General features: G+C 43.1%; 3 protein-coding genes and 1 non-coding gene across 4 annotated transcripts; 1 reads left to right on the forward strand and 3 right to left on the reverse strand.

The window, feature by feature from the left end:
* Positions 1 to 19782: 19782 nt before the first annotated feature.
* On the reverse strand, positions 19783 to 20184 carry Nhlh1 (nescient helix-loop-helix 1). Its single transcript, XM_042682369.1, has one exon. The coding sequence runs from the start codon at positions 20182 to 20184 to the stop codon at positions 19783 to 19785; it is 402 nt and encodes a 133-aa protein (XP_042538303.1).
* An 11276-nt stretch (positions 20185 to 31460) lies between these two features.
* Positions 31461 to 50720, reverse strand: Ncstn (nicastrin). The gene is made up of 17 exons (XM_042681906.1): positions 50559 to 50720; positions 48649 to 48753; positions 44221 to 44344; positions 43715 to 43836; positions 42951 to 43096; positions 39466 to 39616; positions 39054 to 39163; positions 38605 to 38757; positions 37722 to 37826; positions 37269 to 37346; positions 36345 to 36517; positions 34279 to 34381; positions 34069 to 34164; positions 33690 to 33777; positions 33276 to 33430; positions 32772 to 32984; positions 31461 to 32201 (listed from the first exon to the last, which is right to left on the reverse strand). Exons 1-17 carry the CDS (start codon positions 50641 to 50643, stop codon positions 32079 to 32081), a joined length of 2130 nt encoding a protein of 709 aa, XP_042537840.1. The 5' UTR covers positions 50644 to 50720; the 3' UTR covers positions 31461 to 32078.
* Positions 50721 to 50783: 63 nt separating this feature from the next.
* Copa (COPI coat complex subunit alpha) lies at positions 50784 to 105579 on the forward strand. Its single transcript, XM_042681905.1, has 33 exons — positions 50784 to 50918; positions 53506 to 53619; positions 53821 to 53894; positions 55563 to 55643; positions 57189 to 57265; positions 58745 to 58854; positions 64606 to 64715; positions 67954 to 68053; positions 69611 to 69746; positions 70383 to 70465; positions 75554 to 75704; positions 76523 to 76589; positions 79549 to 79624; positions 81588 to 81670; positions 83342 to 83481; positions 84979 to 85064; positions 85180 to 85318; positions 91482 to 91644; positions 91746 to 91892; positions 93180 to 93369; positions 93493 to 93588; positions 97169 to 97257; positions 99130 to 99253; positions 100395 to 100484; positions 100663 to 100772; positions 101405 to 101482; positions 101636 to 101704; positions 102733 to 102869; positions 103330 to 103516; positions 103596 to 103706; positions 103973 to 104134; positions 104916 to 105110; positions 105363 to 105579. Exons 1-33 carry the CDS (start codon positions 50879 to 50881, stop codon positions 105420 to 105422), a joined length of 3675 nt encoding a protein of 1224 aa, XP_042537839.1. The 5' UTR covers positions 50784 to 50878; the 3' UTR covers positions 105423 to 105579.
* LOC122109791 lies at positions 83216 to 83306 on the reverse strand. The gene has a single exon (XR_006147757.1). It is a non-coding gene; the product is annotated as a small nucleolar SNORD12/SNORD106 (small nucleolar RNA).
* Positions 105580 to 113253: the final 7674 nt, after the last annotated feature.

Below are 113253 nucleotides of genomic sequence, written 5' to 3' on the forward strand. Positions count from 1 at the left end.
CCTTGGAGTGAGTGAAAGAAGAAGTATTATTATATCACAACTAGTATTATTTGCTGTGTAACCTGCCACTTACCTGGAACAGTATTACTTCAAAAGCATCCTCACACACCTCTTCTAAGCAGAGCAAGGCCCTCTCAACACCCTAACCTCCTCCAGCTTCCAAATTCTGATCCCTATCCTCCCAACCCTATAATTAAATGAAAATGGGCTCCTATGGCACACACCTGTAATACTAGCTACTCAGGAGGCTGAGATCTGAGGATCAAGGTTCGAAGACAGCCTGGGCAGGAAAGCCTATAAGACTCTAACCTCTAATTAATCACAGAAAAAAAAAATAGGGAAGTGGCACTGTGGCTCAAATGGTAGAGTGGGAGCTTTGAGCCAAAAAGCAGCTCAAAGACAGTGCCTAGGCCCAGAGTTTGAGCCCCAGGATGGGCAAAAGAGAGAGAGAGAGAGAGAGAGAGAGAAAGGGGTGGAAGAAAAGAAAAAGAAAGGAAGAACAAAGGAGGAAAGAAAGAAAAACGAAAGGAAAAAAGAAGGAAGGAAGGAAAGAGGGAAGGACGGACGGATCCAGGGAAGAAATCAATCTTCCAGTCTCTGTTCCTCGATTGTTAGAGATTTTTACTCTTCCTTGATCATATTTTTTCCCCTAAGTTTCAATCTTGCCCTTTTTGGTTGTGTATTCTAACCAATCTCAAAATGAAGACAGAGCCGTCTTTGTCTACATTATGATTGTTCAAATATGGAAAAATCTTAAATACTTCCTTTCTCCTCCTCATCTCCTCTTCCCATATTACATGTCAGTGAATGATTTAGCACCAAGACTGCATGCAATGTGCTATCATCATTTCAGTTACCCCAGTTCATGCATGCAGAGCAGGGCTTCATTCACCTGTGTCTTTCGTGAGCCAGGCACTGGACTGCATTGAGAGTCCTGACAGTGACCACAACTGGGAATATGAAGAACAAGTGGCAAGAGAGCTGGAGAAAGTTTAAGGGGACATGGATATACCCAGCCCTGGCCAGAGCATACCTGGAGTGTTGGGCAGCAAGCATGTAATTTGACACAGTGTTGGGGCTGCCATGGCACCCCCTGATTGTGGCATATCCAGTGTAAATTATGTTCACATGCTGCTTGCTTGTTTCACAAACCTTGGAAGAATCCAAATAATAGAAAAAGAATTTCCAACATCAGAATTACAGATAATTCTGTAGACTAAAGCTTGAAGCCTAAGTCTAGATGTTCACAAATAAGGCTTTCAGATTAAAAGACATCAGGCAGCTGGGCACTAATGGCTAATGTCCATAATCCTAGCTATACTGAGGAGGCTGAGTTCTGAGGATTATGGTTATAAATCAACCTGAGCTGGAAAATCAGTCAGATTCTTATCTCCAATAAACTACCAAAAAAGCCAGAAGTGGAGCTTTGGCTCAAGTGGTAGAATGTAGAAGCTCAGGGAGTTCAAGCCCCAGGATCTGGAGAGGAGGGGAAGGGGGAGAGAAAGAAAGAAAGAGAGAGATATCAGACTGGAAAAAGCTCCATCTCTTCTTTGAGGATGAAATCTGGGCTTTCAATTATATCTCTACAATGAACATACTGGGTAAGACAGAAAATGCCTAGCATTAAACCTAATTGTTTCATTATCCTATCCAGCAGTTCTCAGAACGACCCCTTACCCCTTACCCTATGGATTTCACACCTTTTCATTTCATAGAGTGAGGAAACAAGAGACCCAAAGAGAAGGCCTGTGTGTCTGTCCTAGGGTCCAAAGATCCTAGCCTAATCTTTAGAAGGGAGGATAGCACTGAGATAGATGACCCCCAAACAAGACTTTCCAGTGAGGGCCAACCAATAGTCACGGAGGCAGACCAGGAACCTGAAAAGACGATGGGAAGGGGACAGATTGGACTTAGAATGCACAGCTCCTAGATTTGAAGATATATGGACGTTTCCTAATTTTTTTCAAGTACCAGTTCCATTCACATTAAAGGAAATAGTGAGGTTTTAGAAGGAACCCTCTTCTCATACCCATAATGTCCCAGTCAATTCTCAATCAAACTTTTCTTCTTTCCTTCTGGGAGGCTAGTTCTTTCAAGAGTCTAGTTTAGTGAAGGAGGCTTCTAGCCAAAAACCAAGGCCCTCCATTAATGCTTCTTCAACTCCTCACCAGCATGATCCTACAGCAGAGATAGGCAGGCAAAACAGTGGTCTCTCATACCCTTGAAAGGTTAGTTTCCTAGAAAGATCCAAAGATCTCAAGAAGTGACATTGGACCTTCCCCAAGAGAAGATTCAGGCTACAGAAAGAGGAATGTCTGCTTCTTGTGAACAAAGCTGCCCCTGGAGATCAGACTTCACAAAGATCGGTGCTCTTCTGCTCTGGTGAAAAGTAGGGCATTTTTTTTAAACCTTGCTCTAAGAAAGGAGACTCCTTAGTGCACCTGCTTAAACACAGAAGCTTCACAAAGTGTTTCAATGTGAGTGACTAGCAATTTCAGCCACCTGCCAGGTATGAGTGACCACTGTAATATACCCATAAGTCAAGCCCGAGTTACCATCTTCTTGCAGCCCTGCTGATGAATGCAGGGACAGTTCCATCCCCCTAGATGCCCACTTTCCTAGAAGGGCCATTCTTGGTGCTTCAAAAAGTTTTTTCAGGCCAGGCACTGATGGCTCACACCTGTAATCCTAGCTACTCAGGAGAGATCTGAGGATCATGGTTCAAAACCAGCCCAGGCAGGAAAGTCCATGAGACTTATCTCCAATTAACCACCAGAAAACTGGAACTCATGCTTTGGCTCAAGTAGTAGAGGGCTCACCTTGAGCTAAAGAGCTCAGGGACAGTGCCTAGGCCCAGAGTTCAAGCTGATAAATAAATATCACAACTGATAAATAAATAAATAGTTTCCAGATCCAGTCTATGTTGTGCAATCACTGGGTTTCTTTCTCTCTTTTCTTTCTTAGTTGGTGAAAATGGAAGAAATATAGCAAATAGGGTGGGGGAAACGAACTGGATAACAACCTACAAAATGCTTGATTGTTACAGTAGATATTGTTGTTTTTTAAGAAGGGCTGAGCTTCATTTCTGTATAAAGTGAAGATCATTGAGTTTGTATTAGTTCCCTTCTCTTCTAAGTTCTTTTCTTTTTCCATTCCTTACCTATACCAAACCTTTGACACTCTCTATTCATACAAACATTATAAAGTGTGACATTCCTTAAATTCATTCTCAGTATCACCAATCTGAAAAGTTACCTATAAATTAAACCAGTGATACTCAACCTTTTAATCACTTGTAAAGCTTTGAAAACAAACCCTTGTCCTGGACCATCCCAGACTAATTATAACAAAAACTTCCAAGGTGTGACTCAACTATTTACATATCTTTAACAAATCTCCTTAGTGATTCTAAAGCAAGAATTAAACTTTCTAATTTTCTCTCCTTTCTGAAAACATGGCTACCCTACCTCCCTTCTGAGACTGCACTCTATGAGTGTGCATTAGGGCCTACCCTTTCCTACTTCCATGCATTATCCTCATTTTTCTCCTATAACTAATTTGCATTCATTCTTGTTTAGAAGACATAACAAATTCAAGAAGTTTCCTCCACTCAATAGCATCCTCTTTCCTTCCCTTTTCATCCCACCTTGAAGGAGTAGATAGCTCTCTGTCATTCTTCCTTCGGTCTCCACGACACAGTTCCCTGAAACTCAATCATCCTTTCAATGACTCTCCTCTTCCTGAATTCAAATACTGATATCTCCTAGAATTCAGCCCTGGGCTCCTTTACTTCTCTAGTTGCATGCTTCCCTCATTGACACTTGTAATTCTCACTTGCTATTTCTAACTTCCTACCAGACATTTTAACTCGACTACTCCTTGGATACATTGAATAGAGTAGGTTCAAAGGGACACAGGATCTCCCTCCCACACACACTCCAATTCCCTTGGCATAGTCAGGCCTTTATCACTTTCAAATTTGTCTTACTCTCTTCTAACCCATCCTTCCCGCTGTTGCTAATATGATTTTTCTGAAAGAGAAATCAACCTGTCATGTTTTGGCCTACAAGAATCTAGCAGCTGACTTATAAGATAGAGTCAAAAGCTGTGTGGAAGAATCTTCAGAACCTGACTCCCTCTCTCTTTCCAGTTTTACCTTCTGCTATGCCCTGTAAGTTCAAAGCCCTAACACTCAACACATACATTTAAACTATACTCATTTGCCCATTGTTGTACTAATATTTTGCTCGGTAATGTCTCCAGCTTTGTCCAGGGTTTCCTTTCTTCCTTTCCACCTGGAAACTTCTGTTCATCTTTCAAAACCCAGCTGTTGCCTCTCTTCCTCTCTGCAACTCCTCCCCAATTTTCCCAAAGATAGACAGTGCCTCACCCAGAGTCTCCTTCAAATTCTGCATGCCTCTGTCTGACAATGAATGGCAATTTTGTATTTACATATATGTCTGCCAGATAGTAGGTAAACTTCTAAAGTAGAAGCTGCAGCATCTTATTTAACTTTCTGTTAAAAAAGAAAAGCTCAGTGAATGTCACATGAGAGTAAATATTTATCAAGTAAAATGGAACACAGGAGAAGAGACTGAGAAGAGATGAACTGTGGAATGAATCTGCTCGTAAATAATAAGTACGAACATTTGGAGTGTGTAAGAAATGTTTCTCTGTCTTACAGATGAAGAGACAGGTGCAGAGCTGCTAATTCATTGTCCCAGATCATGCAGCTAATAAGCTTCAGCCCTGGAACTAGACTGTAGGCCTCCTGGCTTCTTGTCTAGTAGTCCACCAATCATGTCACACATTAAATGAGCACTAATTGTTTCATCAGAAATAAACATACATGACAATGGATCTTAAAGTTTTGTGGACTTTTACTCCCTTAAACTTGGATGAAAGTCTGTACTTTCCCCTAGAAGTATGTGTGTGCATATGTGTGTGCATGTACATGTGTGTGTGGTACACAACACGAATTTCACAACATTCCTAGAGGTAAAGAAAGCCAGTTGCTGTGTGAAGCATAGCTAGAGTAGAAAAAACCCTACAAATGCAGAGAGCAATAAGAAGGTTAAAATAGAAGATCAAGAGAGGGGCAAGTAGGTGTTGGCTTAAGACTATCCTGGTCAAGTATCAGTGGTGTCTCATAATCCTAGCTACTCAGGAGGCTGAAATCTAAAGATTGAGGTTCAAAGCCAGCCTGGGTAGACAAATCCAAGAAAATCTTTTTTGTACCTGTTGCTTTTGCTCACTGGATAGCATTCTACCAACTGAACCATGCCTCTAACCTCAAAGGCTCACACTTATAATCCTAGATACTCAGGAGGCTGAGATCTGAGTATCATGGTTCAAAGCCAACCCAGCCAGGAAAGTCTGTGAAACTGCTATCTCCAATTAACCACTAGACAACTGGAAGTGTCACTGTAGCTCAAAGTGGTAGAGAGCTAGCCTTGAGCAAAAGAGCTCAGGGACAACACCCAGGCCCTGAGTTCAAGCCCCATGCTCACCAACAACCAGCTAGCCTTGAGCAAAAAAGCTTAGGGACAATATCCAGGGCCTGCTTTCAAGCCCCATGATCACCAACAACAAAAAACCCAGAAGTGGGGTGTATGGCTCAAATGGTAGAGCATCAGCCTTGAGGAAAAAAAAAAAAAAGCTAAGCCCTGAGTTCAATTCCTAGTACTAGCACACAGACACAAAGACTATGGAGATAGTTGGGAATACAAAGATAGTCTTAATTTAAAAGGTGATCTGTAGGTTGGATGGACAGGGTCAAGAAACAAGGAGACATTTATGATGACTCAGAAGCTTCTAGTACAGATAATAAAGAAGATGATGATGATGCACATTGAACTGAGGGCTACTAAGGGAACATATAATGTGTCTGGTTTGACAGGAAGTTACCATAATTTAAGTGGATTCCACATTTTCTCTTCCTCAGATCCACTGGAAAATTTATTATTCCTTGAACTAAACACAGGCTTTCCTGATTCATCCACTTTGTTCATGCCCTACTCTAATTAACAAGCAAAATGTCATGCTGGAGATGTGGCTCAAGTTGTAGAGTGCCAGCTGTGAGCAAGGAAGCAAAGCAAGAGCCACAGGGCCTTCAGTTCAAGCCCTGGTATCAGGATAAAATAAAAGTAAAGATGGGAAAACATGTCTGTAATCCAAGCACTTAGGAAGCTAAAGAGAGAGAGAGAGAGAGACAGAGACAGAGACAGAGACAGAGAGCGTGAGAGAGAAAGAGCATGAGTGAGAGAGAAAGAGAGAGAGAGAGAGAGAGAGAGAGAATATCTCGCCAGGTGCTGGTGGTTCACCTGTAATCCTCACTACTCAGGAGGCTGAGATCTCAGGACTGTAATTCAAAGCCAGCTGGAGCAGGAAAGTACATGAGACTCTTATCTCCAGTTAACCATCAGAAAGGCAGAAGTGAAGCTGTGGCTCACCGTGGTAGAGTACTAGCCTTGAGCAAAAATGTTCAGGGACCTAGGCCCTAAGTTCAAGACCCATGACTGACAAAAAAAAAAAAAGGAAATCTTGAGTTCAAGAGTTCAAGTCCGGGCTGGGAAAGTGGCTCAGTGATAGAGCGCTTGCCTTGCATGCCTGAGGCCCTGAGTTCGATTCCTCAGCACCACATAAGCAGAAAGAAAAAAGCTGGAAGTGGCGCTGTGGCTCAAGGGTAGAGCGCTAGCCTTGAGCTGAAGAGCTGAGGGACAGCACCCAGGCCCAAAGTTCAAGTCCCATGACCGGACCCAAAAAAAAAAAAAGAGTTCAAGTCCATGGGGCTGGGAAGGTGGCTCAGTGGTAGAGCGCTTGCCTTGCATGCATGAGGCCCTGGGTTCGATTCCTCAGCACCCCATAAGCAAAAAGAAAAAAGCCGGAAGTGGCGCTGTGGCTCAAGTGGTAGAGTGCTAGCCTTGAGCTGAAGAGCTGAGGGACAGTGCCCAGGCCCAGAGTTCAGGCCTCACAACCGCCCCCCCCCCCCCAAAAAAAAAAGAGTTTAAGTGCAGTCAAGCTACATAGAAAGATGTGGTCTCAAAAAAAAAAAAAAAAACTGAAAAAGAAAAAAAAGGTAAATAAAAAGGAAGAAGAAAGGAGAGAAAGGAAGGAAAAGAAAAAAGGAAGGAAAGGAGTAAAATTGACTACAGTAATCCTAAAGAAGTAGGCTTCATGGCAAAGAATATTACCAAAGGCAAAAAAAGTCATTTCAAATGGGCTGGGAAGGTGGCTCAGTGGTAGAGCGCTTGCCTTGCATGCTTGAGGCCCTGGGTTCGATTCCTCACCATCACATAAGCAAAAAAGAAAAAAGCCAGAAGTGGCGCTGTGACTCAAGTGGTAGAGCGCTAGCCTTGAGCTGAATTGCTGAGGGACAGCGCCCAGGCCGAGTTCAGTCCCCACGACCGGACCAAAAAAAAAAAAAAAGAGTCATTTTTTGGGCCGGGAAGGTGGCTCAGTGGTAGAGCGCTTGCCTTGCATGCATGAGGCCCTGGGTTCGATTCCTCAGCACCACACAAACAGAAAAAAAAAGCCGGAAGTGGCATTGTGGCTCACGTGGTAGAGCACTAGCTTTGAGCTAAAGAGCTGAGGGACAGCACCCAGGCCCAGAGTTCAGGCCCACGACCGGACCCAAAAAAATAAATTTAAAAAAATAAAAATAAAAGCGTCATTTCAAAATCCAGCGCTAGTGGCTCATACCTGTAATCCTAACTACTGCAGATGGTAGTTCAAAGCCTGCTGAGGCAGAAAACTCTGTAAGATTCTTATCTCCAATAAACCACTCAGAAAACTGGAAGTGGTGCTGTGGTTCAAGTGGTAGAGCGCTAGCCTTGAGCTGAAGAGCTGAGGGACAGCACCCAGGCCCAGAGTTCAAGCCCCATGACCAACAACAACAACAACAAAAAAGAGTTAACTCATTAAGAAAACACAAATAGGGGGCTGGGAAGGAGGTGGCTCAGTGGTAAAGCGCTTGCTTTACATGCTTGAGGCCCTGGGTTCGATTCCTCAGCACCCATAAGCAAAAAAAAAAAAAAAGCCAGAAGTGGTGCTGTGGCTCAAGTGGTAGAGCGCTAGCCTTGAGCTGAAGAGCTGAGGGGCAGCGCCCAGGCTCAGAGTTCAGGCCCACGACTGGACCAAAAAAAAAACCCAAGTAACACAAATAACCTAATAACAAAGACCCAATATTTGAAACAAATTGACAACTCCTCAATTATAATACTGCCCAAAATTTTCAATATTCATGCCTTACTAGTAGAATAAATAGAAAATCAGTAGAGATATGAAGGACTTAAAACCAATATAACCAACTAACATGATTTAATTGACTATGGAACATTTCATCCAACAGTGGAAAAATACACATGCTTTTCATGTGCAGATGAACATTTGCCCAGATGAATAATATCTTTATCAAGATTGAGAAATTTGAAAAGAATCAGATCATATAAAATATAATTTCTGAATCCCAGCACTCAGGAAGCTGAGGCTGGAAGATCACAAATTTGAGGCCAACTTGAGCTACATGATATGAGACTCTGTGTCAAAAAAAAAGGCTCCAACCATAATGTTGTTATGTTATTTATCAATAATAAAAAGATATGAGAGCCAAATTTGGTAGCATATATTTTATAATCCTAACTACTTGATAGAGAAAACCACAGTTTAAGGCCAGCCTAGGCTAAAAGTTATTTACATCAACATCTCAACAAACAAGGTAGGTACAATGGTATGTGCCTGACTATACCTTGGCACAGGTAAGAGAATTACAGTCTAAGGCCAGCCCTGGGCCAGAACATAAGACCCTATCCAATAAACAGTTAAAGCAAAATGGGTTAGACATGTGACCCAAGTGGTATAGCACCTGTTAAGCCCTGAATTGAAAAAGAAACCAAAGAGAATTTTAATATTTTGAACACAGCATAGTAAAATCAATAGAACATAGCAAAAGCAACACTTAGATGAAGAAGTGGAATAAGCAAGGGAAAATGGAAATAATAAGGATCAGAGGATCAATCAGTTAAATAGAAGACAGAAAAACAACAGTGACAACTCAATGAAACCAAGTTTGTTCTAGGAAAAAAATAAGGTAGATAGATCTACCTAGATTAATCAGAAAAAAGATACAGATGACCAGTATCAGGAATGAAGAGATGACATCCCTAGAGTTTAGAGATATTAAACAAATAATAGTATTATCAACAGTTGTATGTCAATAAATTTGACAACTTTGGTGAATATACAGATCTATTGAAAGTAATAAATTCACAAACTCATTCATGTAGAAATAGTATAATTTAATTTCCCTATAGCTATTAAAGGAATTGAATTACAGGGTTGTTTTTTTTTTTTTTTTTTTTTTGCGGCGGGGACTTCCCACAAAGAAACTGCCAAGTCAATATGGCTTTACTGGCATGTTTAAGGAATAAACACTATCATGTTTAAGGAATAATGCCAATTCTACAAACTCACCTAGAAAATTGATGCAGAAGGAACACTTCACAACTCATTTTATGAAGCCAGATCAACATAGAACACCCAGTATGTTTCTATATGCTCGCTGTATAAGTGTCCAAGGACTGCCATAACAAAATATGCACTGGGAGGGCAAAGATCCCATTTCCAGATAAGGTCTAATTCACAGGTATCAGGGGCAGGAACTTCAGCATATCTCTTAAGAGGATACAGTAACACTAGCAATGAGCACTCAAAAAATAATTAGCTGAAATGCAGTGATGTATGCCTGTAGGTCCCAGTTACTTGAGAGGCTGAGGTGGGAGATCACTGGGAATTTAAGACCAGTCTGATCAACATAATAAGAAAAGGGCAGGGAGCTAGTGAATGTAGCCAGCAGTAGAGCATATGACACCTTGGGTTAGATCCCAGCACCATAAAAAATGAAAATACTGGGCTGGGAATGTGGCTTAGTGGTAGAGTGCTTACCTAGCATGCATGAAGCCCTGGGTTTGATTCCTCAGTACCACATAAACAGAAAAAGCCAGAAGTGGCGCTGTGGCTCAAGTGGTAGAGTACTAGCCTTGAGCAAAAGAAGCTCAGGGACTGAGTTCAAGCCCCAGGATGGGCAAAAAGAAAAAGAAAGGAAAAAAAAAGAAAGTACTGTTTATATCATTTTTCAAATGTTTAAGGGTAACCTCTTGCTAAAGATATGCAAGTCCTATACAATCAAAAACTACAAAATACTGCTCAGAGAAATCAAATAATTCCTAAGTAAATGGAATAGTTCTTGAATTGAAAAGCTCAATGCTGAGAATTTTCCCAAAATTCTCCTGTACATACAATAAATGTAATCCAAACAAAATAATAGCGATCTTTTTTGGTGGAAATTGATAATCAGCTTCTAACCATCATGCAGATATATGGACCTAGAGCAATTGAAGTACCAGAAATATAAGGATAGAAATAGAAGGATACAAACCAGTTAACAGGGATTACCTTGTGGGAGGGATGTGTGATTGGTTTGTAGGGGGTCATCCATTTGCTTTTAACTCTACATACTTGAGTACTATTGAACTTGCTAAAATGGGCATATATGACCTTGGTAATCTAATAAAAAGACTCTTCTAAAAATAAGTAATGCTTGGCTTCTAGTGAAACAGAAAGATAAAACACAACTCTGGAGGACATAGTCTATGAGAACTCTGCCTGAAATATCAAGAGGATTGGTAGAGAGGAACAAGTTCATATTCTCAAGGTGAATGGTAATAGGCATACTAGAACAGCCAAGCAATTTGAAACAGGGAATAATAAATGCATTAATTATCCTAATAGAGCCAGTATTTATTAAGTTTTATTATTTACTAGCGTTGGTCTAGCAGAGGTGGGGAACCATTTTTTCACCAAGGGCCATCTGAATAGTTACAACATCATTGGTGAACATACATAATTATCAATACAGGCAGATGGCCATAGGCAACCAGAGAGAAGAATATGGGAAGCATATGTGTCTGTCCTGTCATATACCCATGATTTTGTGAGCCTTATATGGCCTGCAGGTCAGCTGTTTCCCACCCCGAAAGGCTTTACATGTTATCTCTTTGAAGAAATAGAAGCTCAGCGATCTTAGGTAACTCACTCCAGATCACTCTGAAACCCAAACCCAACACCAGTGGCTCATACTTGTAATCCTAGCTATTCAAGAGGCTGAGAGGTGAAGATCAAGGTTCAAAACCAGCTTGGGCAGGAAAGTCCATGAGACTCCTATCTCCAGTTAACTACCAAAAGCCAGAAGTAGAACTGTGGTTTAAGTAGTAGAGTACCAATCTTGAGTGAAAAAGCTAAAAGACAGGCCCCATGTTCAACCCCAGTACTGGATTTTAAAAAAGAAAAATAGAATGAAACAAAACAGATCACCCTGAAACCCATATGATTTCAGGGGTGGGGGTTGGGGAGGGAAGATGGTCAGGGGGCATGGACCAAGCATGGCGCTGTAGGAGCCACACACCATATCGAGGAAGTTTTCTGGAGGTGAGAACTTCTGTATGGTCTGGAAGAATGAGTTGGAAGTATACAGGTAAACTACAGAACATCAGAGCTTGCAGGTGACATACAGGTGGGGAAACCATGTGAGCCAAGACACAGAGGTAAGAAACAAAAGTGCTCCGGAGAACTGCTAGAGCATGAAGTAGTTAGGATTGAATGGCCAATGGGGCTGTCCTGGCAGAATGAAGGGACTTTCATGCCATGTTGAAGAATGTAGGTTTTATTCTAAAATAGTGAGGAAACATAAAAAAGACTTAAGTACTGAAGTGTCCAGCCTTGATTTGCACTTGGGTAAGTCTGATGCCAACCTGGAGGATGGACTTAGGAAGAAGGAGCCTTTACAAGCCAGTGAGACCAGCAGGGCGACTGTAAGAGTCCAGGGGAAGGAAAACAGAAATGTAATCATAAAAATACAGTTCAGGTCACATTTAGATGGCAAAGCAAATAGCCTATGGTGGTGTACTAGAGGCCGAGGAGTAGAGGGAAAGAGTGATACCCAGGGCTGGAGAGAGGTCCAGATCATTAGCTACAAATCCAGGGAGCCTATTTCGTTATGGACAGCTCCACAGGAAGACTAGCAGGCAGCTCTTGCTCAACTTGTCCTCCTGATGTCCCCACTATTGCCACCATCCCCACCACAATTCCCCAGTTTCTCGTCTTCTGTGCTCTGTTTCGCTGTTGTTACTATTGTTGTGCTGGTACTGGAGCTTGAACTTAGGGTGCTGTCTTTGAGCCTCTTCGTGCTCAAGGTTAGTACTCTGTCACTTGAGCCACAAAGTCACTTTCAGCTTGTTCTGAGTAGTTTATGGGAGGTAGGAGTCTCATGGACTTTTCTGCCCAGGCTGGCTTCAAACTGTGATCCTCAGATCTCAGCTTTCTGAAGAGCTAGGATTATAGGCGTGAGTCACCAGTGCCCAGCTTGTCTCTTAGATTTTCAATTAAGGCTGTGGCTCTACTATTTGAGCAACAGCTCCACTTTTGGCTTTTTGCTTGTTAATTGGAGTACAAATCTCAAGGGCTTTCCTGCCCAGGATAGCTTTGAACCATGATCCTCAGATCTCAGCCTCCTGAATTGCTAAGCCACCAGAGCCTAGTTTGTATCTGTTTTGGAAAGCATCATCACTCTTTATCCATGTTCCTCCATGAGAAATCTGGGAGTTCCCTCCACCTTATACATTTATTGTTGGTTGTGGGGCTTGAATTCTTGGCCTGGGCACTGTCCCTAAGCTCTTTAGCTCAAGGCAAAGTGCTCTACCAATTGAGCCACAGCGCCACTTCCACTATGCCCTGTTATATTTACCATTTGAATAGATTTCTAACATTGGTTCCCTTTTCCCCATTCCTACTGCCAATGTCTGAACACAGACATAATGGCAACCAACCTCACTAGAACTGCTTCTGGATCAGATCTCACCTCTCCTATCAGCCCTTATGACACCTGCTTACCCTTCCAGAATGTTCTCCATTTCTCTCCAGTTCCAACAGCCCATGGTATCATTGTCACAGCAATACCAAATGCTGCTCACCAAACCTTCCTAGGGCTCTACACCTCTACCTCTACCAAGCATTCATGGATTATTTTTGGCAGTGCTTAGTTTTGAACTCAGGGCCTCATAGTGCCTCAATTTGCTTGTTAAGCTGGTGGCTCTACCATTTGAACCATGCTTCCAGCCCTAACTGTAAACATCCATGTGGTTGATGGAGATGGAAGACACAGGTAACACCTAGAGGGAAGGAAGGGGCTTCTTGGGGAGAATAAATTAAACAGCACCATACTCTCACACCCTACCTGACAGCTGTCATACAGATTCCAAACTAAGGCACACAGACACAGACACAAAGACACACACACACACACACACACACACACACACACACACACACACACACACACACACACACACACACACACACCAAGCACAGAAATGCAGGCATGTACAAAACCACCACAGAATCAGGGAAGCATTTCTAGACATACGAAATAGGCACAGATTAGGGGGGAAAGATCTGAAAATTTTAGACTATTAACATTTTGTAAATAGCACACTTTTGATTTCTACCTTCTATTTATCTTCAGTCAGCAATCAACACTCCTTAACCTTCTAGAAACCTCTTCTAAGAACAGAATTCTGGGTTGAAAGTTGCCCCTACAATCTCCTTTACCCTTTGTCCCTAGTCTAGTAGCTTCTTCTCTTTCCAGGTGTGTGTGTGTGTGTGGTGCGTGTGTGTGTGTGTGTGTGTGTGTGTGTGTGTGTGTGTGTGTGTGTTGGTTGTGTTTTTTTGTTTGGTTAGTTGTTTTTAGCAGCTCTAGCTAGGGAAAAGAGACTGAAAACATCTCTGCTAGTGGCCAGCAGGGGGCAGTGGTCAATAACCAATAATCATGAATTACAAAATTTTACTCAAGGGGAGAAATAGGGAAGGAAATCATAGAAACGTCCTTAAACCAGCACATTTCTCTTCAGACTCCTGTTTTTCCCCCAGCTATAATTTCTCTATTCTCATTTCAGTTAATTTCTCTGTCATAGTTTATCTAGTCCCAACTTTCCAAAGAAGACTAGACTGAGGAGTCTTCGTTTGACGACCTCACAGCTTCTTATTCCCTTCTGCACTATCTTGGTTTCCAGGATGATCAGGGCTCCTGATTTTCACTTGGACTTGTGATCCAGGCTCAGGAACCCACATGGGTGCTTCATTCCAGGGCCACTACTCTGAAAGCACAGCTGGTAGAAGGGAGGTTCAATGTCCGGCCCTTTCATTTCTGTACAAGGTACCAGGGTACCTTGTACAGTAAACAAACAATACAACAGTACAGGTTGACCTGCTCCTTACTACCATCCAGTATCATTTGATTGTTGAAAAGCTTCATGACAAACTTATTTCATCCTCATTGCACCCTGACAGGTCTTATAATCTTTCCATTTTACAGATGGGGAAGTTGACACCCAAAGAGAGCATGCATTTTGCTCATTGTGGCACAAAGAGTAAAGATAAATATGAAGCCAGGCACTGGTGTCTCACATCAGTAATCCTAGCTACTCAGGAGGCTGAGATCTGGAGGATCATGATTCCAGAGCAGCTTAGGCAAAAAAGTTCACTAGACTCCATCTCCAAAATAATTAACAAAAAGCAGGAGTGGAGACATGGCTCAAGTGATGGAATGGCAGCGTAGGAAGAAGGAAGCCCTTCGTTCGAACTCCAGTACTGTAACAGAAGAAGAAAAAAAAAAAGACACAGATCCATTGGCTGCCAGATACGGGCTTTCTCTCCCGCTCATAAAATGCCTGCTGCTGCTGCTGCCTCCTGGTCACCCATCCCTCTCAGCCTTATGTCTTACAGAATGCAGCTCTACCTGCATTCTTCTTCTCTCCCTCACTAGCATTCTAAGACTCTGATTCTCCTGTCTGCTTCTTTCTTCTGCTCATAATCTTCACCCAACTGGACTCAAGCACACAGGAAAAGACACAGAAAAAAGTGAGCATATTTTTTTTAAAAAGCGGCATGGAGTGAGGGTCCTTCTAAGTAAAGGAAGAAGAGAAAAGTGAAGAAGGCAGGCGCTACGCTGGAGGATGGAGAAAGCAGGGAGGTGGGCAAACTGAGAAGAATGCACCCCACACACAGTGCCCAGACTGGAAAGGGGTACAGACAGGCTCTCCATTATGTGGGTACAAAGAGGCCATATGCCTAGCAGCCCATGAAAACGTGTGTGTGTGTGTGTGTGTTGTGTGCAGAAGGGTGTGGCTTGAAGACACCCTTTCACTCTCGAACCCTGGGATCTTGCCTTCTGCTCCCTTGCTGGGCTGAAATGATGAGCAGAGGAAGCATTTCTGACAGGCAGGACTGGAAGGTCAGGGGCTTGTGATAACTAGGGGTAAAAGAGCACCCAGACTGCTGGAAGGCCATAGCAGAGAATGGGATACTTGGGAAGGAAGGGTGAAGTACCAGAATGACATTCACCTGTTCACAGAGGCCCTGACCCTTACTCCATTAGCCCTGGACCTGGTTTTGGAGCCTTGTGAAATGAAACCCACTAAATCATTTTCCTGCACACTCTCCCTGTCATTTGTTCACCCACTGCTCCCACACTCCTGGCTGCCATCTCCCTGACCACCTCTCTCCCAGTGTCCCTGTTTTCTTCCTTCTCTCATTCCCCCGCCCCCCATTCTTCACCTCCTTTCCTTTCCTGCCGAGCAGAGAGGAGACTGGTAGGCAGCCGAGGCCAATTGATTATCTGAAGAAATTCAGAACTAGCAGGAGGAACAGCTGCAGCTGCCTGCTCTCTCCACCCCCAGGCCCTGAGGGACTCCTAAGGGGAGGGGCCCATAACCCCTCGGCTGTCCAGCAAGGAGAGAGGAGGGCTCAGAGCCCAGTGACTGCTGGGCATGGGGAGGCAGAAGAGAGGAGAACTTGGGTTCTAATTCCAATCTGTCATCACTGGTGAGACACATCACCTTTATGGACAGGTATATACCCGCCTCTAAAACAAAGCCATTGGATTCAGTTATTTCTGTGTTGCTTTCTACCAACTGTCCATCACTGTCCTCAGATGGATTCTCCTTGATCTCAGGTCAACCCTTCCTCTCTCCAGGCTTTGGGCAGAGCACATTTAATGAAATTCATATGGAGAAAGAAAGATCTCAAATATTTTCCTTCATGGAAGTCCTCCAGCAAATCTAACTCAAACCCCTCTTGCTACTGATGGCATTCTTGCTCATCAAAAATGAAAAACTGAGGCTAGAAGAGTAGCTCAGCGTTTTCCTTACAGTTTTTGCCTTGAAGCCTCTCACATGACCTTAGGTTTAGAAAACATCTCCCAGTGTACCTCACCAGTGTTCCACCACCACATCTCTGCCTATGCTTGAAGTCTATCTCCTCTAGAGAGATTCCTCTTCCTTGAGGTAGATCTGTCTGTTGCTGGACAGCTCCAAGTGTATCCAAGTTTTTCTTAGATTTAAAATGTACTTTCTATGACCTCTACTCTCTGGCCCTGATCCTGCTTCCTAGAGCTACACAGACTGTCTGTTTTCACTTCTTCATTCAGTATTTGGAAGTGGCTATTATGTGACCTCCAAATCTACCATCAAGACCATGCATCACCACATTTTTCAACTCCTCACTCTATAAAGTGTTCTCTAGGCCTTTTGACATCTTGAATACACAAGTCTAAATCTCCTCTACTTTATCAATGTTTCTATTCAAATATGGGATCTAAAAGATCCACTTGTCAAATTTCGGTTGCTTCAGGAAGGCAGAGGAGTGTTGGCAGCATGGGGGAAGCAAAGAACCTGAGCATTGAGTCTTAGCAGTAATTACCTGTGTGGCCTTGAATACAACCCTTCCCCCACATTGGGTTTAGTTTAGTTTCCTCATTTATTTGATGAAGAAAAAAATGGTTTCGGGGCTAGGAAGGTGGCTCAGTGGTAGAGCGCTTGCCTTGCATGCATGAGGCCCTGGGTTCGATTCCTCAGCACCACATAAGCAAAAAGAAAAAAAGCCGGAAGTGGTGCTGTGGCTCAAGTGGTGGAGCACGAGCCTTGAGCTGAAGAGCTGAGGGACAGCGCCCAGGCCCAGAGTTCAGGCCCCACGACCGGACCCAAAAAAAAAAAAAGGTTTCTAGGTCCCTTCCAGGAGCCTTTTTATGTCTGCTCACCACCACAGTTTCTTTCTCTCCTCTTTCTCCTCTTTTTTTTTGTCGGTCAAGGGGCTTGCACTTGCAGCCTGGATACTGTCCCTGAGCTCTTTCGCTCAAGTCTAGAGCTGTGCCACTTTGAGCCATAACACCACTTTTGGTTTTCCGGTGGGTAATTGGAGATAAGAGTCTCACAGACTTTCTTTCCCAGGCTGGCTTTGAACCGTGGTACTCAGATCTCAGCCTCCTGAGTAGCTAGGATTACAGGCATGAACTACCAGCGCCCAGCCCTCCTCCTCCTTTTCCTTTTCTTTTTCCTTTTGTTCCTCCTTCTTCTCTTCTGTTTGTTTTGAGACAAGATCTTCATGTAGCCCAGGATGGCCTGGAAGTCACAATCCTCCTGGTCTCTGCTTGCCTGACACTGTTTTATGGGTTTTTTTTTCTCCCTTCTCTCCATTCCTCTCCCAGTTCCAGGCTCTCCATCATGTCCTCCCTGGTATCTTAAGGCTGGAACATAAAATAGACCAAGAACTGAAACTTTAAGGAATTCTGATTTATCCTAGAGACAGTAAAGACAAAGGCAATATCTTCATTTTGTGTTATGGCTTTTCCCAGCTATATGGACCATAGACATGTTTAACTTGGGTTCTTCTGGGACACTCACCTCCTTAGGCACACAGGAAGGAAGAACTGAAGCACATCAGTGAATCAGAAAGTATCACTTGGTATGTGCCAAGATGGAAGTGTATGGAACTTTGGGCGAGAGATTTGGAAACTGTGTTCTACTCTCTCCTGATGTCCTTGCTCTGTGGCCTCTTCTCAGTCTCCATTTATCCTCTATGCTGAACTCTTTTTTTGGGGGGGGGGTCCGGTTGTGGGGCCTGAACTCTGGGCCTGGATGCTGTCCCTCAGCTCTTCAGCTCAAGGTTAGCGCTCTACCACTTGAGCCACAGTGCCACTTCTGGCTTTTTTCTTTTGGCTTATGTGGTGCTGAGGAATCGAACCCAGGGCCTCATGCATGCAAGGCAAGAACTTTACCACTGAGCCACCTTCCCAGCCCCCATATGCTGAGCTCTTATAACATGCCCCTCACCCTCTAGAAGAGGCTGCAAAGCACCACACAACTACCTATTACAACCCTACTACCCATGCAACCCAATCAAATGAGTCACAGCCATACCTGGTGCTAGAACGAGGTCACTTTAATTTTGTTGTATATAATTAGAACTGCAACAGGAAGGAATCACACACAGGTCACAGGACACAGGACAGACCCTGGAGCCTGCTCTTAGGGGTATTAGGAAGAAACAAGGGTCCTGGGGAGGGCCAAAGAGAGATGACAGGTGGGTAAGATTGGGGTAGGATTTCCAGGGGGTATGGTGAGGGAGGACATCCAGAAGCTCAGCAGCTTGGGAAGGGACACTATACCAGAGGAAAGAGATTCAGAACAGATGGATCTGAGGAAGAAATGCCAGTGTCAGAAGCTAAGAGGATCCCACACACACCTGGGGCTGGAGAATGAGCAAAAAAAAAAAAAGAATGGCAAGGGAGGAAGCAAGACCCAGCTAGAGCTTCTAGCAGCCCCTTTCATTCTACCCCCCAAAGTGCACAACTCGGCAATAAATAGTAATATTTATAAATAAATACATAAATAAATAGATGAATAAATAATACATAAATAAATATCCTTGTAGAGCTAGGAGTTCATTGTGAATTCACTTCTAATGCACAGATTGGAGGCCCTCCATACTTCTGCTGAGCCTGAGCTACAGTGAACAGGTGCAGCTCAGCAACATGAGGACACACCTCTTCCCTGGCCATGGCAGCATAAGGAAGGAAAAAATAAACAATTATAAGAAACAGGCTCTAGGGCCAGGAGAACGGAGTATTTCCAGATGGCAATAATAGGGTGTTTCTCCTGCCCCTATGAGGCTCAGGTGTGGGCTTGCACATTTTCAGGGAGGCTTTGAGGAAGCTGGGGTGAGACCTGGCCTGGGCCTGCAGCAGATGCTCTGGGCTGTTTGGAGATTCATCATCCCCTATCCCAGGACTAAGGATTTCCTTCCTCTAGTGGCACAAGAGCAGGGACTCTGGGCATGGGAGGGCTCAGGGAGATGGCCAAATAGCTCAACGAGGGCAAGGCACTCACTACTAAATCTGAGGTCTGTCCATGCTAAGCCTCAGAACTAAGATGGACAAAAGAAAAGCAGACAGTTGTGTTTTTGTGTTTCCCTCTCCCCCCGCCCTAATTTCTGGTTACTGACATTCCCCTTGGTAGAGGAGTACCTGGCTCATCCACCAGCGCCCCTCATCCCTCTCCTTTCCCAGACGTGGATAGACAGATCCGCTCTGGGAGGAGGAAACCCAGGGCCGCCCTGGCTTCTGTTTCGGTTGCCTTGCCCCCACCATGTTCAGGAGAAGCTAGAACGGGTCTGGGGGGGCTGGAATGGTGTACGTAGGGATAAAGAAGCAGCAGCTGATGAGAAAGCTAGACTTCAACTCTACTAAAAGCAATTCTGACCTTAGAAGAAACCCATGGCAAAGGCCCTCCGGGATGCCCAGGTCAGTATTAGAAAGTGGCCTTCAGGACCGCCTGGGGATGGGATGGAAAGCCGTGAGAAGGGGCGCGCGCAGGGCGGGACCCCCCCCCCCTGCAGTCAGACATCCAGCACGTGGTTCAGGTAGGAGATGTAGCAGATAGCGAGGCGCAGGATCTCGATCTTGGAGAGCTTCTTGTCGGGGGGCAGCGTGGGCAGCAGCTTGCGCAGCTCGGCGAAGGCCAGGTTGAAGGCCTCCACGCGGATGCGCTCCCGCGTGGCGTGCGCCGTGCGGTACTTGGCAGTGGCGCGGCGCCGGCGCCGGCGCTCCTCGCGGCTCAGGTGCTGCAGGTCTTTCCGGCCCGCTTCTCCCAGCTCCGAGCCCCGGGCCTGGCCCCCTCCGGGACCCCCCGACCCAGAACCCTCGGGGCCCGTCCCGCCCCCACAGTCGCTGAAGCCCGACTCGGTCTCAGAGTGGGTGGGAGGCAGGTCCAGCTCCATGGCGTCCGAGTTGAGCATCATGATGGAAGCCCCCTGCCCGGTGGGATCCGGATCCCCTCCCCACCCCTCCCGGTCCGAGCTTGAAAGCTGACTGTGGGAGGGGCAGGAAGGGCCGGGGGGAGTGGGGTCTGCCACTGAGCTCTGGAAATCAGAGAGCTTCCTTAGGGTTCCATGGTCAGGGTTCCAATCTGAATCCTGAAAAAGAGAAAAGAAAACTGACAGAGATGGAGGGTGGAGTGCGCAGCGCAAGAGTTGAGGAAGTGGCCTGGGAGGAGTGAGGACCTGGAAGTGAGAGAGAAGAGCTGAACCAGAGGGGTGGGGGTGGGGCGGGAGGCGGGCGGTGGACAAGGGGAAAGAAGTGGGAGGAAAAGTAGTTAAGACGAAGGACAATCCAGAAAGTAACAGGAAAGGAAAGGGAGAGATGATGGAAAGAACACACCAGACAGGCTGGCCTTGGGCAAGAGGACTGGAGATGGAAAACTGTTAAAGACTTTGAAGAAGGCACATGGGAAACCTTTCATGACGTCAGACCTGTAGGTTATTTCTTGGATCTAACACCAAAAGCATAAACAACAAAAGAAAAATGCTAATGAGACTACATCAAACTTAACTAGTGTACTACTGGAGACAACTAATAGGGTGAAAAGGCAACTTTTGCACTGAGAAAATACTTGCAAATCATCTATCTGATAAGTGGTTAATACCTAGAATATATAAAGAGGTCCTACAATTCAACAATAAAAATATAAAATAATCCAAGTTTTAAAAATGAGCAAAGAATAGACATTTCTCCAAAGATGATATACAAATGGCCAACAAGCCTGGCCAAAGCCAGGTGCTGGTGGCTCACATCCTAGCTATTCAGCAGGCTGAGATCTGAGGATTGTGGTTGTTACTAAACTAGCCTGGGCAGGAAAGTCCATGATACTTTTATCTCCAATTAACCATCAAAAAGTCGAAAGTGGAGCTGTGGTCTTGAGCAAAAAACCTCAGGGGCAGCACCCAGGCTCCAATTTCAAGCCCCAGGACTGCCACAATAAATAAATAAATAAATAAATAAGTGGAACATCACTAATTACTAAAAATAAAAAACACAACATGTGCCATCACTTCACATCATAAAAAAAACAACAACAAACAAACCTAAAACAAAATCAGTACTGGAAAAATGGGAAAACTTACACTCTGTTGGTGGGATTATAACATGGTATAACTGCTAAGGAAAACAGTATAGATGTTAGTTTAAAAAATTAAAAATGGAATTACCATATGATCTAGTGTTCCCATCTCTGGATATGGGTCTAAATAAGGTAGGCTCTCATAGGGATATCTGCACACCCATTTTCACAACAGCAACACTCACAATACTCAAAAGGTACAGGCTACTCAAATGTTTATTAATATGCTACAAAACAGACTGAACATTGAAGACATTCAGCTTAATGAAGTAAGCCAGTCACAAAGGGCAAATGCTTTGATCCACCTGGATAAGATATCTAAAGTAGTCTAGTTCACAGAAACTGAAACTAGGGCGGTGGTTGCAGGGGGCTGGAAGGAGGGACCAAAAGAGGAGTTCTTGTTTAATAAGTATAGAATTTCACATTGGCAAGATGAAAAAATTCTGGAGGTGTGTTTTACAGCAACTTGAATGTGCATAACACTATTGAGCTGTGCATGTAAAATGGCTATAAGAGTATCTTCTGTTATACATTTTCTTTTTTTTGCCATAGAATAAATAATTACAGGGGAGGAAAGGGGAAGAAAGCAGAGCAAGACTGGACTGACAGCACAAGAGAGGCCTTTCTCAGCTGTGAGAGGCAAACTTTAAGCCTTGGCCTTGGGATCATCTCTCTCAGTAGGGCCCCTCTGACCCTTGTTTCTTGAGGGTGGGGTAGCTAAGCACACAGATTGGCCATTGTAGAGTAGACTGGACATATGGAGCTCACAGTACAGCCCCAGTTTAGTCCTTCCCAGTCTTTCAAGACCACTGTAAATGTTTGGTTCTGCCAAGGAAAACCATCTCCTCACCTCAGTCCCTCAGTCCAGGACCAGCTGATCTTCCATCTTTGTCCTTAAAACTTTCAGCACTTGCTATTCCCTGGCACTTTTGGAGACTCTATAAGGAAGACTGAGAAGAGGTAACATAATCAGCCTTCTACCCCTGAACTTGCTCATAGTCTAAGGTGGTTCGGAAGTGGATTGCTAAGGAAGACATAGTTGCTTCTTGGGGTTATCCCTATGGGGTTTAGCTAAGGTTTGTTTGTCCTGGGACCAGAGAGATCAGGGCAAGGCCGAGCCTAGCCTGGGAAAGGCTGTGGAAAGGGGTTTCCTTGGGAGAAGTTGGGGGAAACACTGGGCCATCAACCATGAGTTCAGCTTTACATAATAGTCAGAAACAGAAGCATTGAGACTCCTTGACAATCACCATCTCCCCTTCCTCCCCAGCCTTAGCTCTCTGGCCTGATATCTCATAGGAGTCACAGCCCCCCTCCCAACTCCAAGTCTTGCCTCACCCTACTACACACAAGACAGCTTCAAGTCAAGTAGATAGTTACTACACTCTAGGGAGAACGTAAGGTCATCAGCATCTGATGATGGGAAAAAGAAGTAAACACAGGGCTACAGGCATGGCTCAAATAAACAGTAGAGCTCTTGCCTAGCAAGCACAAGGCCCTCAGTTCAATATGTAGTTCGACAAAAGAAAAACAAAAATCGTATAGACATAACCAAGATGAAAAACAGAAGGTGAGAAAGTGGTTGATGTTGAAAGTGAAGACATTCTCCAGATTTGGGGATCCAAAGGAACAAGATAGCATGACAGTAGTATAGGCTAATTATCTTCTGGTTCATGGTTAACATCCCAACCTCCCACTCCCAAGCTTATGCTGAAACCAGTTCAGCTGTAGGGTTCTTAGTACATGGATCACAGAAATGCTCTTGTCCTTTCTTTTCCCCATCCCCTTGCCACGCCCTCTCTTCCCTTCTCTCCACCAGTTCTCCATCGCCAGTCTTGGCAGCAGTTTCTAGTTTCCCAGCAAGTCCTCATCCCCAAATCCACTTCTGTTCTCAAAGTTCCAGGTTCGAAAACTCTTAATTGCAGGGGAGCAGCAATTGTAAAGCTCGGGGATAGGAATGACCACTCTGCCTCCACCAACTGCAGCTCGGCACAAAGAGAAGTGAGGCAGAGGCAAAGGCAGAGATGGAGAAAGAGAGAGACATAGCATACAAGAGAGAAGTAGAGGAAGACGCTGGGAAAGAGGGATTACACCAGAGATTGGGAGGGACACTCCCACTCCTCCCCAGCCCACAGTTCCCCCTTTACCTAGGAGGACCCTGTGAAGGGATCCAAGCCGGCAGGACAGTGGGCAGGGTCCAGAGCCCCAGTTTCCTCTGGCTGCTTAGGGCTCATCCGTCTGCAAAGTTAGTGATCAGCTTTCTAGAGCTCTCGGGGGCTTCTTGGCACAGCAGCAGAAGCTTCAGAATTGATGAGAGGGATATACATGGTGGAGAAGTAGGACCTCAGTGGTGAGAGTGGGTTTGGCCAGGTATCAAGGCCGCGCACGCACGCTCACACACTCACAGACACAAACACATACACACCTGAATGGGCCCAGCCCTATGTATATATATGGAGTTACACACACACACACCCCCAGCTCTCCATTGGTTGGCCCAGGCACCCCCCTCATCAATATTAAACACCCAGGCCAGGCAGCCATTGGCAGAGGGATCTGGGAACCCCCCCGGGAGAACTGGGAGTGGGGGCTGGCCCTGGGGGGGCAGGGAGTGGGGGAGCAGGGACATCTGTTCTCCATGCATATTTCATAAGCAAGAAATGGAGAGCTGGGGAAGGGGTGGGGCTGGGGCGAGAGCCAGGGCAGGACCACAGATGAACCCCCTCAGCCTCCCACACCAGAAGGCAGCAGAGGCTCCCAACAAACTGCATACAAGTGTCATAGACCCATTCTGAGCCCTAGCACAATTTTGATGGTGCTTTTTCCTCGTGTCTTCTACTTCTTAAGAAGAAGGCTTTCCAGACTACTAACAGGAAAACAGCGAAAGAGCAAGTGACCAGCATGAAAGTGAGAAGAGGGACAGAGCCATCATCCTCACTAAGCTCTCATCCTGCATAAAGCTGGCATTCACTACTTGCTAGGCTACCCCTGCCCCCAAATCATCATTCTAGGGTTTAATCACTCCTCCACCCTCTTATCTAGCCACTATCCTTCTAGCTATTCTAACCAGGCCAGGAGCAGGGTCTGATCCTCCACACAGACCCATAAGGAGTTTTTCTAGTTTGGCCAGTCCAACCTGACCTAGTGGAAACTAGGGGCTCTTAGGAGGAAAAAGAGGTAAGGAGGACTCAGGGAGGGGAGGGAGGAGTGGATGGATGCCGGGAGGGGAGAACAGGGTAACTCAGGCAGGCTTCTAGTGTGTGAGGCATCAAATGAGCAACAAGAAAAGTAGATACAAAATGATGTGCAAATGAGCACTGATTAAGTTCACATCAATAGCTCAGCCATCTCCAGCATGGGGGGGGGGGGCAAAGTTCCGAATGGCAGGAGCAGGGAGGGGGGCACAGGGCCAAGGGAAGCCCAGAGAGGCAGTGGGCTGGGTTTCAGCATGGATGTTTCTCTCCCAACTCAGCTGTTGAATGTCTTCATTGAAGTTCTGTGGATATTCATAATGAACCCTTACCTTAGAAGCTGTGCAGCTCAGTGGAAAAGGCTCTGTCAGCTGCGCGATCTTGGACAAGTAACAACCTCTTGAGCCTCAATGTCTTATTCTGTAAAGTGGGGATAATTATAGTGGTTTCTTAGGTTGCCATGGAGACATAGTGTAGTGAGACTAGACCTCAGTAGGAACACAGCCATCTTCACTGTGGGAAGGATTTGCTACTTCCCCAAGTCTGACCAACCTTTTCTGGATTTTCTCCAGGGTGAGGAATTCCCTAAGGGGAGTCCCATAATTCTTCCCCAAGCTCCCTTTCTCTCCCTGCCCCCAGGCCTGGGAGGTGCCAACTCCCACCTGGGCAGGCCCAGACAGGTGCCCAGGCGCCAGCAGATGGGCTGAGCTGGAGGGGAAAGGAGGCTTGAGGAGGGGGGATGTAGGGGGGGCAGGGGATCAGGTGGCATCTCAGTTCTTGCATCATCATTGCCATGGTGCTGATTAAAAACCAATCTCCACCTAATGAGCCCCCAGCAACAACAATTCTACCTCCCCCACCTTCCTGCCCTTCAACCCATCCAAGAAATTGGGAGATGGAGAGACTCAGGAGAGAGTACCATGGGGGAGACAGAGATACGGAAAGAATGGGAGATGAAGAGATGTGGAAACAGAGGGCAACAATGAGGGAGATACAGGGAAGGGCGTGACATTGAGACTCAGGGAATGGGGGGAAAACATTGGGAGAAAGCAGTCACTGGGTAGCAGACATGGGAGAGACATGGGAAAATGAGAAGATGCAGTCAGGGAAACAGAGACAGAGGGGAAGCATTCAAAAATAGGTACATAAATAAATGAAAAGGTATGGTGAGGCAGAACTGGTAGGTGGCCATGTCTTTGCAGAAGGCTCAGAGACCTAAGATAGGGTGGCGGAGGGCGGGGGGGTTAGAGGCAGAGAAGACATTCAGAGAGAGCGTAGAAAAGAGGAGGAGACTGTTAGGGAGAACCAGATGTAGAGGAAACATCTATTCAGGGATGGAGAGATGCTGATACTGGGACACAGAGCCTGAGGGAGGTCCCATAGCAAAAGGGAACCATACAGATAGAAGGAGAGGGGGAGCAGAGAGAAGTTGTGAGACTCGGAAAAAATGATGAGAGGTAAGATGGAGAGATGGGATAAATAGAAGGAAGGAGATGAAGGACTATTGTTGCCAAAATGAAAGCTCAGATCTTGAAGGGTAAGATGTTGGGGAAAAAAAGAAGCAGAATTTAGGGAGACCTTTAAGCAAAAAGAGACAGTGAGGGGTAGCAGGGAGAGAGAGGAAAGAGCTAAACCCTTGATGCCAGCCTCCCTCCTCGCAAGCTGTTTAGCTCAGATACTTCAGTTTTGCAACCTTCAGTGCTGAAGCACCCAACATAAGCTGTCTCCAGTGCAAGGGGAGAGCAACAAGGTGCTCTGGGGACCACTTCCTCCACCTCTTATCCAAGGATCTCTTATCCTGCATCTCTTATCCAAGGATCTTGGATTCTGGGGCCACTCATGGAGGTCTTTCTGAGGGATTTGGTTTTTGCCCCTTAGGACAGTAACTATAAACAAAACAAACAAAAAACTACTCATGTGATAAAGAGGTGCTAAAAGCATGGAGGGGAGGAACTCTACCAAACCTGGGCTCAGTTAGAAATGGGTCCAAGTCCTGGTGTCCTTGGACAAGTCACTTCACCTTGACTGAGTCTTTTTAGCATCTGTGAAATGGGATAGTTACCTTCCACATAGGGCTTCTGTGCCATCCAATTGAAATAAGTGTGAGAACATGCTGGATAAACTACAAAGTGCTCATCCTGATCCCCGCTGTGTTCGAGTGGTGATTGAAAGGAGGCAAGAAGTTTCATATGCACAAGTATCTGGAGCATGATTGAGGAAGCTGGGGCCAGCTCTGAATTTAGAACAGGCTGTCCACAGTCCCAGCCCCCGAGGAGCAAGGAGAGCCCTAGAAGCTGGGGGATGGGGGAAGAAGAGCAGGGCCTGGAGAAGGGGAGGATGATTATGTCTTCGTGGTTTATTGTTACTATTTTGCATTTCATAGGATTCACGTTTTCAGATTAGGATTCCCAAATCTCTTTCTAGCCACGGGAAGCCTGTGGTGTAGATTGCAGGGAGGTGGGAGAGTAGACATAGGGGTGAGGGCCTGGTCCTTGAAGGTGGGGGAGGGCCTGGAGGAGCTGGGAAGTAGTGGGTTTGGCAGGAGAGGGGGTGACATATGTGGGGAGCCCTGGGGACCCAACCAGGCAAGCGGCTGGCAGAGAGAGCAGACAATGTTAACCCTTGCTGTGCCACACTGTCTGACCCTTCCAGGGAGTACTGGTGGCCAGGGTGATATTTTCCAAAACACTGGCAAGGTTTGGGGTCATGGGACCAAGGTAAGAAAGAGAGCTGTTGTGTTTTTGAGAAGTGGCAGCAACATCTCGGCAAATCGTCATCAAGGAGTTTCTCTCCTTGTGTTTTCACATGGTCTCTGTCAGTCTGTCTTTCTCTGTCTCCACTTTCGTGCCTCTAGAAGGTGACAGCGGGTCTCCACTCTAGCTAACTACACAATCTGTCACTCTCTTTGCTGCCAGCCTGGCTGGAAGCCCCCCTTCCCAGTGCCCAGCCCCTGAGCCCTCTGCCCCTGGCCCCCTAGGCCTTATTGCCTTTGTCTCCTAAGGCTGCCTCTCCTTTCTTCTTCCTCTCCACTCACCTCTCCTCAGCTCAGAGCCCATCTCCAATCTCATTACAGCCTCAGCCTCCAACCACTGTACCACCCCCACCCCCAGCCTCTTCTCTTCCCTCCCCCATCCATCTGTCTTCCCCGAAGCTCTCCTCTTTGTGTCCACCCATCTGTCACCACCAGCACTGGGCCTACTCCCCTCCTGGCCACACCCGCCTGGCCTTTCTCCCCTCCTGCTCAGCTCCCCTTTGCCTCTCTCCTCTTTTAGCCCTACTAGGAATCTTATATCCTCTGCTTCTTTTCACAAGTTTGCTTTGTCTGGATACTCTCTTACCTCAGTTTTTTTCTTCTGTCCCTCTAATTTCTCCAACCCCATCTCAGTTGTGAGTTGAGGGAGAGTGGGGACTCCAGGGTCCTAACCCCCAGCCCCTGAGCAACCACCAAGCCAGTGGAGGCTGGCAATGTTTGCTCACAGTTGCATCATCTCGGGTCCATGGCTTTTCCTTAGGCCCCCTGAGATGACCCTTTGCTCCTGCTCCTAGTTTCCCTGTTTGGGCTCAGGAGCTACTGCTGTCCTTCTACACTACTGGAGTGTAGAGCTCCTATACCTTCTGACTTGGAATTCAGGAAGGAATACATATCTATCCTGAGACCCATTGGGGCCCTGAACTTCTAAGGGCCTTCTGCTTCCGCAGCTCAACTCCAGCCACCCTGCCAATCTTCTATTTTGGAGAATGAGATATTGAGTGACACGCTCTCCTTTAAATCCTGTTAGGCCACAGTTTCCAAAATCCATACTATCCCTGGACTGGGAAACAATGGCATCCCTCATGGGTCTTTCCCCAGAGTTGACCCTAGCACTACCTTTGAGAATTCATTAATTGATTAGCCTTTCAAATGGCTCTTGCCCTGAGGAGTTTAGGGGAAAAGCAAGAGTTGGATACATCACCAGCTGTACTTCCCAGAACCAAATTGACAGAGCCAGGTAGACAGCATAGAGCAGCTCCTTATTTACACCCACATTTTATAGGACCCAGCAATGGGAAATACCCTTCCCAAGGTTATACAGCATGTGAAGCCGACCAGAAAATCTGGTCCTGAACTTTTCCCACAAACTTGAGGCTCCTCCTTACTGGCCCATTGCCTGAAGCAAATCAAATCCTCTGGTCTCTGAGCTCAGAGAACCTGTTTAGGGCACTGATCTTGCACGGAGCATTCTAGCCTTGCCTATTTGAGTTCCAGAACTATATAACTTCCTGCCATCTAGACTCTGGATCTGGAGACTCAAAGGAAAAGTAACATATCTCTTAGCCTGTTGGGTTTTTTTTTTTTTTGTTTTGTTTTTTGTTTGTTTTTTGGTTGTGGAGGATGAATTCTGGGCCTGGCCCTGTCCCTTGGCTCTTCAGCTCAAGGCTAGCACCCTACCACTTGAGCCAGAGTGCCACTTCGTTTCTTCTGCTTATGTGGTACTGAGGAATTGAACCCAGGGCCTCATGCATGCAAAGGCAAGCACTCTACCACTGAGCCAACTCTCTTAGCTTTTTATTATGCCAGTACAGAATGCTTTGCCTGTAGCCATGTTCAATAAATGTTTATTACTATCGTGGCTGTCTGTAGATATAAAGCATGTTCTAGTCTTAGCTCTGTCTCTAATTTGCTGTGTGACACAGAACAAGTCATATCACTCCTCTGGGCTGGTTTTCCCCATCTATCCAAATGAATTAAAATGTGGGACATGATGACTCATGCCTATAAACTAGTACTTCGGAGGCTGAAGTAGGATCATGAATTTTGAGATTCCTGTTTCAAAAAGAGGAACAAAAATAGCCCATATACATAACTTTTTTTTTTTTTTTTTGGTCAGTCGTGGGACTTGAACTCTGGGCCTGGGTACTGTCCCTCAGCTCTTCAGCTCAAGGCTAGTGCTCTACCACTTGAGCCACAGCACCATTTCTGGTTTTCTGGCAGTTTATTGGAGATAAAAGTCTCATGGATTTTCCTGCCTGGGCTGGCTTTGAGCCACTATCCTCAGATCTCAGCCTCCTGAGTAGCTAGGACTACAGGTGTGAGCTACTGACGTCCAGCTCACATACATCACTTCTGAGATTGTATTGCATTCCTTTAAAGAAACAAAGCTGTTCTGAATAAATACCAATCTCTAGATTGAAAAAAAAATCTCCTCCTAGGCTGTGCCTTTGGGAGCAGTGGCCCAGATGTTGGAAAAACAGTAAGCCCCTTTAATTCAAATAGGCTGAGGATAGATACTAGCCTGTGCGTTAAGAAGCCAGGTGTCACAACAGGTAGACAGACTGGGTCCTGCATGAATTAAAATGAAGAGGAATGCTGTGAAGTAGCAAAGGGAGTAGTGGGAAGGGGAACTCTTAGGGAAGGAAAAGGGGCTGGGAAATGATTTTAGAAGGCACAGGGTGAACAGGGACTACACTAGTGGGGAGCAGGAAGTTAATTGATAAGCATGTAGCCCCTAAAATGCTTCTAGCCCATTACAGTCTTCAGCTATCTGGTGAAGAGCTAGTCCCATGGAGAGGGAGTGTTGGGGAGACTAAGTGGGTTATCTGGGTGGCTTTGTGCTCTCCCATAGACCTGGCCTCTCTAAGTGCCATGGAAAGGGCTGGGCTTTTTTTTTTGGTCGGGGGAGATGCTGTAGGTCAAGGGAGCACAGAAGGAACATGATGAACTGTGTTCTGGTTCTTACCTAGGCACAGAAATTGGGTACATCTTAACCCCTTCTTTCTTACCCACCCCAATCCTGATTCAGTCCAAGCCTCTGCTTCCCTGTTCAGCCCTCTCCCTGGTACCCAGCCACATCCCCGCTTCTCAAAGCTGCCAGCAGGATGAGGGAGTTTACTGCTTTGCCCGCTGGGAGACCTGTTGGCCGAGGGAGGCATGGAGCTGGCCCAGACTATGGTGGCAGCTGTGTTCAACTCCCGCCAGCACAGCATACAGCTCCTCCAGCTCCAACAGGGGGCCAGAGGGAGCTTCAGGGCATATTTCCTATCTCAGAACCCCAAACCTGCTCCCTCAAGGGAGCCTGGACAGAAACGTGGAGAAAAATCATCTCCTCTCAGCTCAGTGACCTAAGAGATATGTTTGGGACCGGTGAAAACACTGCTAGTCTTCAGGCATGTGTCAGAAGCACCTTCTTGGCCAACAGTGAGGAGAGGCTGGGTTTGGTCTTCCACTCCTGCTGCTTCTCTTTCCCCATCAGCTGACTCAGCTGTTACCCACAGCCATTTAGCAGTTAGTTGTGTTTCATCCACAATTTTGCCTCCATGAAGATTTAGGAAATTCAGGTTTCTGAAGAGCCGTGGTTCTTCTGAGGCAGGCAGACCTAAGCAACTCTTGGTCTACAAAATGTCCAATATAACAGAGGGTCTAAAACTCTTCAGCATGTCACCCAAGAACCTTCTGGTGTGACTCACCTCACCACCTCCTGACCCAGCTACACTGAGTAATTTCCTACTTCCAAAACAGGACTTGTGCCTTTATTAAACTGTACTACATCTGGTAAACTCCTTAAATTTTATCTCAATGTCACCTACACTGCCTTGAATGCTATCACATACTACTGGAGCACTCTGGATATTCTGCAAATTCCACTTGTTATTCTGGATTTACACCTAATGATAAAATGTTTTTTCCTTCATTCCAACTGTGAACTACTCAGGGTTGTACTTGCTTCATCTCTGTACCCCAGCCAATGTCTTGAAATGAATAAAGAAATATCTTTCATTACAAGGTGAGAAGAAGCTGTATTAACATTACTCTCACAAGAAGGGCTCTAGGGTTTGGCAGAAAGCCATTATTTTAGGGCTGTTTGAAAGGGCCTTACTTCTGGGGTCTTTGGAGACCAAGAAGCTAGCATGCAAGGTCATTGATCATGGTTGTATGGAAGAATAACAGTACAAGTCATATGGGATAATTTTAATGAGACTTCGTATTTATGTTTTTACAAAAAAAAAAAAGAACAAGAAAAAAACCCAACGAAAATAGATATTACACCTTAAAAAAAAGTACAACTGAGCATGGTGGGATACCCACCAGGCAGCATGCCCACCATAATGTGCCATCTGACAACCCGGAGAAAGGACAGTACAAAGGAGACACAAGGCTCCTCCTCAGAGGTTCCATGTAGTACGAGCCTTATGCTAAATTCGCACGTTCTTCTTCCTGATCCAGTAGGTGGTTGGGTAAGAGGGGCTAAGAGTAGGGACAACAGTGGGAGCAGAGGTCCAAGAGCAGGGTAGAAAGAAAGATAAGAGACATCCTGTGGAAGGGCAAGCGAGGGGGGGCAACTTGGGAGTTAAACAGGAGCAGGAAGCTCCTATCATAATCCCAGGATATTGCAGGGGTTAGGGTGGGGGAGGCTGAGGAGAAGAGGTAACTTGTTTACCTCTCCCTGTCTCTTCTGGACAGTTCCACTTCTTTATGCTAAGCTCTGTCTGAGACAGGCCCAGAGAGATTCCAGTGACAACCTAGTGATGTGTTCCCAGTGAAGTGCAGTGCTGGCAGGGAGAGCTGGAGTCCTTAGTAAGACACAGCTCCAGGCTCTCGGGGAACAATGAAAAGGACTTCAGCTTTGGCATTGATGCAGTAGGTGACGATGAGAGAGAAGATGAGGATGCCAAAACCCACCATCAGGGTGATAAACTGTAAGGGAGAAGGGTGTGGTCAAGGAAGGAGAAAGGCTCTCAGAACTCAGTGCAGTTTTGGACAATGGGGTCAGAAGACAGGACAGTGGAATTCTGGTGCTGGCTTCAAGCACCAAGTATAGAACAATCATGGGCAACAGCTTCCCAAAAATTTGCATATTTAATTCTCTTCATTTGAGAAGGGAAGTTTGTTCTTGAATTACTTAGATTTTAAGTATCTCAAAGGTAGGACCTGTAGCTCTGATTCTCTCATGGGACTTTTATTACTTATGATGGGGCTCAATATATCTTAGACTGATTCATTCCAGCTGTGCCAGATGGGGAATGCCAGGTGAGATGAGAGCATGGAAGAGCTTCTGGCATTCCAAAGGTTTTAAAAAATGAATTATACTCAAACTACCAGTAGAGAGGCCTTCTAATGGGATATACTGGTGGGCTAGGATAGGTTTGCAGTAGGTTCTGCTGCAAATCTGGGGCAAATGGGATATGGACCAGGGTATGAACTAAGAAATAACTCAAAATCATTGGAAAGACTCTGCTACTTCCCTTCTGGCCCCATCTCACTCACCTCAAGCTCTTTGCTGGCAATTAGGAATATCCGAGCACGGATATCTTTCCAGCGGCTTTCAGTCCATGTAGAGTATTCAGTGGAGCTCCACTGACTCAGTTCGAAGGCGGGGGACAAGGCCCTGGCAAGTCGTGCCGTGGAACGCACACACCGTGGGAGTCGCTCTGTCTCATTGGAATTCAAAGGGCCCTGCACCCATGAGTACTCATACAGCTGCACAGGAAGATGAGCCACACACAGGCTGAGGTAATTCTCTTCTTACTTGTTCTTTTTACCCAATCAGCACCACATTTGGACCAACTATTAACTGGCTGCTATCCCATTATTTTGTGTAGGTGGTCCAATTTCACCCAGCTATTGCTTCTTCAACACTTGAATTTACTGGTCTGTTCCCCTCCACCAATCTCCATCCCAATCCCCTGAGTCCACATGGACCTAGAAGATCCTCCAGTTCTCCCAAGGGAAAGAGGCCCCAGAGGACCTCCAACACCCACCACCACTCACATCCTTGTTTTCATTTGGGACTTTACTTGGATCCTGGCACTGCTCTCGGGTGAGGTTGGTCACCTTGCCAGTCAAATTTGCCAAGGCATACTGCACAACATAAGTGGTGTTGGTGGGGCTGGAGACGGCAATGTAATGTTGAAGAGGCCCATCACCTGATCATAGGCCAGAGGGGAGTGAGGATTGGGTGGGTGGAAGGTGGGGTGAGGCAGGCAGAAATAGGAAGAGCCCAAGATTGATAGAAGCCAGAGAAAGAAGGTTAAGAGAAAAGGATCCAATATCAGGAGAAAGGAACACAGGAGAAAGAAAATAGAAGAAAAAAAAAAAAAAGAGCAAAGAATTAAACCAAAATGATGCCTATTATTCTATACATTTGCTCAACTATGGATCACCCTTTTCATACCATATGCTTACCCAGGTAGGACCTTAGGTCCTGTCTGAGGATAGACTGGAACCATGAGTTGTTGGCTCTAACCAGGAACCCATAAAGGAGGCGAGTGACCTAGGGTTGGAACAGCAAGTTGACAAAATGCTGTGATTTTCAGCAAGGCCAGGGAAACAATTAGTGGGCACAAGTTATGGAGCAGGAACCAAAGTAGGATTGGAAGATAGGGACCACCTGTAAGGATGTAGATGTGGCCCACCTAAGAGCTCTCTGAGGCATCATCCTTGTTAGTGTGAAGAGGCATGCTGAGTTCGAAAGTTTGGGAAGTGAGGTAAAGGACATAAGAGGTTGGGGACAGCATGCTGTGTAAAACAAGAGAGGAAGGACCAAAGGCCCATCTGTTCTTACAGTCTTGGGATCAGCCTGAATTGTGTGGCTGTAGTTAGTTCCTCCTGCGAGCTCATAGAGTGCACGTCCCAGCACTGTAGCCACATTCGCCAGGGCCTGTGGTAGGTAAGGAGAGGAGCTAAATGGCTCATCTTGTCCATCCTCAATGACTTAATTCTAACCATTTTTACGGTGTTCCCCATGCTCCCATCCAACCTGTGTCACTGTTACCTTAGCAGTGTCTGTCACAAAGTTCAGGTCCTCTTCAGGGCTGTGCATCTCAGGATAGGTCACATTAATGTTCTCAGCTGTGTCATAAATGCTCTCATAATAGCTGCCAAAAAAGTTAGCATGAGTCCTGGCTATGTCCAGCCAGCGCCTTGCCCTTTACTACTTAAAGGCTCCATTAATAGGAACTTGGTACATTATTTTTCATAACCCAGAGGAAAGAAAAAAGAGAAAATTAGGCTCTGTTATCAAAAAAGGCATCGATAAAGAGGAGATAGGAAGGGATAGGTGGCTAGAGAAATACAAAGACTTTCCTGAAAAACAAGGTAGAAAAGGTTAAGTAAGGGCTAGGAAGGTGGCTCAGTGGTAGAGTGCTTGCCTTGCATGCCTGAGGCCCTGGATTCGATTCCTCAGCACCACATAAGCAAAAAGAAAAAAGCCAGAAGTGGCGCTGTGGCTCAAGTGGTAGAGCGCTAGCCTTGAGCTGAAGAGCTGACGGACAGCGCCCAGGCCCAGAGTTCAGGCCCCACGACCGGACCCAAAAAAAAGAAAAAAAAAAAGGAAAAGGTTAAGTAAGCACAGGAGGCTTTTCTAATCATGTGATCATGTGGGCTAGAGAGACAAGAGGGTGGCTAAAAGCCTTCTCAGAATCAGAGTAACTGTATGTTCCAACTAACATTTACAGTGATGGGGCCTCAGAGTAGAGGGAAAATTAGCAGGTATTAGGATTATGTATGCTCAGAGATAGATATAGATATTTTTTTTGGTGGGAGTTTTTTTGTTTTTTTTTTGGTTGGTCGTGAGGTTTGAATTCTGGGCCTTGGTGCGGTCCCTGAGCTCTTCAGCTCAAAGTGAGCACTCAACCACTTCAGCCACAGCATCACTTCCGGTTTTCTGGTGGTTAAGTGGAGATAAGTCTCATAGACTTTCCTGTTTGGGCTGGCTTTGAACCGTGATCCTCAGATCTTAGCCTCCTAAGTAGTTAGTATTACAGGTGTGAGCCACCACCTGGTTTGCTCAGGAACATTGGGTCAAGTCATTGTGATAGTCCTTGGGAACTCCAAGCTAAAAGAGTGCTCAGCATTTACAATGACTAAATCCTCAGCCCACACAGACTGAAATCCACACAATCAAATCCAAATCATGTTCAAATGATGAATCATGCCTCACCCTAAAGTAACACAGAAAAGATTTGAAGAGAGCAAACCTGAGGCTAGAACTGTCACTCCCCTAACTGGAATGAGAAGGGGGCTTAGGCTCTGGACAACTAGAGCTTCAGTATTTTTACTCAGAAACTTATTTGGCTCAAAAAGTAGCAATCTATGGGCTGGGAAGGTGGCTCAGTCATAGAGCACTTGCCTTGCATCCTTGAGGCCCTGGGTTCCTCAGTACCACATAAGCAGAAAAAAAAAAAAAAGCCAGAAGTAGCGTTGTGGCTCAAGTGGTAGAGTGCTAGCCTGAGGGACAGTGCCCAGGCCCAGAGTTCAGGCCCCACGATTGGACCCCCCCCTCCAAAAAAAAAAAAAAAAGCAATCTAGCCTGAGTGAAAAGTCCTGTTCTCCTAGGCCATAATTTAGAAACAGTTCAACCAAGAAAAGAGATAACTAATAGCACTTCATTTTTTTCTTCGGAGCCCTCTCAGTACACTGAACCATGTGTGTCCACCACAGGATAAGAACCTTTACAATGTTACAGTTCACAAAGTATGAGTACCCTTAAATAGACCTGAGAGACCACTGTCATCCTCCATCTAAAGAATACCCCATCTTTCCTAAACTCTCAAAAGGATGCCCTCTGCTGGCAGCCCTAGGGAACTCAGGCCCCAGGGAAATGGGAGAAAGAGGAATCACAAGAGAGGGGGACTGGAAGTGCTACAGTTGAAAATGGTTTTACTAATATAAAGAGCAAGTCAACAAGAGAACCATTCTCACACATTGAGAGTGACCAGTGACAGGTCACTGAGCAAAGAACCCAAACAGCCTAGAGGGGTTTTTGGGGGGTTGGGGAACAAGAAGCAGGGGTGGAATAAAAGTGCAACTTTCCCCTCAGACTTCAGAACAGTGACTTACCGGTTATGGAAGGACCTAGCATGATCAGCCAGAACAACACCAGAGATGTTTCGAGCTCGAAGAAATCGCTGTAGAGAAGATGGTGGAAGGGCCTGGGACTGATTCAGTTTCCTGAGGATGACATCAGGGACACCAGCACTACTCCTCTCCAGAGTGGCCAGGAGATCCTCAACCTGAGGGAGTGAAGGAGACTGACTACTGGGAAATAGGAAGCAGGAGGGTTCTCCCAGCCTTTAAGTGCTCTGTACTTCTTGCCCTATGCTCTTCTAGATCTATTTTCTTCAAAACTTTTGGGACCAGGGCTTTCGATTACCTATTGCTCCCATCATTATTTCTATAGTTAGGAAATTAGTATATAAAGAAGAAGCCCGTAGTTTTGTCTAGTTTTTTTTTTCCTTTTTTTTTTTTTTAAACTCTGTTGCCTTATTCTCAGTGGCCCTTTCACTTATTATCTGTTGTACAGAATTGGTGAGGGAAAATAATAATGAAAACTCCAATGCTGAATACTAGGTGGGTAACCAATTCTCTAGTGCTAAAGGAGTAGGGATGATAGCAAAGGTGAAGTGGCAGAAGAGCATTACATGAAGAGCAGCCATAAAGAATTACACCTGAAAAAAAGGGAGGGTCTTAAGTAAGCATTTGATAAGAAGGGAGATTCTTAAATAAGCAGTAAGGAAGTGGAGGTCAATTTGTGGGGTAGGGGACCTAACAAGATGGGAAGATTTCATCAGAGAGGCAAGGACTTACCCATCCTTAACGAGCAGTGTTACTATGCCAGGCATCAAATGATCAGAGAACTATCCATTTGAAAGAACACTGGGGTGTCATTGAGCTCATGATTCTCCCCAGCAAGCAGTAACAACTGTAGTATTTCATCCTTTAGCCAACACCCAACCTGATCCTTTCTCTTATCTGTTAGGTTACCTGGCTCTGCACAGACTCGTTTTTCTGAGACATTGGATCTGTGTGCATCCAGAGATCTAATGAAGATCTTAGGGCTACCTGTAAAGGATGAAGAGGAAATATTTACATAGTCAAGCTCCGGCTGTGGCCTGTTGAAAAGGAGTCAAAGAAGAGGTGGGTAGTGCTGGCAATAAGAACAACAGAACACTAGGGAAAAACTTTAGTTCAAAGGAAGAAGAGAGGCTAGGACTGCGGCTTAGTGGTAGAGTGCTTGCCTAGCATGCAGGAAGCCCTGGGTTCGATTCCTCAGTATCACAAACAGAAAAGGCTGGAAGTGGTGCTGTGGCTCAAGTGGTAGAGTGCTAGCTTTGAGCAAAAGCAGCTCAGGGACAGTGCCCAGGCCCTAAGTTCAAGCCCCAGGACTGGCCCAAAAGAAAAAAACAAAGGAAGGAGAGAAAGACACACACTACATACCTGTCCCAGCTCCACAAAATAGTCAATGTTTTCTAACCGCATGGGAAATTTGCCCTTCTCCATATCATACACCATTCGAGAGCTGCCAATGTAATCAAACGTTTCCTGAGGTGTGGAGTAGGAAAAGGAATAGAAACTTAAAGAATTAGGACAGCCTCAAGAAAAAGATCATCAAAGCTATAGGCAAGAAGGCTACTGTCTTGGGTCATCTGAACTGCTTGCCAGCTTACAGCCACATGACTCCCTCGTCCTTCCTACACCTCCCAGTAATGAAGATCCCTCACAGGTATCATAGGACACCTTGCGCCCAGAAATAGGGAAGTCAGACTTAGTAAAGACCCCAAGCAAACATCAGCTGTTATGTGTATTTCTTGACTCTCCCAAACCTCTACTAGCTCAGCTATGGGTGCCATTTGCTAATCTTAAGCCAGCAGGAATAAGCAGGATCTCTCAGGAGGCAGTAAAAGAACTCAAGACAAAAAATGTGAGGGCTACGAATGTGACTTAGTGGTAGAGTGCTTGCCTAGCATGCAAGAAGCCCTGGTTCAATTCCACATAAACAGAAAAAGCTGGAAGTGGCACTGTGGTATTAGCATTGAACAAAAGTAGCTCAGGGGCAGTGCCCAGAACCTGAGCTCAAGCACCAGGACTGGCAAAAAAAAAAAAAAAGGAGGCCTCAAAAAGAAGGTGGAGGTGGGAGAGGATAGATGCTGAAAGCCTATCAATTCAGTGAACAGCTTCCTAAAACAGAGGACTCCAAAAGGGAAACAAATATAGACATCCAAAAACTCTGCTACCTAACAACTTAGGTTAAGTGCTGAGGTCTTCCCCTTTACCATCCCCCTCCTTCCTGGCCAGCCCACTCAAAGTGAAGAACCCTCACCCCTTGAAAGAAGACAAACATGACATTGCGGGGCAGGGTGGTCGCATCGGGTGCCTTCTGCAAAGCTTCAGCTGCAGCCAACTGGGTAACGAAGGAGGCAACAGCACTTTCAGCCCCTGGGGCTACGTTCCAGAAAAAAGAACGGCTGTCCAACTAGGTACAACAACAAAAACGAAAGACAGGAGAGGTATACTTTAAAACTGGAAATTAGGACAAAGCCCATGTCCCCTCTCCTGCTCCAGCTAAGAGCATATATATTTGCTGGAACAATGGATAGAGCCCAGGACTACAACAGCCAGATCCCTCTCCATTTAAGGTCCTTGAGTACATTAACTCTGAAATCAGATACACCCAAGAGAGGCCTGCCAGCTCTTTCTGTGCCAGCTCTGCTAGTACTGTCAGCTTTTTCTATGCCAGCTCTGCTGGTATTGACCAGGGGCAACACTCACCCGGGTTGCTGCAACCACAACCCTGTCATCAGGCTCCAATGTCCCAGAAGTATTTATAGGCTTAAGCATGCTCCATACGTTGTAGTCTGACAGGGGGTCACAGACGATTTCTGAGCAGTACACAAATGAGATCAAATAGTGATAGGACTAAGGGAGAGGTAGCTATAAAGAAGGCCTGTGAGACCTCTCAAACTCAGTGCCTCATGGACTCTGAGGGTCATTATTTCTAACTCCAACTGTCCCAGACTATGTTCTCTGGTGACATCCACTTCAGTACAAGCTGTCTAAACTGTTCAAAACTGTAGGTGCTATTCCCACTCAGTGTTTCCACTGCCCAAGTCTGCACCAACCTCCCTGGCCCAGTACCCCTGCTCTCACCATAGTGCACCCAACACAGCTTGGACCCCCTTACCTGGGTTAATACTAAAGGTGCTCTGGATGAAGCTTCGTCGCATGCAGGTGGCAGTGCTGATAACTGCGTGCATGTGTGAGAAGAGCTGCATGGCACACAATGGGAAGTTGGGTGCTGAGCCATTCTCACTCAGGTTGTGATCTTGATAGCACTGGAAGGGAGATAGACCCCACTGAGAAGGCTAGTGTGGAATTCTTTTCTTCCCAGAAAACGGAAATCTCATCTCCATTTTTTTTAATTTTTAGTGCCAGTTCCAGGGCTTGAACTCAGGGTCTGGACAGTATCTCTGAGCTTTTTTGCTCAAGGTTAGTGCCCTACCATTTAAACCCAGATCCACAGTTTAGTGTCTAACTGGAGATAAGAATCTCAAGGACTTTCCTGCCTGGGCTGACTTCAAACCTCTATGCTCAGACCTCAGCCTCCAGAGTACATGGGATTCTAGGCAGGAGCCACTGGTGCCTGGTTTCCATCTCTATTCTTTCTTTCTTTCTTTTTTTTTTTCCTATTTTTTGAGGGGTCCAGTCGTGGAGCCTGAACTCTGGGCCTGGGCGCTGTCCCTCAGCTCTTCAGCTCAAGGCTAGCGCTCTACCACTTGAGCCACAGCGCCACTTCCGGCTTTTTTTCTTTTTGCTTATGTGGTGCTGAGGAATCGAACCCAGGGCCTCATGCATGCAAGGCAAGCGCTCTACCACTGAGCCACCTTCCCAGCCCTCCATCTCCATTCTTAAGCTACTCCCTTTGGGAGACATTTATCTAGGAGCTACAGGTGTCCTGGTATAAATAGAGTCTATAAGATCAAAGATAAAAACTCCTCAATAGGTGACAAGAGGAATGGACTCAATAGTTTGCCCAATAGTTTGGTTAGAGTAGATGAATTTAACCTGTTCCAGAATGGCCCATTTGAGCCACTATTTTTTTTTTCTTTTTTTTTGTTGGTCGTAAGGCTTTGAACTCTGGGCCTGGGCACTGTCCCTGCACTCTTCAGCTCAAGGCAATCCCTCTACCACTTGAGCCACAGCGCCACTTCTGGTTTTCTGGTAGTTAATTGGAGGTAAGTCTCACAGACTTTTCTGCTCAGGCTGGCTTTGAATCATGATCCTCAGATCTCAGCCTCCTGAGTAGCTATGATTACAGATGTGAGTGTTTTTTGTTTTGTTTTGGTTTGGTTTTGTTTTTTGTTGAGACTGGGAATTGCTATGTAGTCTATGATAGCCTCAGACTCATAATCCTTCTGTTGAGACTCCAGGTATTGCCTACATACCTGTTCTTGGTGTGATCTGAGCCAATTAAGAAGCGCTGGCTATGGGCTGGGAAGGTGGCTCAGTGGTAGAGCGCATGCCTTGCATGCCAGAGGCCCTGGGTTCGATTCCTCAGCACCACATAAGCAAAAAGAAAAAAGCCGGAAGTGGCGCCAGAGGCCCTGGGTTCGATTCCTCAGCACCACATAAGCAAAAAGAAAAAAGCCGGAAGTGGCGCTGTGGCTCAAGTGGTAGAGCGCTAGCCTTGAGCTGAAGAGTTGAGGGACAGCGCCCAGGCCCAGAGTTCAGGCCCCATGACCGGACCCAAAAAAATAAAAAAAAAATTAAAAAAAAAAAGAAGCGCTGGCTAAAGATCAAATGTTAAGAATCAATTCATCTTAGAAATCTTAGAAATCAAGTCACTTTGTTAACTGTGGATAAATCTTCTAACTACTCTTTTTTTCTTTTTTTTTTTTTTCGGGGGGGGGATCTGGTCATGGGGCCTGAACTCTGGGCCTGGACGCTGTCCCTCAGCTCTTCAGCTCAAGTCTAGCACTCTACCACTTGAGCCACAGCACCACTTCTGGCTTTTTTTTTTGCTTATGTGGTACTGAGGAATCGAACCCAGGGCTTCATTCATGCAAGGCAAGCGCTCTACCACTGAGCCACCTTCCCAGCCCTCTAACTACTCTTAATGTTAAAATGAATGAAGATGCTAGACTAGAATTAGGCTAGAATTCTTTAACTGTATATGTCCTGTTATAAGGTTTGAGATCTTGCTTGGCTTTTTTTGCTCACAGCTGGCACTATACTACCTGAACTACACCTCCAACTTGAACTTTTTGCTAATTGGTTATAAGAATTACCTGGATTTATCTGCCTGGGCTGGCTTTGAATTGTGATCCTCAGATCTCAGCCTTTGAATAGCTAGAATTATAGACACATGTCACCAGCATCTGGCCCTTAACTGAATCTTTCAATGACTACTCCTAAGTGGCTTTTTGTTTGTTTTTTTTTTTTTTTTGCAAGACATGGGGCTCGAACTCAGAGCCTGGGCACCCTCCCGGGGCTCTTTTGCTCAAGGCTAGCACTCTACCATTTGAATCACATGTCCACTTCCAGGTTTTTTGGTGGTTAACTGGTGTCTTGCACTTCAAACTGTGATCCTCAGATATCAGCCTCCTGAGAAGTGTAATTATAGGATGAGCCATGAGCACCCAGCTTCAATTATTTTTTTTTTTTTTTTATTGTAAAGCTACTATACAGAGGGTCACAGTTACATGAGTGAGGTTATGAGTACACTTCCTCTTGAACATTGTTACCCCCTCCATTGTTTTCCCCCTACCATCCCCTCCCTCCCTCCCTTCCCCGAGGTTCTTTTTTTTTTTTTTTTTTTTTTGATTGTGATTAAATGATTACATAATTTCAAAGTCACAAGTTCATTCTAACTTCCCTGGAGCAAATTGTCTACCACAGTCTGTAATATATAACAGTGTTCACATGTTATATACCATATTTGTGATCAGCAGCATGAGGATATTTAGTAGTGGTTCAACATTTTCTTCTAGTCTAAAATGCTTTGCTGAGTGCTGTTGCTGTATCATGTCTATAATCCTAACTACTTAGAAGGCAGAGATTTGAGAATCATGGTTCCAACTGAGCCTAGGCAAACAAATCTGAGACTCATTTCCCTATAACCAAATGAAAGCCAGAGAGTACAGGCATGGCTCAAGTAGTACAGTGCCAGCTGTGAGTGCAAGAAGAGCAAGAGCGCAAAGCCCTGAGTTCAAGCCCTAGTACTAGAGATAAAAAGATAGACAGGTAGACTGATAGCTTTAATGCTGTGATTATCAGACAGGAAAGAAATTAGATGTGAAGAAAATAAACCTCGGGGCTGGGAAGGTGGCTCAGTGGTAGAGCGCTTGCCTTGCATGCCTGAGGCCCTGGGTTCGATTCCTCAGCACCACATAAGTAAAAAGAAAAAAAAAGCCGGAAGTGGCACTGTGGCTCAAGTGGTAGAGCGCTAGCCTTGAGCTGAAGAGCTGAGGGACAGCGCCCAGGCCCAGAGTTCAGGCCCCACAACTGGACCCAAAAAAAAAAAGAAAAAAGAAAAGAAACCTCTTGGGTTTTTTTTTGAGAAACTTTTTCAAAGTATATAATTGTGAAAGGAGCTTCCTTCCAAATAGAAGAGCCTAAAAAATAATATTCTTTCTCATCATAATTACTAGGAGCTGGCAGAATCAGTACCTGTTTGATGATCTTGGTTTCATTTTCATCCTCAAGAAGAAAAATGGGGAAACTAAAGTCTTCATAAGCCAAGCCATTACCCAAAGAGTTCCATAGTGTTTCTTTACAGTGAGCAAACTCTGGCCCATAAGAGTTGGAGTAAACACCTGAAATGTGGAAAAGGAAGTGAGGGAGATAGGTTAGAGGATATCAAGCACTTAAGTAACAGGTGAAGGAGAAAGATTAAATATTAGAGGATTGGGACTAAGTTCAAAAATGTAAACATGAATCTATCATCAGTCACATTAAAATAAAGCTACCGGTTATTGGGAGAAACCTAGGCTGGCAGATTAGGCATCTGGGTGGGTGACATGAAGTAATAACACAAAAGAAGGGGAAAAAGGGGGGAGGGGGAAAGGAAAGAGCCGCAAGGTCATAAGAAACCCTATACAGCTGAAGGCATGGATCAAATGGTAGAGTACCTACAAACCAAGTGCAATGCCCTGAGTTCAAACCCAGTACTGCCAAAAAAGAAACAAAACAACAAAACAAAATAAATGGAAGGAAGGAAAAAAAGGAAGGAAGGAAAAGCAACTCTGTTTTCTGTTTGGGAGTTAGCTGTTTACAACACATGACACCCACAGATACAGATGATCCACCCTCCTTCCCTCCCTCCCTCCCTACACACACACACACACACACATACACACAAATACACTTTTAAGACTGAAGCAACAATAAACCCTGCACAACAGTAGCTTCTTCTGATCCTTTGGGGCTCTTACCAAACCCATCATTTGGGCACTGCACGCTAGGAGAGAAGCCTATGGTAGAATTGGGCTTGGAAAAAGTCACTGCGAGACCAGCAATTCGGCTGGTTCTCCCTTTCAGCTTTTCCATTATATCCCTGAAATAGAAGGAATGCCATGAGAGAAGACAGAAGGTATCAGCCAAATGCCCTGGTCTCCTCCCCATGCAAATGAATAGACAATTAGGGACTGGAACTATCCACTCACTCTTTCCCTTTCTGGTCTCTAACTTCTGAGTCTGGATGAGTTCAGGGTTTAATCTCATCTACTTTGTTCTTGAGTAAAACCAAGACCTTTGGCATCCCTCCCTGAGATCCTTACTCTACTATTAAGGTTTCTAAGATGATTCCCTTTGATGGTACTTCTTCCCTTATGAACGCCAACCCTGCCACCATGCCCCCTGACCAGACTAAGGCTGCTATACTTCCAAGTATGAGAACTGTTCATGGAATTACTCTTTCTTTGGCACATCCAGTTCTTACCTGTTAAAGAGCTTGCCATCCAGCAGAACCATGTAAGGGGGATTGGGGCCATCTGTCAACACCCATTGCAGGTCCTCTTCTTTCTCCACTACATGGATAACTCCTGTGTCCCCATTAATTGAAGCTGCCAAGATAGAATGGGTCAAATTAAAGCTCCCACAGGTGACAATTCTGACTTTGTCTCCCTGCTTCTACAGATCTTTTGCCCTTAAATTGCCTGAACTTGGAGGACTGAATTGTCCCTAGCTCCACTGAAAAGAAGAACAGGAGGACAAAAGATCCCAAGAGAACCCAAGAGGTCTTGATGCCAGAAAGGTTCTTTGGTCTTTACATTCCCTTCCATTTCAACCACTTCATTTAACAATATACACAATGGAAGTGGCGCTGTAGCTCAAGTGGTAGAGCGCTCACCTTGAGCTGAAGAGCTGAGGGACAGCGCTCAGGCCCAGAGTTCTAGCCCCACAACCAAAAAAAAAAAAAAGAACAATATACACAAGACTCTAGAACAGTAGACGTTCAAATTTCCAAACCTGTATCTTCTCCAGGAAATATCAAGCTTAGACTTCTTCCCCCTCCCCCTTTTTTTTTGTCAGTCATGGGGTTTGAACTCTGGGCCTGGGCGCTGTCCCTCAGCTCTTCAGCTCAAGGCAGGTGCTCTACCACTTGAGCCACAGTGCTTCTTCTGGTTTTCTGGTGGTTTATTGGAGATTAGAGTCTCTCGGACTTACTTTCCTTCCCAGGCTGGCTTTGAACCACGATCCTCAGATCTCAGTCTCCTGAGTAGCTAGGATTACAGGCATGTGCCACTGGCACCCAGCAGACATCTTCCTTTTTAAAGTGTATAGATCTTCTAGCCTCAGTATAATCATTCCTTTGCTTTAGTTATGAACAACTTTACTTGTTCCTGGCTAATTTCAGGTAAAATTAAGAACTTTAAGGTTTCTAGAACACAGCTTCCCATCTAACACATCTTGAATGGATTAGAGATGTATTGATAATTGCTCTCCTTTCTTTGTAAGGTCATTTGCTGCCAGAAATAGACTCTTTATCTCAGGATGCCTTACAAATTGCATCCATTTCAATATGTGCCAGGGTGCCACAAAAGACCATTTCTTTTTTTTTTTTGGTCGGTTGTGAGGCTTGAACTCTGAGCCTGGGCACTGTCCCTCAGCTCTTCAGCTCAAGGCAAGCACTCGACCATTTGAACCACAGTGCCACTTCCAGCTTTTTCTGCTTATGTGGTGCTGAGGAATTGAACCCAGGGCCTCATGCATACGAGGCAAGTACTCTACCACTGAGCTACCTTCCCAGCCCACAAAGACCATTTCTATGTATCTTATAATGTGACAAAGATTGGGAACACTAATTTATGGGACAGATAGTTAAGAATGTCTACAATTGTACACAATTGGAGGCAGCTGGTAATATTCCTCAGCTTCCCAAGGGATCTATAGAGAACTAGGATCTCTTTGCCAGTCTATTCTCCATTGAAGATGAATGTGTTGTTCATCAATTATTTTAGAACAGTAGTTTTCAGCCCTGACTGCATCTTGTGGATTTTTTTCCCCTTTTTCTCTTTTTTTTCTTCATTGTAGTGGGGAGTGAATGCAAGATATCATATATGCTAAACATACAATACCCTTAATCCCCAGAGTCTTAAAAAATAGATGCTTGGGCTGGGCACTGGAGGCTCATGCCTGTAATCCTAGATACTCAGGAGGCTGAGGTCTGAGGATCAAAGCCATCCCAGGCAGGAAAGTCGGTGAGACACTTATCTCCAATAAACCACAGAAAACAGGAAACTTCAGGAAGGAACAGTTCACAGAACAAGAAAAGACATATAGCTGTCTTTGAGCATTTTAAGGATCCAACAGAAGTAGGGCATTATAACCAGAAAACAAAATCTGGATCTCATTTTTTTTCCCTTAAGGCCAGCCACATTAATTAAAAAGGGCATAGTCTGCGAAGAATGGATTGATATGAGGAAGTAGGACTTAGAAGTAAGTAGGTTGAAAAGGAACAAGATCTTAATGAGGAAGTATCCATAGTCCAGCTCCTCCCTTCTTGTTTCTCTGTATTAGCACTAGGCTTTATATCTAGAGACTATTGCTTTGCTTCCCATAGGGCTTCTGGAAGACTATCTAGTAGGAACACTCATTACCAAAGGGAATTTTTCAGCTCCAGGAGGATGAGATCCTGGCTTCTTGCACTTATGAGGTTTTAACAAATCTGCCAATCTGATCTCAGCCCATTGTGGATCTGGTTCTCTTTCATCTACAAATTCAATTTAAAAACTAAATCTTCAAAAAACTTTGAGACTGTTTAGAACCATTCAACTTACACCTAGTGTTTCTTGTAGCAGGGTCATGGAGCAATCAACATACAGTATAGCTAAAATGACAGATAAACTATTACCTTTCTGAGCAATTACCTTACTTCCAGTAACTATTTCTTCTTAACAAGTTGAACAGATTCAGGTAATCACATAGTACTGCTGAGGCCATGCTATATATTTGTTATCATCAATGACCATATTAAAAGACATTTTAATGCTGGATGTGGTAGCTGATTCTATAATTCAGCACTTAGGAATTTGAAGCAGGAGGATAACAGGTTTGTGACCAACCTAGGCTATATTGTAAGACTCTGTCTTGAAAAAACCAAAACAAGCAAATAAACAAAAAGTCAAGACTGTTTTGGCAAGGCTATTCCAAACACTATTTATTACAGGAATAATCTGAAATTCAAAGGTGACCAATTTGATGATGAAAAAGCCAAGATCAGATTCTAAGTTTCCAGTTTACTTGCAAAATTATACTTTGACAGAACTACTGTCTATGGAAAATGAAAATCTCAACACAGTAGCCTAAATAGAAAGCAAACTAGGATTCAGCCTTCACAACTTTTTCCCCTCCTCTATAAGCTTCATAGTTTTTACCCCAAGATATCATGGAACACTGTTTTGGAACACTTTTACAAAGCCCAAAAATGCATCCAATCTGGCCACTGGTGACTCATGCTGTAATCCTAGCTACTCAGGAGGCTGAGATCTGGGGATCATGGTTCAAAGACAGTCTAGGCAAGAAAGTATATGAAACTCTTATCTCCAAGTAACCACTAGAAAACCAGAAGTGGCACTGTGACTCAGCTCACACCTGTAATCCTAGCTACTCAGGAGGCTGAGAGGAGGTCAAAGCCGGGGCAGGAAAGTCCCTGAGACTCTCATCTCCAATAAACCACTAGAAAACTGGAAGTGGTGCTGTGGCTCAAGTAGTAGAGCACTTGCCTTGAACTGAAGAGTGCAGGGACAGCACCCAAGCCCAGAGTTCAAGCCCAGTGACTGACAAAAAAAAAAAAAGAAAGAAAGAAAAGTGCACAAATGCTATGCTCTTGCAACTAACTATACAGAGTTTTCAATGCTTTCTATGAATTGCACCTACTAAATGAAGCTTAAACTCTGAGTTCAAATGCAAGCACTAAAAAAAATAGAAAAATCCAGGTATGGTGACTGAGGCCTATAATTCTAGCATTCAGGAAGCTACAACAGGAGCCTATTAGATTTGAGACCAGCCTGGAATGCAAAACATACAGCAAAACCCTTCAAAAGGTGGCTCACACCTGTAATCCTAACTACTCAGGAGGCTGAGATCTGAGGATCATGGTTCAAAGCCAGCCCAGGCAGGAAAGTCCCTGAGACTCTTGTCTCCAATAAAGCACTAGAAAACCATAAGTGGCACTGTGGTTCAAGCGGTGGAGCACTCACCTTGAGCTGAAGAGTGCAGGGACAGCGCCCAAGCCCAGAGTTCAAGCCCCATGTCCGACCAAAAAAAAAAGCCAGGCTGGGTGCCTGTGACTCACTCCTGTGATCTTAGCTACTCAGGAGACTGAGATCTGAGGATCACAGTTCAAAGCCAGGCTGGGCAGGAAAGTCCGTGAGACTCTTATCTCCAATAAACCACTAGAAAACTGGAAGTGGCACTGTGACTCAAGTGGTAGAGCACTCCCCTGAGCTAAGAGTGCAGGGACAGCACCCAAGCCCAGAGTTCAAGCCCCACAACTGACGAAAGAAAAAAAGCCCCATTTTACATTTTACTTCTATTTTTACAAAGTGCAGGTAATAACGATCTATAGATAGTATGATCTTGGGAAAATTATTTATTTTCTCTAAGCCTCATGATATACAATATTAAAGGAGATGTTGTGGGGGTTAAATGAGAAGACACACGTCAAACAACTTAATATACACCATTTACTAAATATTAACTCTTGTTTATTATTCTTGGTTTGGCAGATGGTTCTCTATAATCTCCTACTCACATAATCTAATTTGAGGGCCAAGACTTACAAGCAGAACAAGGATCTTTTTTAGTATCACCATTCAGACTGAAATATTAATGCCCACAAACACAAATCCCAAATTCAACTTACACTGGCAGCCAATTTGGTGAGTGGCATTAAGCAGACGGACACAGGGAGCTGTTTTATTTAAGGGAATGTAGATTTTTCTCTCCACTGAGTTTCCTCCACACAAACCTGGTAAGAAATGTTAGAAGAAATTACTGAACAAGACGCTAGCATCTATCATGACATTAACTTGATTCATAGCACATCATTCAATACCATACTTTTTTTTTGGGGGGGGGGGGAAGGGCTGATATTTGGAGTTTGAACTTAGGGCCATGAGCTTGCTTGACTGGCTAGCATTCTACCACTTAAGCCTTGCTACCTAGCTTTTTGCTGGTTATTTTGGAGATGGAGTCTCAAAGACTCTTCTGCCAGCTGGCTTCAAATATGACAGTTTCCCCCCCGCCCCCACAGCCCCTGATTTCAGCCACTAGAGTAACTAGGACTACAAACATATGCCATGGGGTCCTGTGCCTTATAAAATGTCCATTCGTTTAATTTTTTGGACAGTTTTTTGAAAGATAAATGCTTAAGAGTATCCACCTATGTATCTCAGAAGGTTTAAATTCCACAAGGAGAAACTACAGTTAAAAGAGATGAACATGATTTGTCCAAAGAAAGGTGTTTGTCCTTATATGTGCTTTATATTGAATGTACACTTTTGGCTCTTGCTTAGTGTTTTTGCCCAAAGCTGGTACTCTCTCTTTTTTTTTTTTTGTTTTGGGTCCAGTCGTGGGGCCTGAACTCTGGGCCTGGTCGCTGTCCCTCAGCTCTTCAGCTAAAGGCTAGCACTTTACCACTTGAGCCATAGCACCACTTCCGGCTTTTTTCTTTTTGCTTATGTGGTGCTGAGGAATCGAACCCAGGGCCTCAGGCATGCAAGGCAAGTGCTCTATCACTGAGCCACCTTCCCAGCCCGTCTGTGAGACTCTTATCTCAGAAAACTGTAAGTGGAACTGTGGCTCAAAGTGGAAGAGTGCTTGCCTTGAGTAAAAAAGGTCAAGGACAGTACCCAGGCCCCGAGTTGTAACTCCACATTTAACCATTAAAAAAAAAAAAGAAAAAAAAGAAAAGTGCTGGCCCAAAAATATAAATTACCAAAGCAAACAAATAAATATACCTAAAACTTTTGCAGGGAATATGAACAAAATGGGGAGAAACCTTATGCCACCACACACCTGTTCAGTTATACATCTCCAGTAGGTCATTGGTGTATACCTACAATGTGAGACGGCTAGTTTCTCCCTGGGTGGTGTTTTTTTCTTTTTAATGTGAATTTTGGTAAAGAAATAGTCATAATTAAATCATAAGTAAATGCAGGCTTGTTACATTTTAGTGCTCAATCACAAAAAGAAAAGGGAAAAAAAAAAGCTAAAGTTCCTTGAGTCACTACAGTTTTAGCCTACCTCAGTTTCACTTTACCGAGGAAAGAAACTGAGATCTGACATGAGTTTATGATGGGATTAACAGAAGACGAAATGATAACTCTATATTTTCAGGCTCTCACACCACCCACAAACAAGATTGTTTCAGTCTCAAAAAGCCTAAATGCGGGGAAGGAAGCTCAACAAGCCTACATGCGGGGAAGGAAGCTCAACTTTCACACCTGTCCCTTTCGATTACGGGTGGGGTAGCTAGGGCTCTGGGGAAAAGCAGGCTTCGGGTGAAGTGGTTGAGAAGTCAGGCTGGAAATCCAGTAATAAGTCTGGAAGTGGGAGGGAAGCGTTCCAACCTGCTGCCGGGTGGAAGGGACGAAGAAGGTCCAGGCTAAAAGGGGGGAACTTCTGTCGTGGGAACGAAAGAGAAAGAGCATTTACAGGTTGGGGGGACAGAGGGGCAGCGGGGACCAGAAGGGAAACGCCGCCGTCGCTCGCGGGCGGGCAGAGCCGGAGGTACCCCTTACAGACCGGAGCCCACCGGAGGGGGAGCCTCACCTGCCAGTACCACGGAGAAAGACAGAAGGCGAAGAAGACCCCGACTTCCTGGGTGAGGCCCTGAGCCGCCCCCAGCCGTGGCCATCTTGACGCTCCGCTGGGCGGAAGTCTCAGTTCTCTCCAAGTCCAGCAGCGGCCTCTCTAGGATTCCACCAGCGCCGTCTCTGTGGCTTCTAGCTGTAAAGACCGGAAGTCTTTGTCTGAGTCGCTTCCGGGTGCCGAGGCTCTCGGTCGCTGACGTGGAAGTGCCTCGCAGGCCTGCGGGGAGTGGTGTGTAGCAGCCGGTGGTCTTCGAGCGCCGGAGCCCGGAGGACTGAACGATGCTCACCAAATTCGAGACCAAGAGCGCGCGGGTCAAAGGTAGTGGAGCTGAAAAAGGGAAACTTGGAGGTTGTCTGTCAGGGGCGGCCCTGTCACCGGGAGAGGGAATGGATGGATTTAACGGGCAGAACTGGGCCCGGAGGACCAGCCGAGGGAAAGACGCGAGGGAGGGAGGGAGGGAGGGAGGGAGGGAAGGAGGGAGGGAGGGGAGCTAGGGTTGGCGGTCGTCGCTGCGCTCCTCTCCTGTGTGTGCTCGGGGGCTTTGATGTACCCGTGTGGTGATAGCTGCACTGCCGCGGATCCGTAGGCCCGCTTCCTATTCTTTTCCTTCCTCTCACCTCTCTTGGGAACACACGGCTTTTTTTCTTTTTTTTCCTCTTCCCACGGTCCGGTGACCTATTGGGTGTCTATAATGAACGGCCCTGAGCAGTTGAGTGTCAACCTGTGTCACAGAGATTAACACAGCCTATCTCATAGTGTGACCCTGCCTCAAAAAACAGACAAAAACAAAACAGAGCGTTTCAGGTTTTTTTTTTTTTCCCCTCCAGTTTTTGGTTTTCAGAAAAAACTAATGAAGATACTTCTACACACAATCTAGGCAATTAGACTTCAGGCCTGAAATGGGGTGGATCAAAAATACAATACGTACATTTATCCCTCTGATAGATACCTAAATGTAAAAACACTGTCAATATACAGTCTCATCATGTTTTTTATACACTTTGTTCAGGCAAACTAACACAGACCATAATCAATTGTTTTGCTTTATGAATCTAAGCGCTCACCTTTATTTTGCATTTATTTGCCTATTTGTCTCTATGATAACACTCTTTTATATGAGCCCTCAAGTATTCTGACATCTTTTTTCTTCCTTTCTAAATTAGACAAGAACTCAAGGGAAAAAAAGACTCCTTTCCACATCCAGGTCCCAGAAATCCTTAATTGTACCTTTTTTTTTTGGGGGGGGGGGTCCGGTCATGGGGCCTGAACTCTGGACCTGGGCGCTGTCCCTCAGCTCTTCAGCTCACGGCTAGTGCTCTACCACTTGAGCCACAGCACCACTTCCGGCTTTTTTCTTTTTACTTATGTGGTGCTGAGGAATCGAACCCAGGGCCTCAGGCATAGCAAGGCAAGCGCTCTACCGCTGAGCCAACTTCCCAGCCGCATTTAATTGTATCTTTTATGAGTAAGATTGTCATGAGATTTGGGAACATCAAAATATAATCTCATAGTAATAGTATTTTCCAGGTTTTGACTAAGAATCTGGTCAGGCACTGTAGTATAAAAACACTTGCGGGGCTGGGAAGGTGGCTCAGTGATAGAGCGCTTGCCTTGCATGCCTGAGGCCCTGGGTTCCATTCCTCAGCACCACATAAGCAAAAAGAAAAAAGCCGGAAGTGGCGCTGTGGCTCAAGTGGTAGAGTGCTAGCCTTGAGCTGAAGAGCTGAGGGACAGGGCCCAGGCCCAGAGTTCAGACCCCACAACGGGACCCAAAAATAAATAAATAAATAAGTAAATAAATGATAAAAACACTTGCCAGCTAGCTGGTAGTGGCTCATATCTGTAATCCTAGCTACTCAGGAGACTAAGATCTGAGGATTTCAGTTCAAAGCCAGCCCTGGCAGAGAAGCCTATTAGACTCTTATCTCCAATTAACCAGCAAAAGTCAGAAGTAGATATATTACTCGAGTGGTAGAGCAACAGCCTTGAGTGAAAAAAATCCAAGCAAGAGCTCAAGGCTGTGAATTCAAACTTCAGTACAGCACAAATAAATTAAATAACACTTTATATAAAATTTCTTACCTTAATTCTCTCTATAAGAGAATGTTAATTATCATTTTAAAGAACAGAAAGTAGACATTTAGAGATGTTGCCTAAGATTGTTGATAGCATTCCAAAGCAAGCCACTTGACTCCGAAGAGTAAGTTCTAAATCACTTCATTACTCAGATGTACTTTTCCCCCAGACTTCAGTAGACTGCCTATACTTTTCTCATTTTGACATTATTTTAGTCACTTGCCCTCTAAATGTTACTAAGAAGTTTTTTTTGTTATCTGAAGTTCAAATCTAATAAAGAGCATCCAGTATCTTATCTGGCAACTATCAATTTGAGACCTCATTGCGGCTCCAAGCTTCAAATATTTTATTCCCAAGCAGGCAATAAAGTCCAGTGGAAGCAATGGGTACTGAGATAGTGCTGAGTTGCGAGTGCTTGTTTCTAAAATAGTTGCTGTGACAGAGCATCCTATAAACACCTCAGATAAGTATAACAGTAATAGTGGTTCTAAATTAGATCTAGAATAAAGGCTGTTTCTAAATTAGATCTAGAATAAAGGCTGTTGTCAACCCACTATAACAAAACTTAAAACAAGCTTCACACTGATCAGTAGAGTAAGTAACTTAACTTTATTCTAGAACAAAGGCCACACATTTAAAGGAATTCAAGCCTAGTACCTAACTATAAATTTTACATCTGGCATCAAATGAAAAGTCATTAAGCGTATTGAATGAAAATGGGAAAATGTGTTGTTGTTTTTTTTAAATTGTAATTGATAGTGACATTGTGGGCCTTACTTAGTTTTAGTTCATTGTATCACCTTCTGGTTTTCTTTTGTTTCACTCCCAGGGCTCAGTTTTCACCCCAAAAGACCCTGGATCTTGACCAGCTTACATAATGGAGTAATACAGTTATGGGACTATCGAATGTGCACCCTCATTGACAAGTTTGATGAACATGATGGTAAGATAGTTTCTAGAAGGGTGTAAATGAGATGGGGTGTTTACTGTCTCCTAGGACAGACAATCTTCTTGTCTGTTTAACAGGATTCCTTTAAGATTAAAGAATGTGAAAGAGGTAAAACTGAAAAATCCTGACTGAATCATCTTAAAAGATTAGAAAGAATAACTCCTTGTAACATGTGTTGCCTGCTTTTTCTTCCAGGTCCAGTGCGAGGCATTGACTTCCATAAACAGCAGCCACTGTTTGTCTCTGGAGGAGATGACTATAAGATTAAGGTACAGAGGGTCTGTCGTGATTGGGAATATCAGAACACAAAGGTGTGTTAAATTTAGGAATTATGGAAGGAACTGAAAGACAAGACAGCTCATTCATTCAGAGTTTAGGCTTTTTAACAACATTATCCAACAAATGTGTTGAATACTGCTGTGTAAATATGCATAGACTTTTTTCATTTCTGGAAATTCAAAAGATAAGTGATTTCTCAAAGAGCTCTTCTTCTAAAACAGAATGTCAATACATATCAAACAATAATAGCATGTACTCTGGGTGCCAGTGGCTCACACCTGTAATCCTAGCTACTCAGGAGACTTGAGTTCTGAGGATCACGTTCAAAGCCAGCCTGGGCAGGAAAGTCTGTGAGACTTATCTCCAGTTAACCACCAGAAAAATGGAAGTAGTGCTATGGCTTAAGTGGTAGAATGCATGCCTTGAGCTGAAGAGCTCAAGGACAGTGCCCAGCCCAGAGTTCAAGCCCCATGACGGACAAATAATAATGATGATGGCATATACAACTTGGTATTATATTAGGTATTCTTAGTGAAACAAGAAAGGATAGTCCAGGTTCAGAAATAGACATACAATTAAAAACTCCAATCATTTTATGGAGATAATACTTGGAGAAAAGTTAGAGAAAAAGCAGAAGTTAAGAGGGGACAGATCATCAATATCTGCTTGCAATACTCAGGAATTCTTCTCAGGCTTTCATACAATTATGGAATTCTTAGAAGGGTTTAAGTATATATAAGAATAAAGGGACTGGAGCTACTCCAGTCCTTTTATTATGAAATAACCTCCATATCTTCTTTCCCCCACATCTCCCACCTAGGTCCTTACTAAGCAAGCATTCTGTCAATGAGTACATCCCCAATCCTAAATAAGATGATTTTCATATTTTTGCTTAAGTTCATGGGTAGAAGAGTAGTTTTTTTTCTTAATGCTGAGGATTGAACTCAAGGCCTCTCATTTATTCTAGGAAATTGCTGTAATAGGGATTTCATTAATTAGAAAAAGAAAATCAAGAGGATGTAGTATGAGTAGTAAATTTTATCTTGGCTCTGATGAATTTGAAGTAAATGAGACACAATCTAGTGGAAGCAATGTCAACAGGAAAGTGGTAACTTTAGTAGAAGATGTCACTCAGAAAGTAGGTTGAATAAAGAATACAGACTGTCTAAAGTTTAACTAGAATTACTGTAGGAAGGAGTGATTTGAGAGGCTGGAAGTAAACAAAAGAGAAGCAGAAACCTCTAGGATGCCAAGGAAGAAGAGAATTTGGGGAAAAGAAAGAGGTCAGGATGATAATGAAAAGTAACATTTAGATTGCCAGTATATAAACTCAAGTTCTCGTTGAAAAATCTGAGCCTTTATAAAGCCTAAGATCCTTTTTTTTTTTTTTTTTTTTGGTGGGGGTGGGGGGGGTCTGGTCGTGGTGCCTGAACTCTGGGCCTGGGCGCTGTCCCTCAGCTCTTCAGCTCAAGGCTAGTGCTCTACCACTTGAGCCACAGCACCCCTTCCAGCTTTTTTCTTTTTGCTTATGTGGTGCTGAGGAATCGAACGCAGGGCCTCATGCATGCAAGGCAAGCGCTCTACCACTGAGCCACCTTCCCAGCCCAAAGCCTAAGATCCTTTTATCCTGTTTCTTAGTTGGATTTCTGTTTTTGCAGGTTTGGAATTACAAGCTTCGCCGCTGTCTCTTCACATTGCTTGGACACTTGGATTATATTCGTACCACGTTTTTTCATCATGTAAGTAGCCAGGATGTCTCCTAGTTACCTGTGCTTTGGTAATAAGTTATATTTTTGGTATGACTCTCTTGGGATCTGTGGGATGTTTACTTTTCTGCATTGTTTCCTTCTGTTGAAGGAAGCACTCAGGACTACACTGAATTTCGCTTAATTGGGTTCAGTGGGCTATATAGGAAATCATTGTTTCTCTGTAGGGAAAAGAAATAATTTTTATTTCAGATTTTCTGAGCTACCAAACAAGTTTATGGACGTATTCTATGTGGGTCATTATTAGTAAGTATTAAGTATGCCTGAAAGGTCAAACTAAGATACCATTTTAATTTTTTTTTTTTTTTTTTGGGTCCGGTTGTGGGGCCTGAACTCTGGGCCTGGGCCCTGTCCCTCAGCTCTTCAGCTCAAGGCTAGCACTCTACCACTTGAGCCACAGCGCCACTTCCGGCTTTTTTCTTTTTGCTTATGTGGTGCTGAGGAATCGAACCTAGGGCCTCATGCATGCAAGGCAAGCGCTCTATCACTGAGCCACCTTCCCAGCCCCAAGATACCATTTTGATAGCTGGCTAGGCCAGGAGATATATTGAGACTTGTCTCAAAAAAAAAAAAAACAGTTTTGTCAGTAACCTTATAGACTCTAAAAAAAGGCTAAATTGTTATATATTGTTTGCTTCTTCGGTTACTAGCACTTGAAAATTTTTGAACTAGATAATTTATAGGGAGAAGTTAGACTATAAAACAATATTCCCTGAGGCTCTGAGTTCAGACTCCAACACACACACACACATACACACACACACACACACACACACACACACACACACACACACACACACACACACACACACACACACACACACACACACACGCTGTATACATATGTAGTTCCTGTCAAGTGGTAGTGTACCTACTAGTAAGGGTAGGGCCTGAGTTGAAAAGTTCGAACCCCAGTACTGTAAAAAATAAATATAATATTCCCATCTTAGATTTAAAGGAAAAGGGGCTTAATTCATGAGATTAGTTAAAATATAAGTTTACAAATAAGTAAACCTAAATGTGTGGTATACTACCTGTGAGTTTACTATGTTAGTCTCTGGCTTCTATTCTTAATTCTCATAGAGGAAAAAGCCCATGTGGAGTAAAGCTGGTAGGGTAGGTAGTAGGCTTAGACAACAGCTGGCTTGTTATCAGAAGCAACAGCTCCTTTGCTAATATAGCTGAAGTAGACAAAACAGAAAAATAGGTGAGCCTGACAGAATATAATTGTTTAATGTTTGTTTGGGCTTTTATTCTGGGACTTGAACTCAGGTATTGTGTTCACTCAGCTTGCTTATTCAAAGCTGCTGGCTCTCCCATTGGAGCCACTCCTCCAACTCTGTGTTTCTGCTGGTTAGTTATGGATGGAATGTTAAAGACTTTTCTGTTCGGGCTGGCTTTGAACTGATTCTCTCTGTGATCTCAGTCCCTTGAGTAGTCAGTATTATAGGCATGAGCCACTAAAACCCAGCTGAAATTAGTTTAATATTGACAGACTTTATCTGAAATATCTTTCAGGAGTATCCTTGGATTCTGAGTGCCTCAGATGATCAGACCATTCGAGTGTGGAACTGGCAATCTAGAACCTGTGTCTGGTAAAGCAGGAGGCAGAAGCCTCAAAGACTTTTTTGATTCTTCCTAGTTTTGTATAAGAAACTAGAACAAACATCTCACTTCCCAAATGGACTGTACTTATTGATTAATTGCTGACTATATTTGTGGAGTGCTTTTAAATATCAAATAATAAATGGAGAGATAGTCTCATTAAATAATGTAGACATCTAGATTTCCTGATAATTTATCAGAGATGAGGTTATAGCAAGGCTTTTCAGCTCTGTTCCCATTAAACCTGAATGACGAGTTTTGTTCTGGGACTGGAACTCTACTAGAATTTTCTATGAACACCTTAAAAGATTTTTTTTTTTTGGGAGTCCGGTTGTGGGGCCTGAACTCTGGGCCTGGGCGCTGTCCCTCAGCTCTTCAGCTCAAGACTAGCTCTCTACCACTTGAGCCACAGTGCCACTTCTGGCTTTTTTTTTTTCTTTTTGCTTATGTGCTGGGGAATTGAACCCAGGGCCTCATGCATTGCAAGGCAAGCGCTCTACCACCGAGCCATCTTCCCAGCCCACCTTAAAAGATTTAATAAATTTGTCTTTTTAGGACACCCTTCTAAAATCTTATCAGATGATTTCCAGTATAAATTACAAAGATTCTATTTATTATTTTAATGTCTTTAATCTCAAAGGAGAGCTAAATAATCCCAGTTCTGAAGTTAATATTTAAATACTAAAATAGAGTCAAGAAGAGAAGAGCACTTTATTTCTAAACCAAGTAGCTTATTAATTCAGAACTTTTAGGATGACTTACATTTGCTTCCATAGTGGGGCTGGGAATGTGGCTTAGTGGTACAGTGCTTGGCTAGCATGCATGAAGCCTTGGATTCAATGCCTTCGTAACACATAAACAGAAAAAGCCATGAATGGTGATGTGGCTCAAGTGGTAGAGTGCTAGCCTTGAGCAAAAGAAGCTCAGGGACAGTGCCCAGGCCAAAAAAAAACCATAATTGGGTAAGTAATGAATATAAAGAAAGGTAAAATGGGTGGCAGTGACTCAGACCTGTAACCCCACCTACTTGGGAAGTAGAGATTGGGAGGATCACAGTTCAAGGGTAGCCTAGAAAGAAAAAAATTAATGACAGTCTAATTTGTTGAATTGAAACCCCTTTGTATATAATAATTATATGTATACATACATACATACATATATATATATATATATATATTTTTTTTTTTTTTTTTTTTTTTAATGTAAGGTAAACTCATCTCAACAAATAAACTGGATGTGATAGCACATACCTATCTAGCTCCATGAGAGGCCAGCCCCAGGCCATTCCCTACCTCCTACCCCCCAAAAAAAACTTAAATAAATAACTAAAGCTTAAATAAATAACTAAAGCAAAAAAGAGCTAGGTGTATGACTCAGGAGTCTAGCAAAAAAGGATTGAGTTGAAACCCTAGTTGTCAATTGATTTCTGTATATAATTTAATAGTTTCTTCTTTTTTTTTCCCCTACAGTGTGTTAACAGGCCACAATCATTATGTAATGTGTGCTCAGTTCCACCCCTCCGAAGACTTGGTTGTATCAGCTAGCCTGGACCAGACTGTACGCGTTTGGGATATTTCTGGTGAGCTGCCCAAATTCAGAGAATCTAGTCATGTCTGGCATGAAACTGCAATTGCTTAAAATAGTGAGGTAGTTGGCTTAAAACAGGAAAAGTGTAGAATATTTAGTTCCCATAAAATAGCATCTTTGCTTCTGAGGGTGTTGAATCTGCTATGGTAGATCTCAATGTTAGAAGTATTTTCTATGGAAAGTGGTTACTCTAGAAAATTAAGATTTGAGTAAATTTTAACTTTTTAGTTAATCTCTGTTTTTAGTTAAAATTGAAATATTTCTGATTCTTTTTTTTATTTCTGATTCTTTTTTTTTTTTTTTTGGGTCCGGTCGCGGGGCCTGAACTCTGGGCCTGGGCGCTGTCCCTCAGCTCTTCAGCTCAAGGCTAGCGCTCTACCACTTGAGCCACAGCGCCACTTCCAGCTTTTTTCTTTTTGCTTATGTGGTGCTGAGGAATCGAACCCAGGGCCTCAGGCATGCAAGGCAAGCGCTTTACCACTGAGCCAACTCCCCAGCCCTTATTTCTGATTCTTAATCAAAGTTTCCATATATTCAAATAAAAAGTATATCTTTAGAAAAAGAAGTTTTGAGAATAATTTAATGCAGAGAACCAGGGCTTATATTTTTATTTATTTATTTATTTTTTGTCGATTGTGGGGCTTGTACTCTGGGCCTGGGCGCTGTCTCTGAGCTATTCAGCTCAAGGTGAGTGCTCTACCACTTGAGCTACAACGCCACTTCCGATTTTCTGGTGATTAATTGGAGATGAGAGTCTCACGGACTTTCCTACCCAGGCTGACTTTTAACCATGTTACTTGGAGCTCACCCTCCTGAGTAGCTAGGATAGGCATGAGCCACTGGCACCCGGCTGAACCAGGACTTTAAATATTGTTTAGAAATATGGAGGTTCTTTCTATTAGATTTCTTCTGGAGTACAGTGATTTTTGAGTCTCAAATATTATTTAATAGGCAGACATCTAAGACCAGAGATAGTTTATAGATTGTAAATAATTGGAATAATTCTTCCTTTTATAGTGCACTATACCTATGATTTTGAGATAAAGATTTAAATATTAAGAACTGTATAGAAGAGATCTAAGTTGCTAATCAGAGAACTTAGAGTCAGAGAAAGGACTGCTTATGAGATGGGAGAGCTTTGTGTCAGAATAGAGAAAGAAACTAAATGATGTGGTTCTCTGCCCAGTTACATTTACTAGTCATTTACTGTGTTGTCTCGTGTTGCCTTAGAAGTTATTGGATATTGAGTTCTCTGAAAATTCAATGACTTAATTCCAAAATTGTGTTTCATTCTATAGAAGGAAGTTCCCTTATAGGTCTTTGCCTTGTTCTCTGTGTAATAAAGGAGTTACTCTTTTGCATTGATCAACTAAGTTGTGATAGGGCTTTGCCATTGCAGTTTTTCGTCAGACTGACTAGATTTTGGAAGTGCACCCAGATGTGACCAGCCATGCCAACAGGAGGAGCTAGGTACAGACTCTATGAGCCTGTGTCATCCTCACTGCAATCCCAGGGGGCTTAATATTCACTCTTGCAGTAACCTAGCTGTGGCTTCCATGGGTTTTCACTGTGCACACATTCAAAGTACCCTCCTTGTCTCAGGATATAGGAGCCTGATGCAGTAGATCCCAACTTGTATATTGCTCAGCTGATGTTTAGAACAATCTCATTCCAAATTCTGTGAGAAAATTGAATGACACAAAAAGTTCCTTGAGTGATTGTTTATCTAATCATTTCTTCCAGGAATGAATACAGCCATTTCCACCCTAAAAGTATTATTTTGTTTAATATCTAAATAGACAGACACTTTTAGGTATTAAGGTTTAATTCTTTCCCACAAAACTGGATTGAGGCAGTATGTTCCTTGCAATCTAACTAGAGCAACTTGGGAAATTTGAAACTTAGCTAATTCTAAAAAATTAGGAGCAAGCAAGTGTTTGGATTTTTGTTTTTGATCATGAAATGTCCAATGAGCCAGGGGTGGTGCTCAAGTGATATTGCACCACCTACCTAGCAAGTGTGAGGTCCCTGTACTGGAAAAGAAGGAAGGAAATTTTGCATAAAAATTAAAGGCCCTAAATCAGAAGAGAAGGAGAGGTGTAACTCCAGTGGGTTTATAATTGCTCTTGAATGTGTGAGTTGCATGGATTACTACTATGTAATAAGATTATAATTGTTACACTTTACAGATGTAATAGAATTTATGCTAACTTGCTGTATTAATGTTAATGCTGTTTACCATTTTAAGTGTTTTTCTCTAGTTACAACTCTTGACTTCAAGTAACCCCTTAACCAGAGTGGATGGAAGATGCTTGAGTCTTTTTTTTTTTTTAATGTTTTGGGTTTTAACCAGGTGGAAGGAGCTTTTGAGTTAACTTTGTTCTAGAAAGCAGTATACTGTTCAGCAGGATTCTTTTTTGCTTTGGTTCAAGTAAGTCTCAGTACAGGAAGAAGAATTAATTTACAGACCGGTTGGGGACCAGTGCTAATATTTCTGAGAGAGAAAAGTTAACTTGAATGAGTGACTTTGTTTAGAGAACTTGTGAAAATTCTGATTATTTTGGCTATCTCTTTTGAAAAGAGATATTCTAAGCTCACAGGTAAGCACCAAGAAAATGCAGAAGTTCTTATTGAAAAAGCTATCTCTGGATACTTTTTCCCATGAAGATCAAGCCCCTTGGAGCTTACCATGTTTTAAATCTTTTTTGCTAGCCTGGTAAAAACCTCCTTATCTAAAAGGGAATATATTTATAACTTAGCAATAGACAAGAAGTTACTTGTTTTAGTTTGAGCTTCCAAGTAAACTGCCAATTAAATTCTTTTAACATGCTTATGCCTTTGCATGTCAAGCCCATGTAATTCAGGCTTACTGTTTTGACCACTAAAAAATTATTAATACGCTGCCAAATCCTGTCTTCATCCCTCTTTTTTTCACTGCTTACCCTGGTTCCCTTTGGGAGTTGTGCATAAACTGGTCCGTTCTGAGAGTGTTCTCTTCTCCCTCTGGATTTGGGTAGCTGCTGTAGAAATTTTCCATCTGTCGTTCAGTCCTACTGAGTGGTTTGTGGAAGGCTCAAATATTTCTCCTCTTAAATATCTTTTCACTGCCTGTCACTATTCATCTGTGTGTTTTACCCTTTCCTTATTCCTGTATCATTACAGGCAAATGCAAACAAAGGCTTCCACTCTGTCACACAGCTTTCTTTCCAATGTGTTTGTTGAAGCTTATTGGAGGTGAAATTCTTCACAGCTGTCTGTCTTTGTATCTTTCTTTGAGTTTGTTTCATATATCAGACTCATCAGAAAAAATTGACAGATCATATTAAAAGGACAAGAGAAATAAGTGAAAGGAGGCAGCTTTGTGAATAGTGTATATTTTTTTAAGGCATCAACTTTATGTCTCTATACCTAAAGGCCTAATGCTCATCTTGAATAGAGGACAAGATAATTAAAACTGTTGTGGCTATTTTAAATGTTGCTGATATCTGGGTGCTAAGTTTTACAGAAGAGCTATATTGTAATTTTAAAACAGTAAGTGTAAGTCAGGTGCTGGTGGCTCATACCTGTAATCCTAGCTACTCAAGGGACTGAGAGCTGAAGATTGTGATTGGAAGCCAGCCTGGGCAGGAAAGTCCATGAGGCTCTTATCTCCAGTTAACTACAAGAAAATCAGAAATGGAACTCTCCAGTTAACTACCAGAAAATCAGAAATGGAACTGTGCTTAAAGTGGTAGAGTGTGGGCTGGGAAGGTGGCTCAGTAGTAGAGTGCTTGCCTTGCATACATGAGGCCCTGGGTTTGATTCCTCAGCACCATAAACAGAAAAGGCCGGAAGTGGCGCTGTGGCTTATGTGGTAGAGAGCTAGCCTTGAGCTGAAGAGCTGAGGGATAATACCCAGGCCCTAAATTCAAGCCCCATGACTGACAAAAAAAAAAACCTAGGATAAATACAATCATTAAACTTGAGTTTTTTTATTTTCCTCCAAAGACCAACTTTTTAAGCTTGAAGTTATATATCTTTTATTTTCAATTATAGGCTATAAGTGAAATATATAAATCATACACAAATAATTATCTTTTAAAAATTTTTTACAAGTACTAGGAAATTTCATTTTCACTCACTCCCCCAGATAATTCAAAAGATGTTAGGAGGTGGAGACATGGTTGAAATGATGGAAAACTAGCCATGAGCAAAAAGCCAAGCAAGAGTACAAGGCCCTGAGTTTAAACCCCAGACCAGCACACACACACACACACACACACACACACACACACCACACACACACACACACACACAGGATTTTTAGTCCCAATTCTATTTTCGTATATATATACATATATATATAGAGAGAGAGAGAGAAGGTTTTGATTTTTCTTTTTTTTTACATTTTGATTAGAATACATTAGTTTTACAAAGGGGTATTTCATTGCCTCATTTCTGTGCATGTGTGCAGTGTATCACAATCATCCTTACTCCCTCTATCCCTCTCCTCAACATGTTTCATTGCTTTCATACTTGCAAACATGCTACTTCTACCATATTCATCTTCATTGACTCACTCCCTCTGTTAATCTACCCCCCACCCCCCAACTAGTATACCTCTTCCCTATCCCAGAACATTAGATAGTAGTTTTGATACTATAATTTTGGTCTGGCTATAATACAAATAAGTAGCTTTTAAAAAGATGACTCTAGAAAAGCCATGGATGTGAGATCCTCTTGTAAGACCCTTATCCTGGTTTCCCATTGAATCCAACTTCCAGCAAGAACTTTAAAAGATGTGGTAGTTTTAATTATCATTTGTATGGTCCAAAAATCAAGATATGGGTTCACTTTTTGCATAACACTTTTTTCATAAATTTTTTATTTTTTGTCGGTCATGGGGCTTGAACTCTGGGCCTGGGCATTGTTCCTGAACTCTTCAGCTCAAGCGAGCACTCAGCTGGCTCACGCCTGTAATCCTAGCTACTCAGAAGACTGAGATCTGAGGATCACGGTTTAAAGCCAGCCCAGGCAGGAAAGTCTGTGAGACTCTAATCTCCAATAAACCACTAGAAAACCGGAAGTGGAGCTGTGGCTCAAGTGGCAGACCACTCGCCTTGAGTTGAAGAGCTGAGAGATAGTACCCAAGCCAGAGTTCAAGCCCCATGGCCCACCAAAAAAAAAAAAAAAGCGAGCCACTCTACCAATTGAACCACAGCACCACTTCCAGTTTTCTGGTGTTTAATTGGAGATAAGAGTTTCATGGACTTTTCCTGTCCAGACTGGTTTGAACTTCAGTTCTTAGATCTCAGCCTCCTAAGTAGCTAGGATTACAGGTGTGAGTCACCAGTGCTCAGCTGGCTTTTCTTTAGAATCTTTTGATATGTTGGAGAAACATGCTAGTAGATTTCATTAATGAAAGCACAAATTGAATATAACATCAGCGGCCACATTTCAAGAACACTTAAGGATAAAAAGTGGACATTTGTGAGAATTAGACAACTCTTGATGAGAGACTCAGTGTATAAGTTAGTAGTATCAGGAATTCCCCGTAGTGCATCTGTTGAGTGTTGAAGGCAAAGACAGGGTAGGAAGTTCTTTAGTTTTTGCTTTGGTTTCGATCTCTGTAAATTTCTTTTTCCCTTCTTTTTCATCTGATTATGGTTCATCACCTTACCTTTCTGTACCTCTGGTACTGTACACTTTTTTTTTTAATAACATTATGCTTGCATCTTTTATCCCATTCCTTATTCCTTCGAAGGTCTGAGAAAAAAAAACTTGTCTCCTGGTGCAGTGGAGTCAGATGTAAGAGGAATAACCGGGGTTGATCTGTTTGGAACTACAGATGCGGTGGTGAAACATGTACTAGAGGTACTTATCACTATAGTTGGTGGCTGGGTGATATACTGTTCATTATTTCATTCCTTCAATAAATGTTTATTAAAAAATCGTGTTTGAAGAATGAGGGATAGAGTTGTGGTCAGAGAAATGAAAATTACATATCATCTTGGAGAGTATCTGACCTTATAAATCCAGTAGGAAGAAAGAAAGAAAGCTGGGCATAGGCTTTATCTCTATGCCTATCCCAAAGCAGAACCTAAGCCTCCTGTAAGAGAGTAACCAAAATTACTGAAAAGGAACCTTGTATAAAAGGTTCATGGTATGAAAATAGAAATGCATAGAGGAAAGAAACAATTTTTTTACAAATTGAAAATATAATTCTTACTATTCTTTGCTGAAGCTTTTATTAAGCTCAAAACATATTTGAGCCAGGCGCTGGTGGCTCACACCTGTAATCCTTGCTACTCAGTAGGCTGAGAGCTGAGGATCAGGTTTCAAAGCCAGCCTGGGCAAGAATGTCTATGAGACTCTTATCTCCAATTAACCACCAGAAGACAGGAAGTGGTGTTGTGGCTCAAGTGGTATAGCACTCACCTTGAGCTGAAGAGCTCAGGAACAGGGCCCAGGCCCAAAGTTCAAGTCCCACAACTGACAAAAAAAGAAAAAAAAGATTCATCCAAGGCTGGCTATGCTGTCCCAACACTCAAGAGGTAGAAAGAGGAAGATAGTGAATGTAAGCCCAGTCTAGACTATGTAGCAAGACCTTGTTTAAAAAGAAAAGAAAGCGGGATGCCGTTGGCTCATGCCTGTAATCCTAGCTACGCAGGAGCTTAAGATCTGAGGATCACGGTTCAAAGCCAGCCCAGGCAATAAACCACTAGAGAACTGTGGCGCTGTGGCTCAAGTAGTAGAGTGCTCACCTTGAGCTGAAGAGCTGAGGGACAGTGCCCAGGCCAGCCCCACAACTGACCAAAAAAAAAAAAAAAAATTGAGATTTAGTGAAATTAAGCAGTTTACCAATATCCATATATATCTAGTAAGTTGACAGACTAAGATTTTAAATTGAATCTGTTTAAATGAAGGAAGGATGAGAAAATGCAGATATTATATTCAGTGTACATTTTGTAAAAGTGAACTATGTAACTTGAGGGTAGGAACAGGAGAGGGAAATGGGGAAAATGAAGGAAGAGCATAACATTGACCAAGAAGCATTGTATTTATAACGTGACTTAATCATAATTTTTTTAAAAATTGGGTCTGTTCGCCGGGCGCTGGTGGCTCACGCCTGTAATCCTAGCTACTCAGGAGGCTGAGATCTGAGGATCGCGGTTCAAAGCCAGCCTGGGCAGGAGAGACCGTGAGACTCCTATCTCCAATAAACCACCAGAAAACCGGAAGTGGCGCTGTAGCTCAAGTGGTAGAGCGCTCGCCTTGAGCTGAAGAGCTGAGGGACAGCGCCCAGGCCCAGAGTTCAAGCCCCACGACCGACAAAAAAAAAAAAAAAAAATTGGGTCTGTTTAACTCCAAAGTTCAGGTAGTTATTATTAGTATGCCATGTTATCTGTCAGAAATATGCCTAAATCAAAACTATGTTATCCCCAATATTTTTATAATATGAGGTACAACTATGTAGTAAGGTATAGGATATCTTAAAATCAGCAGTTCTTGGGCTGGGAAGGTTGCTTAATGATAGAATGCTTGCCAGCATGCATGAAGCCCTGAGTTTGATTCCTCAGTACCACTTAAACAGAAAAAGCCAGAAGTGGCTCTGTGGCCCAAGTAGTAGAGTGCTAGCCTTGAGCAAAAGAAGCACAGGCATAGTTCTCAGGCCCCGAGTTTAAGCCCCAGGGCTGGCAAAAAATAAAAAATATAAGTAAATAAAAGTAACCCAAAGGGAAAAAACCAGCAGTTCTTAAACTTTTTGTTCTGAAGATTTCTTCATACACTTAAATTGTACTGAGGACTCCAAAGAGTTTTTGTTTATATGGTTTATATCTATTAATTTTAACCATATTCATAATTCAAACTTTTGGGGGGCTAGGCAACTCCTGAGAATTGAACCCAGAAACTTGCCACACATGCTTTTAGCTGTCAGATAATGTCATTGTGTAATAGCTGTGCAGTCCACTGTACTTTTGAGACAGTAATAATGAAAAGACAAATATAGTTTCGGTCTGATTATGAAAATGGTGTTTTTTGTTTTTGTTTTTTTTTGCCAGTTGTGGATCTTGAACTCAGGGCCTGGGCCTGTCCCTGAGCTCATTTGCTCAAGGCTAGTGTTCTGCCACTTTGCGCCACAGCCTCAATTCTGGTTTTTGTGTGGTTAATGGGAGATAAGAGTCTCATAGGGACTTTTCTGTCCAGGCTGGCTTTGAATCGCAATCCTCAGAACTCAACCTCCTAAATAGATAGGATTATAGGTGTGAGCCACCAGCTAAAAATGGTTTTGATTTAAAGATTTCCTGAAAGGACCTTAGGATCCTCCAAAGGATATTAGAGCATTCTTAGACAGTTTTTACATTAATTTACAAAGTAGTGTTTTTTTTTGTTTCTTTTTTTTTCCTGTGTTTCTTTTTTTTTTTTCCTGTGGGGCTTGACCTCAGGACCTGGGCACTGTCCCTGAACTTTTTCACTCAGAGCTAGCACTCTACCACTTCAAGCCTCAGTGCCACTTCTCATTTTCTGGTGGTTAATTGGAGATAAGAGTCTCACAAACTTTCCTGCCCAGGCTAGCTTCAAACTGTGATCCTCAGATCTCAGCCTCCTTAGTAGTTAGGATTACAAGTGTGAACCACTGGCACCTGGCACAAAGTAGATCCTTATACTGAGATGTTAATAAGTATTTGGAGAAATAAGATGTAAATATATCTGATATACAGAATATTCTAGAAGTAAATGAAGCTAACTTTTAGTGTAGAAACATTTTGAAATTTTCATGAGAATTTGGAGTGATGATAGGTAGATTGACATGCTAACTCAAATGTTCAAAACCTGATATTGATGGCATATATCTGTAATCCTAGTGCTGAAGAAGCTGAAGCAGAATGATTTCAAGTTTAAGGTCTACGCAGTGGTAGTATCTCACTAGTACTTCCTGGGCCTCCTCCCCCCAAAAAATGCAAAACCTTACTGGTTCATAGACACTTGACTCTTTTCACATGAATAGCAAATTATAGACATCTTTATAACCACTAGTATGATTTATTGATTTGCTTTGAGTAGTGTTTATAAAGCTGTTTTATAATAACTTCTTTATTTTTTAAAATAGGGTCATGATCGTGGGGTAAATTGGGCTGCCTTCCACCCTACTATGCCTCTTATTGTATCTGGAGCAGATGACCGACAAGTGAAGATCTGGCGCATGAATGGTGAGTTAACCGGTGGCATATATCATTTCTAAGACATTGACTATTGGTCAACAAGGTACAGTGGCCAGGTCTTTTGGGCTTTTATATATTTTCTTATTTTGGGTGATTTCTTTTTGAGCCAATCCTAGGAGCACAGATTTTGCCTTTTTCCTGTGGTAGTATCCTGATTTTTGAGGAACATGAATATAGTTAAAAGTAAGAAGTTGGGCTGGGGGGCTGGGAAAGTGGCTCAGTGGTAGAGCGCTTGCCTTGCATGCATGAGGTCCTGGGTTCAATTGCTCAGCACCACATAAGCAGAAAAAGCCAGAAGTGGTGCTGTGGCTGAAGTGGTAGAGCACTTGCCTTGAGCTGAAGAGCTGAGGGACAGCACCCAGGCCCAGAGTTCAGGCCCAGACTGGCAAAAAAAAAAAAAAGAAGTTGGGCTGGGAAGATGGCTCAGTGGTAGAGTGCTTGCCTTGCATGCCTGAAGCCCTGGGTTCGATTCCTCAGCACCACATAAGCAAAAAAAAAAAAAAAAGCCAGAAGTGGCGCTGTGGCTCAAGTGGTAGAGTGCTAGCCTTGAGCTGAAGAGCTGAGGGACAGCGCCCAGGCCCAGAGTTCAGGCCCCATGACCGGACCCAAAAAAAAAAAAAAAAAGAAGTTATCCATTTATTTGATAAATGATTGAGAACCTACTCTGTATTAGACTTTGCTCAGAGTGCTGTATATATAATAGTGACTAAAATGAATAAAGCTCCTTTCTTAGGAAGTTTGCATTTGCTCTAAAATGACTGCTAGTGACAAATGCTATTACAATAAATATAATGGTAAAAACATAAAGAATGATAGAGGTGTTAGATTCAATAGGAGAGTCAGAATGAAAGAACAGATGTGGAAAAATTAAGAGACTTGGAGCCAGGATGTCATGTGCAAGGTAATCCTTACAGCTCTCTAGTTATTCAGGAAGCTGAGACCTGAGGATCACAATTCAAAGCCAGCTTGGGCAGGAAAGTCTGAGACTGACCTCTAATTAATCACTAGAGCTGAGGCTTAAATATTAGAGCCTATAATCTTTGCAACTTTGAGGCCGAGAACAGGAAAATCTCAGTTTTAGACCAGTCTAGGCAGAAAAGTTTTCAAAACCTTTTCTCAACCCTTAGCTGGGGATATTGTCATGCACCTGTCCTCCCAAGCTACGTTGAAGGGCTAGATTGGGAGGATTTCAGTGTCAGGCCAGCTGAGGCAGAAAAGTCCTCAAAATGATCTCCTTGGAAGGAAACTGGATGTAAAGATGCACATTTGTGATCCCAGTGACAATGGAAGTTTAAGACCCAAGCACATGCCTACACAAGAAGCAAGACCCTTTCTTAAAAACTATATTTTCACTATCCAGTGAAAAATAGCTGGAATGTTGCTTTGTGGTAGCATTCAGCTAGCAAGGCCTATGGCACTAGCTTTGCTCAAGCCTAACAGGTAAAAGGTCCTACTACTGCCACCCTCCCCCCTCAAAACAAAGGTGCTATATGTCTAAATCAATGTTAGGAAATTATAATAACCTGATCTTTTTTTGTCTTTCAGAATCAAAGGCATGGGAGGTTGACACCTGTCGAGGTCATTACAACAATGTGTCTTGTGCTGTCTTCCATCCTCGCCAAGAGTTGATCCTTAGCAATTCTGAGGACAAAAGCATTCGAGTCTGGGATATGTCTAAGCGGTAAGGAAGTTATCCATTTTGTGTGTCCACACTCAGGGAAAAGTCTTTCTCTTTGTTTCTCATCATCTTTAGCATTTTAAGCCACGTATTATGAAAACTTAAAGAGACCTAGAGACAGCCAACATTTGTTAATTTTTTGTTAGGAATCATATACTTGTAATGTTTTTTTCTTCTAAATTTAGAAATATTCTTTTCAACTGGACATCATGGTTTAAACCTTAGAATCTCAGCTACTCAGGGTTAGGTATATGGTTAGGAATAAGGAGGATCATTATTTGAGACCAGCCTAAAAGCAAGGAGTGCTCCTCCCTCCCCTCCCCCTTACCCTGCACACTCATACCTCAATCCATAGCTTGGCATAATTGTGGACACAAGTAAGAAATAAAAAATGAAAAGAATACAGTAGGAAATTATGGTGAATAAGGGAAATTGACATACCAAAATAATAAGGTCAGTTTAAAGTTGTTCTCTTTTAGTTCCCTGCTAGAATTTATGATACATACCTTTACTGATGATATTTATTGCCCTTGATTTACTTTTTTAGATTATCTTGTAGGCTTACCATTCAATATTATGTACAGTAGACTGGAGGTTTGTTACATTAATATTTTCTCTGTACACCTTATGCTTTCCTAGGACTGGTGTTCAGACCTTCCGTAGGGACCATGATCGTTTCTGGGTCCTAGCTGCTCACCCCAACCTTAACCTCTTTGCAGCAGGTAAGAAATCACTTCCTCTTGTTTTATTTCTTGTTTTAGTTCAAAGTTTTTAAGGTTTTTTTAATGTGATTCTCCATTAGCTTTGCCTCTGGTGAATATGGTGGGATAACAAAGAGCAGTAGAATCCTCAGACCTCCCTTAGTTGAAGCTCTTCTTTTTTTTCTTTTACCTCTTAGAATAGTATTTTTTAATACTCTTTATTTACCAAAATCTGTTTTAACAGTAAAGTCCGTTCACTGATATATTCCTAGATGCTCCTAAGAGGCTAATACTAGAAAGTCAGAGTTCTCAGACTAAAAATCTAGAAGCTTAAATTTTATTCATTCACTTGGCAAATACGTACTGAGTTTCAGGCCTTATTCTGGGTGTTAGTGTTAAAGCCATACATTAAAACATAGTCTCTGTTTTTATGGAGCTTTTAGTTGTAGTAGGGGAAATTGACTATAAACAGAAAATATAGTTCTTTTTTCTTTTTCCTTCCCTGCCTCCCCCCTCTTTCTGCACATCTCCATCTCATATGGGCTGGCAGTTTGCTCTCCTCCAAATAAACACTTTTCTGCCTGGGGAAAAAAAAAAGATAGATAGATAATAGGAAAAATGCTTTGAAGAAAAATTAAGCAAAAGTAATGGGATAAAAAAGGAAAAGTGAGTGTAGGGCTAGGAAGGTGGCTCAGTGGTAGAGTGCTTGCCTTGCATGCATGAGGCCCTGGGTTCATTTCCTCAGCACCACATAAGAAAAAAAGAAAAAAGCCGAAGTGGCGCTGTGGCTCAAGTAGTAGAGCACTAGCCTTGAGCTGAAAAGCTGAGGGACAGTGCCCAGGCCCAGAGTTCAGGCCCCATGACCGGACCCCCCCCCCAAAAAAAAAAAAAAAACGATGTGTGGAGAGTACCACTTTATATTATTCTAAAATTGAGAGAATGAGAAAGTAGGAACATCATATGCAAAGAACACATAGTAGGATTACAAAGAGAAGTGCTTTCTATGTTAGAGGTACCCTCTAACATCAGAAAGGCCAAGGGTAGCAAAACAGTAAATAAGAGCCTTGTCATACATAGGAAGTTGGACCACACCGGATTTTGCTTTGTCTTATAGGCCAAAGCTAGAACTAGATTTTATTCTGATTGAATAGAGAGCCATTAATAAGTTTTGGGCATTGGAGTGGACTGGCTTGCATGTTGCAAGCAAGCAGTAGGAGTACAAGAATGAAAGGGATCTCTAAAGGATGCATGATGCTAATAGGGAAAGGGTAAAACATTTTAAAATAAATTGTAAAATTAGCAAAATGCTTTTTTCATTGTTGTTGCAAGTCCTAGGTCTTGAATGAGGGCTTGGGCACCGTCCCCAAGCTTTGTTGCTCAAGTCTCATGCTCTACCACTTGAACCACAGCACCACTTTGAGCTCTTTTGGTGATTAATTGAAGATAAAAGTCTAATGGACTCACCTACCTTCCTGAGTTGCTAGGATTATAAGCATGAACCACCAGTGCCTGGCTAGCAAATATTTTTTCATGCTCTTATTTGCCAGGAACTAAGGAAGCATGGAAATTATAATTTCTTTTTTTTTTTTTTGTCAGTCGTGGGGCTTGAACTCTGGGCCTGGGCGCCTGTCCCTCAGCTCTTCAGCTCAAGGCAAGTGCTCTACCACTTGAGCTACAGCGCCACTTCCAGTTTTCTGGTGGTTTATTGGAGATAGGAGTCTCACAGTCTCTCCTGCCCGGGCTGGCTTTGAACCTCGATCCTCAGATCTCAGCCTCCTGAGTAGCTAGAATTACAGACGTGAGCCACCAGCGCCCGGCGGAAATTATAATTTCTATCTTTAGAGAACACATGATATAGTGCAAGTGAGAAATTAAATAATTAATAGAACAAGATAATAAATGCTACAGTGAAAGTTTATATGAAGTGTTAGGAGAATACAGAAAGGATGTGTCCAAGCATGGTAGTTTGATACAGTATTAAGAAAAAATGCAAGCCAGGTGCTGGTGGCTCATGCCTGTAATTCTAACTACTCAGGAGGCTGAGATCAGAGGATTGCAGTTCAAAGCCAGCCAGGGCAGGCAAGTCCATGAGACTCTTATCTCCCATTAAACACTAGAAAACTGAAAGTGGTGCTGTGGCTCAAGTGGTAGAGTACTTGCTGAAGAGCTCAGAGACAGCACCCAGGCCCAGAATTCAAGCCCCATAACTGACCAAAAGAGAAAGAGAGAAAAAGAGCGGGGGGGAGGGAAGGGAAGAGAAAGAGAGGGAAGAGAGAATGGGAGGAAGGGAGGGGGGGATTTGCCAGGAGTTAGTGGCTCATGCCTATAATTCTAGCTACTCAAGAGGTTGAGATCTGTGGATTTCAGTGCACAGCCAGCCAGGGCAGGAGAGTCTGAGCAAAAAAGCTCAGGGATAGCACCTTGACCTTAAGTTCAAGCCCTAAGACTGGACCACTCACAAAAAAAATTAAGGGCTTAGAATGTGGTTTGGTGGTGGAGTGCTTCCCTAGCATGCATGAAGCCCTGGGTTCAGTTCCTTAGTACCACATAAATAGAAAATACTGGAAGAAACCAAAAGCTAGGGACAGAAAGCCCTATTCACACATGTTTACTACTGATCATTTCTCATCTCTGGTAACTCCCTATCTTACCTGTCACTTGATTATTCAAAATATCAAGACTCCTGTTCATATTAGGAGAAGATCTTTACTAGCTATGCAACAGACAAAGGCCTTATATCTAAAATACACTTAGCGCTCAAAAACGTTAATCCCCCAAAAACAATCCTCAAAGAAACAATAATCCCATTAATAAGTGAGCTAAAGAATTAAAGAGAGACTTCTCTGTAGAGGAAATAAGAATGACCAAAAGATGCATGAAGAAATGTTCAACATCTCTGGCCATAAAAGAAATGCAAATCAAACAACATTGAGATTCCACCTCACCCTAGTTAGAATGGCCATTATCAAGAAAACTAATAATAACAGATGCTTGCAGGGATGTGGTCAACAGGGAATGCTACTACACTGTTGGTGGTAGTGTAAACTTGTTCGACCATTCTGGAAAGCAGTATGGAGGTTCCTCAAAAGACTAAACATAGGGGTTGGGAAGGTGGCTCAGTGGTAGAGCATTTGACTTGCATGCATGAGGCCCTGGGTTCAATTCCTCAGCACCATATAAGCAGACAAAAAAAAGCCAGAAGTGGCGCTGTGGCTCAAATGGTAGAACGCTAGCCTTGAGCTGAAGAGCTGAGGGACAGCGCTCAGGCCCATAGTTCAGGCCCATGACCGGACCCAAAAAAAAAAAAAGACTAAACATAGAACTCCCCTATGATCCAGCAATCCCCACTCCTGAGCATTTACCCAAAAGATCACACAAAAAAAATAAAAGACAGAAAAAAAAAACACTGGAAGTGGTGCTGTGGCTTAAGTAGTAGAGTGCTAGCTTTGAGCAAAGAGGCTCATAGGCCCTGAGTTCAAGCCCCAGGCTAGCGGGGAAAAAAAAAATTTTAGCCAGGCATTGGTGCCTCACACTTGTAATCTTAAGTACTGAGGAGGATGAAATTTGAGGATTGAAGTTCAAAGACTGCCTGGGAAGAAAAATTGGGGAGGCTTTTATCTCTAATTAATGCTCAAAAAAGCTGTTCTACAAATGCAGCAGTGGTACTTCCTGACACTATGTTGAAAATGAACTATACTACCAACAGATAGAGACCGGAGGGAAAAACTGGGAGAGTGTGATGGAAGATGTGACATTGTCCAAAAAGACTTATGTAACCCCTTTGCACATCACCTTTATAAAACAATTTTTTTTTTTGTCATGGGGCTTGAACTCTGGGCCTAGGTGCTATCCTTGAGCTCTTCAGCTCAAGGCTAGTGCTCCACCATTTCCAGTTTTCTGGTTGGAGATAAGTCTCATGGACTTTCCTGCCCGGGCTGGCTTTGAACTGCAATCCTCAGATCTTAGCCTCCTGAGTAGCTAGGATTACAGGTGTGAGCCACTGACACTCGGCTAAAAAAAATTTTTTTAAGCTGTTCTGGACTCATGGATCAAGTGGTAGAGTACTAGCTGCCATTGAAAAAACTAGCCAGAGTATAGACAAGGCCATGAGTTTGAGTTCTGGTACAAGTACAGAAAAATAAGAAAAAGAAAAAGTGACAGAATATGGTTGTGAGGATTTAGTCAAGTAAAGGATGTATTTAAGTGTTACATTAGTCTGTTTTCTAGTGCTATAGCAAAATTCCTTACAGTGGGTACTTTATAAAGAGATTTGTTTCACTCTCTGGGAGGTTGAAAATTCAAGATTGGGTAGCCCCAAATGTTTGTCCTCGGGGCTGGGAAGGTGGCTCAGTGGTAGAATGCTTGCCTTGCATGCCTGAGGCCCTGGGTTTGATTCCTCGGCACCACATAAGCAAAAAGCCGGAAGTGGCGCTGTGGCTCAGGTGGTAGAGCGCTAGCCTTGAGCTGAAGAGCTGAGGGACAGCGCCCAGGACCAGAGTTCAGGCCCCACAACCAGACCCCCCCCCAAAAAAAAAAAAGTTTGTCCTCTTAGAATGGCCCCCTTGGCTTGGTCACAATATGGCACATGTCATCAGGATGGTAGTAAGTTTGAGAGGAAGAGATCACATGATTAAATAGTAAATCAGAGGATTCATGGGTCAAGCTTGCTCCATTTATAATAACTTAATCTCTGGGAACTAACCAATGTCCTGAGAAAACTATGTTAATCCCTTCCTAGGGTATTCCTGCTGATGACCTAATCACATTCCACTAGTCCTCATAGTTTCAAGATTTACTTAACACCATCATACCAAGGCTTCCAACTCATGAACCTTGAGAGCAAACATCCAAACCATAACCAGAATCTTGTCACATAATTAGCTTACATAAATAAATTTCATCTTTTAACAGTTGGTGATATAGTTCAAAGCTAAAGCACTTGCCTGTGTACAAGGTCCTGAACATACAAGGTCCTGAGTTCAGTTCCACGATCAGAATAATAAGATCATTGTCATTATCATTCTCATCCTCATCCTTGTGTATCTCCTATTTCTAGCTTGCATTTGTGCCTACAGCTGATTCTTTCCCTTTTTTTCCTCAATCTTCTAGGGCATGATGGTGGCATGATTGTCTTTAAGCTAGAACGGGAACGGCCCGCCTATGCTGTTCATGGCAATATGCTGCATTATGTCAAGGACCGATTCTTACGTCAACTGGATTTCAATAGCTCCAAAGATGTAGCTGTGATGCAGTTGCGGAGGTAAATCTGATTTATTTCTCTTTTAAACACCTGTTAGTGACAGGTCTTTTTGCCTTTATTTGACTTAACTCCTTAAGGAAACTCATGATATAGTAGGGTGATAAGTAAATAAAATAAATCATACAAAAGTTATAGTTTCCTGTAACTCTTGCTTTCCAGCAAAATATACACAACTCTAAGCCAGAATTTTTTTTTTTTTCCTGGAAACAATTAACTCTGAAGATATGGTAACCTCTGGGATGCTTGGCAAAAGGAATTGTCCTTTTGGAAAAGCCAACTGCATCAGTGCTGAAACATTCATGGTGGCAAACATTGGCATGCAAGTTTGATAACCACCCAATAGCATCACAATGATAAAAAAAAAAAAAAAAAAGATAGGTTTAGGTAGAGCGCTAACCTTGAGCTCAGGGACAGTGCCCAGGGGCAGAGTTCAAGCCCCATGACCGACAAAAAAAAAAAAAGGTTTTATGTAAACAATCCCAGAGACATATTACATCAGCTCTTACTCTGTGGTGCCCACTGCAAGTATCTGTAGGAAATTGTACATAATCTCTCTCACTACAGAGAATGCTGCCCCTACCTTTTGTTGAACAATTTCATTTACACTAGGACTTGCTTTCTTAAACTTTTAAATTACAAAGCATTAAAGGAAGGAGGGGAGAAAATGCAATGGATTTTCATTACTGAATATAAAAATGACAATTATGTAAAGATTGGATATGTAACAGATAAAGGGGTAATTCCTTTCTTCCTTCTATTCTTAATACCTATTTACCATTTTCTCCTTTTTCTCTCTCTCTTAATATATGTATATCTAGTGGTTCCAAGTTTCCGGTGTTTAATATGTCTTACAATCCAGCAGAAAATGCAGTCCTACTGTGTACAGTAAGTAACTTATGGAATCTAATTTCTCATTTTCCATTATGCCCTTTCCATTTCATTTTTTGGGGGGGAGGGAGGGGTCCGGTCGTGGGGCCTGAACTCTGGGCCTGGGCGCTGTTCTTCCGCTCTTCAGCTCAAGGCTAGCGCTCTACCAGTTGAGCCACAGCACCACTTCCGGCTTTTTTCTTATGTGGTGCTGAGGAATTGAACCCAGGGCCTCGAGCATGCAAGGCAAGTGCTCTACCACTGAGGCACCTTCCCAGCCCAACCCTTTCCATTTCTTATGCCCTTAGAGCATATCTAATATCTAATGACTTACTAAGAGTTGTTTATTTTTGTTGGTAATACTGGGGTTTGAACTCAGGGCTTCCCACTTGCTAGGCCGGTACTCTACCACTTGAGCTGCATCTACAGCCATTTTTGATGGGATGTGTGTATATGTATGTATGTACACACATGCGCCCATGCTGCTGCTAGGGCTTAAACTCAAGGCCTTACGCTCTCACTTAGCTTTTTCCACTCATGGCTAGCTTGCTATCACTTGAGCCATTCTGGATTTTTGCTGGTTAATTGGAGATAAGAGTGAGGATTTGTGTACCTGAACTGGCTCAGAACCTTGATTCTCCCACTCTCAGCCTCCCAAGTAGACAGGATTACAGGCTTGAGCCACCAGCAGATAGCTTATTGGGAGCTATTACTGAATATTTTGCAAGAGCCTATGCTCTTGGCTCAAACTAGGTAGGCTTCAGTAGTCATAAATATTAAGAATTTGGGAGGCTGGGAAGGTGGCTTAGTGGTAGAGTGCTTGCCTCGCATAGATGAAGCTCTGCGTTCGATTCCTCAGTACCACATACACAGAAAAAGCCAGAAGTGGTGCTGTGGCTCAAGTGGTAGAGTGCTAGCCTTGACCAAAAGAAGCTCAGGGAGGGCTGGGAAGGTGGCTCAGTGGTAGAGCAGCAGGACTGGCCAAAAAAAAAAAAAAAAAAATTTGTGAAATAGATCCTTTCTAAGGCTGATAGCATCTAAACTTAATGAAATCTCAAAATCAGTGACCCAGGTCACTGAAAATGATTGAAAAGAATGTTTATAACTATTTCCTGTGCAAAAGAGATGTTTAAACTGGTTCCTATCCTTGTGAAAAATAGAACTAAATTTTATTTTATTTTATTTTTTTTTTTTTTTTGGGTCCGGTCATAGGGCCTGAACTCTGGGCCTGGGCGCTGTCCCTCAGCTCTTCAGCTCAAAGCTAGCGCTCTACCACTTGAGCCACAGCGCCACTTCCGGCATTTTTCTTTTTGCTTATGTGGTGCTGAGGAATCAAACCCAGGGCCTCATGCTTGCAAGGCAAGCGCTCTACCACTGAGCCACCTTCCCAGCTAAATTTTATTTTATTTTTTGACAGTACTGGGGTTTGAGCCTAGAGCTATGAACTTTCTCAGGAGGTGCTCTTCTTCCTGAGCCATGTCCCCATCCCAAGACCTGTGCTTTGTAAAGGAATTCTTTTCAGAATAATTGCCTTCAGAGTCGTCAGAGCCCTTCCCAGTTCTTATCACATAATTTTGGAGGAAAAATCTAATTTTAAGAATTGTTTTATAATTATTAATTGTTTTACAGAAGAGTTACCATTTCATAAGTCATGTGATGAGTACAATTGAATTCAGGCCCTTGTGACTGCTAGGCTAGACACTCTACCAGTTGAGTCACACCTCAACACCTCTCCCTCTTTTTTTGTGTGCCAGTACTGGGGCTTGAGCTCTGAGCTCTGTCCTTTTCACACAAGGCTGGTACTCTACCACTAGAACCACATCTTTTCGTCTGGCTTTTTGCTGGTTAATTGGAGATTAGAACTGAAATTTATCTACCCAAATTGGCTGCAATCCTCACATCTCAGTCTCCTGAGTAGCTAGGATTACAAGTATGAATCCCTGTCACCTAGCTTCCTTTTTGGTTATTTTTGAGGTAGGGTTTTACTTTTCGCCTACACTGGCCTCAAGCTGTAGTCCCCTATCTCTGCTTCCCATATATCTAAGATTATGAGCTTAATTAAGCCACCTTGCTGAATTGAAAACTCTCTTCCATATAACTTCTAATATCTAATTTTAGTCCTTCTCTAATATCTCACAGTCTCATATTCTCTTGGCAATTTTCTTTAATATCTTTTCTTTGGTGTATTTTTTTTCTTTCAAAAAGACTTTTGATATAACAAGTATACTCAGATGGAACACCAGAATATCAGCTCCTTAAGTCTTTTTTTTTGGGGGGGTGGGGAGGGGTCCGTTCGTGGAGCCTGAACTCTGGGCCTGGGCACTGTCCCTCAGCTCTTCAGCTCAAGGCTAGCGCTCTACCACTTGAGCCACAGCGCCACTTCCAGCTTTTTTCTTTTTGCTTATGTGGTGCTGAGGAATCGAACCCAGGGCCTCATGAATGCAAAGCAAGCGTTCTACCACTGAGCCACCTTCCCAGGCCCCTTAATCTTTTAATTCATGGATTAGACAACAATACTTGATTTCATTTTTGGGGGGGAGGGGGTCCGGTCATGGAGCCTGAACTGTGGGCCTGGGCGCTGTCCCTCAGCTCTTCAGCTCAAGGCTATCGCTCTACCACTTGAGCCACAGTGCCACTTGAGCTTTTTTCTTTTTTTCTCTGCTTATGTGGTGCTGAGAAATCGAACCCAGGGCCTCATGCATGCAAGGCAATTACTCTACCACTGAGCCACCTTCCCAGCCCCTTGATTTTATTTTGGATCTTCAGAGGATAAAGAAAATAAAATAACATCAAAGCTGAGTTATTTAAGAGCCCTACAACTAACTCTTATATGTAACATTCAAATATCCTGTGGGTAAAGGGTGACAAAAGTATATTCTCATATTGTCTGTGGAGTGGAACTGTTTTCTCTTATCAGAATAAACTGGTATCTTGGGTGCCTCTCATTAACATTTTAATTTCCCATTTTCCTCTACAGAGAGCTAGCAATTTAGAGAATAGTACCTATGATCTGTATACCATCCCCAAAGATGCCGACTCCCAGAATCCTGATGGTAGGTATTCTCTTTGTCTGCCTCACTCTGCTTCCAGCTCTCCTCACCATTATCGTCACTTCTTTTCAAGTAGTTCACATTCCATCCCAAACCATGGCCACATCACTCACATATTTTGGCAGGTATTGCTGACAGTTGCATCAGAGGCAACCATGATGTGAAATATTCATGTTCTGCCTCCATTTTATTACCCCAGCTAGATATATATATTTTATAATTTGGTTATTAGAAACTCTCCATTTTCTCTTTCAGCACAGCATGTTACCCTAGTTTATTGTTAGTTGATATGACTTTCACCCTGGTAGTTTCATTTATTTAAAAATGTAGTTCCAATCTTGCAATGTCTCATCCTGGGACTAGGGATTTATGCTCTCTCATCCATATCCAGATCCGATTTGCTTCCTTTTGCATGTCAAAAAGATGAGGCTGCTAACAGCTCCATACCCCACCTGGGATCCCAGGATCCAGCTGAGACCCCTCCTACCTCTTCCATCACCACCATGGCTTGGTGATGTTCTTACTATTAGAACTTGCTGACAGCACATTCTCAGAGTCACTATAACTCTTGCTTCAGCTCCTCTCCTCTCAATGCACTTTCTGCAGTAGTCTATAGATATACCAAGTCAGAGGCTTAACCCACAAGGCCCCTTTTACTATATTTTGATATTTTAGAGCCCCTCTACGTAGTACCAGGAATTATTTTGTTAGCTCTCTCCCTTTCTCTCTCTCTCCCTCTCTCCCATTCATTATTGTTAATACTTCTCATGCTATTCCTTTTGTCTTTTTTTTTTCTTTCCTCCTTCCTTTTTGTTTTGTTCCCTGCCCTCCTCTTTCCCTTCCTTTCCCTCTCTGCTCCTTATTAGTGTCTTGTTAGAGACTCAGGATTCTCCTACCTCCTAGGTGCTTGCTTAAATGCATCTACCACCATGCCCAGATTGAGTCACTTTCTTTTGAATGTGATCATATGAAAGAGAAAACCCATATGTATGTGATAGTCATAAATCAAAGTCTTTATAAATTACGCCATTTCTAACTAAATCTTATTATTTCTTTCTTCCTACTTTGTATCCTTATTTAAAACTCATGTCTTTTCTGATACACTTTTCTTTGATGGGGATAATAACTAAAGCCTAATGATAGAAGGAGGAAAAGAAAGCAGAAGCTAGAGTAGTATGGTTCTGTGGCATCTGAAAATGGAAGTATGGTTTGTAAGTTACCTGACACTGCAGGTGTCTAAAAACTAACAAGGCAAGTCTGGCCATTATGTTCTGGGGCTTGTACCATAGATAAAAGAATATATCAGTGAGTCCTTTACAAGCTTCTCAGAGAATAGTTTCCTCTCCGAAATTCTAATCAGCTGTGGAATTGAGAAACAGTTTATAATTTCCCTTCAGAGTAATAATGGTAGGTTGACATTTAGAGAGCAACAGCTTGGTGATAAGTTCTGCCCAGTATCTCAATGGCCTGTCAAGATTTAGTTGGGAGTGCTCTGACCCACCCTACCCTACTAGGAAGCCTGCATTTGCATGTTAAATGCAGCTGAGCAGCTGCGTCCTGGAGAGGGGGCTCTGTCTCTCTCCAGCTTGTTTAGATAGGAGGTCCTACAACATTGACAGGCTGCTTGCTGGGCCCCAGCTTGGCCAGGGAGGCCTTGCTCGTTAGCTTGATGGAGTGTGCTGTCTCCCAAGATGGGCAGCCCTTCTGCCAGTACTTGGTGTTGGCTGAAATGTAGCCACTTGGCCTAGAGAAAAGAGACTTGGCAGGGGTGGGGTTGGAGTTTGGAGGGGCCTGGTGGGGAAAAGTCACTGAACAATAGCCTCAGGTTATAGCTGAATTAGTTAGAAAGCAGCTGATGGCAAAGCCAAAATGGCAGCCAACAAGACTGGCAGCTCCATGGCACCTGACTCTGTCACCTGCCAGTGGCTCACCACATGCTCCCGCCCTTTGGTTTTGTTCTCCTCAGCCCCTGAAGGGAAACGATCCTCAGGCCTGACAGCCGTTTGGGTTGCTAGGAATCGATTTGCTGTCCTGGATCGGATGCATTCGGTGAGTTAAAACTAAAAATGAAAACCAGTTTGAAGAGTGATTGTGGTGGCAGTGGTCTGTGTTTGCAGAATAATGAGCACTGTTTTTTTTTACCTACTCTCCCCAAGGAAGCCGTGGTCCTCATGTATTAGCTCTTCCTCTATCCGTAGCTATACCAGTCTCCCTGGGGAAATGACTTTACAGTTGATTTGATTGGGTTGCTAATCAGTGTAGCCCAGGACTTAACATCCAAGCTAAAATCTCTCAACTATAAGAGCCAAAAACAGCATCAGATTTCAAGCAGTGGATCTCCTTCCTTGTCCTACTCCCTCCATGGTATATGAAATATAATAAAAATAAGTGGAACATATTAAAGATAAGCAAAACTCTCACAAGAAAATAGGTAACAAAATTTAAGGTCAGGAAATGGTGGGGGTTTTTTTCCCTTTGATTAAGAAACTCAGACTCAAGCCGGGCGCTGGTGGCTCACGCCTATAATCCTAGCTACTCAGGAGGCTGAGATCTGAGGATCGCGGTTCAAAGCCAGCCCGGGCAGGAAAGACCGTGAGACTCCTATCTCCAATAAACCACCAGAAAACCGGAAGTGGCGCTGTAGCTCAAGTGGTAGAGCGCTCGCCTTGAGCTGAAGAGCTGAGGGACAGCGCCCAGGCCCAGAGTTCAAGCCCCACGACCGACAAAAAAAAAAAGAAACTCAGACTCTTAATTGGATTTCATAGGATGATTTTTTTGTGGCTTTTTTTTTTTACTTTTTTTGTCTTAAAAAAAAAATGCTGGGCGTTGGTGGCTCATGCCTGTAATCCTAGCTACTCAGGAGGCTGAGATCTGAGGATCACGGTTCAAAGCCAGCCCAGGCAGGAAAGTCTGTGAAACTCTTATCACCAATAAACCACCAGAAAACTGGAAGTGGCACTGTGGCTCAAGTGGTAGAGCACTCCTCTGGAGCTGAAGAGCTCAGGGACAGCTCCCAGGCCCAGAGTTCAAGCTCCACGACCAATCAAAAACAAAACAAAAAACAAAAACTAGGTCTTACCCTCAAAGGGATCTTTGAATGATCTACCTAATGTGTGAGTAACTTGGATAGAGGAAAAAGAAATTCACCTATTGAAGCTCAAGAACAATTGGTAAGAGACAGTGTCAGTGGCTATCATCATCATCATCATATATATATATATATATATGCTTCTCTCTCTTTTTTTTTTTTTGCACAATTTCATTTTTATCTCCAGTAGCAAAATACAGATCATGAATCAGGAGAGAAACGGCATTCTTGAATAAATAAAACTGCCACAGCCCTTTGAGTTCTCACTGAAGTAAACACTTGTGTGTGGTTAGCTCAGAACAGCTGATTTCTTCCAAGGTCTTAGCTGAGAAATACCTTATCTGTCACAGAACACTGAAGCAAGGCAAAGGATCATACAACACTGGCACCTGGGGAACTGCACCCATCTTTTCACTTCCCCACTCCTGCAATCCATGCTGCCCCATTCATTCTAAGTCAGGTTGTCATCAGCAAGCGCACCCCCTCCCCCCCGCCCCAGCGGGGGAGTTTGTGCATCAGCACAAACTGACAAACATCCTAGGAGATCGACATGGTCGATCCAATGGGGAAAAAAGTGAAGTCATAACCTGCATATATGCTTCTCTTAACCTCATCTTTTGTGTTCATTTCAGCTTCTGATAAAGAATCTGAAGAATGAGATCACCAAAAAAGTGCAGGTGCCCAACTGTGATGAGATCTTCTATGCTGGCACCGGCAACCTCCTGCTTCGAGATGCAGATTCTATCACACTCTTTGATGTACAACAGAAACGGTAATGTGATAGGTGCTTTTATTAGGAGCATATATTGAAGGAGAGTGGGTATGTTTATTTAGTAGGAGCTTTTTGCCCTTACAGGAATTTTCCATTATGCGTATTTTTCTCTTTAGTATTCTCTACTGCGCGCACGCGTGCGTGCGTGCGTGCGTGCGTGCGTGTGTGTGTGTGTTGGTTGGTTTGCACCGTCCCTGAGCTTTTTTGCTCACAGCTACTAGCCTACTACTTGAGCCACAGTTCTACTCTCAGCTTTTTGATTACTTGGAGATAAGATTCTGACAGACTCTTACCTGCCAAGGATGGCTTTCAACCACAGTCCTTAGATCTCAGCCTCCTGAGTAGCTAGGATTATATGTGTGAGCTACTTGTGGCGGACTATATTTTTGTAATACTTACATGAAAAAAGAATGCTGTAGGACTTTACAGTGAGGTACACAGATGAATAGCACAGTTCTTACACTTAAATGATCTTACAGTTTGGTGATAAAAACAGATATATGAAAGTTCCTAAAAATATGAGGGTTTGCTCTTTGTATGATTAGAGATACATTTAGCTTTCCACATTCTGCTACAATTTGTATGCTTGAAGACAACTACATACACCTCAGCAGGGCCCACCTTGAGGGCTGCAGGTCAGACTGTCACTTGAGAGTGTTTCTGTTTTTAAGTTGTCCTTCTTGAAATGACTGTTAAAAGCTAAGATAAATTACATTGCACTTATTTTATATTCTTCATTGAAATAAAACCTAATTGACTTTGCTTTTAAAAAAAAAAATGTATGTAGCTGGGCACTGGTGGCTCACGCCTGTAATCCTAGCAACTCAAGAGGCTGAGATCTGAGGATCACGGTTCAAAGCCAGCCCAGGCAGAGAAGTCCATGAGACTCTTATCTCCAGTAAACCACCAGAAAACCAAAAGTGGCACTTTGGCTTAAGTGATAGAGCACTCACTCACCTTGAGCTGAAAAGCTGAGGAACAGCGGCCAGCCCCAGAGTTCAAGCCCCACAACCAACCAACCAACAAACAAACAAAAGTGTGTGTGTGTGTGTGTGTGTGTGTGTGTGTGTGTGTGTGTGTGTGTGTGTGTGTGTGTGTGTACAAGGGTTTGAAGGAACGGAGAATGCATAATGTGAGCCAAGGCTTGGGAATGTGGCTTAGTGGTAGAGTGCTTGCCTAGCATGCATGAAGCCCTGGGTTCGATTCCTCAGTACTACATAAATAGAAAAAGCTGGAACTGGTGCTGTGGAGTAAGTGGTAGAGTGCTAGCCTTGAGCAAAAGAAGCTCAGGGACAGTGCCCAGGCCCTGAGTTTAAGCCCTAGGATTAGCAAAAAAAAAAAAAATGTGAGCCAAAATATTTTAAGTAACTGAGTTAATACACAGGAATATTTATTTGGTATTAACGTTGCAAAGTTAGAGAAGAAAAGGGACATAGGTCATAGCTTGAGACAAGGGAGTCAAGTCCGTTCATGTTTGCCCTTCTCTCTGTATCTCAGGACTCTGGCATCTGTGAATATATCTAAGGTGAAATACGTCATCTGGTCAGCAGACATGTCTCATGTAGCACTACTAGCTAAACATGGTAAGTCTTTGTTATATCCACCCTGATTTAGAGCCCACTGTCTCCCCTATCCTCCCTTCCAGTCTACTGCACTCACCCTATCCAACAGAACACTCATGCCCTTTGCCTCTTACAGCCATTGTGATCTGTAACCGCAAACTGGACGCTCTGTGTAATATTCATGAGAACATTCGTGTCAAGAGTGGGGCCTGGGATGAGAGTGGGGTATTTATCTATACCACAAGCAACCACATCAAATATGCTGTCACCACTGGGTAAGTCAATTATCTGGGATACATCATGGAAGAAGGTGGCTTTTCAAAGGATATAACAAGTCCCTTGCGATTTTCTTCATGAAAAAATCTTTATCTACCATATATTATGTGCTAGAGGCATCAGCACATTTTCTTTCAACTATTAAAATTGTGAAATATAATCCAAATGTAGAAAATTGCATCAGCCATAAATATATAGTAACTAAGTTCTGGAGTAACTAACTTCTGTGTAACTTCCACCCAAGTCAAAAATAGAATACTTCTGGCATCCAAAAAGTCCTTTGCCATATGCTCCTCATTGATCCAAACCCTCTCTTTCCATCCAAAACTAACAGTATTCTGCTTTTTGTAGTATTTTTTTCTTGTTTTCTCCATTTTTTTGGGGGGGGGTCCGGTCGTGGGGCCTGAACTCTGGGCCTGGGCACTGTCCCTCGGCTCTTCAGCTCAAGGCTAGCACTCTACCACTTGAGCCACAGCACCACTTCTGGCTTTTTTCTTTTTGCGTATGTGGTGCTGAGGAATCGAACCCAGGGCCTCGAGCATGCAAGACAAGCGCTCTACCACTGAGCCACCTTCCCAGCCCCTTCTCCATTGTTTTGCCATCCAGTTTTGTCTTATTATGACTTAGTTTTGTCTGGTTTTGAACTTGATATAAGTGAAATCATTTCAAATTTATTATTTTATGTCTTACTCAATATTTTCTTCATAAGATTCATCCTAGCCAGGTGATGGTGACTCACGCCTGTAATCCTAGCTACTCAGTAGGCTGAGATCTGAGGATCATGGTTCAAAGCCAGCCTGGGCAGGAAAGTCCATGAGACTCTTATCTCCAGTTAACCACCAGAAGACAGGAAGTGGTGTTGTGGCTCAAGTGGTATAGCTTGAGCTGAAGAGCTCAGGAACAGGGCCCAGGCCCAAAGTTCAAGTCCCACAACTGACAAGAAAAAAAGAAAAAAAAAGATTCATCCAAGGCTGGCTATGCTGTCCCAACACTCAGGAGGTAGAAACTGGAAGGTAGTGAATTTAGGGCCAGTCTAGACTATATAGTAAGACCTTGTTTAAAAAGAAAAGAAGCCGGGTGCTGGTGGCTCACGCCTGTAATCCTAGCTACTGAGGAGGCTGAGATCTGAGGATCGCGGTTCAAAGCCAGCCCAGGCAAGAGAGACCGTGAGACTCCTATCTCCAATAAACCAGAAAACCGGAAGTGGCGCTGTAGCTCAAGTGGTAGAGCGCTCGCCTTGAGCTGAAGAGCTGAGGGACAGCGCCCAGGCCCAGAGTTCAAGCCCCACGACCGACAAAAAATAAAAATAAAAAAGAAAAGAAAGTGGGGTGCCTGTGGCTCACACCTATAATCCTAGCTACTCAGGAGTTGAGATTGGAGGATCATAGATCAAAGCCAGCCCAGGCAGGAAAATCTGTGAGACTCTTATCTCCAAGAAACCATCAGAAAACCAGAAGTGGCACTGTGGCTCAAGTGGTAGAGTGCTCACCTTGAGCTGAAGAGCTATGGGACAGTGCTCAAGCCTAGAGTTCAAGCCCCATGACCAACCAAAAAAAAATTCATCCATGTTGTACCTCTTATTCTTTTCTATTGTTGATAGTATTCTGTTTTATATCATTTGTCATTCATAATGTTTTCTGGTGTGTGTGTACATTCATTTCTCTAGAGTATATTCCCTTGGTAACTTGCTAGACCTTTGAATGTGAATGTTTTCACACTAGTTAATGTGAAATTACATTCCAAAATGTTCTTTTGCTGGGCATGGCTCTATTGCCTAACAAGTACAAACCCCTTAATTCAAACACTAATACTGACAAAAAAGCAAACAATAAAAGTGACACAATGGTCCCACTAGCTGTCATGTCCACCAGTATTGTATACATTTCCTTGCTTGTAATCTTAACAATACCTGGCTTTGGTACACTTTTATTTTTATCCATCTGGTGGTTTTAAATCTTTACTTTTTTTTTAATTGAGTTTATTTATTTGATTCCTATATATGTATAGGTAACAATCCTGTATCAGAACGATTTCAAATAATACAATCTTTTGTTTTATAGAATATCTTCTGATTCTTTTTTTTGTGTGGTTAACCTTTTAGCAACAGAAGCTCTCAATTTTAATGTAGCTAAACTTACTAAACAAATCAGATGTTGTGTCCTGTTTAAAATATTTTTCTTAGCCTCCAAAATCAGAGGTATTCTATTATCTTCTCTTATAAAAACTTGATAGTTTTACCTTTTATATAGGACTAATTTCTACCTGAAGTTGATTTTTGTGTATTATATGAGGTATCAAAGATCAATTTGGCATTTTGCACAATTGACACAGTTGGCCAGCATCATTTATTCAAAAATCCAACCTTTCACCATTGTTTGTATTTTTGTCATGCATTAATTATATATGCATGTGTTTGTGTGTGTTTTGTTTTGTTTTGTTTTTTTGTCAGTCTCGGGGCCTGAACTCTGGGCCTGGGCACTGTCCCTCAGCTCTTCAGCTCAAGGCTAGCACTGTACCATTTGAGCCACTGCACCACTACCAGCTTTATTCTGCTTATGTGGTGCGGAGGAATGGAACTCAGGGCCTCATACATGCAAGGCAAAAGCACTCTACCACTGAGCCACCTTCCCAGCCCTATATATATATATTTTTAATGCAGGATTGTAAATAAATAAGTATTTCAGGTTTTGTTTTCTGTCATGTACTCTGGTCTAATTCTATACTGTCTTAACTACTATTGTAGCTTCATGATAACTCTTCACATCTAATAAAATAGATCCTCTAACCTTTCCCATTTTGTTTACTTCTTGAAGTTTTTAGGCTATTTTCAAATCTTGCCTTCTCATATGTTTTCTTAAGCAATCTTGTGAAATGCCATAAAATATAAAACAAGTCATAAAACTTACTGTAATTTCGGTTAGGGTTGCATTAAATCTATGTCAGTTTGTAAGTAGTTATTTTTAATTCTAATCTGTAAAGATTTACTATCTCCTCGTTCATTTATGTTTTCTGAAGTGTCTTTCAATGAAGTTTTACAATTTTCTCTATAGAGATGCTGCATTTCTTTGATTAGATTTATTAAGCTCTTGATAGTTGTTTTTTGTTGTTGGTGGGGTTTTTGTTTTTTTGTTTTTTTGTTTTTGTCCAGTCATGGGGCCTGAACTCGGCCTGGGTGCTGTCCCTCAGCTCTTCAGCTCAAGGCTAACGCTCTACCACTTGAGCCACAGCACCACTTCTGGCTTTTTTCTTTTTGCTTATGTGATGCTGAGGAATAGAACCCAGGGCCTCAGGCATGCAAGGCAAGCGCTCTACCACTGAGCCACCTTCCCAGCATGGTGGTGTTTTTTGTGGGCTGTTTTGTTTTGTTTTTGGCCAGTCCTGAAGATTGAACTCAGGGCCTGGACACTGTCCTTGAGCCTCTCTGTGCTCAGGGCTAGTGCTCTACTACTTGAGCCACAGCACCACTTCAGGCTTTTTCTGAGGAATCGAACCCAGGGCTTCTTACATGCTAGGCAAGCACTGTACCATTAAGCTACCTTCCCAGCCCCTTGATAGTTTTTTAAAATATTATTTGTAAATGGGTAGAACCCACTAATTTTCCAATTTTCCTTGATATTTTAGAAGGACAATTAGGTTTTTGTTTCCATTTTTAGACATGTTGCTCTATTTTTGTTCTGGTAATTTAACTATTTTATCTAATTTAATCTATTTTATATAAATAATAATCTGTGGGCAATGACAGTCTCATTTCACCTTTTACTTACTCGTAAATGTATATGTTTTTCTAGGGTAAACTTAACATACTGACATTATCTAAGTTGGCTATAGCTTATAGATATTCTTTTTTCTTTCTTTGTTTTGGTGGTGGTGGTGGTGGTACTGAGATTTGAACTCAGGAACTTTGAATGAACTTTGAGCTCATTTAGCTGGTGCTCTACCACTTGAGCTATGCCAATAGTTCTTTTTGCTCTGCCATTTTTGGAATAGGGTTTTGCTTTTGACCAGGCCAACCTGAATTTCAGTCTTCCTATTTATGCTTCTTGTTTACTGGAATGATACCTGGAATTACAAGCTTGTATCACTACATGTAAGCCTGACTTTCTTTTTTTTGTGTGAGGGTACAGAGGGCTAGGGGAACACCAGGCTTGAACTGAGTACCTCATGTTCTCAAAATGCTTAATGGTGAGCCAGGCCTCCAGTCTGCCATTTTGCTGGTTAATTGGAGATGGAGTATCAAAGACTTGTGCCTGAGAAAGACTTCTGCCTGAGCTGGCTTCTAGCCTTGATCCTCCAAACCTCAGCCTCCTGAGTAGCTGGGATTATAGACATGAACCAAAGAGCCAGGTGCCAGTAGCTCACACTGAGATCTGGGGATTGAGGCTCAAAGCCAGCCTAGGCAGAAAAGTTTTTGTGAGACTATTATCTCCAATTAACCATGCAAAAAACTAGAAGTGGTGCTGTGGCTCCAGTAGTAGAGTGCTAGCCTTGAGCACAAAGAGGATCAGGGACAGTGCCTAGGCCCTGAGTTCAAACCCCACAACTGAAAAAACAATTTTTTTAATCAACATTGGCAAATTTTATTTGAGTCCAAGTTTTGTTTTTGGGGGTTTTTTTGCTTTTGGGTTTTTTTGGTGCAAGTTAGACCATCCTTTAAAGTTACCTGTTTCTTCTGAAGGACCCATAGTGATATCTCCTTTTTAAAAATACTATTATTAGCCTGTCTCTCGCTCTCCGCCCCCCCCCCCCCATCTCTTTGTCTCTCTCTCTCTGCTTGGTGCCAGTAGTGGGGCATAAACTCACTTGACTTTTTCACTTACAGTTATTACCTACCACTTCAGTCTTAATGAGTGTGTGTGTGTGTGTGTGTGTGTGTGTGTGTGTGTGTGTGTGTGTTTGCTCGTACCAAGGCTTAAACTTGGGCTTCCCACTCTTGAGATGCTTTCATGCTCATGGCTAAGTGTTCTACCACATGAGCTATATCTCCAGTCCTCTCTCTTTTTCTTAATACCTTCCCAAAAGGCCTACAGTTTTATCCAGCTTTTGGCAACTATTGACTCCTTTGTAATTTTTTTCTTCTTCTGTATCTTAATTTATGCTATTGGCTTTATTATTTCCTTCTTCTTACTCTCTTTGATTTAACTTAAAGTATAGTTTTTGAAATGTATGCAGGTAGATACCACAGTTTTCAATATTTCTTCTAATACAGCTCATCCATTTACAGCTATAAATTATCAACTACTAGATGAATTATATACCAACAAGTTTTACTCTGTGATCTTATTATCTTTCAGTTAAAAATATCTTCTGCTTTTTATCATTTCTTTATGTGCCAGAACTCTTCATATCTACTTATCTCTTACTTGTAGCTTATAAAGAAGGAGTTATCTGTCCATAATGATCTACCAATTGTATATCTAAATATAGAATTTATCTTTGCTGTCTGGTTCTTATAGTCACATATGGTGTTCAGTTCCTAGAGTAATAGCTTTATAAAGATAGATCAAATCATCTAACCTAGGGCTGGGGAGGTGGCTCAGTGGTAGAGTGCTTGCCTTGCATGCATGAGGCCCTGGGTTCGATTCTTCAGCACCACATAAGCAGAAAAAGCCGGAAGTGGCGCTGTGGCTCAAGTGGTAGAGGGCTAACCTTGAGCTGAAGAGCTGAGGGACAGTGCCCAGGCCCAGAGTTCAGGCCCACTACCGACAAAAAAAAAAAAAAAAAAACCCCAAATCATCTAACCTATTGTATAAAAAAACAAACTCAATATGAATATGTCCTTCTGCACTGTTGTTTGTTTGGCATTTTACAGAGAGTTATGAGAAGATAAAAGTCTGTGGCCAGCCGGGCACTGGTGGTTCATTCCTGTAATCCTAGCTACTCAGGAGGCTGAGATCTAAGGATCATGGTTCAAAGCCAGCCTGGGCAGGAAAGTCCATGAGACTCTTTTATCTCCAATTAAACACCAGAAAATCTGAAGTGGTTCTGTGACTCAAGTGATAGAGTGCTAGCCTTGAGCTGAAGAGTTGAGGGACAGTGGCCAGGCCCAGAGTTCAAGCCCCATGACTGACCAAAAAAAATGTCTGTGGCCTTGGCGTGTTCATTTTTCACAGACTAAATTCCACCCTACTTATTGAAAGTTACGTCTCTATCCTCTTCTCTTAGAGACCATGGGATCATCCGGACTCTGGATTTACCCATCTATGTTACACGAGTGAAGGGCAACAATGTGTACTGCCTAGACAGGGAGTGCCGTCCTCGGGTACTCACCATTGATCCTACTGAGTTCAAATTCAAGCTGGCTCTGATCAACAGAAAATATGATGAGGTATGAAGTGAGAAAGCATACTAGGAGCATTAAGAGAGGCAGTGCTTTTTTTTTCCCCTGTAAGTAATGTTTACTCCTTTCTACCCAACTCAACTGTCCAGGTACTGCACATGGTGAGGAATGCCAAACTAGTAGGCCAGTCTATCATTGCTTATCTCCAGAAGAAGGGCTATCCTGAAGTGGCATTGCATTTTGTTAAAGATGAAAAAACACGCTTTAGTCTGGCCCTGGAGTGTGGAAACATTGAGGTAAGAGAATTATGCTTAGCAGCCCAAGATCCATTAAAGAAGATGAGAGGGTTAGAGTGGCATTGGCACCATTATCCTGGGCTTGATCCTTTAGCTAGAAAAGTGGAATTTGGGATCTTTTTCAGTTGTTAGATTGAACCATCTATTAGCGTTCCTATTTGCCTATTTCTACATCCATTTCCACCATTATTGACATTCTCAGACTGAAGTCAGTAACTTTTAGGGTAAACATAGTATGAAATTTTTTAAGGGCTGGGAAGGTGGCTCAGTGGTAGAGCGCTTGCCTTGCATGCCTGAGGCCCTGGGTTCGATTATTCAGTACCATATAAGCAAAAAGAAAAAAAGCTGGAAGTGACGCTGTGGCTCAAGAGGTAGAGCGCTAGCCTTGAGCTGAAGAGCTGAGGGACAGTGCCCAGGCTTTTTTTTTTTTTTTTTTTTTGTCAGTCTTGGGGCCTGAACTCTGGGCCTGGGTGCTGTCCCGTAGCTCTTCACCTCAAGGTGAGCACTCTGCCACTTGAGCCACAGCGCCATTTCTGGCTTTCTCTGCTTATGTTATGCTGAGGAATCGAACGCAGGGCCTCATGCAGGCAAGGCAAGCACTCTACCACTGAACCACCTTCCCAACTCCTTATTTTTATTTTATTTTATTTTTTTGTCAGTTGTAGGGCTTGAACTCAGGGCCTGGGTGCTGTCCCTGAGTCTCTTTGTGTTCAAGGCTAGCACTCTCCCACTTGCCACAGTATCCTTCTGGTTTTTGAGTGATTAATTGGAGATAAGAGTCTCATGGGGACTTTTCTACCTAGGCAGCTTCAAACTTCGATCCTCCTGCATAGTTAGATTATAAGTGTGAGCCATAAGTATCTGGCAGCATTTGATCTCTTTTAGATGAAGGAAAATGTATCAAATGTTGAGACTTGGGCTTTTTTCTGGGGAAAGAAAAGGCTTAAGATTATTTTTCCAGTTCTAGACTTAAATCCTTTGTTTATTCTTCTGACTTTCAGAAAGCTTCTATGGATCTTTAAATCTGAAAGATAGGAAGTATGGTAGTTAGGCAAAACTGTGAAATCAGCAACTACTAGGTGGTTTTATTATAAACTAAACTGAGAGTGAGAATAATGTGATGTAGAAATAGACCAAAAGCTAGGAGTTCTTGGTGTAGTATAGGAAGTTCTTTGAAAAATTTATTTCTTAGGAGACAGATACTTTAACACTGACTGTACAGTCCCTAGTTTTGAGTCATATTATCCCCACAGTATCTCATTAATTCTAACCCTGGGAATTCTTTAGATTGCTCTGGAAGCAGCCAAAGCACTGGATGACAAGAACTGTTGGGAGAAACTGGGAGAAGTGGCCCTGCTACAGGGGAACCATCAGATTGTGGAAATGTGCTATCAGCGCACCAAAAACTTTGACAAACTTTCCTTCCTGTACCTTATTACTGGCAACCTGGAGAAACTTCGCAAGATGATGAAGATTGGTGAGCTACATAAAACTAATTGGAAGTGGAAGGGAGGGCTTTATGGGAAAGCAGGAAGGCAAATAGAAGTGACAGAATTTAACAGAGAAGATCTAACTTGGTATTTCATTGGCTTGTGTGCAGCTGAGATCCGAAAGGACATGAGTGGCCATTATCAGAATGCACTCTACTTGGGTGATGTGTCAGAGCGAGTGCGAATCCTGAAGAACTGTGGGCAGAGTAAGTATTGGGGCCTTAGGAAGTACTTTTTCTTCATGCTGAATTATTCATATATAGTGCTAAGCGGTTGTCCTTAATTATACATACTTTCCGGGAAAATGACACATTCATACCACATTGAGATTTTTATCAAAGCCAAATGGAAAGTCTGTTTAGTCTAACCAACACCTTTAGGAAAATTGCAGGGTAGTTTAAGTTCTGGAGCAGATACTCTAGTAATGCGATTAGTCAGCTGTATTACAGTTTTATTCCTTTACTTCCTTTGGAGTTTTTTGGGTTTTTTTTTTTTTGGTTGGTCATGGGGCCTGAACTCTGGGCCTGGGCGCTGTCCCTCAGCTCTTCAGCTCAAGGCTAGCACTCTACAACTTGAGCCACAGTGCTACTTCTGGCTTTTTTGCTTATGGGGTGCTGAGGAATCCAACCCAGAGCTTCATGCATGCAAGGCAAGCACTCTACCTACCACTGAGCCACCTTCCCAGCCCCCAGTTTGGAGATTTTATTCGTTTATTTTATTCTATTTTTTTTTTGGGTCCGGTTGTGGGGCCTGAACTCTGGGCCTGGGCGCTGTCCCTCAGCTCTTCAGCTCAAGGTTAGGCACTCTACCACTTGAGCCATAGCGCCACTTCCAGCTTTTTTCCTTTTGCTTATGTGGTGCTGAGGAATCGAACCCAGGGCCTCATGCATGCGAGGCAAGCTCTCTACCACTGAGCCACCTTCCCAGCCCTGGAGATTTTATTCTTTATTTATTCGTGTGTTCACTTAAGGATGACTTTGACTGTTTTGAGAACTTTCTCTGGATAGATATATACATACAAACATATGAGTATACATATACATATTATATATATATATATAATGTATATATAACCTACATATATAATATATATAAAGCCTGTATATATAAGTATATACATATATATATACATATACATATATATATATATACACACACACACACATATATATATATATATATATATCCTTTAAATATATATGATGCATTAGTGGCCAAGCGCCAGTGGCTCACATCTATAATCCTAGCTATTTAGGAGGCTGAGATCTGAGGATCACAATTTGAAGCCAGCTTGGGCAAGAAAGTTCATGAGACTTATCTCCCCAATTAAACACCCAAAAAATACAGAAATGGAGCTGTGGCTCAAGTGGTAGAGCTCTAGCTTTGAGCAACAAAGCTCACAGACAGCACCTAAGCCCTGAGTTCAAATCCCAGGACTGGCACAAAAAAAAAAAAAAGCATTAAGAAATAACAGTAGAGGGGTGAACAGTGGTCAGATTGTTTTGAAGGTTAGAACCAAAATGGCTTTTTTTTTAGGTGTTAAATGGGGTTTAAACTCAGAGCTTTGAGCTTTTGCTAAACAGGTGCTCTACCACTTAAGCCACCTTCCCAGCCCTTTTGCATTGGTTATGTTCGAAGTAGGGTCTTAATCATAGCAGCCTAGACTACAGTATTCCTTTCTGTGCTTCTTACTAATATAATAGGCATGCACTATAGTACCCAGGCATTGGTTAAAATAGGATCTCATGAACCTAGGCTCTTAGCCTGGGAAGGTGGCTCGTGGTAGAGTACTTGCCTTGCATGCATGAGGCCCTGAGTTCAATTCCTCAGCACCACATAAGCAGAAAAAGCCAGAAGTGGCATTCTGGCTCAAGTGGTAGAGTGCTAGACTTGAGCTGAAAAGCTGATGGACAGCACCCATTCCCAAAGTTCAGGCCCCACAACTGACACACACAAAAAAAAATCTCATGAACTTGCTCAGGCTGATCTTGTTCCTCAAGCCTCTTATCTATGCCTCTCAAATAGCTAGGATTACAGGCTTTAGCCATCTCACCTTGTTCCAACCAATATGTCTTACTAAAGTGGTAGGTAGATATAGGATGAAACATAAAAGAGTCAGAAATGATTCTAAGGATCTTAAGGAAACTATATTAGTCATGAGTTAATTGCTTTATAACAAATACCCCAGAACTTAATACAATTTGAGCATTCCTAATTCAAAAGTCTGAAATGCTCCAAAATCTGAATTTTTTTTTCTCATCCTGGGGCCTGAACTCAGGGCTTAAGCAATGTCCCTGAACTTTTTCACTCAAGGCTAGCACTCTACCAATGGAGCCACACTTTCACAAGCATGAACCAATAATGCCTGGCCTAAGACTTCTTGAATGTCAACCTCAAAAGTCAGAAACATTTCTAATTTTGGGTTTCAAATTTTTCAGATAAGGGGCTGGGAAGGTGGCTCAGTGGTAGAGCGCTTGCCTTGCATGCCTGAGGCCCTGGGTTCGGTTCCCCAGCACCACATAAGCAAAAAGAAAAAAAGCCGGAAGTGGCACTGTGGCTCAAGTGGTAGAGCGCTAGCCTTGAGCTGAAGAGCTGAGGGACAGTGCCCAGGCCCAGAGTTCAGGCCCCACGACTGGACCCCAAAAAAAAAAAAATTTTTTTTTTTTCAGATAAGAGATATTCAACCAGGAAAGTCAGTGTAAATGTTCCACAACCCCTTTCCCCCAAAAAAACCCTCCAAAATCTGAAACAATTCTGGTCCCATTTCAAATTGACTCTTCAACTTTTAGTTAAAACTATAACCAACGTTTTTTTTTTTTTCTGTCGTGGGCTTGAACTGTGGGCCTGGGCACTGTACCAGAGCTCTTCAGCTCAAGGTGAGTGCTCTACCACTTAAGCCACAGTGCCACTTCCTGTTTTCTGGTGGATAATTGGAGATATGAGTTTCATGGACTTTGCTGCCCAGGCTAGCTTTGAACCATGATCCTCAGATCTCAGCCTCCTGAGTAGCTAGGATTACAGGTGTGAGCCACTGGCACTCGGCTTATAACCAATATTTATTACCTCACATTTGGGATATGGCTTACTTAGCTCTGGCTTGGTGTCTGTCATAAGGGTGACAGAGGTATTGGCCTGGGCTGCTGACATATCAAGAATCTGCTTCCAGCCAGGCACTCGTGGCTCACGCCTGTAATCCTAGCTACTCAGGAGGCTAAGATCAGAGGATCACAGTTCAAAGACAGCCTGGGAAGGAAAGTCTGTGAAACTCTTATCTCCAGTTAACCATCAGAAAACCAGAAGTGGCTCTGTAGCCAAAGTGGTAAAGCACTAGCCTTGAACAAAATTGCTCAGGGAACAGTGCCCAGGCCCTGAGTTCAAGCCCCATGACCAACCAAAAAAAAGAGGGGAAAAAAAAGAATCTGCTTCCATATTCACTCTTATGGTGTCAGCATTCCTCAGGACTTTGCTGTCTGTTGTTTGGGAGACCAAATGGTCTTGCTATAATGATTTCTTCCTTTTGCAGTTTACAACACGGCAGCTGGTTTCCCTCAGAGAAAGCCTAAAGGGCACCTAAGATAGAAGTCATAGTCGTAAGCTAGTATTGTACATGATACTCCATCATTCTTGCTGTGTTCTATGAGAAGCTAGTTAACACGTCTAGCTCACACTTGAGGGAAGATACTATGGATACTAGGAAGCAGGATGGCTATGTTTACCTCCTAGAAGAGTCTCTCACAACAGCATTCACTTGATATGTTCCTATACCAAAATCTCTTTTCTCTGCAGAATCCCTGGCCTATCTCACAGCTGCTACCCATGGCTTAGATGAAGAAGCTGAAAGCCTGAAGGAGACATTTGATCCAGAGAAGGAGACAGTGAGTATTTATATATATTAGTATCTCTTATTACAGGTCTTGGAACAATGTAAAATTATAAATTACATGATAGAGTAGGTAAGGTTGATGGAGCAGTTTGTATTTATAGAATTATCACAATGGAATATCCCTTGTACAACAAATGTAGCCCATAAAGAAGTCTTTACAAAAAACAGGACAAGCCAGGCGCCAGTGGTTCACGCCAGTAATCCTAGCTACTCAGGAGGCTGAGATCTGAGAATCGCAGTTCAAAGCCAGCCCAGGCAGGAAAGTCCGTGAGACTCTTATCTTCAATAAACCACTAGAAAACCAGAAGTGGTGCTGTGCTCAAGTGGTGGAGCGCTCACCTCGAGCTGAAGAGCACAAGGACAGCACCCAAGCCCAGAGTTCAAGCCCATGACCAAAAAAAACAAAAAAACAGGACAGTTTACTCTCCCACTGGTTATAAGAGTGAGGCTAAAGCTGGGTGCTGGTGGCTCAATGCCTGTAGTCCTAGCTGCTCAGGAGGCTGAGATCTAAGGATCACAGTTTGAAGCCAGCCTGGGAAAGTCTGTGAGACTCTTACCTCCAATTAACCACCAGGAAAATGAAAGTGGTGTTATAGCTCAAATTGGTAGAGCGCTAGCCTCAAGCAGAAAAGCTCAGGGACAGCACCCAGCCTTGAATTCAAGCCCCACAACCAAAAGAAAAAAAAAGAATGAGGCTGAGAAATAAATGAGCACAGTTCAGATACAGTGGCTCACTACTGTAATCACAACTACCCAGGAAGTAGAGATCAGGAGAATTACAGTTGTCAAACATAGGTAACATGACCCCATTTCAACTAAAATGCCAGGCATGGTTGTGTGCACCTATGGTCCCAACTATATGGGAGGCTATAAGTTGGTAGATCCAGGTCCAGGCCCCAGGCAAAAACACAAAACCCTATTTTTATTTATTTAATTTTTTTTTTTTTTTGCCGGTCATGGGCCCTGAACTCTGGGTCTGGGCACTGTCCCTCAGCTCTTCAGCTCAAGGCTAGTGCTCTACCACTGGAGCCACAGTGCCACTTCCGGCTTTTTCTGTTTATGTGGTGCTGAGGAATCGAACCCAGGGCCTCATGCTTGCAAGGCATGCACTCTACCGCTGAGCTACCTTCCCAGCCCCTTAATTATTTTATTTTATTATTTTTTTTTTTGCCAGTCCTGGGGCTTGAACTCAGGGCCTAGGCCTCAAGGCTAGCACTCTACCACTTGAGCCACAGCGCCACTTCCGGCTTTTTCTATTTAGGTGTTACTGAAGAATCCAACCCAAGGCTTCATGCATGCTAGACAAGCACTCTACCACTAAGCCACATTCCCAGCTGAAGACCCTATTTTTAAAATAACCAAAAAACAAAAATACACCAGGTAGTAGAGTACTTGAAGTACAAGCCTCTGAATTCAGACTCCAGTATCACCAAAAGAAAACAAACCGGATGCTGGTGACTCATGCCTGTAATACTAGCTACTCATGAGACTGAGATCTGAGGATCACAGTTTGAAGACAGCTCAGGCAAGTCCGTAGAACCTGAGTTCAAGCCCCAAGATGGGCACACACATACACAAATGAGTTCAAAGGAGGTTTCATAACCTTTCCTACATGAATCCAAGAGTTGTTTGCTTTTTTTTTTTTTTCTTGTCAATCATGGGACCTGAACTCTGGGCCTGGGTGCTGTCCCTCAGCTCTTTAGCTCAAGGCTAGTAGCACTCTACCACTTGAGCCACAGCACCACTTCCAGCTTTTTCTGCTTATCTGGTGCTAAGAATCGAACCCAGGGCCTCATACATGCAAGGCAAGCACTCTACCACTGAGCCACCTTCAAACCCGTTTGTCTTTTCTTTCACCTCTTAGATCCCAGACATTGACCCTAATGCCAAGCTGCTCCAACCACCTGCACCAATTATGCCATTAGATACCAATTGGCCCTTATTAACTGTGTCCAAAGGATTCTTTGAAGGTTCTATTGCCAGCAAGGGTAAGTGCCCATTTCTCCCATGGCATTTTGTTATTTGTTTTGTGAAGAACAGTTTCAGAAAGTTCTATTTATTAGTTTCATCTATCCTATTCTGCAATGCCAGAGCAGGTATAGCTCTGCAATGCCAGTCATAATTAGGGTGCAGCCTTAAAAAACAAAGGCATTTTGAGGTCAATAAAGAAAATTTAGAAAATGGGGAAATAGAGGAACACCTCTATTTCTACTAATAACATTTGTCAACATTTTGGTGTATTTCTTAGGATTTGCCAGATATGTAGTCATATCCTCTGTTCAATATTTTGTCACTCATGACAGTCTTAATTCTGCAGTGCACATGTGCACACATATGTACTACCACTCTCAGTGCTACCCTTACCCTTCTGTTTCTCTGGGATGCCTCTTTGTTCACTCCATCTAAGTAAGAAAATTAGACAGACTGGGCATTTGTGTCCAATACTGCTCTTTCCTCTCTTTTCTGTCTATTCCCTGTCCTCATGCACATATTGAAATGGTAGTAACATAGGAAAGATCTCAGGAAAAAATTTCAAGAATGGAAAACCAAAGAGGGGTAAGTAAAAAATTATTTAAGAGCTTCTTTTTGGTAGTAGGAAATCCAGTTATCTAACTCTCTCCAGCTGTTCCCCCACCCTTGTTTTTTGTGTATAGAGTGCTAAGGATAGACCAGACAAGCACTGTGCCAAGCCACTATTTATCTCTCTCCTATTCTCATTTTTTATGAAGATGTTGCAAATTAGTATAACATAGTCCACAACAATAGAGAACACATAAAAATAGCAAGTGGGCAGAACCTGGGCAATTGTTCTTTTTTTTGTTTTGTTTTGTTTTTGGGTCTGGTCGTGGGGCCTGAACTCTGGGTGCTGTCCCTCAGCTCTTCAGCTCAAGGCTGGCACTCTACCACTTGGGCTACAGTGCCACTTCAGGCTTTTCTTTTTCTTTTTACTTATGTGGTGCTGAGGAATCGAACCCAGGGCCTCATGCATGCAAGGCAAGGGCTCTACCTATGAGCCACCTTCCCAGCCCATGGGCAATTGTTTGTGAAAGGTTACAGCTTGCTTGCAAAGAACACTGTACCTCAAACTTGCCAGAATATAAGCAATTCTACCTGTTCTTCCCTCTGTAGGAAAGGGAGGAGCACTGGCTGCCGACATTGACATTGACACCGTTGGTACTGAGGGCTGGGGAGAGGATGCAGAACTACAGCTGGATGAAGGTAAAAGGACAGTTTTAAAACTGTTCTGGGGAAAATGGACTTTGTGATTGAGACTAGTCATAAAGTAGTCTGTGGACTTCCAAACTTTGGAACCAGCTAAGTTCCCAACATTTTGCTTTCCTTAGCTAAGAGTATGCCACCGTACAAATCTATTTTGAGCCTGGATTTTCCTTTACAGATGGATTTGTGGAGGCTCCAGAAGGTTTGGGGGATGATTCTCTTGGCAAGGGGCAGGAAGAAGGAGGTGGCTGGGATGTAGAAGAAGATCTGGAGCTTCCCCCTGAACTGGTATGTGAAATTCCTACCCTTGGACTGTTGTCTTCTAATCTTTCTGTAGAAACCAGAAACCAGTAATTTCATTTTCCCCTACACACACCTATCATGAGGACTCCAAAAGAAAGGGATCTAGACCCTTTTCCTAATCTGATGTTTATCTCCCACTTGAAGAAAGGAGTGAAATAATTAGGATTGTACCCTCAGAAGCTTATGAAAAAGCAGCAGGCTTTTAAAACAGAAAATGGAGCTTTTAGTATGTTACTTAGTCACTGGGGGGGCAGCTTCACTTATGGAAGTCTTTTCTCATCACCTTTATCCCTAGTAGAAGTAGAATTTGTTAGAATAAAGTAATTGTAATTGAATACCTTTTTTGGGGGGGAGGGTGCAGTATGGGGCTTGAACTTAAGGCTGGCACTCTGCCACTTGAGCTACATCTCTATTTAGGGTTTGTTTGTTTTGTTGTTGTTGTTGTTGTTGCTGTTGTTAATTGGCAATAAGAGTCTCATGGACTTTGTTGCTCAAGCTTCTTTGAACTGAAATCCTCAGATCTCAGCCTCCTGGGTAGCTAGGATAACAGGCATGAGTCACCAGCCCCTAGCCTTAAATGGCTTTTAAAAATGACTTAATAGTCTTCTTCCCTGTAGGATGTATCTCCAGGAGCAGCTGGTGGGGCTGAAGATGGGTTCTTTGTGCCCCCAACCAAAGGGACAAGTCCAACTCAAGTAAGCAGAATCAGTGTTTCTGAGCTGGCTAATATTTGATTAATTAGTGTATAAAATGTATTGGATACTTTTCTGCTAATAGATCTGAAGGAGGATAATCTGCAAAGAGAAAGACAAAAGTTCACTTGGCTTGGGTTTTCTGTTTGTCATTAGATCTGGTGCAATAACTCACAACTTCCAGTCGATCACATCCTGGCAGGCTCTTTTGAAACAGCCATGCGGGTAAGTCTTCTTAAAGTAATCTTGGTGCTTCTTCTTGAGTATGCCTAGCCCCAAGGCTTCAGGGAGATGGTTGACTCATCTTTTTAGCCAAGTGGAAATGATCTAACCCACAAAGGCAGATTATGATTTATATGGAAGCTATTGTTCTTGTTTAAGGGACTTGCTTCATAAGGCCTTCCTCTTACCTGCACTCTTAGCCTAGTAATCTTTTAAAACAGATCCTTTTAGGCATTTCCACTTATTGGTAGCCTTATTTATGGTTCACAATAGTGAAATTAGCACTTCTTTCTGAAGCAGATGTATAGATGTATGGTTTAAACACCAAGACATGTTTGTTTGTTTGTTTGTTTTTTGTTGTTGGTCGTGGGGCTTGAACTCTGGGCTTGGGCACTGTCCCTGCGCTCTTCAGCTCAAGGCAAGCACACTACTGCTTAAACCACAGTGCTACTTTGGTTTTCTAGTGGTTTATTGGAGATAAGAGTCACACAGACTTTCCTGCCTGGGCTGGCTTTGAACTGCGATCCTCAGATCTCAGCCTCCTGAGTAGCTAGGATTACAGGCATGAGCCACCAACACCCAGGCCAAGACATGTATTTTTTTTTTTTGGGGGGGGGTCCAGTCGTGGGGCCTGAACTCTGGGCCTAGGTGCTGTCCCTCAGCTCTTCAGCTCAAGGCTAGCACTCTACCACTTGAGCCACAGTGCCACTTCCGGCTTTTTTTTTTTTCTGCTTATGTGGTGCTGAGGAATCGAACCCAGGGCCTCATGCATGCAAGGCAAAGGCTCTACCACTGAGCCACCTTCCCAGCCCCAAGACATGTATTTTAATAACTAAAACAATCACTGACCTTTATTTAGTGTCACTGTGTGCCAGACACTATCCTAAAATATATTGTTAAATGAAATAGGTCCTACGATTAAATATATTTTATTAATGATGAAACACTACAGAGAAAAATACCTTACCAAGGTCAGTTAGTTTTAATTGGAAGGGTAAGGTTCCTTATATTTCTTTCTACCTGTGTTCCAGCTCCTTCATGACCAGGTAGGAGTAGTACAGTTTGGCCCCTACAAGCAACTGTTCCTGCAGACATATGCTCGAGGCCGTACTACCTATCAGGCTCTGCCCTGCTTGCCCTCCATGTATAACTACCCTAATCGAAATTGGTAAGTTCTCTTGCTCCTTTGCTTCTATTATCTCCAAGTTGGGCTAGATATTTCAAATAGACATCTCATTGTCACAATCATTGTCCTAGAGCCAGGCGCCGGTGCCTCACAACTGTAATCCTAGCTACTCAGGAGGCTGAGAGCTGAAGATCGTGGTTCAAAGCCAGCCTGGGCAGGAAAGTCTGTGAGACTCTTACCTCCAATAAGCCACTCGAAAAACCGGAAGTGGCACTGTGGTAGAGCGCTCGCCTTGAGCTGAAGAGCACAGGGACAGCGCCCAAGCCCAGAGTTCAAGCCCCTCAACCGACCAAAAAAAAAATTGTCCTAGAACTACAGTCTACTTTCTATTCCCCAGGTACTTTCACAATAGGGTGTTGTTGATTATGTCTTCCAGAAAAAAAATGGTAAGTCCTGGTTGTCTACTGACTGTCCTGTTTTCTTCCTATTTTTCCATTTCCAGGAAGGATGCAGGGCTGAAGAACAGTGTGCCAGCTGTGGGCCTGAAGCTTAATGACCTCATCCAACGGTTGCAGCTGTGCTATCAGCTCACCACAGTTGGCAAGTTTGAGGAGGCTGTAGAAAAGTTCCGTTCTATCCTACTCAGTGTGCCACTTCTTGTTGTTGACAATAAACAGGAGATTGCAGAGGTAGGAGAGGTTTAGCCACTTGTCCCAATCCTAGTCATCCCTACATTCTTACAATGGCTTTCTTCTTCCACCTCTCCAGGCCCAGCAGCTCATCACCATTTGCCGTGAATATATTGTGGGTTTGTCAATGGAAATAGAAAGGAAGAAGCTGCCCAAAGAGACTTTAGAACAGCAGAAGCGCATATGTGAGGTAAGATCTGTCGAGCTCTTGAGCACTATAGAGGCATTCTCCCCTTTACCTTCCATTAGGTCTGTATTCTTTGGTTCCAAACTCAGATCTGGCTTTGGGGAAGAAGAGACATTTGGGTTCAGGTCTGTGAAATGAGGCTACATTTCTCTACCCTTTCTTCATCATTTCGTCAGTCCTCTGTGTTTTAAAGCCAGTCCCGTTGGCTTTTTGTTTTGTATATGTAAACCAGTTGTCAGCCTGGCTTATGTTCTCTTTCTATCCACCAGATGGCAGCCTATTTCACACACTCAAACCTGCAGCCTGTTCACATGATCCTGGTACTGCGAACAGCCCTCAACCTCTTTTTTAAGCTCAAGAACTTCAAGACAGCAGCCACTTTTGCTCGACGCCTCCTGGAACTTGGGCCCAAGCCTGAAGTGGCTCAACAGGTAGATAAGAACTCCTTCAGTGACCACATAGGTTAACCAGATCTGGTCTTATGTACAAGTATCAGAAGACCACGGTCGTTGCCTCTGAAATAAAACAATGTATAACAATATTCAATCAAACTGAATGCCACCCTTTATCTAATTACATCTAGGTGCTTTTTTTTTGCTCCTATTATTTTTGTACCAAAGTAATAATTTATTCAGATATGTCATTAGTGTGAGCATGACCTATAATTTAGAACAGCTTCACTGCATCTGAAGATAATCCAAATCTTGTTTTTAAACTCCAGATGTCCTAGCTTGACCAATTCTACTTTATATGAATAGTCCATTATTTGTGCTTTCCAAAAATATTCTTCTTGGGCAGTGGAAACCTGTTTTAATCCTATGACCTGAGCCTGATAATCTCTAGATTTGGTACAACATTATAGGGTCTAGCTCTATAGAGCCACATTAGCAGGAAATCTTTGCTTCTTTTTTCTTATTTTATTTATTTAGGTTGTTTTTGTTTTTTGTTTTGAGACATAGTTTTACTCCATCTTAAACTCATAATCCTCTAGCCTCAACCCTCCTGGGTATTGGGATTATACTTATGTACCACCATTCCTACCAGGAGAAGATAAAAATCTTGATAATATAGGAATGGCAGTGTTTGATTCTTCACATACATCCAGTGTAGAGGTTGGGGCCTATTTCACATAGTACAGTTGCTCTTGAATCACAGGAATTGTTGTATGCCACTTTCTGTCCTCTTAAATAAAACATTCCTTCTCTCTCTCAGACCCGAAAAATCCTGTCTGCCTGTGAGAAGAACCCTACAGATGCTCACCAGCTCAATTATGACATGCACAACCCCTTTGACATTTGTGCTGCATCCTATCGGCCCATCTACCGTGGAAAACCAGTGGAGAAATGTCCACTCAGTGGGGCTTGCTATTCCCCTGAGTTCAAGGGTCAAATCTGCAGGGTCACTACAGTAAGTACTATATGAAAAATGCAACTAGGTTATTGAAGGAAAGGGAAAGAAAAAGAAGCATGGTGGTTATTTTCTTCCCTAGTATTGGCACCAGCTTCTTCGAACATTGACATTAAAGAGAGCTCGAACCTTTTCCATTTCTCAGTAACATACATTCATCTATTGTGTTTATTGAGGGGTATAGGGAATAAGCTTTCTAGGGTTCTTAGCCTCACAAGTCTCTAAGTTGATCCTTTGTTTCCTCTTCTACAGGTGACAGAGATTGGTAAAGATGTGATTGGTCTGAGAATCAGTCCTCTTCAGTTTCGCTAAGAACCCCTTTGTGTGCATGTCTTTATCCTCCTAACCTGACCTTCCCTTCTGATTGATATTATGTTCTCTCTAAAGTTAATGTCCTGGGCTGGGAAGGAGGCTCAGTGGTAGAGCGCTTGCCTTGCATGCACGAGGCCCTGGGTTAGATTGCTCGGCCCCACATAAGCAAAAAAAGAAAAAAAACCGGAAGTGGTGCTGTGGCTCAAGTGGTAGAGCGCTAGCCTTGAGCTGAAGAGCTGAGGAACAGCGCCCAGGCCCAGAGTACAGGCCCCACGACTGGACCAAAAAAAAAAACAAAAACACAAATAAAGTTAATGTCCTTTTTCACAAATCAAAATGTCTAAAAAAACTTGTCTTTACTCCCAAAGACCTCTCTTACCCTCTCAAAGTCACTAAAATTGTGGTCACAGTTAGCCTTGCCTTTCTAGCTTTGTTGGATCTTTCAACTAATAAAAACTTTGTGGTTGAAAATTGTTTAGTAAATTTCTCCAATATTTATTCTTCCTCTTTGCTTCTCACCACTTTTTTTCTTTCTACTAGAAAAAAGAATGTAATAAATACCATTTTTTATTCAGCCACATTAAGTTCTTAGCAATCTCCCATTTACCTTAGGCATTTAAATTCCCTGAAGATTGTCTCTATGTACCCAAACATTTCTTGAAGTCTAAGAAGAAATCATTTGTTTTTGTTTTTGTCAGTCATGGGACTTGAACTCTGGGCCTGGGCACTGTCCCTGAGCTGCTGAGTTCAAGGCGAGCGCTCTACCACTTGAGCCACAGCGCCACTTCCGGTTTTCTGGTGGTTAGTTGGAGTTAAGAGTCTCAAAAAGTTTCCTGCTGGGGTGGCTTCTAATCATGAGCCTCAGATCTCAACCTCCTGAGTAGCTAGGATTACAGGTTTGAGCCACCGGCACCTGGCTTACCATTTGTTTTTTTTTTTCAAATGCATTCCACTTTTCCTTAATTCGTTCGTTAAAAGCACTGTTCTTAATATTTTGTTGCTCATAATAAAAAGAGCTGCTTGGCCTGCCATTTAAAACTGTTCTTATATTTTGTTGCTCATAATAAATTTCTGTAAGAACTGCTTGGCCTTCCATTTATTTACTGAACACCTTTATGTTTATGTTCACCCTACATAGCTACCCCACCAAAATAGGTATATTTCCTTCTGTAATTTCCTTCCTGAACTCTAGGCCTGGGCGCTGTCCCTCAGCTCTTCAGCTTAAGGCTAGCGCTCTACCACTTGAGCCACAGCGCCATTTCCGGCTTTTTTTTTCTTTTTGCTTATGTGCTGCTGAGGAATCGAACCCAGGGCCTCAGGCATGCAAGGCAAGCGCTCTACCACTGAGCCACCTTCCCAGCCCTGTAATTATTTTTATAGCCAGGTGCCAGTGGATAAACACCTGTACTAGGAAGGCTGACAAAAACAAAAACATAGGAGGGCTGAAAACAGGAGGCTCATAATTTTTTTTTTTTTTTGGGGGGGTCCGGTCGTGGGGCCTGAACTCTGGGCCTGAGTGCTGTCCCTCAGCTCTTCAGCTCAAGGCTAGCGCTCTACCACTTGAGCCACAGCACCACTTCTATCTTTTTTCTTTTTGCTTATGTGGTGCTGAGGAATCGAACCCAGGGCCTCAGGCATGCAAGGCAAGCGCTCTACCACTGAGCCACCTTCCCAGCCCCCAAGGCTCATAATTTGAGGCCAGCCAGAGCAGAAAAGTTAATGAGACCCCTTCTCATTAACTTTTCAACTCACATAGCTGGTCCCAGTACTACATGCCTGTCCTGGTATTGTGGGAAGCTGAGTTAAGGAAGATTGGCTCAATGTCATCCCTAGCCAGGTAAGTCTAAAAGACTCCATTGCAAGAATGAGGAAGTTAGGCTGGTGGTATATACTATACCACCTAGATAGTGGTCTTCCCAACTATAACGGGAAGCCTGAAATGGATAAATTGCCTTCTAGATGAGCACCTGGGTAGGAATCAAGCCCTTTCTCAAAAACAAGGGCAAAAAAGGGAGTTGTGTTTATCAGTAGAATGCCAGCCTAGCAAGCATATGGTCCTGAGTTCAAACTCCAGTACTGCCAAAAACAAAAAGACTAAAGTTAATACCCACTCTTGGGAGAGACAGCTCTAAGCTGCTGTGAGAATGTTAGAAAACATCTCCCCATTCCATTTTTTACTGCAGCCTGCCTTCTGTTGCTGATTACAGCCAATATTTATTGAGCACCTACCATGTATCTATATATTTTACATCTAATACATCTGTATAAGATTAGTACACAGCCGGACACCAGTGGCTCATGCCTATAATCCTAGCTACTCAGGAGGCTGAGATCTGAGGCTCACAGTTCAAAGCCAGCCTGAGCAGGAAAGTCTGTGAGACTCTTTATCTCCAATAAATCACCAGAAAACCAGAAGTGGCTCTGTGTTTCAAGTGGTAGAGCGCTAGCCTTGAGCTGACAGGCTGAGGATAGCAACCAGGCTGAGTTCAAGCCCCACAACTGATTTAAAAAAAAAAAAAAGATTAGTATACAGTGCATTATCCACTTGATCATGTTGGCAATAAGGCATATAGTTTGCTTAGACTGGGTAGAGTGATATACTGAGTCTGATTTAAAGTATGTACAATTCTTACAGCTTAAATTCATGTTTTTCAAAGGAGGAGGCAACAATGCTTGATAAGAAATGTACTCATTACCTTGCTCATGTAACTGTAACCCCTCTATACAGTATTTTCACAATAAATAACTTATTTAAAAAAATAAATTCATGTTTTAATAATATATTCATACAGTTAAAAATTAGTAAATGATAAAAGTTATCCCATGACAAGTCTTCATTCCTTTGTGAGTCACCCATTTCCTATCACCTGCCCCAAAAACCACTGATAGTAGCTTCCTTATAGTCGTCTTCTTTTTTTTTTTTCTTACAAGCTCCAAGACAAATGGAGCTTGAACTAAGGCCTAAGCACTGTCCTTGAGCTTCTTTTGCTCAGAGTTAGCACTCTACCACTTGAGCTATAGCTCCACTTCCGCCTTTTTCTGCATATGTGGTACTTAGGAATGGAACCCAGGGCTTCATACATGCTAGGCAAGCACTCTACCACTAAGCCACATTCCAAGTCCCTTCCTTATATAGTCTTCTTTAAAAAAAAAAAAAAAAAAAAGGGCAGGGGTGGGGGGGAACCTGGGAGGTTGGCTCCCTGGTAGAGTGCTTGCCTCACATGCATGAGGCCCTGGATTCAAATCTTCAGCCCCACATAAGCAGAAAAAAGCCAGAAGTGATGCTGTGGCTCAAGTGGTAGAGTGTTAGCCTTGAGCTGAAGAGCTGAGGGACAGCACCCAGGCCCAGAATTCAGCTCCCACGACAGACAAAAAAAAAGTATGGGCTGGGAATGTGGCTTAGGCTTAGTGGTAGAGTGCTTGTCTAGCATGCATGAAGCCCTGGGTTTGATTCCTTAATACCATGTACACAGAAGAAGCCAGAAGTGGCGCTGTGGCTCAAGTGGTAGAGTGCTAGCCTTGAGCAAAAGAAGCTCAAGGACAGTGTCCAGGCTGAGTTCAAGCCCCAAGACTAAGGGGGAGAAAAAAATGATAGCCAAGCCGGGCACTGGTGGCTCACGCCTGTAATCCTAGCTACTCAGGAGGCTGAGATCTGAGGATCGCGGTTCAAAGCCAGCCCGGGCAGGAGAGACCGTGAGACTCCTATCTCCAATAAACCACCAGAAAACCGGAAGTGGCACTGTAGCTCAAGTGGTAGAGCGCTCGCCTTGAGCTGAAGAGCTGAGGGACATCGCCCAGGCCCAGAGTTCAAGCCCCATGACCGACAAAAAAAAAAAAAAATGATAGCCTACCTTGAGCAAAAATCTAGCAAGATTTCCTGAGTTCACCCACCTTAGTATATTAGGCAGCTTCACTTTTCACCTCCATATTTTATGGCTTATTTTGAGTTATGAAATTGTCTCCTGATGCATAGGTATTTTCAGTCTTTTGTAATTGTTAACATTGCTTCAATAAATAACTTGAGCATTACATTGTATGGGTTGGAGCAGTATGTCTGAGGATAAACTAAAAGTGCAATGCTTGTTTCAAAGAGCAAAGGTCTTTACAGGATACATAAGATTTAAGAGTTGTTTTTTGCCCCCTTTTAAAAAGTTAGTGTATAGTAATTGTACACTGGATTCATTGTGTTACTTCTTTAAATGCTGCATATAACATGCTCTGATAAAAATCATCCCCTCTGTTTCTTATTCCCTTCCTCTTTTATTGAACAACTTTTAATGGGCTTCATTATTGTTTTCAAAAATGCACATGAAATATTTTGATCAGGATCTGCTTTCTTAAACACCATCCCCAAGATAAACCTGCATTCTTAAAACTTTGCATACAACATTGATAACATTCTCAAGTTATAAATGTTCTTCCTATAAACACAGGCAAGTTAGTTTTGAAGAAACGAAATTATAAGCTTATAAGTTTACTTTTCAAAATTAAGTTTGCATACATCCTGAACTCAGGGTATTAAAAAGAATGGGAAGGTAGCTCAGCGGTAGAGTGCATGCCTTGCAAGCATGAGGCCCTGGGTTCGATTCCTCAGCACCACATAAACAGAAAAAGCTGGAAGTGGCGCTGTGGCTCCAGTGGTAGAGCACTAGCCTTGAGCTGAAGAGCTGAGGGACAGTGCCCAGACCCAGAGTTCAGGCCTCATGACCGGCAAAAAACAAACAAACAAACAAAAAGAATGGCAAGCTCTGCCTCTTGAGACTTGGAAAACAAGTTAGATATATATGATTTAATTGTAAATACCAGGCAAGAGTCTGAAGTTGCTCAACAAACTGGAAATACAAGTCCTTAAGAATGATATGGAGGGCTGGGAAGGTGGCTCAGTGGTAGAGTGCTTGCCTTGCATGCATGAGGCTCTGAGTTCAATTCCTCAGCACCACATAAGCAGAAAAAGCTGGAAGTGGCACTGTGGCTCAAGTGGTAGAGTGTTAGCCTTGAGCTGAAGAGCTCAGGGACAGCACCCAGGCCCGGAGTTCAGGCCCCACAACTGGCAAAAAAAAAAAAAAGAATGATATGGAAAATGCTGTAAATTTTTCCCACAACACTGTTCATTCTTCATTAGAAGGGCAGAAAGAACAAAATGATGTGATGTTAGGAGAATCAGTTTTTTTAAAAATCAATTTTAAGAGATTTTAAAGTAAATCTGGAGGCTTGGGCTCAAGTGGCAGGGCATTGCCTGAGTTCAAACCCTGATAGGAAGAGTAGAGGAAGAGTAGAGGAGGGAGGCAGAGAGTTGTTTCTGAACCCACCTTAATCATCTTAATTGCCATCTAGTATTTTCCCTACTGATATGCTTTATTGCTACATTAAAACTAATAAAAGTACCCATTGGTATATAATCTTTAAATTTTAAATATATATGTGTGTGTGTGTATATATATATATACACACACACACACACATATATATATATACAGCCCTATTAGAGATATACCTGTAAGCAGTTTGGAGTTGATTGCAATTAAGCCTGAAATAAACTATTCTACAGGAGTTAGAAAGGTAGCTGGGTGCTGGTGGCTCCCGCCTATAATCCTAGCTACTCAGGATGCTGAGATCTGAGGATTGTGGTTCAAAGTCAGCCTCTGCAGGAAAGGCCGTGAGACTCTTATCTCCAATAAACCACTCAGAAAACCAGAAGTGGCTCTGTGGCTCAAGTGTTAAGAGTGCTTGCCTTGAGCTAAAGAGCTGAAGGACAGCGCCCAGGCCCAGAGTTCAAGCCCCATCACAGACCAAAAAAAAAAGAGAGAGAGGTTAGTCAAAGAAGGATATAGATTATAGAAGGTCAACATTAAGAAAGGCCTTAGAAAGTAATCTGGTGACTGATTTGGGGCTGAAACTTACATTTATAACTTGCACAGTTCTGAATGCATTCTCCCCAAACTACTTGTGCTTGGGAAAAAACAACAGCTCAGGCATGGTACCACACACCTATGATCCCAGCACTCAGGAGGCTGAGGCAAGAAGATTGCCAGCTTCAGACCACTCTTAGTACATAGTGAAACCCTATCAAAATGGAAAACAGTAGATTCTGCACAAAGTTTCAAGTCTGTGCCATGAGAAGGAAAGAACCTGATCTGGTACTTGATATAGTACTCAAATGTGTTTAGGAGGAGGAGAAAAGTGAAGTGACTTAAAACATGATTTTTTCCCCCATGTAGATGTAATTTGTTCCCTTTAAACTTTACAGAACTTCATCTTCATTTCTTTTAAATATTTTATGTCCTTACTGTGTATATATTGTACCTCTAGTCAACCTCTTAGCTCTTCTACAGGGTCTAGTCCTGATTTATTTCTATGCTCTACTATGCACAAGATTTTAAATAAGTAGGTGCTAAGTGCTAAAACAGATTTGTATCTGAAACAGTTGCCACATTCTGATTATCTTACAGACCAGTTCCAAAGGAGAGAATTGTTTACCTGAGCCTTCCTCAACTTCATCAGAGTTCAGGTTCTGTGTGGAGAAAAATCTGGAAGGCATGGGGCTGGGAAGTTGGCTCAGTGGTTGGCTCAGTGGTAGAGCGCTTGCCTTGCATGCCTGTGGCCCTGGGTTCGATTCCTCAGCACCACATAAGCAAAAAGAAAAAAAGCCGAAGTGGCACTGTGGCTCAAGTGGTAGAGCGCTAGCCTTGAGCTGAAGAGCTGAAGGACAGCGCCCAGGCCCAGAGTTCAGGCCCCTCGACCACACCCAAAAAAAAAAAAAAAATATGGAAGGCAGATGATTGCATTTGAATTGCTCTTTGCTCAGTTCAAAGTCCCAAAGTCATGTTTCCTGTTTAAATTCTAAGTTCCCAAACGTTTAACAGGAAGATCTGATGGAAAATAGGAATAGGAGTTTTCCACTATATTTGCAGAGAAATGTATCAGATTAGGGCCTGGGAGAGAAAGGAGTAGCCAATGAATGCTTTTTAAAAAAAAATTAAAAAAAAAAACTGGTCCTGTGGCTTGAACTCTTGAGCTATTTTGATGAAAGCTAGCATTCTATCACTTGAGCCATAGCTCCACTTCTTACTGTTTTTGCTTAATTGAAGTTGAGTCTCTCAGACTTTCTTGCAGGAGCTGGCTTGCTTTGAACTGTGATCCTCCTATGACAGCCTCCTAAGTAGTTACAATTACAAACATGAGCCAGAAGCACCCGACCAAATTCTTAAGTTTTAAGCACTCACTTTGAAAGTTGAGATACAACAATAAAGACAACAAATTCTTCACAACGCCTAATGTTTGCAGGGGTGGAGGTTAAGTCAGACAATAAACAAGATAAACCTGATATGGTGTATCAGGTAATGTTCAATATTAGAAAAAGAAGCACTGAAGGGACAGATAAGGATTTCTGTTTCATTTGTTTTTGTTTGTTTTTTGGGTCTGGTCTTGGGGCCTGAACTCTGGGCCTGGGCGCTGTCCCTCAGCTCTTCAGCTGAAGGCTAGCACTCTACCACTTGAGTGTCAGCCCCACCTCCGGCTTTTTCTGCTTATGTGGTACCGAGGAATCGAATCCAGGGCCTCATGCATGCAAGGCAAGCACTCTACTACTGAGACACCTTCCCAGTCCCTTGTTTTTGTTTTTTGCCTGTCGTGGGCCTGAACTCTGGGCCTAGGTGCTGTGTCTCAGCTCTTCAGCTCAAGGCTCGCACTCTACCACTTGAGCCACTTCCACTTCCATCTTTTTCTGCTAATGTGGTGCTGAGGAATCGAACCGAGGGCCTCATGCATGCAAGGCAAGCACTCTACCACTGAGCCACCTTCCCAGCCCCTCTTATTTTATTTAGCGAGGTCA

Source organism: Dipodomys spectabilis, unplaced genomic scaffold (assembly GCF_019054845.1).
Source record: "Dipodomys spectabilis isolate Male_0828 unplaced genomic scaffold, ASM1905484v1 ptg000069l, whole genome shotgun sequence".
NCBI classification, from domain to species: domain Eukaryota; kingdom Metazoa; phylum Chordata; class Mammalia; order Rodentia; family Heteromyidae; genus Dipodomys; species Dipodomys spectabilis.

Excerpts from the sequence above, each read along its gene's own strand:
- Nhlh1 (XM_042682369.1), bottom strand. The coding sequence starts at position 20,184 with ATGATGCTCAACTCGGACGCCATGGAGCTGGACCTGCCTCCCACCCAC.
- Ncstn (XM_042681906.1), bottom strand. The coding sequence starts at position 50,643 with ATGGCCACGGCTGGGGGCGGCTCAGGGCCTCACCCAGGAAGTCGGGGT. Across the intron at positions 34,165-34,278 it reads TTGTGACAGACACTGCTAAG|GCCCTGGCGAATGTGGCTAC; the intron begins GTAACAGTGACA and ends TACCTACCACAG. Across the intron at positions 32,202-32,771 it reads TTGCCAGCAAAGAGCTTGAG|TTTATCACCCTGATGGTGGG; the intron begins GTGAGTGAGATG and ends TCTCCCTTACAG.
- Copa (XM_042681905.1), top strand. The coding sequence starts at position 50,879 with ATGCTCACCAAATTCGAGACCAAGAGCGCGCGGGTCAAAG. Across the intron at positions 57,266-58,744 it reads CAATCTAGAACCTGTGTCTG|TGTGTTAACAGGCCACAATC; the intron begins GTAAAGCAGGAG and ends TTTCCCCTACAG. Across the intron at positions 85,065-85,179 it reads AGCACTACTAGCTAAACATG|CCATTGTGATCTGTAACCGC; the intron begins GTAAGTCTTTGT and ends TGCCTCTTACAG.